Below are 144,179 nucleotides of genomic sequence, written 5' to 3'. Positions count from 1 at the left end.
AGGAAGATCACAGAGCTAAGAGGTCTCACCACTGCCCACATTGTGAGGAGATTTTCCCAATTCTATCAAAGCTAAAAAATACACCTAAAAATACACACAGGAGATAATCTATTTCCCTGCTCTGAATGTGGGAAGAGCTGTAAAATATCAAGGGATCTGGTACTCCTGCTCTGACTGTTGGAAGAGTTTCTCTCAACATGGCCACATACATGTGAGAATCCTCATCAGTTGTCTGACTAGCTAAGATTAAAATCATTCCATCACTTAATTCTCAAGAAATCGTAGCACACTCTATTGTAATCCTATTGTTTCTCACTGTGAGAGAACTGTGCAGAGGAAAGGGAACGTTATAGAACGGTAGCCTCTCTTTACTTTATTGATCAGTGTTTACCTGGTCAGTTTTGGTGTTTTTTGTTAGCTTCTATTGTAAAGATATTGAGATTACCTTGGATTTGCCCTTAGGGTTGAATATCCCCTGTGAGGCTGGTTGACTGGGTGGTACTGATTCCCTCTGCAGTTTTCTATGGGAATGAGCTAGTAGACACCACATGTATCAGATAGAGATGGTGTGATGATCAGTTTTCACCATTAGTTTGGGTGGATACTTTTTGTTTATTAAATTGTATTTTAAAACTAGATGAGTTGTTTTAGTCATTAGTAGTCATTAAGGCTTAATTCAAGCCTGTTTAATTTATCTGCCAATGAAAAATAGTATGTATATGAATTTGTTCTAGTCAAGCTCTTCTCTTTTGTGTAATGAATTACCAAAAAACTATGTTTCAAGTGACATATTTACTGTTGTTCTGAAGCTGAACAAGACAGGAAGTTTAAATGAGCATCACAAAGCTAAATCTGACCTATTCACTAACATGTTTTGTCAGCATAAGCAGCTGTGAGACATGCTAGAGTACTGTAACATTATTGATCTACTGAATCATTGTAGTTGTTGGGGGTTATCTTTACAGTAAATATAATGGTGGTGGATAAGCCTTCAATGCAAGCTGCAGGGGTTGCCTTTCAACAAGATGATCCTGACATTTTAAAGGTTTAAAAGGTGGACTTTGTGGCCTTTATCGCAATGGTGATTAACGGCACTGCCAAGGTGGAGAAAAGATCTAGGAAGATAGAAATCATTGTGGTTGCGGCAGAACGGTTCCTGGGGCTGAAAGATTTATTGGCAAAAGAGTTACATGGAATATTGTCAAAAGCCGTACCACCATCTCAGGTCCTAGAGACTGAGAAGGGAGATATGGAGATTTAAAAGAAGGAAGTAATGGGAGTTTTGTTTGTTTTGGCAATGTACTATTTTTATTAGGGTGGAGTAAGTTAGTATCACTATTAAGTATGGATGCATTTTTTATTTAATTTATTTTGTGGTTTCAAACCGTCCAGTTGGTGGCGGCAATACAACTTTTGGATGTAGTCTGCCATAAAACCCACAGAAGAAGTAGATGTCGCTGTTGCATTGTGGTAGTTGGGGAACAGGAACTTCCGGGGAGGCGCGCAACATTCTTCAGAACAAAGAAAACGACAGGGCTGTGCTTTCCGTTTCTCTTTATTACTACAGGTATGTAATAGCACTTTTAAACGGTCTAATATCGAAATAACGTCATAACATGTTAGATAACAAATCAGTCAAGGTATTATCACATTAAGGGAAAGGTTTTGTGTAATGTTTGTGTCAATCTGAGTGATTGAAGAACGTGATAAAATATATTTTACAAGCGCGCGGCGTCCATTACACGTTTTCATTTGTGAGGCTTTCCAGGTTCGTATATAGGTCAGGGCGTTTCGCCTGGGTATGTTCAGTACAAAAACGTTTTTGAAAGTTGCAGATAGAAATGCCCTGAATAGAAGTGACATGATTCATTAGAATCAGAGGCATGTTTGCTCTACATAATACATTTGTATCTGATCGTGGCCAACGTCTCCGTCCTCCTGCTGGACGCAGCCCTGGTACCCGCTTGTCCCTACGTATGTGAAGCTAGTCATAATAATGATTAGCCACAATGGTGGAATTTGCGGTTCGCCCTCAAAATAAAAGGCCCTCATTGAAAGTGATGCAAACTGATACAAAATATTGGAATCATGTCAAATGTTGTTACTTAATTTAAAATGAATTACAAAAACTAATAATTCTGAAGAAAAAAAAACAGGGGGAAAAAACGGTTGAAATCCCACTGTGGAGGTATTAGACCACATAAATACATTGGGGGCATTCTTATATGCACTTATGAAACGGGTTGGATTGTGCTCCCATGGAATGGGTGACACCCACAGAAAACAATTCTCAAGAGTTTATACAAATATTAGCGTCTTAGCTCTTATTGCAGGACTTTGACTGTGAAAAATCACCTTCCCAGTCAGTCTATTGCAGGGGTACTCCAGTACTATTTGAGAAGGTCCGATCAAACACATTTCCTAGGTGGCAAAGGTCTGGATGGATATTGTCATTTATTGGCGTAGTAACAAACCCCCAACTTGCGACCCCAAACTGTTCACAACCCTCTTGTTGGCGGAGAGAACATTTAGCAGTTTTAAAGCTAATATCCCGTAATTCTACACATTTTACGACAGGGCTAAGATTTTTTGTTGTTGCTGTTTTTAAGCAATTCTACATGTTTCCATGTCTTATGTGTGTTTATATGATACCAGGGGTTGAAGCCCAACCAAAACAGAATTATTATATTATTTTTGGGGGCACCTGTGGTCCATATTGACCCCGTTCTTGGTCCTTACCGCGTTACGCCAGTTGAGTATGCTGTTTGTATTGGACATTCATATTGCACTGTACAGCCCTACCTATGTATTGTTCAGCCTACTCAGTGACACCCACAGAACACAACTATGTAGACTTTACACAAATATTAGCGTCTTCACTCTATTGCAGGACTCTGAAACCACTGTTGTCCGGGAGTTTAACCCTGTCAGCTAAATTGTCATGATAATCAGTGGTTTCAAGTTTGTCTCTGTACATTTTTGACGAGATGATCATAGCAAAAAATTAAATACTTCTGCATTTCCTGCTGTGCAAATGCATTGTTTCTCATTGCAAATAGGCTCAGGATAACTCCTGATAAAGTTGGGTAGCTGATAGGCCTTTTCAGAGCTTAAATAGCCAAAATGATTAGTCACAGGGCTCCCGAGTGGCGCAGCGGTCTAAGACACTACAGAGCCTGGTTTGATTCCAGGCTGTATCATTATCCGGCTGTGATTGGAGTCCCAATCAATTGGCCCAGCGTCGTCCGGGGTAGGCCGTGATTGTAAATAATAATTTGTTCTTAACTGACTTGGTCCAAACATTGGGTCAAACATTAGACCGGATCAAATCTGAACTAATCACTCAGACATTAGGCAGGTTTCCATTGACCCAGCTGCATTCGACAAAAGCAATGTTGCTAAAATAATCTTTGCGACGTGTAATGGAGACGGCAGAAATAGGAGAAATGTTCTAAAGCTCGACAACATTTTTAATCGTTTAACTTTTGTCAAAGTTTCTTTATTCTGAGACACAAGATAGTTACATGAAAACACACCCTAGAGGGCAATTGTCGTATCTATTTTCTATGCAAACTTTTTCTAAATGTCCAGAAAAAGATCACTGGACAAGTAATTGGAAACATAGCTACTGTTTCACAAGATTGGAAAGTACAGTACAGCAGAGTACAGGAAAGAGAAGTTTAGTTCAGTACAGTACAACAGTACAGAGTACAGTACAGTATAACGTACTGTATTGTATTCTACTCTAATGTACTATGTTTGGGCTGGGTTATATGGACTAAATCATACAGCTGTATCTTGAGTTTTTTTTAAATTCAATATACAGTGAGGGAAAAAAGTATTTGATCCCCTGCTGATTTTGTATGTTTGCCCACTGACAAAGACATGATCAGTCTATAATTTTAATGGTAGGTTTATTTGAACAGTGAGAGACAGAATAACAACAAAAAAATCCAGAAAAACGCATGTCAAAAATGTTATAAATTGATTTGCATTTTAATGAGGGAAATAAGTATTTGACCCCTCTGCAAAACATGACTTAGTACTTGGTGGCAAAACCCTTGTTGGCAATCACAGAGGTCAGATGTTTCTTGTAGTTGGCCACCAAGTTTGCACACATCTCAGGAGGGCTTTTGTCCCACTCCTCTTTGCAGATTTTCTCCAAGTCATTAAGGTTTTGAGGCTGACGTTTGGCAACTCGAATCTTCAGCTCCCTCCACAGATTTTCTATGGGATTAAGGTCTGGAGACTGGCTAGGCCACTCCAGGACCTTAATGTGCTTCTTCTTGAGCCACTCCTTTGTTGCCTTGGCTGTGTGTTTTGGGTCATTGTCATGCTAGAATACCCATCCACGACCCATTTTCAATGCCCTGGCTGAGGGAAGGAGGTTCTCACCCAAGATTTGACGGTACATGGCCCCGTCCATCGTCCCTTTGATGCGGTGAAGTTGTCCTGTCCCCTTAGCAGAAAAACACCCCCAAAGCATAATGTTTCCACCTCCATGTTTGACGGTGGGGATGGTGTTCTTGGGGTCATAGGTAGCATTCCTCCTCCTCCAAACACGGCGAGTTGAGTTGATGCCAAAGAGCTCAATTTTGGTCTCATCTGACTACAACACTTTCACCCAGTTCTCCTCTGAATCATTCAGATGTTCATTGGCAAACTTCAGATGGGCCTGTATATGTGCTTTCTTGAGCAGGGGGACCTTGCGGGCGCAGCAGGATTTCAGTCCTTCACAGCGTAGTGTGTTACCAATTGTTTTCTTGGTGACTATGGTCCCAACTTTTGTGTTTCTGCCATATGCGAATAATCGCACCAACTGTTGTCACCTTCTCACCAAGCTGCTTGGCGATGGTCTTGTAGCCCATTCCAGCCTTGTGTAGGTCTACAATCTTGTCCCTGACATCCTTGGAGAGCTCTTTGTGTCTTGGCCATGGTGGAGAGTTTGGAATCTGATTGATTGCTTCTGTGGACAGGTGTCTTTTATACATGTAACAAACTGAGATTAGGAGCACTCCCTTTAAGAGTGTGCTCCTAATCTCAATTTGTTACCTGTATAAAAGACACCTGGGAGCCAGAAATATTTCTGATTGAGAGTGGGTCAAATACTTATTTCCCTCATTAAAATGCAAATCAATTTATAACATTTTTGACATGTGTTTTTCTGGATTTTGTTGTTGTTATTCTGTCTCACTGTTCAAATAAACCTACCATTCAAATTATAGACTGATCATTTCTTTGTCAGTGGGCAAACGTAAAAAATCAGTAGTGGATCAAATACTTTTTTCCCTCACTGTATCTTAATTTTGTTTTTCTCTAAGTAAGCATTGTACAATTAGGTCAAATACACTGCATTTCAAACAGTCAGCTATAATCTAATGAATTCAGGGCTTTTGAAGTTATACCTAGGCTAAATATAAGCCATCCACAACCAATAAGACACACTAATTATTTTATAAAAAATAGTTTAACATGCTTTTTTGGGGGGCATTAATCACTGATCTGGCTTTCAAGTTGGTCTCTGAAAAAGCATTTTTTTGTTACAAATTGACTAACTTATTGTAGCAGGCATTAGGCCAGGGTTTTTCAATTCCGGTCCTGGAGGGCCGAAACACCTCTGTTTTTCATCCTCTCCTTCTAATCAGGGGCTAATTCAGACCTGGGACACCAGGTGAGTCCAATTAACTACCAGGTAGAAATAAAAAACAGAAGTGTTTCGGCCCTCCAGGACTGGAATTGAAGAACCCTGCATTAGGCTATAGAAAAATGAACACAGGTCTCATCAACAATCTCTCAAGCCCACGTGCTAGTGATTAACCAGCTAATCTTTATAATTTAAGTTTAGCCAACTTGGATCTATTTGCTAACAAGGATGAACAGTTGAGTTGTTATGAACACACCATTCTGTCTGTCTCCAACTGTTTGAAAAGCATGTTAGCCTGTCCACTTTGTTCAGATGTTGAAATCAAGTGGCCTAGCTTATTTCTCAGAATGAGAACGAGTTGCCAATTCCTTACAGTGGATTCAGAAAGTATTCAGTTGTTCAGTTGTTTCTATCTTTATCTATAATTGTTACTATGGTGTGAACGGGAAATACAATTGGTTTGTGTTTTTTTACATTGAAGATAAGGTTATTAAGGAAAATAGCTCATAGTGCTGCCTAAAACAAACTGTAACCTTGTCCTAAATAGTTTGAGTCATTTGTTCATTTCTGCAGTTGCTTTGTGTCATTTTTGTGCACTTGTCTAATGTGAATGAATGTTGTTTTGTCATTGATTAGCTACCTGATCTGTTGAAATTAGGTAATTGAACAAGAAGAAATATAATATATTTTTTGAGGATAAAGTTCCAGACCTGTCAAGACTGTTGTCTGTTTCTCTTTATTACTACAGGCCGACTAGGATTTAAGTCTGAGGCCTGTAACATCAACAGTGAGGACAAACCCAGCCTGCCTCTCTCCTTCCACACTGAGTCCAAACCTACAGTCACTGGGTCCTGATTGACAGTCGAGTCCAGTTTGCACCGCAGGTACCAGAGATGGCATCAGTGAAGCTGGAAGACTGCAGTCAAACACTGGAGCTGAATGTCAACATTAAAGATGAAGAAGAGGAGGAGAAGATTGGGAAATCTGTTTCTCATGGTAAGAGCAGGTTCATTCCAACTTCCCACTGTGCATGAAAAGTTGCAGTACAACTGTTTCATGATTAACTGTTTCAATGAGAAGGTAGATGTTATTTAATGCTACTGAGACTTGCATGGATGACACCAGTATAGTCTGTTTTGGAATGGGTTGCCAGTAATAAACTGGCCCTGAACATCTAAAACTAAGAGCACTGTATTTGGTACAAATCATTTCCTAAATTCTAGACCTCAGTTGAATCTGGTAATGAATGGTGTGGTTGTTGAACAAGTTGAGGAGACTAAATTACTTGGCATTACCTTTGATTGTAAACTGTCATGGTCAAAACATATACAGTGGGCAAACAAAGTATTTAGTCAGCTATCAATTGTGCAAGTTCTCCCACTTAAACAGATGAGAGAGGCCTGTAATTTTCATCATAGGTACACGTCAACTATGACAGACAAATTGAGAGAAAAAAATCCAGAAAATCACATTGTAGGATTTTTAATGAATTTATTTGCAAATTATGGTGGAAAATAAGTATTTGGTCACCTACAAACAAGCAAGATTTCTGGCTCTCACAGATCTGTAACTTCTTCTTTAAGAGGCTCCTCTGTCCTCCAATCGTTACCTGTATTAATGGCACCTGTTTGAACTTGTTATCAGTATAAAAGACACCTGTCCACAACCTCAAACAGTCACACTCCAAACTCCACTATGGCCAAGACCAAAGAGCTGTCAAAGTACACCAGAAACAAAATTGTAGACCTGCACCAGGCTGGGAAGACTGAATCTGCAATAGGTAAGCAGCTTGGTTTGAAGAAATCAACTGTGGGAGCAATTATTAGGAAATGGAAGACATACAAGACCACTGATAATCTCCCTCGATCTGGGGCTCCACGCAAGATCTCACCCGTGGGGTCAAAATGATCATAAGAATGGTGAGCAAAAATCCCAGAACCACACGGGGGGACCTAGTGAATGACCTGCAGAGAGCTGGGACCAAAGTAACAAAGCCTACCATCAGTAACACACTACACCGCCAGGGACTCAAATCCTGCAGTGCCAGACATGTCCCCCTGCATAAGCCAGTACATGTCCAGGCCCGTCTGAAGTTTGCTAGAGTGCATTTGGATGATCCAGAAGAGGATTGGGAGAATGTCATATGGTCAGATGAAACCAAAATAGAACTCTTTGGTAAAAACTAAACTCGTCGTGTTTGGAGGACAAAGAATGCTGAGTTTCATCCAAAGAACACCATACCTACTGTGAAGCATGGGGGTGGAAACATCATGCTTTGGGGCTGTTTTTCTGCAAAGGGACCAGGACGACTGATCTGTGTAAAGGAAAGAATGAATGGGGCCATGTATCATGAGATTTTGAGTGAAAACCTCCTTCCATCAGCAAGGGCCTTGAAGATGAAACGTGGCTGGGTCTTTCAGCATGACAATGATCCCAAACACACCGCCCGGGCAACGAAGGAGTGGCTTCGTAAGAAGCATTTCAAGGTCCTGGAGTGGCCTAGCCAGTCTCCAGATCTCTACCCCATAGAAAATCTTTGGAGGGAGTTGAAAGTCTGTTGCCCAGCGACAGCCCCAAAACATCACTGCTCTAGAGGAGATCTGCATGGAGGAATGGGCCAAAATACCAGCAACAGTGTGTGAAAACCTTGTGAAGACTTACAGAAAACGTTTGACCTGTGTCATTGCCAACAAAGGGTATATAACAAAGTATTGAGAAACTTTTGTTATTGACCAAATACTTATTTTCCACCATAATTTGCAAATAAATTCATTAAAAATCCTACAATGTGATTTTCTGGATATTTTTTTCTCATTTTGTCTGTCATAGTTGACGTGTACCTATGACGAAAATTACAGGCCTCTCTCATCTTTTTAAGTGGGAAAACTTGCACAATTGGTGGCTGACTAAATACTTTTTTCCCCCACTGTATATATATGTATGTGGAAAAAAATAGGGGATTGGAAGTGATGCAGGTAATTAGATTGATGGAAGTTACAATCTATCTGCAATATTAAAGCTGATCTACCCCCACATAAAATAAAAATTGTATAAAAATAAATAAATAAAAATACCTATTTAAGCTGCAGCTGGCCCAGAACAGAGCGGCACTTCTTGCTCTTCATTGTCATCAGAGGGCCAATGCATGCCAAATTGTTTGCATAGTCAACTTACACACAGCTCTGACACACACACTTACCCCGCCAGACATGCCACCAGGGGTCTTTTCACAGTCCCCAAATCCAGAACAAATTCAAGAAAGTGTACAGTATTATATAGAGCTGCTATTACATGGAAATCTGTTCCATCTCATATTGCTCAAATAAACAGCAAACCTGCTTTCAAAAACAGATAAAGCAACACCTCACGGCACAACGCCTCTCCCCTATTTGACCTAGATAGTTTTTGTATGTATTGACATGTAGGCTACGTGTGCCTTTTAAAATGTTTTTATGTAGTTCTGTCCTTGAGCTGTTCTTGTCTATTATTTTGATGTATTATGTCATGTTTCATGTTTTGTGTGGACCCCAGGAAGAGTAGCTGATGCTTTTGCAACAGCTTATCGGGATCCTAATAAAATACCAAAGAACCAAAATACACAAATACCAGCATGTGTTTTATTAACTGGGCTATCTGGAGTGCTCAGAGAGTAGACTAAAGAAGTGAAGTAGACAAACTGCCAGTAATTAGAACTTCTATTAAATGAGTCTGTGTAGTTACTAGGCTTGGGTGGTATACTGGATACCAGGTTATTTGGAAAAAGCCACTGGATGGGTTTTCAGTACAGTTGAAACTGTTTCTTTAAAGTTTTTATTTATTCATTTGAATATTTGTAGCTACTTATTAAGTAAATACCTGCAGTCAACTTGTGCAATACGTTATGAGTTAAAGAACATTATGTCACATTATTATGTAGTTTACGGTAGTCACCAGTCAACGAGAAGAGACCGGAGCCTTGTGAGTAACTCTCTGTCGTGCAGCATGTGCCAGGTGATCTAATTACAGTATGAAATTCACAACTAAATGTTTGCCAGCTAGATATCTTATAACTATTAAGTACATTTTCTACAATGTGTTAAATGCTCTGCAGTTTACCATTTGGTTTGCTAATTTAGTAGTTAGTTAGCTATCTAGCTAAGTGGATAGCTTCTTCCAAAATCAAGCATTCGCTTGGTAACAGCAGAGAAATCCCCTCCTGGATCAAGAGCCTTGCTAACAGCAGAGAATCCCCTCCTGGATCAAGAGCCTTGCTGGATAATATTAGGTTTGTGCGTGCAGCAAACTGTGAGAAGCGTTTGAGTTACTTGTATAGTTGAGGTCAGCAACTGTACAAAATGTTCGCAATGCACTCGTTAGCATTTAGTTAGCGTTCTCTATGATGTTTCCTTAGTACTAGTTAGCATTTTGTTAGTATTCTGCTTAGTGACGTTTTTTGGGCTTTGAATATTAGTACTATTTAAATAAAGACCTGTAGTCAACTTGTGCACTAGGTAATAGATAAAGCACATCGCGTTCATAATTTTGCCCGTTAGATAATGTTTCATTATGAACCTTTTTCATTATGAAGCATTCTGTTAGGTTCTGAACAAACTAAAACGGACATCTAGGAAAGCTCAAACTAAGTTTATTCACCCACAGGGTCAAACAGCTGCAAAGACAAAGCATGATTACACAAGCACATATATATTTATAACCTCCTACTAGACGGGGTCAATACATCTCTGATGCTAGTCAGGAACTTAATTGGTTCTTCTCACTGGTGTAGTCATGGCCCTGCCTGATGCTAGAACCTTTGTGGGCGTGAAAGTGTATGCGTGTGAGATAGGACTGTAGTAGGAGGGTCGTTGTGGTGGGCCCCTCTGGCCCCCCTCCCAGAGGTTTCTACTCACTTCATCTGTTGACATGACCTCGATCCGGATTCCTTGCTCCTCCCTAGTTCCGCAACTGGCCTGCCTTATCAGGAACGGAAACTAGACTGTTGTCCTTTGCCTCCTTCCTTAAGAACAGAATATTTCTGCACTTCCCCTTGACAGGTTTTTAGACATTTTAGCTAAATAATAAAAAATGGAAATATCACATTTACATAAGTATTCAGACCTTTGACAGCGATTACATCATTGAATCTTCTTGGGTATGATTCTACAACCTTGGCACATCTGTATTTGGAGAGTTTCTCCCATTCTTCTCTGCAGATCCTCTCAAGCTCTGTCAGGTTGGATGGGGAGTGCTGCTGCACAGCTATTTTCAGGTTTCTCCAGAGATGTTCGATTGGGTTCAAGTCCGGGCTCTGGCTGGACCACTCAAGGACATTCAGAGACTTGTACCGAAGACACTCCTGCTTTGTCTTGTCTGTGTGCTTAGGGTCATTGTCCTGTTGGTAGGTGAATCTTTGCCCCAGTCTGAGGTCCTGAGCGCTCAGGAGCAGGTTTTCATCAAGGATCTCTCTCTGTACTATGCTCAGTTCATCTTTGCCTCGATCCTAACTAGTCTACCAGTCCCTGACGCTGAAAAACATCCCGACAGCATGATGCTGCCACCACCATGTTTTACCATAGGGATGGTGCCAGGTTTCCTCCCACGGGGCGCTTGGCATTCAGGCCAAAGAGTTCAATCTTGGTTTCATCCGACCCGAGAATCTTGTTTCTCATGGTCTGAGATTGTTTAGGTGCCTTTTGGCAAACTCCAAGCGGGCAGTCATGTGCCTTTTACTGAAGAGTGGCTTCCGTCTGGCCACTCTACCATAAAGGCCTGATTGCTGGAGTGCTGCAGAGATGTTTATCCTTCTGGAAGGTTCTTCCATCTCCAGAGGATCGCTAGAGCTCTGTCAGTGACCATCGTGGTCTTGGCCACCTCCCTGACCAAGGCCCTTCTCCCCCGATTGCTCAGTTTGGCCGGGCGGCCAGCTCTAGGAAGAGTCTTGGTAGTGCCAAACTTCTTCCATTTAAGAACGATGGAGGCCACTGTGTTCTTGGGGACCTTCAATGCTGCAGAAGTTTTTTGGTACCCTTGCCCAGATCTGTGCCGTGACACAATCCTGTCTCGGAGCTCTATGGACAACTCCTTAGACCTCATGGCTTGGTTTTTACTCTGACATGCACTGTCAACTGTGGGACCTTATATAGACAGGTGTGTGCCTTTCCAAATCATGTCCAATCAATAGAATTTACCACAGATTGACTCCAAACTGTCACGATTCAGACAGACGACCAGAGGACCACAATTGCGTCACACCAGAAAGTTTATTAAACTTAAGGGAAAAGGGAAGTAGGGAGTGAATGAAGGCTCCAGGGGTAACAGGGATCCCGTCCAATGCGCTGGGTCTGTGCCCCCCCCCAGTGGCAGCGATCGTCCCTATGAAGCCGGTGGTGGGTGGTCCAGAAGTCCTGGGGGGAGACACAGACACAACAGGGCGGAATGAAACCAGGCAGCAGTACAGTTCAAGGGAAATCCAAAATACGTAGTAGCAAGGCAGAAGGCTGGTCAGAGTTACCGGGATTGAAGAGTAGTCAGGAGTCGTAATGGCAGAAGCAGGTCTGGATCTCCTGAGGCAGAAGAGTATCCAAAAAACAGGCAGGTCCGGGGTCACAAAACCAGGGTGAGCCAGAAGCGCGAGCAAACAGGTTCCGGGTGTGAGCTTTGCAGACGATCTGACACCGGAGAGCTGAAAGACAGGGCCTTAAATACTGGGAGAGGTTAGTGGGTAATGCAGCGCAGCTGGCAGAGTAATTAGAGCCGAGCAGAGCAGGGACAGGTGGAGCTAGTTAGGCTGAGTAGAGAGAGGGAGGTGAGCAGAGTGGAAGATAGTGGAAACAAATTAAGGTGGTAACCCGGTGGAGTGAGAGGGCTCATGACAGAACCCCCCCAAGGGACGGCCCCAGAAGTCCCAAGAGCAACACCACGCCGGGCGGGAGGAGGAGCCGGAGGAGGGCTAGAACTCCTCCGAACGGTCCGAGTGAACGTCCTCATCCTCGGAGGAAGCCGGAGGGCCGTGGTCGGGAGATGGGACAGGTCCCGAGACAGGATCAGGCACAGGACAGGAAGCCGAGCGGGCCGGACGGTTAGGGACCCCTCTGGGGCGGCCCCTACGGATTGCAGGTTGATCAGGATGCCGTTGGTGGAAAGCGGTGATGAGAGTCCTATCCACAATCCGACTAGCTGGCACCCAGGTCCTTTCCTCAGGTCCATAGCCCTCCCAGTCAATGAGGTACTGGAGACCCCTACCCCTCCGTCTGGACCGAAGCAGGCGGCGGACGGTGTAAACCAGACCACCATCGACGAGCCGTGGAGGAGGAGGACCAGGCGCAGCAGGGACCAGCGGACTCTCATGGATGGGCTTAATCTTAGACACATGGAAAGTGGGGTGCACCCTCAGGGAATTAGGCAGTTGGAGCCGGACAGCAGTTGGGCTAATCACTCTTATGATAGGGAATGGGCCAATGAACCGAGGTGCCAGCTTCTGCGACTCCACCCTGAGTGGCAGGTTCTTCGATGACAACCACACCCTTTGACCAACATGGTAGGTGGGAGCAGGAATTCTCCGACGGTTGGCCCCGGTAGTGTAGCTGGCAACGGACCTGAGGAGTGTGGCTCGGGCTTGTGACCAGGTGCGGCGACATCGACGGGCAAAAGCAAGTGCAGATGGGCAAGTAACCTCCTCCTCCTGGCTGGCAAATAGAGGAGGCTGGTATCCATAAACACATTGGAAAGGGGACATACCGATGGCAGAGCAGGTCAGAGAATTGTGTGCGTACTCCACCCATGTCAATTGCTGCGACCAGGAGTGGGGGTTGCGTGAAGTCATGCATCGCAGTGCCTTCTCGAGCTCCTGATTAGCCCGCTCTGACTGCCCATTGGATTGGGGATGGAATCCGGAAGTCAGACTGACTGTGGCTCCCAGCAGGTGACAGAACTCCTTCCAAAAGCGGAGGAGAATTGTGGACCACGGTCAGAAACAACATCCTTTGGCAGTCCGTGGATCTGGAAGACGTGTTCCAGGACCACCTGGGCGGTCTCCTTGGCGGTTGGGAGCTTGGGGAGGGGAATGAAGTGTGCCATCTTGCTGAAACGGTCAACGATGGTGAGAATGACGGTCATGCCACTTGAAGGGGGGCAGCCCCGTGACAAAGTCAAGGGCGATGTGAGACCAGGGACGTCTGGGCACAGGCAGGGGCTGCAGCAATCCGGCTGGGGGCTGGCAGGACGACTTGTGTTGGTTGCAGATGGGGCAGGCTTGGACGAATTCCCGTACATCCTTCCTCAGAGAGGGCCACCAGAACCTCTGGGCGAGCAGGTTGTAAGTGCGGGTGGAGCCAGGGTGACAAGCTAGGCGGGAGTCATGTCCCCACTGAATGACCTGGGACCTCAGGTCTTCGGGGACAAAAGGCGGTCAGCTGGGCAAGTGCTGGGACCTGGCTGGTTACGGAGAGCCTCCAGCACCTGTTCCTCAACAGCCCAGGTCAGAGCTGCAACGATGCAGGGACTTGGCAGAATCGACACAGGGTCCTTGGAGGGGGTGTCATCCTTCTGGAATTGACGGGAGAGGGCGTCTGGCTTGGTGTTGCGTGATCCAGGCCGGTATGACAGAGTGAAATTAAACCTGGTGAAGAACAGGGCCCAGCGGGACTGCCTGGAGTTCAACCGTTTGGCCGTGCGGATGTACTCCAAGTTCTTATGATCGGTCCAAACGAGAAATGGAATGGTGGACCCCTCCAGCCAGTGACGCCACTCCTCCAAGGCAAGCTTCACAGCCAGCAGCTCACGGTTCCCTATGTCGTAATTGCACTCAGAGGGGGACAACCGACGTGAGAAAAAGGCACAGGGATGGAGCTTCCTATCCTCCGCAGCCCACTGAGAAATCACAGCACCAACTCCCACATCCGAGGCGTCCACCTCCACAATGAATTGCCGGTCCACATCAGGCATCTGGAGGATGGGAGCGGAGGTGAACCTCACCTTGAGGGTACTGAAGGCTTTGTCGGCTGCTGGGGTCCAGGTGAAGGGTTGCTTGGTGCTGGTTAGAGCAGTGAGAGGGGCAGCAACGGTACTGTAGTTCCGGATAAACTTCCTATAGAAGTTAGCAAACCCCAGAAACTGTTGCAGCTTCTTTCTGTTCTCCGGAACTGGCCATGAAGTGACTGCTGATACTTTGGCAGGATCCATTTGGATACTTCCCTCTGCCACTATGTACCCCAGGAAGGCCACTGTCTTGACGTGAAACTCACATTTCTCTGCCTTGGCGTAGAGGGAATTCTCCAGAAGACGATGAAGGACTTGCTGGACATGGCGGGTGTGTTCAGACAGGTTTCTGGAGTAAATTAAGATGTCATCCAGGTAAACGAAGACAAACTTGTTTAACATGTCCCGCAGTACATCATTCACTAGAGCCTGGAACACAGCAGGAGCATTGGTGAGGCCAAAAGGCATAACCAGATACTCGTAGTGGCCTGTTGGTGTATTGAATGCGGTTTTCCATTCATCTCCCTCCCGGATCCGCACTAGGTGGTAAGCGTTTCTGAGATCCAACTTGGTAAAAACAGTGGCTCCCTGGAGCAACTCAAAAGCAGAGGTGAGCAGAGGCAGAGGGTAACGGTTTTTCACTGTGATGTCGTTGAGTCCCCTGTAGTCGATGCAGGGGCGAAGAGATCCGTCCTTCTTCCCCACAAAGAAGAAGCCAGCACCAGCAGGAGATGAAGATGAACGGATTAATCCTGCGGACAGAGAGCCATTGATGTAGTCCTCCATGGACTTTCTTTCAGGAGCAGACAACGAATAAAGACGACCCCTTGGAGGAGCTGTTCCAGGGAGGAGGTCGATGGCACAGTCGTACGGTCGGTGAGGGGGGCAGAGATGTGGCTCTTGCTTTGTTAAACACCTCTCTGAGACCATGGTAGCATTCTGGGACATTGGAGAGGTCAGGAGCGGAGTTAGTAGGTACTGGCCGAGGGGGTAGTGCGGCAGCAAGCAGGCAGGTTCGGTGGCAGTCCTCTCCCCACTCCCTGATCACCCCGGTCACCCAGTCGAGCTGAGGGTTGTGCCGGGCGGAGCCATGGGTAACCCAGGATGAGGGGTTGGCCTGGAGAGGGGAGCAGGTGAAACTGGATAGTTTCTTGATGGTTTCCGGACAGACTCATCGAGACCGGGGCCGTGACATGAGTGACCGATCCGAGTAAGTGTCCGTCCAGTGCCCGGGCAGGAATAGGAGGTGTCAAACGGAGGTTCTCCAGTCCCAGTTGGCGTGCCAGCTTGATGTCCATTATGTTGGCTTCGGCGCCAGAATCCACCAGAGCAGCCAGGGTGTGAGTTGAGTCAGAGAGGCGGAGGTGAACTTGCAGCAGGGGTTTGCGGTCGGAGGACTGGATGGTCATTGAACTCAACCGGACTCCCCCTACGCCCGGTGAGCTTCGGCCCTTTAAAGGGCAGGTTACCACACGATGTCCATCACCTCCACAATAGAGGCAGAGGTTTGAGGTGAGCGGCGCTGGCGCTCTGCAGGAGTGAGGGAGGCTCGCCCAATCTCCATAGGCTCAGACTGATCAAGCTGACCTGGGTGAGTGGCAGTAGATGACAGGAGCCCAGTCGGATCTCTCCGAATGCCGGTAGTAGGTGGACCTTGGCGCCCCCTCTCACGACGACGGGTCTGTATCCTTCTGTCGATCCTGACAGTCAGTGCGATGGCTTCATCAAGAGTGGAAGGCAGTTCATGGGAGACCAACTCGTCCCTTGATATAGTCAGCCAAACTATGGAAGAACGCGTCCACCAACGATGGTGTGTTCCAAGAACTTCGTCTAGCCAGGGTTCGGAAGTCGATGGAATGGTCTGCGACTGTACGTCTGCCTTGTCGAATACTGAACAGTTCACGAGACGCCTCTGCGGTGGGTGAATCCAGGTCAAACACCTTCAGCATCTCCTCAGCAAACAGGTCGAAGGTTGCACATGCGGGGGTTTGACGTTCGAACTCTGCTGTTCCCCAGAGTCGAGCTCGGCCCGTCAGGTGAGTGATGGCATACCCAACTTTAGCCCCTCCGTGGCGAAGGTCCTTGGCTGCAAGGAGAACTGAAGTCGGCAGCTAGTCAGGAATGGCCGGACCTGGGTTGAATCGCCGTTGAACCGCTCGGGGTTTCCAATCTTGGGTTCGGAGCAGCGGCTGCAATGACCGGGGCAGGTAACTCGGGGGCTGGGCTGGTGGGCAGACTGGCTGGGGTAAGGTTGGTGAGGAGTTGAATGATCATGGCGAGTTGTTGTTGCTGCTGCTGGAACTGCTGCTCATGCTCATCGGGTTCCATGTCGGGAAAGTGTGCGCTGAGTCCATAATGGTCAGATCGTACTGTCACGATTCAGACAGACGACCAGAGGACCACAATTGCGTCACACCAGAAAGTTTATTAAACTTAAGGGAAAAGGGAAGTAGGGAGTGAATGAAGGCTCCAGGGGTAACAGGGATCCCGTCCAATGCGCTGGGTCTGTGCCCCCCAGTGGCAGCGATGCGTCCTATGAAGCCGGTGGTGGGTGGTCCAGAAGTCCTGGGGGGAGACACAGACACAACAGGGCGGAATGAAACCAGGCAGCAGTACAGTTCAAGGGAAATCCAAAATACGTAGTAGCAAGGCAGAAGGCTGGTCAGAGTTACCGGGATTGAAGAGTAGTCAGGAGTCGTAATGGCAGAAGCAGGTCTGGATCTCCTGAGGCAGAAGAGTATCCAAAAAACAGGCAGGTCCGGGGTCACAAAACCAGGGTGAGCCAGAAGCGCGAGCAAACAGGTTCCGGGTGTGAGCTTTGCAGACGATCTGACACCGGAGAGCTGAAAGACAGGGCCTTAAATACTGGGAGAGGTTAGTGGGTAATGCAGCGCAGCTGGCAGAGTAATTAGAGCCGAGCAGAGCAGGGACAGGTGGAGCTAGTTAGGCTGAGTAGAGAGAGGGAGGTGAGCAGAGTGGAAGATAGTGGAAACAAATTAAGGTGGTAACCCGGTGGAGTGAGAGGGCTCATGACACAATCAAGTTGTAGAAACATCTCCAGGATGATTAATGGAAACAGGTTGTACCTGAGCTCAATTTCGAGTCTTATAGCAAATGTTCTTAATACTTATGTAAATAGGGTAGTTCTGTTTTAATTTTTAATATATTAGCAACATTTTCTAAAAACCTGTTCGCTTTGTCATTATGTGGTATTTTGTGTAGATTGCTGAGGATAAAAAAAAATCAATTTTAGAAAAGGCTGCAACGTAACAAAATGTGTAAAAAGTCAAGGGGGTCTGAATACTTTCCGAATGCACTTGTTAGCAGTTGATGTTATTCTTCAATAACACAGACCCCAAAGCAAATCAGGGGGAGAAAAATATATTTATTCAAAGAGAACCAATCATTGTTATGCTTGAAAGTAGATTGTAGATGTTTATTCTTCCCTGTCCTCAGTGTTTTCCCACTGAACAAAGAGACAGGATGTAGTTTATACCCAAGCCTTGCCTATGGTTGACCAATTAGAATTCCTTGCAATAACATTGGTCCAATGGCCAAATACCAAGTATCCCATTTCAGGCTCAATGTATAGACCATTTGGACCAATGCGAACTTGCCACATGTAGCTATGAGTCCCGGACTGGAACCCCTACATAGATACTAAACAGATGTTGAACTGAAAAACAACTGTTTCCATTGATCGTTAATTCCCTGCGTTGTATATTTATCTTGGAATACTCTTGCACACTGTATATAGGCAACTGTATCAATCATTCATTTGTTCATGTCATCACACACCATGCAAGTCATTGAAATGCAATCAATCATTTTTGGTTTTAAAATAACAAAGCAACTCTTGATTCATTAGCGTAAACAATAAATAAACCGTTCCATTTAGGAAATTGTATTCACGAATCAATGTAACTGTTTTTAGGCTTTGCTGTAATAAAGGCTTAACAATAAAACGTTACAACAGACTCTCTGGTACGCTTATCATTTATTTAGTATTTAGTGTGCTTCAACCTGTCAGACAAGCTCAGTGCATATGGTGGATTTGATTACCTGAATGTGCGTATATTCTTCAGCTTTTGTATTTGATTTGATTAAAACACACCATTCACCCTCTGAATGGCACACATACACAATCCATGTCTCAATTGTCTCAAGGCTTAAAAGCCCTTCATTAATCTGTCTCCTCCCCTTCATCGACACTGATCTGAAGTGGATTTAACAAGTGGCATCAATGAGAGATCATAGCTCTCACCTGGTCATTATATGTCCTGGAAAGAGTTCATAATGTTTTGTACACTCAGTGCATATCACACCAATTTACTGTTTTTAAATGCTTTTCACACAGGTGACGTTGAGACATTCTCTACATCCAGAGAGCAACAGCAGGAAGATCGCAGAGCTAAGAGGTCTCACCACTGCCCACATTGTGAGGAGATTTTCCCAATTCTATCAAAGCTAAAACTACACCTAAAAATACACACAGGAGAGAATCTGTATTCCTGCACTGACTGTGGGAAGAGCTTCACAACATCACAGGCTCTGACAGTTCATCAGAGAGTGCACACAGGAGAGAAGCCTTACTCCTGCTCTGACTGTGGGACGAGTTTCTCTCGACTAGACAGCTTAAAAATTCATAAACGTATACATACAGGAGAGAAGCCTTATTTCTGCTCTGACTGTGGGACGAGTTTCTCTCGACTAGGCATCTTAAAACAACATGAACGTATACATACAGGAGAAAAGCCTTACTCCTGCTCTGACTGTGTAAAATGCTTCACAACATCAGCTCAGCTAAAAGTTCATCAGATAACACACACAGGAGAGAAGCCTTACTCCTGCTCTGACTGTGTAAAATGCTTCACAACATCAGCTCAGCTAAAAGTTCATCAGAGAACACACACAGGAGAGAAGCCTTACTCCTGCTCTAACTGTGGGAAGAGTTTCTCTCGACTGGGCCACTTAGAAAAACATGAACGTATACATACAGGAGAGAAGCCGTATTCCTGCTCTGACTGTGTGAAATGCTTCACAACATCATCTAAGCTAACAGTTCATCAGAGAACACACACAGGAGAGAAGCCTTACTCCTGCTCTGACTGTGGGGCAAGTTTCTCTCAATTGGGCCACTTAAAACAACATGAACGTATACACACAGGAGAGAAGCCTTACTCCTGCTCTGACTGTGTGAAATGCTTCACATCATCAACTGATCTAAAAATTCATCAGAGAACACACACAGGAGAGAAGCCTTACTCCTGCTCTGAATGTGGGAAGAGTTTCTCTCGACTGGGCAGCTTAAAAACACATGAACGTATACACACAGGAGAGAAGCCTTACTCCTGCTTTGCCTGTGGTAAGAGCTTCACAACAGCAGGGGCTTTGACAACTCATCAGAGAGTGCACACAGGAGAGAAGCCTTACTCCTGCTCTGATTGTGTAAATTGCTTCACAACATCATATCAGCTAAAAGTTCATCAAAGAACACACACAGGATAGAAGCCGTTTTACTGCTCTGACTGTGGAAAGATTTTCTTTGAAATGGGCCATTTAAAAAGACACCAAGGTAAACATAAAGGAGAGAAGCCTTACCACTGATCTGACTGTAGAAAATGTTTTAAAACAACAGCTGAGCTAAAAGGTCATCAGAGAACACACACAGGAGAGAATCCTTACTTCTGTTCTTAATATGGCAAGAGTTTCTCCCGATTGGGCAACGTAAAAACACACCAATGGTTACACACTGGAGAGAAGACTTATCACTGCACTGACTGTGAGACGAGATTCTACAGATTGGGCAATTTAAAAAGACACCAACAGATACATAAGAAGTGGTAGTGGATTGGATCAAATGAAGAAAGCGTAGAACACTATTGTAATCCTGTTTCTCACTGTGAGAGAACTGTGCAGAGGAAAGGAAGCGTTCTAGAATGTTAGCCTCTCTTTACTTTGCTGATCAGTGTTCACCTTGTCAGTTTTGGTGTGTTTTGTTAGCTTCTACTGTAATGATACTGAGATGACCTTGGATTTGCCCTTAGGGTTGAATATCCTCTTTGAGGCATCTCACAATGGAGTCTGATGGTTGACTGGGTGGTACTGCTTCCCTCTGCAGTTTTCTGTGGGAATGAGCTGGTTTGATACAACATACACTGAGTGTACAAAACATTAAGGACACCTGCTCTTTCCATGACATAGACTGACCAGGTGAACCCAGGTGAAAGCTATGATCCTTAATGATGTAGTTGTGGTGTATTTATTATGGATCTCCATTAGCTTTCAGCAGAAAACAAGAAACTGCAGTGGGCTATGGAATGAAAACACTGGACACTGAACAATTAGAAAAACATTGCCTGGTCTGATGAATCCCGGTTCCTGCTGTTTCATGCTGATGGGAATATTGAATGTCACTGGAAATTATCTTTTTTAGTACAAAACGTAGAAACGCGCCATTTTCACATATGTCGATGTTGGGGTGGTGCTGGAGATGATGAACATGGAGTTGAAACATTTAGAAATGTCCCTTTAAGGCAAAAACAAAAGGAGGGGGGTTGGTCGGAAATTGGACCAACTGACTTGTTGGAGAAGTGGCATCCTATGACGATGCCACATTGAAAGTCACTGAGCTCTTCAGTGAGGCCATTCTACTGCCAGTGTTTGTCAATGGAGATTGCATGGCTGTGTTTGATTTTATACACCTGTTAGCAACGGGTGTGGCTGAAATAGCTGAATCCACTAATTTGAAGGGGTGTCTACATACCTTTGTATATATAGTGTACTAGCTTAGCATGCAACTTCTTAGCATGTTAATTGTAATGTAACATAACATACTGTATCATACTAAATTGAGTGGTATGTTTTTTTGTAACATATATTACGTTTGTCTCTGACACCAAGTTGTCCCTCTGCAGTATTCTGTGGGAATGAGCTCGTAGACACCTATCAGATAGAGATGGTGTGATGATCAGTTTTCACCATTACTTTGGGTGGATTAGTTTTTACTACATAACTTTTGTTTAATGATACACAGGCTATGAAACGACTACATGTGTTTATTAAATTGTCTTTTAAAACTAGATTCATTCTTTTTGTCATTGATAAATATATTTGGATAACTGTAATGAACGTAATTGATCTGGTAATGAAAAATAAACATTCTACATGAATTTGTGCTGGTCAACCTTTGTTTTTTGGTTTATCTATACAGAAAATACAATGTTTTTGTTTAATTCATGGCATTCAAAATAATTTACATGTCTATTATCTAGTCAAAACATGTCACTACACCTTTACACATCACCATTGGGACAAGCCAATTTCCTATTCCCCATTATTTGCTACAATGCATACAAATAGATGTTTTGCAGTATAAAGGACTTACATATGTTTCTTATTAAATAACAGTGAAATAAAATGGGGGGAAAAGTAGTGTCATTTTAAAGTGTTTTATACGGTACCAAAGTCCAGGGACAGCATTACCACAACAAATCAACAATGACCCACTTACTATTGGGGAATGGAACCAGAGAGGAAGCTTGTGTTACCTTTCTCACACCACTATAGTATTCATCTCAACAGACCCTTTCCATCCCCTATTGTTGGAGTTCAATATATGCACAGGACTATATTGAGGGTCAGACTGTTCAAATGCCCAGTTGATTGTGTAAATAGTCTTATTACGGTGCAGTTGCACTAGGGATGGCCATTTAAAATGTATCTGTTTGTAAAAAATGGGAAATCTATTTCAAGTATTTTGAAAGCAATTGACAAAAATAAGTTAGCTGTTTATCAAGAGCCCCTTGAATGTGTCCAGATTTGAGAGAGAATTGCAACCTGCAATATTATTGAATCCAAATATCTTAATTACATTTACATTTTAGTCATTTAGCAGACGCTCTTATCCAGAGCGACTTACAGTTAGTGAGTGCATACGTAATTTTATATTTTTCATACTGGCCCCCTGTGGGAATCGAACCCACAACCCTGTCGTTGCAAACGCCATGCTCTACCAACTGAGCTACATCCCTGCCGGCCATTCCCTCCCCTACCCTGGACGATGCTGGGCCAATTGTGCGCCGCCCCATGGGGTCCTTATTACACTTTAATAAGGACCCCATAAAAGGAAGCGTTACCGTAAATAGTATTGTAGAACTCTGGTATTGATGGGCCATTTGAGGGTGAGTCATTGACATTTATGATCAGAAAGAGCTGTGAACTCACCTGTGATGGCCCACGTCTACCACAACCTTTCCTATTGTGTTTGTAAGCACCACAGCATTTTAGGCAGCCATTGTTCAAAATGTGTTCATACATACAGTACAATGGGAGGGGGTGTGGCATGCAGAGGGGAGGACCAGGAAGTTGATCTCAGACTTCTATTTAGGACTGGGATCCTATTCAGAGTTACATTAAAGCTGAAGAAGAGGAGGAGAAGATTGGGAAATCTGTTTCTCATGGTAAGAGCAGGTTCTATCTATCTATAAATGATCTTGATAAATTAGACCTCCCTAAGTTGACCCAGTCTATTGCTAGGTTGAATTCTGTAATTCTGACATCCAATTCCAATATTCTTCAATGTTTTTGAATGAGGAAAATGTGGAATTGGAATTTGGGTTACTTTGTGATTTGACTGTAATTTAAATGGAATTGATCCTGACATTTGCTAACCCTTGTGATAGTGATTGGGGGATGATATTGCTAATCATTTTCAAAGGGGAGTTGGTTTTGAAGTTTCTGTCCTGTATTTCAGAGATTAAGAAAGATAAGTAAAACATATATATAAATTAACACCTTTTTTGGGCACAAAAGTACTTCAATATTTACTTCCACAAATGTTTTAAACTGGTACCTGCTACCTTCAGACACTTGTAGGCGTCCTAGAGCGAAACAACAGACATGAACTTGTTGGTGAGTCTCACCTTTAGATGTGTAGGCCAAACTTCTCGGACGCTACAGACAGAAGTCTCCTGGTCTGACAAACAACACAGTCGAGGTATACCAAACCTTTTTTTTATATACTCAGAGGACCGTTATTAGCATGTTTTAATCACTCCTATGTAAATGGTAGATTATCAGACACTCAAGAAGAAGGTCTGATTTCATTATTACTGAAACAGGATACAAGTGGAAAATATAAAGATATAGAGTCCATTTAAAAAATTGGCCCCTTACACAAAAATTCTAGCAAAATGTATAGCACATAGAATTAAAAAGGTATTGTCGGACATTTTTAATTCTAATCAGACAGGTTTTTTACATGGGCGATACATTGGAGATAATATAAGGCAAGTACTGGAAACAATAGAACACTATGGAAAATCTGGGAAACCAGGCCTACTATTCATAGCAGACTTCGAAAAGGCATTTGATAAAGTACGACTGGGGTTTAAATATAAATGCCTGGAGCATTTCAATTTTGGACAATCTCTTATAAATTGGGTTAAAATCATGTGTGCCATCTTTCGGATGGGATGCTAAACGGGTGCCCTGACTGTCTGCGGTCACTAAAGATCCCATGCCACTTATCTTAAGAGTAGGGGTGTTAACCCCAGTGTCCTGGCTGAATTACCAATCTGTCCCTCAGACCATCACAGCCACCTAATCATCCCTAGCTTCCAATCGGCTCATTCATCCCCCATCCTCTCCGCTGTAACTATTTCCCAGGTTGTAGCTGTAAATGAGAATGTGTTCGTCAACTTACCTGGTAAAATGCAATTACTTAAACATTAATGTGCACTGTTCAAAATATATCTCCAGTCAATGTTGTTGCTAGCACTTGCCTCCAAAATAAAGCATCCCATCTGGGTTAACTTGGTTGAGTTTACGAAAACAGATCTAATACAAGTGTCTATGTATGAGGATGACTCAACACTATACATGTCAGCTACTACAGCGACTGAAATGACTGCAACACTTAACAAAGAGTTGCAGTTAGTTTCAGAGTGGGTGGAAAGGAATAAGTTAGTCCTAAATATTTCTAAAACTAGAAGCATTGTATTTGGGACAAATCATTCACTAAACCCTAAACCTCAACTAAATCTTGTAATAAATAATGTGGAAATTGAGCAAGTTGAGGTGACTAAACTGCTTGGAGTAACCCTGGATTTTAAACTTTCATGGTCAAAAAATATTGATACAACAGAAGCTAAGATTGGGAAAAATATGTCCATAATAAAGCGCTGCTCTACCTTCTTAACCACACTATCAACAAGGCAGGTCCTACAGGCCCTAGTTTTGTCACACCTGGACTACTGTACAGTCGTGTGGTCAGGTGCCACAAAAAAGGACTTAAGAAAATTGCAATTGGCTCAGAACAGGGCAGCACGGCTGGCCCTTGGATGTACACAGAGAGCTAATATTAATAATATGCATCTCTCATGGCTCAAAGTGGAGGTGTTGATATGTTGGGTGCACCGAGCTGTCTGTTTGAGCTACTGGCGCACAGCTCGGTCACCCATGCATACCTTACAAGACATGCCACCAGAGGTCTCTTCACAGTCCCCAAGTCCAGAACAGACTATGAGAGGTGCACAGTACTACATAGAGCCATGACTACATGGAACTCTATTCCACATCAAGTAACTGATGCAAGTAGTACAATTTAGATTTTAAAAAACACCTTATCGAACAGCGGGGACTGTGAAGCAACACAAATATAGGCGCAGACACATGCATACAGACACACACGATAACATACGCACTATACACACACGTACACATGGATTTTTGTACTGTGGAGACACTCGTTGCCTCTGATTGGGAGCCACTCTGGCCAACATAGAAATACAACAACTAGAACTCCCACACAGAACATAAACACATAGAATCTACACACCCTGGCTCAACATATAGAGTCCCCAGATCCAGGGTGTGACAATCCATAATAAATACAAGTCCCAGATGAAGAATAAGACCCTATTTCAAAGCATAGTACATGTAATGTTAGCCAAGTACAGTGTAATTACTAGTTGTTACACTGGATTTAGCTAGTTAAAATGAAGTGTATCTTTAGGAGTACTTGTACTTAATGTGTACAGTACATTACCCATCCTGACAACCTGGCCCTCAATTTAAAGCTTGTGGAAGTGACATCCAAGTGGGAGAATAAATACACTAGTACACCACTGATAGAAGAATTTGGTAATGACTAATTATTACACTCCGATTCTTTGTGAAATGTGTTAGAATCATAAAACTACAATCTGATAATGTGTTTAGCTTAGTTTGAAGTAAAACAAGGGCTTTGGCTTATTGTTTTATCTATGCAAGCAGAATGCAACTGTGAAACCAATAACAGAAAACAGGATGTGAAACTAGACACTGAGAAACATGTCCCCACTGTATGTGCCTGTATAAGATGCATATTTGCCCAGCAACAGAGTATTTGTGTCTTCTGAAACCAGTGTGAAATAGATACAGGAAGAAACAACTGGGTTGCTGTGCAAGCTAACAGAGAAATGTGACAGTTGCCTAAATATGGGCTAGGAGCTTTCTCATTGGCCCACTTAGGGGCGTAGTAGAGGTATAAAAAACGTTGTGCATTGGATGATTTTCAGAGCTCTCATGAATAAAGAATGACCATTGCAGTAAGGGGTCTGTTGAATTTATTTAAACTAGAGATTTATACCTCTGGGAATTATTCAAAGATTTAAGAAGTGTTTGACTTCAACCATTGAGATAACAAAATTCTCATGACAACCACAGAGTATCTGTATAGGAAAATCATTAAGAGCAAACTGTGCTGCCAATCACAGTGTAGGGCGCAACATTTTGCGGGTGAGGAGAGCTCGTTAGAGGAAAGAGGATGCTTGCATTGAAGAGCTGGGCATCGTGTTATGACCTGCATTATCTGAATTAGGCCCACAGAATTATACCTACTGAGGAGCGGCTTCTATGGAGAAACTTTGAATGTCTTTGAACTTCAGAGTTGGTTTAACGTTGGACCAGAGCAGATGTTAGCTAGCTAGCTAACAACCTTGTTTGTGCAGTGCAGTGCAGCACTAGAATTAAAAACAGGTCTTACCTTTTTGTCGTTAATAAATCCAATGTGAAACGTGGTGACTATAGAATCCTTAACTAGCATTGAAAAAGTTATTCCATTCTTCTCAAATTAAACATATCTCCCTAATTTCTGAATCATGCTTGTAACGTTGTCAGTAGGATACAGTAACCTATGCTTCAGAGGAGAGGAGCAGGTAGTTTCCAAATGCACACCCACTGGCAAAGGTTTCCATTCCAGCTGGAAGGCAGAAACTGGAATATGTTCCTAGAGTGAGCTTTCCCAGCTAACAAAATTACGTTCCAGGACGTGACAAGTTATTTTAGTCCCTACATAAGTCATGATAACGTTATTGTGAAACGTTCCTTCTACGTAGCTGTGGTGTCCGCTTATGTCCCAAGTCTTTTCAGGACGTATAAATGTGGGGAATTTTAAACCGTTAAATATGTGTATTTTTAAGTCAACCTCATAATGTTGCTAAACGTCAGAAAGTACGTTGAGAGCCCCATAAAATGCAGTTTCTGGTAACGTAACTTTCGTCAGTGGGTTCCTATAGTACCAATAAGGCACGTAACAGTGTGATGGGGACAAGGACATTCCGGCTGGCCAAACCCTCCCCTAACCCGGACGACGCTGGCCCAATTGTGCATCACCTCATGGGTCTCCCGGTCGTGGCTGGCTGCGACACAGACAGGTATCGAACCAGCATCTGTAGCAACGCAGCTGCGATGCAGTGTCTTAGACCACTGCACCACTCGGGAGGACCCTTAAGACACGTCATTTAATCTACCCTGAACATATACACAGTATCCTGTCGGTAGGTGTCCACTGACGAAATATGCAAAATGCCTGAAAATAAGTTCTTTTTTTACTTAAACTGTATCACAATAGATTCATAAACAAAATCACAGCAATAAGCTCACAAAATAACAAGTCAGTAAAAACATGAACACTGCACTCCAATCAAGAACTGTAAAACTGCTTAAAGCTAAAAGTGAATAACTATGTTATGTTTATTCAGGTGCTGCTGCTCCATCCTCATCCACAGTCTCTTCCTCGACCCGCTCCTGGAAGTCAAAATAACACAAACTGGTCATTATTTTCCTTAAACAAATGATCAAAATGCCGGTTTAACGTCGACTCCCTTCTACATTCCTTTTTTACTAGCACAATCATTTAGCTATATTGACCGACTGGATTAAAGTGAAGTAAAAAGGCCATTATCCTCTATGGCCTCCATAACTTGGTTCAGAGCAGTCCTGAACTCTGTACGGATCATCTCCAGTTTCACCATTATCCTCTATGGCCTCCATAACTTGGTTCAGAGCAGTCCTGAACTCTGTACGGATCATCTCCAGTTTCACCATTATCCTCTATGGCCTCCATAACTTGGTTCAGAGCAGTCCTGAACTCTGTACGGATCATCTCCAGTTCCACCATTATCCTCTATGGCCTCCATAACTTGGTTCAGAGCAGTCCTGAACTCTGTACGGATCATCTCCAGTTCCACCATTATCATCTATGGCCTCCATAACTTGGTTCAGAGCAGTCCTGAACTCTGTACGGATCATCTCCAGTTTCACCATTATCCTCATCTCCACTGCTTGAAGATCTGCAAAATAATAAAGACTCAACAGTTTTGCTGCAAGTAGCGTGACAATACAAGCCATGAGTACCAGGCAGGACATGGATCAAGGCCATGTGAAATACCTCGATCAAAATATCCACCCTTCATATATATTAGTAGTATTGATAACCATGTATCTGCTGACAGCCAAACAATTTGGAATTGATGTTGACAATACAAGAGAAGCAACATGTTGTAACATATAGGCACATATAACTTGTGTGTGAAACATTGTATTGTATTCTTATGATTGGTAGGGGGTTATTATGTCTGAGTGAATGGGCTGCTTCTACTTTAACATCATGCTGTGTGACTTGTCTTTCTGTCGCCCTATGCGTTTTACATAAAGTCTCCTACATGGAGTGTCTGCTTCTCCGTCTGCTTCTCTGTCTGCTGCTCTGTCTGCTTCTCTGTCTGCTTATCGGTCAGGCCGTCTGCTTCTCTGTCAGCTTAATGGTCAGGCCGTCTGCTTCTCTGTCAGCTTAATGGTCAGGCCGTCTGCTTCTCTGTCAGCTTAATGGTCAGGCCGTCTGCTTCTTTGTCGGCTTAATGGTCAGGCCGTCTGCTTCTCTGTCGGCTTATCTGTCAGGCCGTCTGCTTCTCTGTCGGCTTATCTGTCAGGCCGTCTGCTTCTCTGTCGGCTTATCTGTCAGGCCGTCTGCTTCTCTGTCGGCTTATCAGTCAGGCCGTCTGCTTCTCTTGTCGGCTTATCGGTCAGGCCGTCTGCTTCTCTGTCAGCTTAACGGTCAGGGCGTCTGCTTCTCTGTCGGCTTATCGGAACTACAGAGTTGGTTTAACGTTGGAACAGAGCTAATGTTAGCTAGCTAGCTAACAACCTTGTTTGTAAAGTGCAGTGCAGCACTATAATTAAAAACAGGTCGTACCTTTTTGTCGTTAATAAATCCAATGTGAAACGTGGTGACTATTGTGGGGATTTATTATTCTCAAATTGATGGGATGACTAACTTAGAAAGAATGCATTCTGGACTGTGCTGATGTGGGTTGTGTCACCTGGCAAGCTGTGATTGATGTGAAGAGCTGTTTTAGGGGGTAAAATGAGATAAGAATTTGTGTCTCCAAATACTAGACTATACTGGTTCTTTGTGATCTGTGAACCATCCTTGGACGTAGGAATGGTGTCTAGGGGAGCTGGCTCTTCTCACCATGACAGGTTGTTATGATAAGAACTTATACCTGGCAACAGGGGTGCGCCAACGGATTGGCTGAGTAAGTCTAAACCACGCTCAGTCTCTACTCTGATTGGCCAGCAGAGAGCGGGAACTGAGAACTGTCAAGAGTATTTGAAGAACAATCTGAACCAATGGATTAGTTCTCTGAGTGCCCTGCGAGGTATTTCAAGGAGCCCGTATATACGAACATCATATTTACCATTGAAGGTTTTGCATTAATTAAAATACTAGTATATCTTAGAAGTCGTTTTGACCTCTTTTGTTCCTAATACCAGATTTGAATTGACGCAACTTGACACTATAGTATCCTTAACTAGCATTGAAAAAGTTCATCCATTCTTCTCAAATTAAACATATCTCCCTAATTTCTGAATCATGTTTGTAACGTTGTCAGTAGGATACAGTAACCTATGCTTCAGAGGAGAGGAGCAGGTCGTTTCCACACGCACACCCACTGGCAAGGATTTCCATTCAAGCTGGCAGGCAGAAACTGGAATACGTTTCTAGAGTGAGCTTTGTTGCGATTTTTGTGGGACTGGAGAAAAATACCCGGAAAGGAAAATAAGCATGGAGATGATTCCATGCTTTTAAAATAACTGTGCTGTTCCTAAAAAGTATAGATCTTTCCCTGAACCGGTTCCAATCCTAGAGAAATTATGTGGATGAAGGTCATGCTTAGGCTAATAAACTATAAAGGGAAATAAATTGCTACAGTTTACACTTTTTTTTAGTAATTTAATGAAATGTTGTAATCTGATCTCGGAATGCACGGACCGTTAGTAGTGGGGGAACAGGAAGTTCCGGGCAGGCGGGCACCATTCTTCACAATAAAGAAAGTGTCTGAACTGTGCAGTCAAGAAGATAACCTTTGTGTCCGTTTCTATTTATTACTAGAGGTATGTAATAGCACGTTAAAATTTTCTAATGTTGAAAGAACATACCATGCTAGGTAACAAATCCGTTAAGGTATTATCACGTTTGTTAAAGGTTTGATGTGTTATTTTTGTGTCAAACCGAGTGAGTGAAAGAACGTGATAAAAACTATTTTACAAGTCACATAGCTAGAGACTTTGGGTTTGTCTGAGTGAATGTACATTATTTTCTCATGTTAGTTTAATAAATAATCAATTTATTTGAGATTTTGAGTTCGTTTTGCATGTTATTGGTTTTGTGTAAAATTCCCAAGCTGGTAAAATGGCGGCTACTCTCGGTCAGCGTCAACGGACTTCAGTGAGGACAGTGCGGGTGCATCAGATAGAGACAATTTCACGGTCGCACTACTGTTTTGAAGCTGAATGTAATGATTAACCGTTTTCTACATGTGTACTAATATTCAGACACATTCTGTTGTTTCTGTCTTTATCAATAAATGTTGCTATGGTGTGAACAGGAAATACAATTGGTTTTTGATTGAAGTAATACAGTGAATACAAGGTTATTCAGGAAATTAGCACATAGTGCTGTCTAAAACAATCTGTAACCTTGTACTAAATGGTTTTTGAGTCATTTATGCGTTTATCTACTATAGGTTAGGTATTAGCTCAAAAGTATTGTGGAGCTCCTGCACCTTAATATAAACAGTACCGGCACCCAAAATGAGTATTAGCACTGTAATGATGTCATGTCATAGGATTGTGAGGACAGGGAAAGAGTTAAGAGATGAGTGGTTTGGGGCCATAAAGTCTACATTCCTTATGTCAAGGTATTTTAGAGATGTTTAGAATAGCATGAGTGATGGGCAGGATACTGACTTGGGGTAAAAACTGATGAACATCAAAGACAGGGAGTTCCCATGGAGACTTGCCAGATGTATGCCAGCAGAAGGGTAATGAAGGCTATATAAGGTAGAGTGTCTTCTTTGTTAGTTAGTTCGTAGCATCAAGGGCAAAGCTCTGGTCATTGCTGTCACGAACCCGGTACCGATCATTAAATCATTGTATTAACTTTCTACAAAGTGTCTCAGTATAGCCTTGCATCCTTGATTCTTTGAACACCAGAGAAACTCATCATAACAAGCACCAATTTCAGTCCAAAACAAGCACTGAATTAGATAATTGAACAAGAAAAAAGTGAAAATATTTTTAGAGAATAAAGAAAGTGCCAGAACTGTCAAGACAATAACTTTTTGTATCTGTTTCTCTTTATTACTACTGGCCGATTCAGATAAGTCTGAGGCCGGTAACATCAACAGTGAGGACAAAACCCAGCCTGCCTCTCTCCTTCCACACTGAGTCCAAACCTACAGTCACTGGGTCCTGATTGTGACAGTGGAGCCCAGTTTACTGCAGGATCCAGAGATGGCATCAGTGAAGCTGGAAGACTGCAGTCAAACACTGGAGCTGAATGTCAACATTAAAGATGAAGAAGAGGAGGAGGAGATTGGGAAATCTGTTTCTCAAGGTAAGAGCAGGTTCTATCTAACTAAGTTTGTTGGACATGATTTGGAAAAGCACACACCTGTCTATGTACATAAGTATTCAGACCCTTTACTCAGTGCATTCGAAAAGTATTCAGACCCCTTGACCTTTTCGACATTTTGTTACTTTACAGCCTTATTGTAAAATTGATTAAATTGTTTTTTTCCCTCATCAATCTACACACAATACCCCATAATGACAAAGCAAAAACAACAACAACTGAACAATCACATTTACATAAGTATTCAGACCCTTTACTCAGTACTTTGTTTAAGCACCTTTGGCAGTGATTGCAGCCAAAGTCTTAATGTGTATGACGCTACAAGCTTGGCACACCTGTATTTGGGGAGTTTCTCCCATTCCTCTCTGCAGATCCTCAAGCTCTGTCAGGTTGGATGGGGTGCGTTGCTGCACAGCTATTTTCAGGTCTCCAGAGATGTTCGATTGGGTTTAAGTCCCAGCTCTGGCTGGGCCACTCAAGGACATTCAGAGACTTGTCCCGAAGCCACTCCTGCGTTGTCTTGGCTGTGTGCTTAGGGTCGTTGTCCTATTGGAAGGTGAACCTTCGCCCCGGTCTTGAGGTCCTGAGCGCACTGGAGGAGGTTTTCATCAAGGATCTCTCTGTACTTTGCTCCAATCATCTTTCCCTCGATCCTGACTAGGCTCCCAGTCCCTGCCGCTGAACAACATCCCCGCAGCATGATGCTTCCACCACCGTGCTTCACCATAAGGATGGTGCCAGGTTTCCTCCAGACGTGATGCTTGGCATTCAGGCCAAGAAGTTCAATCTTGGTTTCATCAGACCAGAGAATCTTGTTTCTCATGGTCCGAGTCCTTTAGGTGCCTTTGGCAAACTCCAAGCGGGCTGTCATGTGCCTTTTGCTGAGGAGTGGCTTCCGTCTGGCCACTCTACCATAAAGGCCTGATTGGTGGAGTGCTGAAGAGATGGTTGTCCTTCTGGAAGGTTCTCACATTTCCATAGAGGAACTCTGGAGCTCTGTCAGAGTGACCATCATGTTCTTGGTCACCTATATAGACAGTTGTGGGACTTTCCAAATCATCTCCAATCAATTGAATTTACCACAGTTGGACTCCAATTAAGTTTTAGAAACATCTCAAGGATGATCAATGGAAACAGGATCCACCTGAGCTCAATTTCGAGTCTCATAGCAAAGGGTGTGAATACTTATGTAAACAAGGTATTTCTGCTGTTTTATTTTTAATACATTTGCAAAAATGTCTAAGAACCTGTTTTCACTTTGTCATTATGAGGTATTGTGTGTAGATTGATGAGGATTTTTTTTATTTAATCAATTTCAGAATAAGGCTGTAACGTAACAAATTGTGGAAAAAGTCAAGGGGTCTGAATACTTTCCTAATGCACTGTACATATCCAAAAGTGGACCTAGAAGTTTGTCCTTAAATATCTATTGGGAGCCCATCTGGACCTTCTGCTTTACCTCCCTTCAGATTGAAAATAGCATCAGATATTTCAACACCATCCAATTCCTTTTCCAGATCCAATTTTGGTTTATTTCTACAGGATCCATTGATAATTGTCCTTGTAAATTATGAATTGCATTAAAGGCTGAATTTTACTTCTTAATGTGCCAGGCCAGCAATTTACCAGGTTTTTCACCTTGATCATAGGACTGTTTCAGCCTAGTTAAGCTGTTTGCAGCCTTTGAGGTGGGAAGTTCTTCATACTGAGCTATAAGACCAAATCATTCCTTGTTTACTTCTACTGAGTTATCCAAAAAAGCTTCCCTCTCCAATTCTCTCATTTTGCTCTCCGTCCCTCATTTTCTGATTTTATTTTATTTGAAACTGGTAAAACGTATAATTTGCCCCCAAATATGTGCTTTGAAAGCCTCCCATCTGGTACTCGCTGACGTTTGGTCAGTGTTCAATGTCAAATAAACATCTATATGCACTCCAACGTAATGTAAGAAGTCTGGGTCCTGTAACCATCTGGGATGCAAACGCCATCTAGAGGATCCTTTTACTAGTTTTGTATCCCTATAGAATAATCACACAAGGGAATGGTCATTCAAAACAATAGTATCATATCCATTTCCTGCTACATTGGGAAGCAATGAGCAAGAAACTAAAAAGTAGTCTACATGAGAATATGATTTAAATGTTGATGAGTAACATGAATACTCCCTTTTACTCGGGTTCTGAGTCCTCCAAGGTTCACATAGATTTAAGTCCTTAATGAAATGCTGTAATTTCTTTCTACTCTGCGAGTGGGAAGTGTCTAAACCAGAGGAGTGATCTAGATGAGGATCAAGAGTGCAATTAAAGTCCCCTGCCATTAGGACTTTAACAGGAATGGAGGCTATCAATAGAAATACATTCTCATAGAATTTGGGATTATCATCATTAGGACCATGAACATTAAACAGATTAATATGCTCATTCAATAGAGTTTCCTGTATCAAAATGTAATGACCTGTTTTAAGCTTGGATAGTTTACAAACTCCACATACATTCCACAAAATAAATTTAAGTTTTGCATTTGAAGTCATTTAATCAAAGATGGAAACATGGAATAAGCTATAGCATAAAGGCATAGCCAACACCTCCTCTGGCCGCAATTCCTTCCAGTTCTCTGCTGCCAATGACTGGAACAAATTGCAAAAATCTCTGAAGCTGGAGACACTTATCTCCCTCACTAACTTTAAGCATCAGTTGTCAGAGCACCTTACCGATCACTGCACCTGTACACAGCCCATCTGAAATTAGCCTGCCCAACTACCTCATCCCTATATTGTTATTTATTTTGCTCATTTGTACCCCAGTATCTCTATTTGCACATCATCTCTTGCACATCTATCATTCCAGTGTTAATACTAATTGTAATTATTTTGCACTATAGCCTATTTATTGCCTTACCTCCATAACTTGCTACATTTGCACACACTGTATATATATGTATTTCTGTTGTATTTTTGACTTTGTTTTGTTTTACCCCATATGTAACTCTGTGTTGTTGTTTTTATCGCACTGCTTTGCTTTATCTTGGCCAGGTCGCAGTTGTAAATGAGAACTTGTTCTCAACTGGTTTACCTGGTTAAATAAAGGTGAAATAAAAAAATATATATATCTAAAATCTGTTTAGTAACCACAAGGACCGCATTAATATTTTGTAGTGAGGAAAATATGTAGAGATCTGTTGAAACAAACATAAATATTTCCTAACAGTAAAAGACTAAACTCCATTCCACTGTCACCCTAACCGAGACAACCAACGCTTCCTCTCCCACCTCCCCCTAATCGTAGAGTATAGCCTGGTGGACGACTGATCCATTAAAGACAGCAGTCTAACCTAAGCGACGCTAAACAAAACAAAGTATCTCCTGCCTTCTCTCGGCCATTACTTCTCACAAACAAAACAAAAGGCCTATCTAGCAAGATGTTGTGTGAAATATCACGTAGTATTTGTTTGAAAAGTAGCAAAGAATAGCTCCACCTAAAACAGTAACGCTAGTTAGTGAAACCTGAGACTAACTTTACAGTATGGACCGTCCAAAATAGTCGTAGATGATCCACAACACAGGGTCTTTTGCTAGTAGCTACCAAGTAACAAAATGGCGGATACATATAGCGTTAACGGACTACATTTACATTTACGTCATTTAGCAGACGCTCTTATCCAGAGCGACTTACAAATTGGTGCTTTCACCTCATAGCCAGTGGGATAACCACTTTACAATATGTTTTTCTTTTTTTCTTTCTTTGGGGTGGGGTAAGGGGGGGGCAGAAGGATGACTTTATCCTATCCCAGGTATTCCTTAAAGTGATGGGGTTTCAAGTGTCTCCGGAAGGTGGTGAGTGACTCCGCTGTCCTGGCGTCGTGAGGGAGCTTGTTCCACCATTGGGGTGCCAGAGCAGCGAACAGTTTTGACTGGGCTGAGCGGGAACTGTGCTTCCGCAGCGGTAGGGGGGCCAGCAGGCCAGAGGTGGATGAACGCAATGCCCTTGTTTGGGTGTAGGGACTGATCAGAGCCTGAAGGTACGGAGGTGCCGTTCCCCTCCCAGCTCCGTAGGCAAGCACCATGGTCTTGTAGCAGATGCGAGCTTCAACTGGAAGCCAGTGGAGTGTGCGGAGGAGCGGGGTGACGTGAGAGAACTTGGGAAGGTTGAACACCAGATGGGCTGCAGCATTCTGGATGAGTTGTAGGGGTTTAATGGCACAGGCAGGGAGCCCAGCCAACAGCGAGTTGCAGTAATCCAGACGGGAGATGACAAGTGCCTGGATTAGGACCTGTGCCGCTTCCTGTGTAAGGCAGGGTCGTACTCTCCGAATGTTGTAGAGCATGAACCTACAGGATCGGGTCACCGCCTTGATGTTAGCGGAGAACGACAGGGTGTTGTCCAGGGTCACGCCAAGGCTCTTTGCCCTCTGGGAGGAGGACACAACGGAGTTGTCAACCGTGATGGCGAGATCATGGAACGGGCAGTCCTTCCCCGGGAGGAAGAGCAGCTCCGTCTTGCCGAGGTTCAGCTTGAGGTGGTGATCCGTCATCCACACTGATATGTCTGCCAGACATGCAGAGATGCGATTCGCCACCTGGTTACTAGAAGGGGGAAAGGAGAAGATTAGTTGTGTGTCGTCTGCGCAGCAATGATAGGAGAGGCCATGTGAGGTTATGACAGAGCCAAGTGACTTGGTGTATAGCGAGAATAGGAGAGGGCCTAGAACTGAGCCCTGGGGGACACGAGTGGTGAGAGCACGTGGTGCGGAGACAGATTCTCGCCACGCCACTTGCTGGAGCGACCGGTCAGGTAGGACGCAATCCAAGAGTGAGCCGCGCCGGAGATGCCCAACTCGGAGAGGGTGGAGAGGAGGATCTGATGGTTCACAGTATCAAAGGCAGCAGACAGGTCTAGAAGGACAAGAGCAGAGGAGAGAGAGTTAGCTTTAGCAGTGCAGAGAGCCTCCGTGACACAGAGAAGAGCAGTCTCAGTTGAATGACCAGTCTTGAAACCTGACTGGTTTGGATCAAGAAGGTAATTCTGAGAGAGATAGCAAGAGAGTTGGCTAGAGACGGCACACTCAAGAGTTTTGGAGAGAAAAGAAAGAAGGGATACTGGTCTGTAGTTGTTGACATCGGAGGGATCGAGTGTAGGTTTTTTGAGAAGGGGTGCAACTCTCGCTCTCTTGAAGACGGAAGGGACATAGCCAGCGGTCAAGGATGAGTTGATGAGCGAGGTGAGGTAAGGGAGAAGTTCACCGGAGATGGTCTGGAGAAGAGAGGAGGGGATAGGGTCAAGTGGGCAGGTTGTTGGGAGGCCGGCCGTCACAAGTCGCAAGATTTCATCTGGAGAGAGAGGGGAGAAAGAAGTCAAAGCATAGGGTAGGGCAGTGTGAGTAGGACCAGAAGTGTCATTAGACTTAACAAACGAGGATCGGATGTCGTCAACCTTCTTTTCAAAATGGTTGACGAAGTCATCCACAGAGAGAAGGGGGGATTCAGCAGGGAAGAGAAGGTGGCAAAGAGCTTCCTAGGGTTAGAGGCAGATGCTTGGAATTTAGAGTGGTAGAAAGTGGCTTTAGCAGCAGAAACAGAGGAAGAAAATGTAGAGAGGAGGGAGTGAAAAGATGCCAGGTCCGCAGGGAGTCTAGTTTTCCTCCATTTCTGCTCGGTTTCCCGGAGCCCTTCTTCTGTGAGCTCGTAATGAGTCGTCAAGCCACGGAGCAGGAGGGGAGGACCGAGCCGGCCGGGAGGATAGGGGACATAGAGAGTCAAAGGATGCAGAAAGGGAGGAGAGGATGGTTGAGGAGGCAGAATCAGGAGATTGGAGGGAGAAGGATTGAGCAGAGGGAAGAGATGATACATTTACATTTTAGTCATTTAGCATACGCTCTTATCCAGAGCGACTTACAGTTAGTGAGTGCATACATTCTTTTTTTTTATACTGGCCCCCCGTGGGAATCAAACCCACAACCTTGGCGCTGCAAACGCCATGCTCTACCAACTAAGCTACATCCCTGCCGGCCATTCCCTCCCCTACCCTGGACGACGCTGGGCCAATTGTGCGCCGCCCCATGGGTCTCCCGGTCGCGGCCGGCTACGACAGAGCCTGGATTCGAACCAGGATCTCTAGTGGCACAGCTAGCATTGCGATGCAGTGCCTTAGACCACTGCGCCACTTGGGAGACAAGATAGGATGGAAGAGGAGAGAGTAGCGGGAGAGAGAGAGCGAAGGTTGTGGCGGCGCATTACCATCTGAGTAGGGGCAGAGTGAGTAGTGTTGGAGGAGAGCGAGAGAGAAAAGGATACAAAGTAGTGGTCGGAGACATGGAGGGGAGTTGCAGTGAGATTAGTAGAAGCATCTAGTAAAGATTAGGTCAAGCGTATTGCCTGCCTTGTGAGTAGGGGGGGACGGTGAGAGGGTGAGGTCAAAAGAGGAGAGGAGTGGAAAGAAGGAGGCAGAGAGAAATGAGTCAAAGGTAGATGTAGGGAGGTTAAAGTCACCCAGAACTGTGAGGGGTGAGCCATCCTCAGGAAAGGAACTTGTCAAGCTCATTGATGAACTCTCCAAGGGAACCTGGAGGGCGATAAATGACAAGGATGCTAAGCTTGAATGGGCTAGTGACTTTGACAGCATGGAATTCAAATGAGGAGATAGACAGATGGGTCAGGGGGAAAAGAGAGAATGTCCACTTGGGAGAGATGAGGATTCCTGTGCCACCACCCCGCTGACCAGATGCTCTCGGGGTATGCGAGAACACATGGTCAGACGAGGAGAGAGCAGTAGGAGTCGCAGTGTTTTCAGTGGTAATCCATGTTTCCGTCAGCGCCAAGATGTCAAAGGACTGGAGGGTAGCATAGACTGAGATGAACTCTGCCTTGTTGGCCGCAGAACGGCAGTTCCAGAGGCTGCCGGAAACCTGGAACTCCAAGGGGGTCGTGCGTGCAGGGACCACCAGGTTAGAGAGGCAGCAGCCACGTGGTGTAAGGCGTTTGTATAGCCTGTGCGGAGAGGAGAGAACAGGGATAGACAGAGGCATAGTTGACAGGCTACAGAAAATGGCTACAATAATGCAAAGGAGATCGGAATGAAATGAACTAAACATCTGGGAAAGCGAGAGAGCGGGGCCTCCCTCACTTACGTTTCACTGAAACACCCAAATATAACTCTCCCAACTTCCACCTCAGAAACTATAATTGTTGTAAACTACAGCAGTTCAATGTTTTCTAGGAATAGACTAACTTAGTTTATTCAGCTAGCTAACTTGGTAAAGCATTCTTCCGTGAAAACCGTCCAGGGCACCTAGTCCTATGACGCCACAGCCAACTAGCATGCCAGCCTCCAACAACACGGTTTAGCACCAATACTCGGCCACAACAAACCACTAGTGCAGATCATTCGTGTCTGTGTCTAACGGTGTGGGTTAGTCCCGACAGCTTGAGCGTGTCCGTCATCAACTTATTCAGCCAGTTAGTTAGCTAGAATAGTTAGCATACTAGCTAGCCATTGCTTTCTGCCAACGAAAAAACCCCTCCACCCACGGCACAAACACACAGAGAGAGCCAAGTTAACCTTAACTAGTCACCCATGTCCCGAATTCCCTTGAACGACTGGCTACCAGTATGTAAAAACAAAACACAAATGTAGGTTATAACATACCCCTAGCAGCTACTTTTAGCTAGCCAAGTGCAAAGCTAGCCACTGAATCGACTCAGAGCCAGTTCGCGTCTGTTCGCTAGGTCGTTCCAGCTATTGTTTAGTAGCTATCCAGGTAGCAACAAGCTAACTACATTTCGAGCACAGTAGCTACTTACTACCTAACGTTAACGCTAACGTTAACGCTTCAGACAATGAGGTTAGAAAAACAGGTGAATGGTAGGCATTATTGTATGTAATTATTGTAGGCAGCTAGCTGGCGTAATTACAGGCACTCTTAAGCTTGAAACAACTATCCACAGTTGCTAATAGTTACCAGTAGCTACCCGCTAGCTAGTCCAGGTAGTGGGTTAGCTAGCCTCGTGCTTCACCGGGCTCAGCCAAATACAATACTTGCCTACAATAATTACATACAACAACCCACGATAACTACCTACAATACCTAACTACAATCTAACTACATAGTTTAAGCTTTACTCTACGCCATATAAGCCAAGCTTACCTCCCGCCAGAGAGAGACACAACCTCACCCGACGAACAGGTGTTAACGTAGTATATCATGATACGTTTATAAACCAAAAAAAGTTTCAAAGACCAGAAATGAACAGCCTACGTGAGAAAAAGAGATATCATTGAATATGTGCTACGTTACCCAAAGGCCCTATGCACATGATGTTAGGCTTGCACCTGAGTGTCAATCATTTTAGTCCAAGGACATGATCGAAAGGCCTCCATCATTCTTAAATGGAAGAAGTGTGGAACCACCAATACTTTTTCTAGAGCTGGCTGCCCGAACAAACTAAGCAATCGGGGAAGAATGGCCTTGGTCAGGGAGGTCACCGAGAAGCCGGTGGTCACTCTGACAGAGCTCCAGAGTTCTGTGGCGATAGGAGAACCTTCCAGAAGGACAACCATCTCTGCAGAACTCCACCAATCAGGCCTTTATGGTAGAGTGGCTAGACGGAAGCCACTCCTCATGAAAAGGCACATGACTGCCCGCTGGGAGTTTGCCAAAAGACACCTAAAGGACTCTCAGACCATGCCAAGCGTCACGTCTGGAGGAATCCTGGCACCATTCCAACAGTGAAGCATGGTGGTGGCAGCATCATGCTGTGGGGATGTTTTTCAGTGGCAAGGACTGGGAGACTAGTCAGGATCGAGGGAAAGATGAACGGAGCAAAGTACAGAGAGACCTGAAAATAGCTGTACGGCGACACTACCCATCTAACCTGACAAGCTTGAGAAGATCTGCAGAGAAACTCCCCAAATACAGATATGCCAAGCTTGTAGCGTCATACCCAAGAAGACTTGAGGCTGTAATCACTGCCAAAGGTGCTTCAACAAAGTACTGAGTAAAGTCTGAATACAGTTTTTTTTTTATTATTATGTTTGCAAAAATGGTGTCATAAAACCTAGCGGTCAAACAGGGAAATGGTTCCAATCATTTTTCCTTTTTATTCATTTTAGTAACACTTAAAATAAGGGCTGTGTTTCGTGAAGGCTTACCCTGTCGTGACTTTTAGCAATATATTCTGCTCTATTTCCTCTCAGATTTTAAAACGCTAATTATCACAAAAGTAGACATCATGCAAAACAACAAATCACTGCAAACTCCTGCACCTTTGCTACAGGTGTTGTGTCAATTTAAAACTTGCACACGACAGTTCACAGATTTGTCCATTTAAATAAATGTAGCCTATTTATTCATTTCTAAATTTAGCTAACATTATATAGTTAACCCAGAGATCCTTACCTTTTACTCGATTCTGCAATTTTGTCCAGATCATCATGGCATTTGTAGTTCTTTATGATAGCCACATTAGCAGCTAATTACCATTTCATTTTTGTGGGGGTAAATATAGGCAAATATATTGATAAAAGTCACCTTGTCCTAGAGAGATTTACACGGTTATCAAAACGCCACGCCAGGATAAGCCTACATGAAACACAGCCCTTATTTTAAGTGTTTCTAAAATCCCCTATGAGAAAAATGAATGGTGTAAAAATAATTGGAACCATTTCCTTGTTTGACTGCTAGGTTTTATGGGTATTATCATTTATACTGTCGTACTCCATTGGTGTGCAGCTACCCGAAGCTAGTGGAGTGTGGATGAGCTGAGACACGTGGTAAGATGGCGGACAAGAAAAACTGTGGAATGGGGGATGCAGAAACCTTCTGGAAGATCTGATGAAGGAGAAGATGGTGGACAAGGACAAAGGAGAAAAGTGGAATATGTTTTGAGTGAATATGGAATGGAAGATCTCACAGAACTTTTAGAAGAGCTACAGGAGGAAAGTGAAAGTGATGAGAGTGAGGATGAATTAACTGTGGTGGCAGGTGCAGTGATGACAGCTGAGAAGGAGCTGAGTGTATAGGGAAGCAGTGTGGTGAGGGAGGTTATCGTCTAGTGTATAAAGAGGGATACGTCCTCCAGTAGCTCAGAGATGGAACCTGGTGAGAGTGAGGATGAAGGACCTGCGGTGAGGAACTCCGAGTTCGGGCCTCGTTCCCAGGATGATTCTGGCCCAGTGGGACTGAGATTTGTAGAGAGAATGGATCCATATGTGGTGTCAGGTTAGGTGGAGAAGAGGTTGGGGACTGTTGAGTTGGTCGTAGCCGGCCGCGACCGGGAGACCCATGGGGCGGCGCACAATTGGCCCAGCGTCGTCCAGGGTAGGGGAGGGAATGGCGGGGAGGGAATGGCCGGCAGGGATGTAGCTCAGTTGGTAGAGCATGGCGTTTGCAACGCCAGGGTTGTGGGTTCGATTCCCACGGGGGGCCAGTATAAAAAAAATTATATTAATAATAATGTATGCACTCACTAACTGTAAGTCGCTCTGGATAAGCGCGTCTGCTAAATGACTAAAATGTAAATGTTGGTGAAGGTAACTCGGAGTGGACTCGTGATTATTTATTGTTTCTTCTCTGTCCAGAGGGAGCGGGCGCTGCGGATTACTTGATTAGAGACAGGAATTGTGACTTGAATTGCTCTCCGGAACAGGGTGGCATTGAAAGGAGTGATAACGGGGTTAGGTTTAAGTGTTGAGGATATGCAGTTGAAATGGAAGATTCCTTTTGGTGAGACGTAGATCCGGTGTAGAGCGTGGGGAAACAGAGAATACATTATCTGTCTTGCTGGATTTTGATAAATAGTCTCTGCCCGATAAGGTCAAGGTAGGAAGTGTCAGTTATCCTGTGAGCGATTTTGTTCCGTAAATACTACAGTGTTTTAGGGGTGAAGTTTATGGGCCTGTTGCAGCAGTGTGTAGGAGTGAGATGCCATGAAGTGACAAGTGTGCAGGAGGGCATGAGATGAAGAAATGTGTGGTATCGGTGGAGAAAGTTCTGTGTGTTAGTTGTGGGGGTGCTAACGGGCTGGAGATCTGAGGTGTCAGGTGAGAGAAAGGCAGATTGAGGTTGCCAGGGTTACAGTAGTACAGAAAGTGTTGTATGCAGAAGCAGTGAAGGGAGTGGTAGAGGAAGATGGGTACAGGGTGAGGATTCCTGTGAGTAGACCGAGACCAAGAGAGAGTGATGGGAAGAATATGTGCTTCAGTAAGGTGGACATTTTAGCATTTATAGCAATGGTTGTCAATTGTACTGCAGAAATGGATCAAAAAGTCCCAGAAAATAGAGGCTGTGGTGGCAGTGGCAGAGAAGTACTTGGGATTGCGAGGATTTACTGCAGAACAGCTGCAGGGGGTGTTGAGTGGTAGTGGTCTGGCGTAGGACTAGATAGGGTTAAATAGTGGAATGGAGTGGTGGGTTTTTGTCGTGGAAAATCACCACGAAGGGACTCAAAGTCAAACTTAAATGAATCATTATTTTTTATCAGCAAGCTGGAGAGGTTCCAACAAACTTAAAAGCACCATAGTACACGTCGGTCGGGAGCTCTGCCAGGGCAGTCCCGTTAGTTGTCCTATATACTGCTTACACAGACAAGTTATATTTGCATGATTTTAGCTTTATTAATAATTAATTAATCGTTAACATTTGGTTCCTGCATGTGACCGACCAATACCTCACAAGGATTCTTCTCTCCAAGCTGAGACCTTGAAACTGAGATGTCCCTTTTGGTTCCCAGAACAATGTTCTGGGCGTACTGCCAATTGGTCTGAGGAGGTCAGTCATCTGCACGAACCAAGAACATTTACCCTCACATTTTTTAGAGCAGGCTAATACTGCAATTTTGTATTAATTACTGTATCAATGAATTTAATATATGTAGTCTGTGAATGGCCTCACACACCAGTACAGTAGGTGGCGGTGTATGCACCTAAAAGTTGAATGCGCTCCGCCAACCAAATCCCGAAGAAGAAGGATGCAAATGCACGTCGCTTGACCCGTATGGAGAATGTGAAAAAGGAGCAAAGTCCATCTTTATTATTGATGTTTGATGAAGAGTATCTACCACCCTATGTAAAGCTGGGATATATAATATACCCCATAAGAGAGTTTGCGTAAAACCTGATGCAATGCAAGAAATGTAAAAAGTTTGGCCACATGTCAAGTGTTTGCAGACGGAAGGAATATGTTATTGAAGAGCATGTGAATGTATAATGTTGTAACTATGGTGGGGGTCATATTCCTGAATTCCCAGAGTGCCCTGTTAGGGTGAAAGAGGTTGAGGTGTCAAGGATCAGGGCTGTACAGCAAATCTCCTAGTTTTTGGGCCTCCAAGACTTCACGGCAGAAGCCCTGCAAGGACTACTGTTGCCAGAAAATGTTCCGCCCTCAAAGGATCCTTCTGAGCCTGTGAATGGACCTGATTAGAACAGAAAAGCAGGCTGATTTAATTTAAATGTTGTTATTGATAGTTTGTATGATTTTTTTTAGAAATACTGTATACACTGAACAAACATATAAACGCAACATGTAAAGTGTTGGTCCCATGTTTCATGAGGTGAAATAAAAGATCCCAGAAATGTTCCAGACACAAACGTATTTCTAAAATGTTGTGCACAAATTTGTTTACATCCCTGTTAGTGAGCATTTCTCCTTTGCCAACATAATCCATCCACCTGACAGGTGTGGCATATCATGAAGCTGATTAAATAGCATGATCATCATTACACAGGTGCACCTTGTGCTGGGGACAAGAGTAGCTGAGGAGGTGCTTGGCAGCATCTAATGGGGATCCCTAACAAATACAAAAATGCCACTCTAAAATGTGCAGTTTTTTCACACAACACAATGCCACAGATGTCTCAAGTTTTGAGGGAGCATGCAATTGGCATTTTGACTGCAGGAAAGTCCACCAGAGCTGTTGCCAGAGAATGTTAGGTTAATTTCTCTACCATTAGCTGCCTCCAATGTTGTTTTAGAGAATTTTGCAGTATGCCCAACCAGCCTCACAACTGCTGACCACCGTGTATGGCGTTGTGTGGACGTGCGGTTTGCTGATGTCAATGTTGTGAACAGAGTACCCCATGGTGGTATCGGGGTTATGGTATGGCATGGCATAAGCTACAGACAACTAATACAAATGCATTTTATCAATGGCAGTTTGAATGCACAGAGATGCCATGACAAGATCCTGAGGCCTGTTGTCCTGCCATTCATCCACCTCCATCACCTCGTGTTTCAGCATGATAATGCACGGCCCCATGTCGCAAGGATCTGTACACAATTGAACATGCTGAAAATGTCCCAATTCTTCCATGGCCTGCATACTCACCAGACATGTCACCCTTTGAGCATGTTTGGGATGGTCTGGATCAATGTGTACCACAGCTTGTTCCAGTTCCTGCCAATATCCAGGAATTTCCTAGAAGCCTAGAGTCTGGGAAAAATGTGTTATTTTATAAATGGATTTCCTGCAATTTTATATCATTTTAGATGACTGGAGACTTTTACATAATCTTTTTTAATACCTCACAAATGACCAAAATGAAAGGCTACTTTAATAATATAATAATATGCCATTTAGCAGACGCTTTTATCCAAAGCGACTTACAGTCATGCGTGCATACATTTTTTTTGTGTATGGGTGGTCCTGGGGATCGAACCCACTACCTTGGCGTTACAAGCGCCGTGCTCTACCAGCTGAGCTACAGAGGACCACACACTGAGAATCTGAGATCAATAACCACGACCTTATCTTGAATCCATCAATAGCTTAGGCCCCTTCAGTGAGGAAAAAAGGATTTGATCCCCTGCTGATTTTGTATGTTTGCCCACTGACAAAGACATGATCAGTCAATTTTAATGGTAGGTTTATTTGAACAGTGAGAGACAGAATAACAACATAGAAATCCAGAAAAACGCATGTCAAAAATGTTATAAATTGATTTGCATTTTTAATGGGGGAAATAAGTATTTGACCCCCTCTCAATCAGAAAGATTTCTGGCTCCCAGGTGTCTTTTATACAGGTAACGAGTTGAGATTAGGAGCACACTCTTAAAGGGAGTGCTCCTAATCTCAGCTTGTTACCTGTATAAAAGACACCTGTCCACAGAAGCAATCAATCAATCAGATTCCAAACTCTCCACCATGGCCAAGACCAACGAGCTCTCCAAGGATGTCAGGGACAAGATTGTAGACCTACACAAGGCTGGAATGGGCTACAAGACCATCGGCAAGCAGCTTGTTGAGAAGTTGACAACAGTTGGTGCGATTATTCGCAACTGGAAGAAACACAAAATAACTTTCAATCTCCCTTGGCCTGGGGCTCCATGCCAGATCTCACCTCGTGGAGTTGCAATGATCATGAGAATGGTGAGGAATCAGCCCAGAACTACACAGGAGGATCTTGTCAATGATCTCAAGGCAGCTGGGACCATAGTCACCAAGAAAACAATTGGTAACACACTACGCCGTGAAGGACTGAAAACCTGTAGCGCCCGCAAGGTCTCCCTGCTCAAGAAAGCACATATACAGGGCTGTCTGATGTTTGCCAATGAACATCTGAATGATTCAGAGGAGAACTGGGTGAAAGTGTTGTGGTCAGATGAGACCAAAATGGAGCTCTTTGGCATCAACTCAACTCGCTGTGTTTGGAGGAGGAGGAATGCTGCCTATGACCCCAAGAACACCATCCCCACCGTCAAACATGGAGGTGGAAACATTATGCTTTGGGGGTGTTGTTTTTCTGCTAAGGGGACAGGCCAACTTCACCGCATCAAAGGGACGATGGACGGGGCCATGTACCGTCAATTCTTGGGTGAGAACCTCCTTCCCTCAGCCAGGGCATTGAAAATGGGTTGTTGATGGGTATTCCAGCATGACAGTGACCCAAAACACACGGCCAAAGCAACAAAGGAGTGGCTCAAGAAGAAGCACATTAAGGTCCTGGAGTGGCCTAGCCAGTCTCCAGACCTTAATCCCATAGAAAATCTGTGGAGGGAGCTGAAGGTTCGAGTTGCCAAACGTCAGCCTAGAAACCTTAATGACTTGGAGAAGATCTGCAAAGAAGATTGGAACAAAATCCCTCCTGAGATGTGTGCAAACCTGATGGCCAACTACAAGAAACATCTGACCTCTGTGATTGCCAACAAGGGTTTTGCCACCAAGTACTAAGTCATGTTTTGCAGAGGGGTCAAATACTTATTTCCCTCATTAAAATGCAAATCAATTAATAACATTTTTGACATGCGTTTTTCTGGATTTTTTTAATGTTATTCTGTCTCATGTGATCATGTCTTTGTCAGTGGGAAAACGTACAAAATCAGCAGGGGATCAAATACTTTTTTCCCCCTCACTGTACATGGTTTGACACCAGTATTGCCAGCATTTGTTTTATTCACTGGGCTATCTAGAGTGATCAGAGAGTAGACTAAAGAAGTGAAGTAGACAAACTGCCAATGTTTTAAAGTTCTATTAAATGAGTCTGTGTAGTTACTAACCCTTGTGATAGTGAGTGGAGGATGACACTAACCCTTGTGATAGTGAGTGGAGGATGATATGGCTTCTTCATCTGCATTGCTTGATCTTTGGGGTTTTTGGCTGGGTTTCTATAAAGCACTTTTTGACAACTTCTGATGTAAAAAGGGCTTCATAAAATACATTTGATTGACATGTATATCACACCAACTGACTGGTTCTTCTGAATTTGTTCACACAGGAGACCATGTTGAGACATTCTCTATATCCAGAGAGCAACAGCAGGAAGATCACAGAGCTAAGAGGTCTCACCACTGCCCACATTGTGAGGAGATTTTCCCAATTCTATCAAAGCTAAAAATACACCAAAAAATACACACAGGAGAGAATCTGTATTCCTGTACTGACTGTGGGAGGAATTTCACTACATCACAGACTCTGACGGTTCATCAGAGAGTGCACACTGGAGAGAAGCCTTACTCCTGCTCTGTCTGTGGGACGGGTTTCTCTCATCAGAGCACCTTAAAAAGACATAGCTCTGACTGTGGGAAGAGTTTCTCTCGACAGGGCCTCTTAAAACGACATGAACATATACACAGAGGAGAGAAGCCTTACTCCTGCTCTGACTGTGTAAAATGCTTCACAACATCAACTGAGCTAAGACTTCATCAGAGAACACACACAGGAGAGAAGCCTTACTCCTGCTCTGACTGTGGGTTAAGTTTCTCTCAATCTGGCAGCTTAAAAATACATGAACGTATACACACAGGAGAGAAGCCTTACTCCTGCTCTGACTGTGGGGCAAGCTTCTCGCAACCTGGCAACTTAAAACGACATGAACATATACACAGAGGAGAGAAGCCATACTCCTGCTCTGACTGTGGGTTAAGTTTCTCTGAATCTGGCAACTTAAAAAGACATGAACGTATACACACAGGAGAGAAGCCTTACTCCTGCTCTGACTGTGTAAAATGCTTCAAAACATCAACTGAGCTAAGACTTCATCAGAGAACACACACAGGAGAGAAGCCTTACTCCTGCTCTGACTGTGGGGCAAGTTTCTCTCAATCTGGCAGCTTAAAAATACATGAACGTATACACACAGGAGAGAAGCCTTACTCCTGCTCTGACTGTGGGGCAAGCTTCTCTCATTCTGGCAACTTAAAAATACATGAACATATACACAGAGGAGAGAAGCCATACTCCTGCTCTGACTGTGGGAAGAGTTTCTCCAAACTTGCCAACTTAAAATCCCACGAACGGATACACACAGGAGAGAAGCCTTACTCCTGCTCTGATTGTGGGGCAAGTTTCTCTCATCAGAGCACCTTAAAAAGACATGAACATATACACAGAGGAGAGAAGCCTTACTCCTGCTCTGACTGTGTAAAATGCTTCACAACATCAACTGAGCTAAGACTTCATCAGAGAACACACACAGGAGAGAAGCCTTACTCCTGCTCTGACTGTGGGAAGAGTTTTTCTCGACAGGGCCCCTTAAAAATACATGAACGTATACACACAGGAGAGAAGCCTTACTCCTGCTCTGACTGTGGGACGAGTTTCTCTCGACAGGGCCCCTTAAAAATACATGAACGTATACACACAGGAGAGAAGCCTTACTACTGCTCTGACTGTGGGAAGAGTTTCTCACGACAGGGCCCCTTAAAACAACATGAACGTATACACACAGGAGAGAAGCCTTACTCCTGCTCTGACTGTGGGTTAAGTTTCTCTCAATCTAGCAGCTTAAAAACACATGAATATATACACACAGGAGAGAAGCCTTACTCCTGCTCTGACTGTGTAAAATGCTTCACAACATCAACTGAGCTAAGACTTCATCAGAGAACACACACAGGAGAGAAGCCTTACTCCTGCTCTGACTGTGGGGCAAGTTTCTCTCAATCTGGCAGCTTAAAAATACATGAACGTATACACACAGGAGAGAAGCCTTACTCCTGCTCTGACTGTGGGGCAAGCTTCTCGCATCCTGGCAACTTAAAACGGCATGAACATATACACAGAGGAGAGAAGCCATACTCCTGCTCTGACTGTGGGAAGAGTTTCTCCAAACTTTGCAACTTAAAATCCCACGAACGGATACACACAGGAGAGAAGCCTTACTCCTGCTCTGATTGTGGGGCAGGTTTCTCTCATCAGAGCACCTTAAAAAGACATGAACATATACACAGAGGAGAGAAGTCTTACTCCTGCTCTGACTGTGGGTTAAGTTTCTCTCAATCTGGCAACTTAAAAGTACATGAACGTATACACACAGGAGAGAAGCCTTACTCCTGCTCTGATTGTGGGGCAGGTTTCTCTCATCAGAGCACCTTAAAAAGACATGAACATATACACAGAGGAGAGAAGCCTTACTCCTGCTCTGACTGTGGGTTAAGTTTCTCTAAATCTGGCAACTTAAAAGTACATGAACGTATACACACAGGAGAGAAGCCTTACTCCTGCTCTGACTGTGTAAAATGCTTCAAAACATCAACTGAGCTAAGACTTCATCAGAGAACACACACAGGAGAGAAGCCTTACTCCTGCTCTGATTGTGGGGCAGGTTTCTCTCATCAGAGCACCTTAAAACGACATGAACATATACACAGAGGAGAAGCCATACTCCTGCAATGACGGTGGGAAGGGTTTCTCTCAGCAGGAAAGCTTGAAATCACACCAACGGATGGATACACACAGGAGAGAAGCCTTACTCCTGCTCTGACTGTGGGAAGAGTTTCTCTCGACTGGGCAATTTAAAAAGACACCAACGTATACATAAGAAGTGGTAGTGGATTGGATACACTCTATTGTAATCCTATTGTTTCTCACTGTGAGAGAACTTTGCAGAGGTACGGGAAAGTTTTAGAATGTTTGAATCTCTTAACTGATCAGTGTGCACCTTGTCAGTTTTGCAGTGCTTAGATAGCTCCTACTGTAAAGATAATGAGAGGGCTAGGGTATTGAGGAAACCACGAGTACATGCATCCATGCCGTGTGTCAGCATTGCAGGTGGTGGTGGTGTAGGGTGTGTTTTCATGGCAGACATTGGGCCCCTTGATAAAAGTGGAGCAACGTTTGAATGCCACAGGATATCTAAAAATCATTGTCAATCAGGTGCATCCCTTCATGGCAGAAGTTTTCCATCTGCAAATATATTTTTTCAGCAGGATTATGCCCCATGCCACAAGGCTTGTCCAGAAAAGGTTCCACGAACATGACAGTGAATTCAGGTTACTGCAGGCCTTCAGAGGCACCAGATCTCAAATCCAATTGTGCATCTGTTGTAGGAGATGGAACGAACTAATCTGAGTATAAATCCACTGCCAGACAACTTGACACAACTGTGGGAAGCATTGCAGTCAACATGGGCCAGCATCCCAGTGGAACGCTTTCGACACCTTGTAGAGTCCATGCCCTGACAAATTGAGGCTGTTCTGATGACAAAGACTATCAGCTGTTCAGAAATGACAGGTCCAGAGAGGGGATGCAAGGAGGGGGGCGTGGCTATGTATGTGAATCACAGTATGCAGGCAAAGAGAAGAATAACTGACCTAGAGAAAGAAGAGTTTGTGTGTCTTCAGCTCCGTCCTAAACAACACCCCAGCTCAGTTTCATCTCTGGTAGTGGAGTGCTCTAACATCCACCATGGGCACATGACAAAACACTGCAGCAGAACACTGGATTATCTCATAATCACTGTCCATGTGATCAGGATGTCCTCTCCCCAAATGGGTCTCATCCTGTGTGGAGACTTTAATCACCTGCCCATCAAGATGCTGACAAACTCCCATCCAGACATGAAACAAGTGGCCAAATACAAGACCACAGAGGGGACTCCATCCTAGATCTGATCAACACAACCCACTGTACTTACTCTCTTATTGACTGCATGTCAATAAGAAATAAGAAAACAACAATACTGGACCAGCCCTGGATGACTGAAAGAATAAAGGCTGCCATCAGGAAAATGCAGAATATTTTCAACAGATAGGGAGAAACAATGACATGGAGAAAATACAGAAACACAGTGAAAATGATTATCAAGGAAGCAAAGACAATCTTCTACAAAACTGAAATCCAGGACCTTAAGAAGAAAAACCCTAAGGAATGGTGGGACTTCATTAACAATGGACTGGGACCAAAGAAAACATCAGGAGGGAGAATACAGGTCGAGGGAATTGAAGACAACAACGTGGCTGATGTTTTTGAATGGCTTCTTTGCTGAGGCATGGACAAGCACCACACCTCTTGCCATCTTCCCCCTGCCAATGCCTACAAAGCAGGTTGAGCTGTGCAGCATTGGCTAGTTAAAGCAAGTTCTGAACAGACTCAGAGCACGTAAAGCATGTGGGCCTGATGGAATTCCAGCCTGGCTACTAAAGAGCATGCAGAAGATCTAGCCCCTGTCATCAAACACATTGTTAAAACTGTCCCCTGCCTGTAGGAGGTGTTATCTGAGTGCACGAATTAGTATGACTACCTCCCAAAGTCCAGCACTACTACCGCCGTTGTGAAAGCCACATACTCCTGGCTGACATGCTTTTTTGAAATCACATTTTAATATTTCAATTTCCATCATGAAAAATGTCCTGTAATGTTTCAAGTGTTCTGTATTCTACTTATGTCACATATTGTGTTATGTATTTAACAGGTAGCCTAGCGGTTAAGAGTGTTGGACCAGTAACTGAAAGGTCACTGGTTTGAATCCTGAGCCAACTAGGTCAAATCTGTCATTGGGCCCTTGAGCAAGGCAATTAACCTATAAGTTGCTCTGGATAAGAGCATCTGCTAAATTACAAATATGTAATGAAAAATCATGTTTGTACATTAATTTGTGCTGGGCAACCTCTTCTCTTGCCAATAAATATAACAAAGTGTTTAAAGTGAAATAGTTAGTGTCTATACAGTGCATTCTGAAAGTATTCAGACCCCTTGACTTCTTCAACAAAAAAATAAGTTACAGCCTTATTGTAAAAATGTTTGGTTTTTTTACAAACAACAAAAGCAACAACAATCCCTCATCAATCTACACATAATACCCCATAATGACAAAGTGGAAACAGGTTTAGACATTTTTGCAAAACCTTTTTTACATTAGTATTCCGGACCCTTTGCTATGAATCTCGAAATTTAGCTCAGGTGCATCCTGTTTCCATTGATATTCCTTGAGATGTTTCTACAACTTGATTGGAGTCCACCTGAGATAGATTCAATTGATTGGACATGGTTTGAAAAGGCACACATCTGTCTATATAACATCCCACAGTTGACATTGCATGTCAGAGCAAAAACCAAGCCATGAGGTTGAAGGAATTGTCCGTAGAGCTCCGAGACAGGATTGTGATGAGGCACATATCTGGGGAAGGGTACCAAAAAATGTCTGCAGCATTGAAGGTCCCCAAGAACACAGTGGCCTCCTCCATTCTTAAATGGAAGAAGTTTGGAATCACCTAGATTCTTCCTAGAGCTGTCCGCCCGGCCAACTGCGCAATCGGAGGAAAAGGAACTCCTTGGCCTGAATACCAAGCGTCACTTCTAGAGGAAACCTGGTACCATGCCTACGGTGAAGCATGGTCGTGGCAGTATCATGCTGTGCGGATGTTTTTCAGAGGCAGGGACTGGGAGACTAGTCAGGATCGAGGGAATAATGAACGGAGCAAAGTACAGAGAGATCCTTGATGAAAACCTGCTCCAGAGTGCTCAGGACTTCAGACTGGGGCGAAAGTTCACCTGGCCCAGCCAGAGCCCAGACTTGAACCCGATTGAACATCTCCGGAGAGACCAGAAAATAGCTGTGCAGCAACGCTCCCCATCCAACCTGACAGAGTTTGAGAGGATCTGCAGAGAAGAATGAATGAAACTCCCCAAATACAGGTGTGCCAAGCTTGTAGCATCATACCCAAGAAGACTCGATGCTGTAATCGCTGCCAAAGGTGCTTCAAGAAAGTACTGAGTAAAGGGTCTGAATACTTAGATATTTCAATTTTTTATTAATAAATTAGGAAACATTTCTAAAAACCTGTGTTTTGCTTTGACATTATGGGGTATTGTGTGTAGATTGATGAAGGGGAAAAATTATTTAACCAACTTTAGAATATGGCTGTAACGTAATAAAATGTGGAAAAAGTTAAGGGGTCTGAATACTTTCAGATTGCACTGTATATAGCCAAGCTACCATTGACTAGGTATTGGCACCCCATGTATATAGCCAAGCTACCATTGACTAGGTATTGGCACCCCATGTATATAGCCAAGCTACCATTGCTCATCGTGTATTAATTCCTTGTGCTACAATCTTTTTCCTATTATTATAATTGTTGTATTGTGTTCTCCATTGTTGGTCAACATTTCACTGTTAGTCTACACCTGTTGTTTACCAAACATGTGACAATTAAAATGAAATGACTACGTATTTAGTTAATTGTCTTCTAAAACTATACTGAAAAAATATATAAACTTGACATGTAAAGTGTTGGTCCCATGTTTCATGAGCTGAAATAAAAGATCCCAGATATTTTCCACACGCACAAAAAGCTTATTTCTCTCAAATTTGGTGCACAAATTTGTTTCCATTTCTGTTAGTGAGCATTTCTCCTTTGCCAAGATAATCAATCCACCTGCGAGTTGTGGCATATCAAGAAGCTGATTAAACAGCATGATCATTACACAGGTGCACCTTGTGCTGGGCAGTGGCGGCTCCTGAAAAAATTCTCAGGAGGGGCAATTTTTCTGATGATTTAGGTGACCTACACACGTGCACGAGTCCGTGCACGCGATTCCAGATATCTTTACCTCTGAATAAACTGCCTTTATTATACCATATCCACCCTGTCCAAAGTCTCTACTTGGTCTCAGTTCTCCAGTAAACTTGTGATTATCAACAGTACACAACGGTAACAAACAATTGGGGGAACTCACGGGGCAGATAGTAACCACTTAAAAGGAAGCGATTCCCAAACCTTCCATAACAAAGCCATCACCTACAGAGAGATGAACTTGGAGAAGAGTCCCCTAAGTAAGCTTGTCCTGGGCCTCTGTTCACAAACACAAACAGACCCCACACAGCCCCAGGACAACAACAACAACAACAACAACAACAACAACACAATTAGACCCAACCAAATCATGAGAAAACAAAAAGAGAATTACTTGACACATTGGAAAGAACAAACAAAAAAACAGAGCAAACTAGAATGCTATTTGGCCCTAAACAGAGAGTACACAGTGGCAGAATACCTGACCACTGTGACTGACCCAAACTTAATGAAAGCTTTGACTATGTACAGACTCAGTGACCATAGCCTTGCTATTGAGAAAGGCCGCCGTAGGCAGACCTGGCTCTCAAGAGAAGACAGGCTATGTGCACACTGCCCACAAAATGAGGTGGAAACTGAGCTGCACTTCCTAACCTCCTGCCAAATGTATGACCATATTAGAGACACATATTTCCCTCAGATTACAGTGATCCACAAAGAATTCGAAAACAAACCCAATTTTGATAAACTCCCTTATCTACTGGGTGAAAAACCACAGTGTGCCATCACAGCTGCAAGATTTGTGACCTGTTGCCACTAGAAAAGGGCAACCAGTGAAGAACAAACACCATTGTAAATACAACCCATATTTATGTTTATTTATTTTCCCATTTGTACTTTAACTATTTGCACATTGTAACAACACTGTATATATACATAATATGACATTTGAAATGTCTTTATTCTTTTGAAACTTCTGAGTGTAATGTTTACTGTTAATATTTATTGTTTATTTCACTTTTGTTTACTATCTACTTCCCTTGCTTTGGCAATGTTAACACACGTTTCCCATGCCAATAAAGCCCTTAAATTGAATTGAATTGATAGTAAGGTCGCAATGACACAGAAAGCAGTTCAATGTCGGGGTACAGAGTCGCTCTCTTACCAGGATCGCGGTCCGCTCTGACCAGGGTGAAGGTGGCCGGCTCCACTTCTCTGTCCGGGACTCATCCAGCCAAGTCTCCCAGCTGTATTGGGATTCAGCTGCCAGCAGCGTTTTCATTATTTAGTCCGTTCGTAGCGGGTATGTACACGATCAACAAGATCAGTCCAAAACCAACCACTGGAAATCCATGGTTGGCAGAATGTTTGTAAACTAAGTCTACAAATTAAAAACATAAAATAACGCCGCACTGCAGGTCGCAACAGAGACGCTTCTAGCCGCCATTGTCTTAGTTACGTTCAACGTTACGTCACGTATGACGAAAGCGCGTAAGTGCAAGCCCACAGACACCCATAGAGAATGTATTGAAAGCTTTGAAATGTGAAAAAAATAGATTTTACATGACAGGCTATGAGAGACTTCTGGGCGATTTTCAACTTGACTGAAATCGCCCCAAAAACGGGCGGGGCCATTTGAAGCACGACTTTAGCCTGATTTGACATTTAGTGGCTGGCAGATCAGACGTGAACACTGATAACTGCTGTTGCCGTGATATAATTGATTAGAAAAAAAATCCCTTCCTTTTCCGTTTGGCAGTGCGTCGCCCATATCGCCCTATTGAACAAGCCGTCCCTGGTGCTGGGTACAATAAAAGGCCACTCTGAAATGTGCAGTTTTGTCACACAACACAATGCCACATATGTCTACATTTTGAGGGAGTGCGCAATTGGCATGCTGACTGCAGGAATGTTCACGAGCTGTTGCCAGAGAATTGAATGTACATTTCTCTACCGAGAATTTGGCAGAACGTCCAACTGGCTTCACAGCCGCAGACCACGTGTAACCGTGCAAGCCCAGGACCTCCACATCTGGCTTCTTCACCTGCAGGATCATCTGAGATCAGCCACCCGGACAGCTGATGAAACTGAGGAGTATTTATATCTGTAATAAAGCCCTTTTAGTGGGGAAAAATTATTCTTATTGACTGATGGGTGGGCCCCTGTCATGTGAAATCCATAGATTAGGGCCTAATGAATGTATTTCAATTGTCTGATTTCCTTATATGAACTGTACCCCAGTAAAATTGTTGAATGTTGTGTTTATATTTTTGTTCAGTTAGTTAAAATCTTACAAAACAACTGATGATGATTATGTTTGGAAAACTGCATTGATCTGCCAATGAAAAATAACATTAGTACATTAATTTGTACTGGTCAACCTCTCCTTCTCTTTTGCATTCAGTTCTTCCATATTAGATCTGACAGTATGAATGGTTCTTATGGTTGTATTCAGTTCTTCCATATTAGATCTGACAGTATGAATGGTTCTCATGGTTGTATTCAGTTCTTCCATATTAGATCTGACAGTATGTATGGTTCTTATGGTTGTATTCAGTTCTTCCATATTAGATCTGACAGTATGAATGGTTCTTATGGTTGCATTCAGTTCTTCCATATTAGATCTGACAGTATGAATGGTTCTTATGGTTGTATTCAGTTCTTCCATATTAGATCTGACAGTATGAATGGTTCTCATGGTTGTATTCAGTTCTTCCATATTAGATCTGACAGTATGTATGGTTCTTATGGTTGTATTCAGTTCTTCCATATTAGATCTGACAGTATGAATGGTTCTTATGGTTGTATTCAGTTCTTCCATATTAGATCTGACAGTATGAATGGTTCTTAATGTTGGATTCAGTTCTTCCATATTAGATCTGAAAGTATGAATGGTTCTTCTGGTTGTATTCAGTTTTTCCATATTAGATCCAGTGTATAAACCTCTAGTTAGTTACTTACAAGCCACAACACACATGTAAAGTTGCTGTAGAACTGCTTCATGGGGTGTGAAAATATATGTAATCAAAACTACTGGATATCTTTAGAAGGAAAATTGTTCTACAATTTTCTTACACTGAAAATGTGGGATAGTTTTTGTAGGTCGGCAGGATAAAAACTATATTGAATCTCTATTAAGATTTAAGCTAGCAAAATGTAAAGGGGTGTGTAGATTTTCATTGTGCCTTGCAAAAGTATTCATCCCACTTGGCGTTTTTCCTATTTTGCTGCATTACAACCTGTAATTTAAATGGATCTTTATTTGGATTTCATGAAATGGACATACACAAAATAGTCCAAATTGGTGAAGTGAATAGTTATGCACGCTCAAGTGCGTTGTTTCACAATAAAAACAATTATGAATCTTCAAAGTGGTAGGCATGTTGTGTAAATGAAATTATACAAACCCCACCCAAAAAATCAATTTTAATTCCAGGTTGTAAGGCAACAAAATAAGAAAAATGCCAAGGGGGTTGAATACTTTCGCAAGCCACTGTATATGTACAGTGGGGGAAAAAAGTATTTAGTCAGCCACTAATTGTGCAAGTTCTCACACTTAAAAAGATGAGAGAGGCCTGTAATTTTCATCATAGGTACACGTCAACTATGACAGACAAAATGAGGGAAAAAAATCCAGAAAATCACATTGTAGGATTTTTAATGAATTTATTTGCAAATTATGGTGGAAAATAAGTATTTGGTCAATAACAAAAGATTCTCAATAGTTTGTTATATACCCTTTGTTGGCAATGACACAGGTCAAACGTTTTCTGTAAGTCTTCACAAGGTTTTCACACACTGTTGCTGGTATTTTGACCCATTCCTCCATGCAGATCTCCTCTAGAGCAGTGATGTTTTGGGGCTGTCGCTGGGCAACACAGACTTTCAACTCCCTCCAAAGATTTTCTATGGGGTTGAGATCTGGAGACTGGCTAGGCCACTCCAGGACCTTGAAATGCTTCTAACGAAGCCACTCCTTCGTTGCCCGGGCGGTGTGTTTGGGATCATTGTCATGCTGAAAGACCCAGCCACGTTTCATCTTCAAGGCCCTTGCTGATGGAAGGAGGTTTTCACTCAAAATCTCACGATACATGGCCCCATTCATTCTTTCCTTTACACGGATCAGTCGTCCTGGTCCCTTTGCAGAAAAACAGCCCCAAAGCATGATGTTTCCACCCCCATGCTTCACAGTAGGTATGGTGTTCTTTGGATGCAACTCAGCATTCTTTGTCCTCCAAACACGACGAGTGGAGTTTTTACCAAAAAGTTCTATTTTGGTTTAATCTGACCATATGACATTCTCCCAATCCTCTTCTGGATCATCCAAATGCACTCGAGCAAACTTCAGACGGGCCTGGACATGTACTGGCTTAAGCAGGGGGACACGTCTGGCACTGCAGGATTTGAGTCCCTGGTGGCGTAGTGTGTTACTGATGGTAGGCTTTGTTACTTTGGTCCCAGCTCTCTGCAGGTCATTCACTAGGTCCCCCCGTGTGGTTCTGGGATTTTTGCTCACCGTTCTTGTGATCATTTTGACTCCACGGGGTGAGATCTTGCGTGGAGCCCCAGATCGAGGGAGATTATCAGTGGTCTTGTTTGTCTTCCATTTCTTAATAATTGCTCCCACAGTTGATTTCTTCAAACCAAGCTGCTTACCTATTGCAGATTCAGTCTTCCCAGCCTGGTGCAGGTCTACAATTTTGTTTCTGGTGTCTTTTGACAGCTCTTTGGTCTTGGCCATAGTGGAGTTTGGAGTGTGACTGTTTGAGGTTGTGGACAGGTGTCTTTTATACTGATAACAAGTTCAAACAAGTGCCATTAATACAGGTAACGAGTGGAGGACAGAGGAGCCTCTTAAAGAAGAAGTTACAGGTCTGTGAGAGCCAGAAATCTTGCTTGTTTGTAGGTGACCAAATACTTATTTTCCACCATAATTTGCAAATAAATTCATTAAAAATCCTACAATGTGATTTTCTGGAATTTATTTCCTCAATTTGTCTGAAAATTACAGACCTCTCATCTTTTTAAGTGGGAGAACATGCACAATTGGTGGCTGACTAAATATTTTTTTCCCCCACTGTATATGAATTTGTACTAGTCAAGCTCTTCTCTTTTGTGTAATGAATTACCAAAAAACTATGTTTGAAGTGTCATATTTATTGTTTTTCTGAAGCTGAACAAGACAGGAAGTTTAAATGAGCATCACGAAGCTAAATCTGACCTATTCACTAACACGTTTTGTCAGCATAAGCAGCTGTGAGACATGCTAGAGTACTGTAACATTACTGATCTACTGAATCATTGTAGTTGTTGGGGGTTATCTTTACAGTAAATATAATGGTGGTGGATAAGCCTTCAATGCAAGCTGCAGGGGTTGCCTTTCAACAAGATGATCCTGACATTTTAAAGGTTAAAAAGGTGGACTTTGTGGCCTTTATCGCAATGGTGATTAACGGCACTGCCAAGGTGGAGAAAATATCTAGGAAGATATACATCATTGTGGTTGCGGCAGAACGGTTCCTGGGGCTGAAAGATTTATTGGCAAAAGAGTTACATGGAATATTGTCAAAAGCCGTACCACCATCTCAGGTCCTAGAGACTGAGAAGGGAGATATGGAGATTTAAAGGAAGGAAGGAATGGGAGTTTTGTTTGTTTTGGCAATGTCCTATTTTTATTAAGGTGGAGTAAGTTAGTATCACTATTAAGTATGGATGTATTTTTTATTTAATTTATTTTGTGGTTTCAAACCGTCCAGTTGGTGGCGGCAATGCAACTTTTGGAAGTAGTCTGCCATAAAACCCACAGAAGAAGAGAAGATGTCGCTGTTGCGCTGTGGTAGTTGGGGGACAGGAACTTCCGGGGAGGCGCGCAACATTCTTCATAACAAAGAAAACGACAGGACTGTGCTTTCTGTTTCTCGTTATTACTACAGGTATGTAATAGCACGTTTAAACGGTCTAATATCGAAATAACGTCATAACATGTTAGATAACAAATCAGTCAAGGTATTGTAGCGACCCGCACAGACAGCTGTGTGTTATGTGTTAGGCTAGTAGATGGTTGTGTTGTACCTACCAGTACCCAGTGTTCGCGGGGTCCGACATGTCAATCAACCTGCTATCTGCCAATCACGGGAATGCCTGGAATGTTCTGATGCCGGGCATCCTGGCGGTTGGCGGAGTGGCGTGGAGGGGGGTTGGGCAGGGGTGTGGAGCATTGGAAGTTAAGACCAGGTTGAGCCTTTGTTCTCTCTCTTTACGTCTGGGCTTCACAAGAGAAGGTCACGATTGGCTTGTGGGTTATCTTTCATTTATTTGGCGTGGGCTACGGCCAAACAGTAGCCTGTGTAAAGTTGGTTTAATAAACCGTCCATTCGTAAACTCAATCCTCTGTCTGGACAGTTGTTCTTTTATGATCTAGTCAGGTCATTACAGTATTATCACATTAAGGGAAAGGTTTAGTGTAATGTTTGTGTCAATCTGAGTGATTGAAGAACGTGATAAAATATATTTTACAAGCACATGGCGCTGCGTCCATTACACGTTTTCAATTGTGAGGCTTTCCAGGTTCGTATATAGGTCAGTGCGTTTCGCCTGGGCATGTTCAATACAAAAACGTTTTGGAAAGTTGCAGATAGAAATACCCTGAATAGAAGTGACATGATTCATTAGAATCAGAGGCATGTTTGCTCTACATAATACATTTGTATCTGAATGTGGCCAACGTCTCCGTCCTCCTGCTGGACGCAGCCCTGGTACCCGCTTGTCCCTACGTATGTGAAGCTAGCCACAATAACTATTAACCGCAATAGTGGAATTTGCGGTTTGCCCTCAAAATAAAAGGCCCTCATTGAAAGTGATGCAAACTGATACAAAATATTGTTATCATGTCAAACGTTGTTACTTAATTTAAAACGAATTATAAAAACGGTTGAAATCCCACTGTGGCGGTATTAGACCACATAATTGCATTGGGGGCATTCTTATATGCACTTATGAAACGGGTTGGATTGTGCACCCATGGAACGGGTGACACCCACAGAAAACAATTCTCAAGAGTTTATACAAATATTAGCGTCTTAGCTCTTATTGCAGGACTTTGACTGTGAAAAATCACCTTCCCAGTCAGTCTATTGCAGGGGTACTCCAGTACTATTTGAGAAGGTCCGGTCAAACAAATTTCCTAGGTGGCAAAGGTCCGGATGGATATTGTCATTTATTGGCGTAGTAACAAACCCCCAACTTGTGACCCCAAACTGTTCACAACCCTCTTGTTGGCAGAGAGAACATTTAGCAGTTTTAAAGCTAATATCCCGCAATTCTACACATTTTACGACTGAGATTTTTAGTTGTTGCTGTTTTTAAGCAATTCTACATGTTTCCATGTCTTATGTGTGTTTATATGATACCAGGGGTTGAAGCCCAACCAAAACAGTATTATATATTATATATAGTCGTATGAAAAAGTTTGGGCACCCCTGACAATTTCCATGATTTCCATTTATAAATAATTGGTGTTTGGATCAGCAATTTCATTTTGATCTATCAAATAACTGATGGACACAGTAATATTTCAGTAGTGAAATGAGGTTTATTGGATTAACAGAAAATGTGCAATATGCATCAAAACGAAATTAGACAGGTGCATAAATTTGGGCACCCCAACAGAAAAATCACATCAATATTTAGTAGAGCCTCCTTTTGCTAAAATAACAGCCTCTATACGCTTCCTATAGCCTCTAATGAGTGTCTGGATTCTGGATGAAGGTATTTTGGACCATTCATCCTTACAAAACATCTCCACTTCAGTTAGGTTTGATGGTTGCCGAGCATGGACAGCCTGCTTCAAATCATCCCACAGATTCTCAATGATATTCAGGTCTGGGGACTGGGATGGCCATTCCAGAACATTGTACTTGTTCCTCTGCATAAATGCCCGGGTAGATTTTGAGCAGTGTTTTGGGTCATTGTCTTGTTGAAATATTCAGCCCCTGCGTAACTTCAACTTTGTGTCTGATTCTTCAACATTATTCCCAAGAATCTGCTGATATTGAGTGGAATCCATGCGACCCTCAACTTTAACAATATTCCCAGTACCGGCACTGGCCATACAGCCCCACAGCATGATGGAACCCCCACCAAATTTTACTGTGGGTAGCAAGTGTTTTTCTTGGAACGCTGTGTTCTTTTGCTGCCATGCATAACGCCCCTTGTTATGACCAAATAACTCAATCTTTGTTTCATCAGTCCACAGCACCTTATTCCAAAATGAAGCTGGCTTGTCCAAATGTGCGTTTGCATACCTCAAGTGACACTGTTTGTGGCGTGTGTGCAGAAAAAGGCTTCTTCCGCATCACTCTCCCGTAGCCTCTTGTGCAAAGTCGCTGATTTTAACTCCACACATCTGCAGCAAGATGTGTTGTAGTCTTTGGAGGTGGTCTGTGGGCTGTTTTTGACTGTTCTCACCATCCTTCGCCTTTGCCTCTCCGATATTTTACTTGGCCTGCCACTTCTGGCCTTAACAAGAACTGTGCCTGTGGTCTTCCATTTCCTCACAATGTTCCTCACAGTGGACACTGACAGCTTACATCTCTGTGATAGCTTTTTGTATCCTTCCCCTAAACCATAATGTTGAACAATCTTTGTTTTCAGGTCATTTGAGAGTTGTTTTGAGGCCCCCATGTTGCCACTCTTCAGAGGAGAGTCAAAGAGAACAACGACTTGCAATTGGCCACCTTAAATACCTTTTCTCATGATTGGATGCACTGTGTCTATGAAGTTCAAGGCTTAATGAGCTCACCAAACCAATTGTGTGTTCCAATTAATCAGTGCTAAGTAGTTACAGGTATTCAAATCAACAGAATGACAAGGGGGCCCACATTTTTGCATAGCCTATTTTTCACATCTGATTTAATTTCATACAACTTAATATTGCTACTCTAAAAATAATTGTCTGGACAATACCCCAGTACTCAGCTTTTATTAGAAAATGAATGGCATGCCACTGTGATCATTTTCTGTGACAACAGAGTCAATTATTATGCAGCCTCAGAGGGGTGCCCAAACTTTTTCATACGACTGTAATTATTTGATTGACCCCGTTCTGGGTCTGGACCACGTTATGACTGTTGTCTGGGAGTTTAACCCTGTCAGCTAAATTGTCATGATAATCAGTGGTTTCAAGTTTGTGTCTGTACATTTTTGACGAGATGATCATAGCAAAAAAATTAAATACTTCTGCATTTCCCGCTGTGCAAATGCGTTGTTTCTCATTGAAATAGGCTCAGGATAACTCCTGATAAAGTTGGTTATCTGATAGGCCTTTTCAGAGCTTAAATAGACAAAATGATTAGTCACAGGGCTCCCGAGTGGCGCAGCGGTCTAAGGCACTGCATCTGTCACTACAGATTCCAGGCTGTATCACAATCCGGCCGTGATTGGGAGTCGCATAGGGCGGTGCAAAATTTGCCCAGCGTCGTCCGGGTTTTGGCCGGGGTAAGCCATTATTGTAAATAAGAATTTGTTCTTAACTGACTTGGCCCAAACATTAGATCGGACCAAATCTGAACCAATCACTCAGACATCATTAGGCAGGTTTCCATTGACCCTGGTGCATTCGACAAAAGCAATGTTGCTACAAAAAATATTTGCGACGTGTGTAATGGAGACGGCAGATATAGGAGAAATGTTCTAAAGCGCAACAACATTTTTAATCGTTGGACGGGTGGGTTTTTCTTTTGTCAACGTTTCTTTATTCTGACAAGTGAGGATTGAAACAGTGTTTTTTAAATAAATGATGATTGCCAAATCATTTTGACGGTACAGGGTGAGTCATTACGTCCAGCTGTTTTTATCGACACAAGATAGTTACATGGAAACACACCCTAGAGGGCAATTGTCCTATCTATTTTCTATGCAACTTTTTTTCTAAATCCCCAAGTTATTGGAAACATAGCGACTGTTTCACAAGATTGGAAAGTACAGTACAGCAGAGTACAGGAAATAAACGTTTAGTTCAGTACAGTACAATAGTACAGTATAACGTAATGTACTCTGTTAGGGCGGGGCGATATGGACTACAAATCATACAGCTGTATCTTGAGTTTTTTTCAAAGTATCGATTTCTCAATTTTGTTTTACTCTAAGTAAGTGTTGTACAATTAAAGGTCAAATACACTGCATTTCAAACAGTCAGCTATAATCTAATGAATTCAGGGCTTGTAAAGTTATACCTACTAAATAAATACAATTGTTTCTTTGATTGAAATAATACAGTGAAGACAACGTTATTCAGGAGAATATTACATAGTGCTGCCTAAAACAAACTGCAACCTTGTTCTAAATGGTTTTTCAGTCATTTATGTGAATTTCTGAAATCTACTATAGGTTAAGTGCACTTACGTTGTTTAATTTAAAGTGTGCAATTTGTGTCTAATGTGAAATTAATAAATGGTTTGTTGTCAATGCTTAGCTACCTGATCTAATATATTTTTAGAGAATAAAGTGCCAGAACTGTCAAGACTAACTTTTGTGTCCGTTTCTCTTTATTACTACTGGACGACTCAGATTAAGTCTGAGGCCGGTAACATCAACAGTGAGGACAAACCCAGCCTGCCTCTCTCCTTCCACACTGAGTCCAAACCTACAGTCACTGGGTCCTGATTGTGACAGTGGAGCCCAGTTTGCACTGCAGGATCCAGAGATGGCATCAGTGAAGCTGGAAGACTGCAGTCAAACACTGGAGCTGAATGTCAACATTAAAGATGAAGAAGAGGAGGAGAAGATTGGGAAATCTGTTTCTCACGGTAAGAGCAGGTTCTATCTAACTATAATCTTTTGTTTAGTCAAGCAGTGGCAAATATACAGCACCAGTCAAACGTTAGGACACACCTACTTATTTAAGGGTTTTTCTTAATTTTTACCATTTTCTACATTGTAGAGTAATAGTGAAGACATCTAAACTATAAAATAACACATATGGAATCATGTAGTAACCAACAAAAGTGTTAAACAAATCAAAATATATTTTAGATGTTTGCCTTGATAACAGATTTGCACACTGGAATGCTTTTCCAACAATCTTGAAGTTCACAGCATAGCACTTGTTGGCTGCTTTTCCTTCACTCTGTGGTCCAACTCATCCCAAACCATCTCAATTGGGTTGAGTTCGGTTGATTGTGGAGGCCAGGTCATCTGATGCAGCACTCCATCACTCTCCTTCTTGGTCAAATAGCCCTTACACAGTCTGGAGTTGTGTTGGGTCATTGTCCTGTTGAAAAACAAATGATAATCCCACTAAGCGCAAACCAGATGGGATGGAGTATCGCTGCAGAATGCTGTGGTAGCCATGCTGGTTAAGTGTGCCTTGAATTCTAAATAAATCACCAGAAAAGCACTGTAACACCACCTCCTCCATGCTTCACAGTGGGATCCACACATGTAGAGATCATCCGTTCACCTACTCTGCGTCTCACGAAGACACTGCGGTTGGAACCAAAAATCTCAAATTTGGACACATCAGACCAAAGGACAGATTTCCACCGGTCTAATGTCCATTGCTCATGTTTTTTGGCCCAAGCAAGTCTCTTTGTCTTGTTGGTGTCCTTTAGTAGTGGTTTCCTTCCAGCAATTCCACCATGAAGGCCTGATTCACGCAGTCTCCTCTTAACAGTTGATGTTGAGATGTGTCTGTTACTTGAACTCTGTGAAGCAATTATTTGGGCTGTACTTTCTGAGGCTGGTAACTCTAATGAACTTATCCTCTGCTGCTGAGGTAACTCAGGGTCTTCCTTTCCTGTGGCGGTTCTCATGAGAGCCAGTTTCATCAATGCGCTTGATGGTTTTTGCGACTGCACTTGAAGAATCTTAAAGTAATGATGGACTGTTGTTTCTCTTTGCTTATTTGAGCTGTTCTTGCAATAATATGGACTTGGTCTTTTACCAAATAGGGCTATCTTCTCTATGCCACCCCTACCTTGTCACAACACAACTGATTGGCTCAAGCGCATTAAGAAATTCCACAAATTAACTTTTAACAAGGCACACCTGTTAATTGAAATGCATTACAGGTGAATACCAGATGAAGCTGGTAGAGAGAATGCCAAGAGTGTGCAAAGCTGTCATCAAGGCAAAGGTTGCTTACTTTGAAGAATCTCAAATATAAGATATATATTTTGATTTGTTTAACACTTTTTTTGGTTACTACATGATTCCATATGTGTTATTTCATAGTTGTGATGTTTTCACTATTATTATACAATGTAGAAAATAGTAAAAAATAAAGAACCACTTGAATGAGTAGGTGGTTAGGTTAAGTACCGGCAGCTCAAAGCGCTTGAGCTCATGTTCCTCTTATAGAATGTTAGCTCAACAGTATTGTGGAGCTCCTGCACCTAAATATAAACAGTACCGGCACCTATTTCAGTCCAAGTCAAGCACTGAATTAGATAATTTAACAAGATGAGTATATTTTTAGAGAATAAAGAAAGTGTCAGAACTGTCAAGACACTAACTTTTTGTGTCTGTTTCTCATTGTTACTACAGGACGACTAGAATTAAGTATGAGGCCGGTAACATCAACAGTGAGGACAAACCCAGCCTGCCTCTCTCCTTCCACACTGAGTCCAAACCTACAGTCACTGGGTCCTGATTGTGACAGTGGAGCCCAGTTTGCTAAGCAGGATCCAGAGATGGCATCAGTGAAGCTGGAAGACTGCAGTCAAACACTGGAGCTGAATGTCAACATTAAAGATGAAGAAGAGGAGGAGAAGATTGGGAAATCTGTTTCTCACGGTAAGAGCAGGTTCTATCTAACTAAGTTTGTGTTATTCATTCCAACTTCCCACTGTGCATGAAAAGTTGGAGTATAACTGTTTCATGATGAACTGTTTCAATGAGAAGGTAGATATTATTTCATGCTACTGACCCTTGCATGGTTTTACACCAGTATTGCCAGCATGTGTTTTATTCACTGGGCTATCTGGAGTGATGAGAGAGTAGACTAAAGAAGTGAAGCAGACAAACTGCCAATGTTTTAAAGTTCTATTAAATGAGTCTGTGTAGTTACTAACCCTTGTGATAGTGAGTGGAGGATGACACTAACCCTTGTGATAGTGAGTGGAGGATGATATGGCTTCTACATCTGCATTGCTTGCTCTTTGGGGTTTTAGGCTGGGTTTCTATAAAGCACTTGGTGTGACAACTTCTGATGTAAAAAGGGCTTCATAAAATACATTTGATTGACATGTATATCACACCAACTGACTGGTTCTTCTGATGTTGTTCACACAGGAGACCATGTTGAGACATTCTCTCCATCCAGAGAGCAACAGCAGGAAGATCACAGAGCTAAGAGGTCTCACCACTGCCCACATTGTGAGGAGAGTTTCTCAATTCTATCAAAGTTAAAAATACACCTACAAATACACACAGGAGAGAATCTGTATTCCTGTACTGACTGTGGGAAGAATTACACAACATCAAAGGCTCTGACAGTTCATCAGAGAACACACACAGGAGAGAAGCCTTACTTCTGCTCTGACTGTGGGGTGAGTTTCTCTCAACTGGGCACCTTAAAACAACATGAACGGATACACACAGGAGAGAAGCCTTACTCCTGCTCTGACTGTGGGAAGAATTTCTCTCGACAGGAAAGCTTAAAATTGCACCAAAGGATACATACAGGAGAGAAGCCTTACTCCTGCTCTGACTGTGGGAAGAATTTCTCTCGACTGGGCCAGTTAAAAGCACATGAACGTATACATACAGGAGAGAAGCCTTACTCCTGCTCTGACTGTGTAAAATGCTTCATAACATCAACTGAGCTAAAAGTTCATCAGAGAACACACACAGGAGAGAAGCCTTACTCCTGCTCTGACTGTGGGAAGAATTTCTCTCAACAGGAAAGCTTAAAATCCCACCAAAGGATACATACAGGAGAGAAGCCTTACTCCTGCTCTGACTGTGGGTCGAGTTTCTCTCAACTGGGCACCTTAAAAAATCATGAACGTATACATACAGGAGAGAAGCCTTACTCCTGCTCTGACTGTGGGGCAAGTTTCTCTCAACTGTGCAGCTTAAAAAAACATAAACGTATACATACAGGGGAGAAGCCTTACTCCTGCTCTGACTGTGGGAAGAATTTCTCTCGACTGGGCCATTTAAAAGCACATGAACGTATACATACAGGAGAGAAGCCTTACTCCTGCTCTGACTGTGGGAAGAATTTCTCTCAACAGGAAAGATTAAAATCCTACCAAAGGATACATACAGGAGAGAAGCCTTACTCCTGCTCTGACTGTGGGAAGAATTTCTCTCGACAGGAAAGCTTAAAATCCCACCAAATGATACATACAGGAGAGAAGCCTTACTCCTGCTCTGACTGTGTAAAATGCTTCATAACATCAACTAAGCTAAAAGTTCACCAGAGAACACACACAGGAGAGAAGCCTTACTCATGCTCTGACTGTGGAAAGATTTTCTCTCAAATAGGCCATTTAAAAAGACACCAAGGTAAACATAAAACGAGAGAAGGCTTACCACTGATCTAAAAACAGCTAATCTGCAAGGTCATCAGAGAACACACACAGGAGAGAATCCTTACTTTTGCTCTTAATATGGCAAGAGTTTCTCCCGATTGGCAACGTAAAAACACACCAACGATTACACGCTGGAGAGAAGACTTATTACTGCACTGACTGTGAGACGAGATTCTACAGATTGGGCAATTTAAAAGACACCAACGTATACATAAGAAGTGGTAGTGGTCAAAGACAAGACCACAGAGGGGACTCCATCCTAGATCTGATCAACACAACCCACTGCACTTGCTCCTCTCAGATCCAGTGATCACAAATGTCTGCTGTTCTCTCCAAACACAACATCAGGAGGGAGAAGAGAGGTGCAGCGGAAAAAAGGACATCTGGTAACCCAGAACAGAAAGGAGACCTTTGCACGATGTATGGTCAGTACTGACTGGTCTGCCATTTTTTAGGTGGAGAGCATTGATGCAAAGGTGGAGATGTTCAACTCCTGCATTCAAACTGCACTTGATGTATGTATGTCAATAAGAAATAAGAAAACAACAAGACTGGACAAGCCCTGGATGACTGAAAGAATAAAGGCTGCCATCAGGAAAATACAGAATATTTTCAACAGATGGGGAGAAACAATGACATGGAGAAAATACAGAAACACAGTGCAAATGCATATCAAGGAAGCAAAGACAAGCTACTATAAAACTGAAATCCAGGACCTAAAGAAGAAAAACCCTAAGGAATGGTGGGACTTCATTAACAATGGACTGGGACCAAAGAAAACATCAGGAGGGAGAATACAGGTCGAGGGAATTGAAGACGACGACGTGGCTGATGTTTTGAATGGCTTCTTTGCTGAGACATGGACAAGCACCACACCTCTTGCCATCTTCCCCCTGCCCATGTCTACAAGGCAGGTTGAGCTGTGCAGCATTGGCCAGTTAAAGCAAGCTCTGACCAGACTCACCCCACATAAAGCATGTGGGCCTGATGGAATTCCAGCCTGGCTACTAAAGAGCATGCAGAAGATCTAGCCCCTGTCATCAAACACATTGTTAACACCTCCTACTGGCAGGGGACAGTTTTTTTATCTGAGTGCACGAATCAGTATGACTAACTCCCAAAGTCCAGCACTACTACCGCCCTTGTGAAAGCCACATACTCCTGGCTGACAGCTACAGACTCCATAAAACCAACAATGGTGAGGGTGCTACTTGCTAATGTGTCCAAAGCCTTTGATCGAGTAGATCACACAAAGTTCCTGCAACATCTGTCTGACATTGAACTGTGTCCAAGGTTACTAGCCTGGCTCCACAGCTACACCACCGAAAGAGGGCAGAGGGTGATGGCAACTGGCACATTTAGCCCTTGGTCAGAGGTCACCTCTGGTGTGCCACAAGGTGGCGTGGTTTCACCATATCTGTTTCTCCTTCACATGTCCATCTGAAAAGTTGTCTTCAGTGACACTCTGGACACTGGGTATGCAGACGATGTAGGGCTGTCCCGAGCCATACCATTAACCAGCATCCAAGAGGACACTTCCATGGGCTTGGAGATACAGCAGCTGGAAGAGTGGGCCACATCCAACAACATGGTCCTGAATGGGAAAAAGTCTGTGGAAATTCAAATATGTTTTTCTAGAGACCATCCACAACCTGCACCACTAATCCTAGGAGGACAGAAAGTACCAGTGGTAACAACATCCAAGTATCTTGGTTTTCATCTAGACTCTAACCTCAGTGGTGACACGTGGAGCAGTCATCTAGACTCTAACCTCAGTGGTGACACGTGGAGTAGTCAGTGAAAAAGGCCACAAAGCACCTTTTTGACATTTCTTGCCAGTAATGTCCTACTGAAGATCTGGTCACAGTCTATACTACACTGGCCTTGTCTGGAATACGGTGGAGTGCTGTTAGTTGGATGCAGTACAAAGCAGCAGGCCCAACTAGACAGGGTGCAGAGGGGGGCCTTGAGGATCATCTCCAGAGGTGGAGCAGTCCAACCACAGCTCCCGTCACTGCACCTGGTGAAGGACATGCACACTCTTGACCATCCACTGAATGACCTGCTCCCTCCAAGAAGAGGTAACTGCACCAGCAGGCTCCTGAGAAAAAGCCACAAACTGTCCTGTCTAACTGCCCGTACAAACCGCCTGCGAAACGCCACTCTACCCACTGCTATCAGACTGCATAACAACTGTAAGTCGCTTTGGATAAAAGCGTCTGCTAAATGGCATATTATTATTTATTATTATTAAATGGTTTTCCCCCAAAAAAAATTCATCACATTTTAATATTTCAATTTCCATCATGAAAAATGTCCTGTAATGTTTCAAGTGTTCTGTATTCTACTTATGTCACGTATTGTGTTATGTATTTAACAGGTAGCCTAGCGGTTAAGAGTGTTGGGCCAGTAACTGAAAGGTCGCTGGTTTGAATCCTGAGCTAACTAGGTCAAATCTGTCATTGGGCCCTTGAGCAAGGCAATTAACCTATAAGTCGCTCTGGATAAGAGCATCTGCTAAATTACAAATATGTAATGAAAAATCCTGTTTGTACATGAATTTGTGCTGGGCAACCTCTTCTTCTCTTGTGCATAAATATAACAAAGTGTTTAAAGTTATATAGTTAGTGTCTATACAGTGCATTCTGAAAGTATTCAGACCCCTTGACTTTTAACAAAACAATACGTTACAGCCTTATTGTAAAATATATGTAAAAAATAGATTATTTTTTTTATCCCTCATCAATCTACACACAATACCCCATAATGACAAAGTAAAAACAGTTTTAAACATTTTTGCAAATGTATTAGAAATAAACATATTGTGTTATGTATTTTAAAATGAGTGTTTTGCAGTTATTAGTCATGTAAATTCTGCATTTCTTCAGTTTTATCGGTGAGCGAGAATAAATCAACTCAAACTCAAAGGGGGTTGCAACTCAATATTAGGAAGGTGTTCCTAATGTTTTGTGGACTCAGTGTATATCAAATAAAGATGTGTGATGATCAGTTTTCAGCATTAGTTTGGATGGATTATTTTATGTTACTAAACATATTTTGTTTAATGATGAACAGGCTATGAATCGACTACTTGTGTTTATTAAATTGTATTTTAATACTAGTATTGAGTTTCTCTATATTACTACTGGACGACTCAGATTAAGTCTGAGGCCGGTAACATCAACAGTGAGGACAAACCCAGCATGCCTCTCTCCTTCCACACTGAGTCCAAACCTAGAGTCACTGGGTCCTGATTGTGACAGTGGAGCCCAGTTTACTGCAGGATCCAAAGATGGCACCAGTGAAGCTGGAAGACTGCAGTCAAACACTGGAGCTGAATGTCAACATTAAAGATGAAGAAGAGGAGGAGAAGATTGGGAAATCTGTTAATCATGGTAAGAGCAGGCTCTATCTATTCTGTAATTCTGACATCACACGTCCCTGAACAACTGGGCTATAACTGGGTTATTTCATGCCACTGAGACTTGCTTGGTTTGACACCAGTATTGTCAGCATGATGCTTGATGACAGCTTTGCACACTCTTGGCATTCTCTCAACCAGCTTCACCTGGAATGCTTTTCCAACAGTCTTGAAGCAGTTCACACATATGCTGAGCACTTGTTGACTGCTTTTCCTTCACTCTGCGGTCCAACTCATCCCAAACCATCTCAATTGGGTTGAGGTCGTTGATTGTGGCCAGGTCATCTGGTGCAGCACTCCATCACTCTCCTTCTTGGTCAAATAGCCCTTACACAGCCTGGAGGTGTGTTGTGTCATTGTCCTGTTGAAAAACAAATGATAATCCCACTAAGCTCAAACCAGATGGGATGGTGTATCGCTGCAGAATGCTGTGGTAGCCATGCTGGTTAAGTGGGCCTTGAATTCTAAAAAATCACCAGCAAAGTACCATCACACCACCTCCTCCATGCTTCACGGTGGGATCCACACATGTAGAGATCACCCGTTCACCTACTCTGCGTCTCACAAAGACACTGCGGTTGGAACCAAAAATCTCAAATTTGGTAACATCAGACCAAAGGACAGATTTCCCCGGTCTAATGTCCATTGCTCATGTTTTTTGGCCCAAGCAAGTCTCTTCTTCTTGTTGGTGTCCTTTACTAGTGGTTACCTTGCAGCAATTCGACCATGAAGGCCTCATTCACGCAGTCTCCTCTGAACAGTTGATGTTGAGATGTGTCTGTTACTTGAACTCTGTGAAGCATTTATTTGGGCTGCAATTTCTGAGGCTGGTAATTCTAATGAACTTATCCTCTGCAGCTGAGGTAACTCTGGATCTTCCTTTCCTGTGGCGGTCCTCATGAGAGCCAGTATCATCATAGCGCTTGATGGTTTTTCAGACAGCATTTGAATAAACGTTAAAAGTTATTCAAATGTTCTGGATTGACTGACCTTCATGTCTTAAAGTAATGATGGACTGTTGTTTCTCTTTGCTTATTTGAGCTGTTCTTGCAATAATATGGACTTGGTCTTTTACCAAATAGGCCTATCTTCTGGATACCACCCCTACCTTGTAACAACACAACTGATTGGCTCAAGCACATTAAGAAATTCCACAAATTAACTTTTAACAAGGCACACCTGTTAATTGAAATGCATTACAGGTGAATACCTCATGAAACTGGTTGAGAGAATGCCAAGAGTGTGCAAAGCTGTCTTCAAGGCATAGGTTGCTTACTTTGAAGAATTTCAAATATAAAATATATATTTTGATTTGTTTAACACTTTTTTGGTTACTACATGATTCCATATGTTTTATTTGATAGTTTTGATGTGTTCACTATTATTCTACCATGTAGAAAATAGTAAAAATAAAGAAAATCCCTGGAATGAGTAGGTGTTCTAAAACGTTTGACAGGTACTGTATGTGAATTTGGGAAAATCTGCTATAGGTTAAGTACCGGCACCTCAAATATCTAGTGCTTGAGCTCGTGTTTCTCTTATAGAATGTTAGCTCAACAGTATTGTGGAGCTCCTGCACCTAAATATAAACAGTACCGGCACCTATTTCAGTCCAAGTCAAGCACTGAATTAGATAATTTAACAAGAAGAAATGTAGTATATTTTTAGAGAATAAAGAAAGTGCCAGAACTGTCAAGACAATAACTTTTGTGTGTGTTTCTCATTGTTACTCCAGGACGACTATAATTAAATCTGAGGCCGGTAACATCAATAGTGAGGACAAACCCAGCCTGCCTCTCTCCTTCCACACTGAGTCCAAACCTACAGTCACTGGGTCCTGATTGTGACAGTGGAGCCCAGTTTACTGCAGGATCCAGAGATGGCATCAGTGAAGCTGGAAGACTGCAGTCAAACACTGGAGCTGAATGTCAACATTAAAGATGAAGAAGAGGAGGAGAAGATTGGCACATTCAATACTGCCTTACACACACTTGCCTGCATCTAGCTTATCTATGGTGTAATCATTAGTCCAACAGTTGCAAACAATAGTTTCTATTGGACAAATTCAGGTATGTTTATCCCCGTTTCATTCCGTTTGCTTCCGTTTAAGAAACGTTTTTCAACAGAATCGGCGGAATGAATACACCCTGAACACACGCAAACAGTTCAATTTCAGAGCCAAACAGGTTGTTGTATTCCTTCTTGCATCTAAACGCTCTCCTCCTCTCACCTTTTCCCTTCACTTGTGAACAACACAAAAACCTTTCCAAGCCAAACCATCATATCATAACCGCTACACAAAGCCTACATCATTGTCACCATGTTAGCTAAAGTAATGTCATAGTCAACATAGCTAATAGAACTAACACGTTAGTAAACCTGCTACAATCATGCAGCACAGTGTACTGTCAGTAAGCAGTTTAGCAGTTACACCGGCGGGCCCCGGTGGCAATAAATTAGTAAAACCAAAAGCTTACCTTGACTTGGAAGAGTTCCAGTGTTAGATAGTCATAGCCAGCTAGCTAACATAGCATCCCTCTGTTTGAGCCGGGTGTTTGAGTAGGCTAAACTAGCCATTTGCTAGCTAGTAAGTGAAACTGAAAAAAAATGACAAAATATCTCTCTCGCTCCTCCTTCATTTTTGAAGAAATTAATTTGTTCAAAACTGTTCAACTATTGTCTTTCTCTCTCTTTGAGTCAACTACTCAATACATTTTATGCACTGCAGTGCTAGCTAGCTGTAGCTTATGCTTTCATTACTAGATTCATTCTCTGATCCTTTGATTTGGTGGACAACATGTCAGTTCATGCTGCAAAAGCTCTTATAGGTTGGAGGATGTCCTGCGGAAGCTGTCATAATTACTGTGTTAATCTATGGAAGGGGGTGAGGACCATGAGCCTCCTAGGTTTTGTATTGAAGTCAATGTACTCAGAGGAGGACGGAAGCTAGCTGTCATCTGGCTACACCATGGTGCTACCCTACAGAGTTCTGTTGAGGCTATTGTTTACCTTCATTGCAAAACAGTGTGTTTTAATCAATTATTTGGTGACATATTAATATATATATATTTATATATATATATATAGTTTTATCTAAAAACCAACACTTTTTAAATGATTCACTATTTTTAATTTTTTTAATGAAATTACCTGAGGAGGATGGCCTGTGTAGGGATGTGATTTGGATTGGACTGTGACTTTTTTAAATGTGTTTATTTTGTGTGATGTAGTTTGTCCCCCTTTTCCTCAATGGACATTCATTTTTTTAAATCCAGGATACTAACCGAACAGTAGCTGGCGGCATACACATTACGTGAAAGTCATTATACTAAATAATAATAAGAAGAGGTAATTAGTCCATCAGTCCAATAGATGTCGATGTTGCACTGTGGTAGTGGGGAACAGGAAGTTCCGGATTGGTGCGCCCCATTATTCAGAATAAAGAATGCGCCGTCAAGACGACAACTTTGTGTCCGTTTCTATTTATTACTACAGGTATGTAATCGCACGTTTAAACTTTCTAATATCGAAAGAACATGTCATAACATGCTAGTTAACAAATACGTCAAGATATTCTCCCATTTGGTAAAGTTATGTGTTATTTTTGTGTCAAACCGAGTGAGTGAAAGAACATGATAAAAACTATTTTACAAGTCACATAGCTAGAGATTTGGTGTTTGTCTGAGTGAATGTAAATACTTTCGTCAATGTAATTTAATAAAAGATCAATTTGAGATTTCTGTGTTCGTTTGACATGTTATTGGTTTTGTGTAAAAGTGTATAATCTTACGAGCTGTTAAAATGGCGTCATCCATTCTGATGTTCGTTTAAAGTCCACATAGAAGATAATGGCCCCTATCAGATATTTATGCAGTTGGTGCAGTATATTATTTTACTGTAGTAAATATACATTGGGTGGTCGGGGTTGTCCGAGCCCTGAATGCTGATTGGCTGAAAGCCGTGGTATATCAGACCTACACCACAGGTATGACTAAATATATATATATTTTACTGTTCTACATATGTTGTAACCAGTTTATATAGCAATTACTTAGCGTGGTATATTCATATCCACCGCCCTGCCTTGTTGTATAAATATACATGAGTTCTATCTTGGAAAAGTATTTATTAGCTTACAATTGTACAATTTATGCTTCCCGCATATAACCACGAAGACGGCCGGAAAGGCCCTAAAGCAAGATCGTAAACGGTGAGCCTACTGTAGCCTACAGTCCATGGTAAACTGGTGCGCACCAAGTTGGACTATACGTTTTAGTATTTGATTTGGAGAACCTCAAACTCAACTTTTAGAACAATATTACAGTATTATAAAAATGGATTTATGAGTTTGTAATTTGGGAATGTTTTCTGGGGGTGCTCAAGTTAATATTATATGCATTTCAAGCATTGAGAAATAGCTACTATATGCCCATTAACGGACTTCAGTGCAGTAGCTCTCAAAATCCCTTCTCCGTATGTAGGGTTTTCAGCCATTACATTCGTCCACATTTGGCTCTGTGTAAACTACAATTCCGATGCTCTGTTTTAACATTGAGAAACGTCAATACTCATCACTTTCACAAACATACAGTGAGGGAAAAAAAGTATTTGATCCCCTGCTGATTTTGTACGTTTGCCCACTGACAAAGAAATGATCAGTCTAATTTTAATGGTAGGTTTATTTGAACAGTGAGAGACAGAATAACAAAATAAATCCAGAAAACGCATGTCAAAAATGTTATAAATTGGGAAATAAGTATTTGACCCCCCTCAATCTGAAAGACTTCTGGCTCCCAGGTGTCTTTTATACAGGTAACGAGCTGAGATTAGGAGCACACTCTTAAAGGGAGTGCTCCTAATATCAGCTTGTTACCTGTATAAAAGACACCTGTCCACAGAAGCAATCAATCAATCAGATTCCAAACTCTCCACCATGGCCAAGACCAGAGAGCTCTCCAAGGATGTCAGGGACAATATTGTAGACCTACACAAGGCTGGAATGGGCTACAAGACCATCGGCAAGCAGCTTGGTGAGAAGGTGACAACAGTTGGTGCGATTATTCGCAAATGGAAGAAACACAAAATAACTGTCAATCTCCCTCGGCCTGGGGCTCTTGGGCTCCATGCAAGATCTCACCTCGTGGAGTTGTAATGATCATGAGAACGGTGAGGAATCAGCCCAGAACTACACGGGGAGGATCTTGTCAATGATCTCAAGGCAGCTGGGACCATAGTCACCAAGAAAACAATTGGTAACACACTACGCCGTGAAGGACTGAAATCCTGCAGCGCCCGCAAGGTCCCCCCTGCTCAAGAAAGCACATATACAGGGCCGTCTGAAGTTTGCCAATGAACATCTGAATGATTCAGAGGAGAACTGGGTGAAAGTGTTGTGGTCAGATGAGACCAAAATGGAGCTCTTTGGCATCAACTCAACTCGCCGTGTTTGGAGGAGGAGGAATGCTGCCTATGACCCCAAGAACACCATCCCCACCGTCAAACATGGAGGTGGAAACATTATGCTTTGGGGGTGTTTTTCTGCTAAGGGGACAGGACAACTTCACCGCATCAAAGGGACGATGGACGGGCCATGTACCATCAAATCTTGGGTGAGAACCTCCTTCCCTCAGCCAGGGCATTGAAAATGTGTCGTGGATGGGTATTCCAGCATGACAATGACCCAAAACACAAGGCCAAGGCAACAAAGGAGTGGCTCAAGAAGAAGCAAATTAAGGTCCTGGAGTGGCCTAGTCAGTCTCCAGACCTTAATCCCATAGAAAATCTGTGGATTGAGCTGATGGTTCGAGTTGCCAAACGTCAGCCTCGAAACCTTAATGACTGGGAGAAGATCTGCAAAGAGGAGTGGAACAAAATCCCTCCTGAGATGTGTGCAAACCTGGTGGCCAACTACAAGAAACGTCTGACCTCTGTGATTGCCAACAAGGGTTTTGCCACCAAGTACTAAGTCATGTTTTGCAGAGGGGTCAAATACTTATTTCCCTCATTAAAATGCAAATCAATTCATAACATTTTTGACATGCGTTTTTCTGGATTTTTGTTGTTGTTATTCTGTCTCTCACTGTCCAAATAAACCTACCATTAAAATGATAGACTGATCATGTCTTTGTCAGTGGGCAAACTTACAAAATCAGCAGGGGATCAAATACTTTTTTCCCTCACTGTATGCTAATATGCCCCTTATCTTTCATGTCGGCGAGAACTAATCTTTCAAATAAAGATACACTTACTGTAGCAGTTTTACACAGATCCATACACTGTGTGCCTCCAGTTGACAAACTACACTTCCTCCCCAGTTAGCTTACACACAGGTGTTGGGAGCACGCTAGATAACTAATTAGCACAGGGCCTATGGCTTCCGTCTGTCTCCCGTTAACAAGTGCTGTAACATGGAGATAGGACCATGTGGGAACACTAACCCTATAAAGGTGTGTAGTAATTTAACCTTTTTGTGTTTTTGAAAATTATATTTAGCTGATATGAAAGTTTCCAAAAACGTACCGCAAGCGATGCGTGTTAATGTTGAGGCTCTTAACAAAACTCCCCAGTCAGAAGATACTATCGTTGTTTCCAAACTGAATACGTAGAGGAGAAGTCAGATTTAGCCACTATCATGAACTAAGGAAGTGGGCGGAGCGGTCAAGAGGTGGAAACTGGAGACAGTCGTGGGGGAACCAAAGAGGGAGGGGTTGAGCTAAAATGTATGTAAAATAACTATATAAACTGAGAGCTGGGAGATGGAAAATCAGATGCTTTGCAAACGACCTCGGCTCTATTGCTTATGTAATAAAGTCTATCATATTTCAACAAAAACTCTGAAATACTTTGGTTCTTTGATCAGTATAAGGATGAATTTGCCACAACAATGTTTATTAGTTTTCTACATGTGTACTAATATTCAGACACATTCAGTAGTTTCTATCTTTATCTATAGTTGTTACTATGGCGTGAACGGGAAATACAATTGGCAGTGGTGTAAAGTAACTAAGTAGTCCTGTGTGGCTCAGTTAGTAGAGAATGGCGCTTGCAACGCCAGGGTTGTGGGTTCGTTTCCCACTGGGGACCAGTATGAAAAATGTGTGCACTCACTACTGTAAGTCACTCTGGATAAGAGCTTCTGCTAAATGACTGAAATTTAAAAGTAAAAAGGCTTTGAAGTACTACTGAAGTCGTTTTTGGGGTATTTGTACTTTACTATTTATATTTCTGGCAACTTTTACTCCACTACATTCGTAAAGAAAAGTTGTACTTTTTACTCCCATACATTTTCCCTGACATCCAAAAGTACTCGTTACATTTCGAATGCTCAGGCAGGACAGCAATATGGTCCAATTCACTCACCTATCAATATCACGCATTGTCACCCCTACTGCCCCTGATCTGGCGGACTCACTAAACACAAATACTGCGTTTGTAAATGACGTTTGAGTGTTGGAGTGTGTCCCTGGCCGTCCGTGAATATTATTATTTTTGAGTGAAAAAATACAGTGAAGATAAGGTTATTAAGGAAAATAGCTCATAGTGCTGCCTAAAACAAACTGTAACCTTGTCCTAAATAGTTTTTGAGTCATTTATTCATTTCTGCAGTTGCTTTGTGTAATTTTTGTGCACTTGTCTAATGTGAATGAATGTTGTTTTGCCATTGTTTAGCTACCTGATCTGTTGAAATTAGGTAATTGAACAAGAATAAATATTGTTGGTGCTGTCATCTTCAGGACAGGAATACCGGCTTACTTAACGGAGGAATAAACACACATGTTCATCGTTGGTGTTTCAACCAGAACGCGGGAAAAATGCGCTCTCTTTATTTTCGCACATGCGCAGTTGTACATCTCTCATAGGGCATAACCGTACCAGTGTAAGAACACAATTTATAACATATTAGTCTATATGTTAACACCCCCACTTGCTCTTATACTGTACAAGTCGTATTCAACCTAACTATCAACACATTTAGCTTACAGTTATACATTTCACAAATGTCAGTTTACATTCCAAACATATAACCCAATAATTTTTCATTTTTGAACTTCGTTACAGGTTTAGTCAAAACATCTGCAACCATGTCTGCCGTTGGACAATATTCAATACTTATTTTGCCATCACTGAGCGCAGATCGAATGAAATGATATCTGATGTCAACATGTTTACATCTCTGACGACATACTGGGTTCTTTGACAGAGCAATTGCAACTTGGTTATCTTCAAAGATTGTTACTGGTGCATATTGGCACTCACTATCCATCTGGCCCAATAACTGTACAAGGTACAAACTTTCTTGTGTAGTAGCAGCCAGTGCCATGTACTCTGCTTCACATGTAGATAAAGCTACTGTTGGCTGCTTCTTAGACCTCCATGAAATAACAGGTCCACATTTAGTTAAACTAAAACAATACCCTGTTATGCTTCGTCTGTCACTTTGATCTGCTGCCCAATCAGCATCACTATATGCTACGAGGTTGAGTTTTTCCACCCCCTTTTTGTAACACAACTCCTGATTCATTGTCCCCTTCAAGTACCTCAACACATGTTTAGCTGTTATCCAGTGTTGCACTTTTGGTTCTGATAGGTATTGTGACAGCTTGCTGACAATCCAACTGATATCCGGTCTTGTACATGTCATAACATATATCAAGCTGCCTATCACTTCACGATACCTTTTTGAATCAATAGGTTCACCATCACCATCAAAGTTTTTTTTTTTTTTCACATGGTGTTGACCTTGTTTTACAGTCTGACATACCAAACCTTTCCAGTATCTTGGTTATGTACCTTGTTTGGCTCATCTTTATTTTCCCTTCACTTTGTGTAAAATCAATGCCTAGGAAATGTCTAAGCCTCCCAAGATCTTTCATCTTAAATTTTTCACTTAACATTTCTTTTACACTTGTGAGTGAGTCACTATCACTAGCAGCAATAATTAGATCATCGACCCAAATTATCAAAATGATCCTTTCTGTTGCAGTTTGTTTCCCCCCAAATTGTAAAAGTGGTTATCCCACTGGCTATAGGGTGAACGCACCAATTTGTGAGTCGCTCTGGCTAAGAGCGTCTGCTAAATGACGTTAATGTGCCCTTGAGCAAGGCACTTAACCCTAATTGCTCCTGTAAGTCGCTCTGGATAAGAGCGTCTGCTAAATGACTAAAATGTAAATGTTTGTTGTAAACACAGTGATCAGCTGGGTTCTGTGTAAAACCATTTTCACTAAGGTGATCATGCAACATTTTGTTCCAGTTCCTTCCTGACTGTTTCAGGCCGTACAGTGACTTGTTCAGTTTGCAGACTAGTTGCTCACCTGTATCTGACCTGACTTCAAAACCCTCTGGTTGCTCCATGTACACTTCACAGTCAATAGGAGCATGTAGATATGCTGTTTTGACATCCATCTGATGTAACTCTAAGTCATACTGAGCTGCTAGCTGCATCAAACAACGTACTGATGTCATATTTGCAGTTGGAGAAAAAGTCTCCTTATAGTCTATTCCTGCCACTTGACTATATCCCTTTGCAACATATCTTGCCTTGTATGTCTCAGTCTCATCTGAATTGTTTTTGACCGCATAGACCCACCTGCCCCCCCACTGCATTTTTACCCTCTGGCAGTGTGGTCAATGTGAATGTATCATTTTCCCTAAGGGAATCCATCTCCTCCTTCATAGCAGTAGCCCAAATCTCTGATTTTGGTGAAATCATTGCTTCTTTGAAGGTTTGTGGTGCATTGCACATTACTCTGTAGCAGTAGTCAACACTAGGTGGTATCTGGTCATCACACTTCACTTTACACTCATAGTCTTTTAAGTACTGTGGCTTCTTCCTCTCTCTGTCTGGATAGCGTGGACTCTGACTATCTGAAGTCTCGATTTGCACATCTTGTGTCTCTTCGGAATTTTGATCTGCCATCTTGGCTTTTGGCATGGGGGATTGAAATCTCTCCCCACGAAGATCATCACTCATTTCCAAATCTGTCTGAGTTTGGCGTTCGACTACACCTTTTGTAACGAACTTGACTAATCTGTTTTTAAGAACTTTTCCAGTGTCTGGGTAGTAGACTAGGTATGCTGGACTATTTTTATCATACCCGACAAAAATACCCTTTTCACATCTTGAGTCCAACTTTTCTTGTTCTGTCTGTATGCATAGCAAACAGATCCAAATTCTTTCATCTTTGAAAGATCAGGCTTTCTCCCAGTAAACATGTAGTGTGGAGTCTGTCCTACACGCTTATTGTAACACCTATTGCGAATTACTGCAGCAGTCATTACAGCATATGTCCACAATTTCTTTGGTAGGTTGCTCTCAAGTAGCATGCATCTTGCCATTTCAAACAGTGTTCTCCAATTTCTCTCAGCGGTCCCATTTTGATGGGGTGAGTAAGGGGCTGAAGTTTCATGTCTTATGGCATTCTTACTGAGCAGTGACTGGAACTCTTTGGCTGTGTACTCTGTGCCATTATCTGACCTGACACACTTTATTTTTCCATAAGGGGCCACATCAGCAATAAACTTCTCAGTAGCTTTTACAGTATCACTTTTTGCTTTTAGGAAATACACAAAAACTGCCCCTGAATAATCATCCGTAAATGCTAGAGTATATCTGAACCCATCTTTCGCCTCTGGCTCAATAGGGCCAGTCAAATCAGTGTGCACAAGCTCAAGAGCTGCTTTTGCCTTTTCATCAGGCTCTCTGTTTCTGCTCTGAACAAATTTTCCCTGTGTGCAGATTTCACAGTTGAGGGTAGATTTGTCAATCTTACCTGTGATTTTCATTCCCTCTGTCACATTTTCTAACTTTGACACATCCTCAAAATTACAGTGGCCAAGAATTTTGTGCCATGTGTGAATATCATAGCACCCATGACATCCATCATCATTTTCATCACTTACAGTGTTAAGATAGTAAAGTCTATCGTACTCCTCGATGTCAAAAGTGGTACCGTTCTTGTGGATGAGCTTGTTACACCCCTGTCGAAAGTTGACTGAAGCTCCGTTGGCTGTCGCTGCTTTAACAGAGAAAATGTCCTGTGGAAACGACGGCACGTACAGCGCCTTCGTCAGCGTTGTTTTCACCCGACGACCCGTGTTGTCTCTCAGGTAAACCTCCGCTGCACCTCTCCTCTCCGCGACACCATTCGTTCTTGTTCCATCAGCCAGCTCCACGGAATGTTTTTCCGGTTTGAAAGTCTCGTCAAACTCCTTAAACTTCCCGATGTCCGTGACTATATGTGACGTTGCTCCCGTATCAACCATCAGCCCTTTATGTTTCAGTCCACGAAGCTGACAGTCACTTATTTTGAATGCAAATGTGTGGCCTTCAGCATCTGTTGCTTGTTTCACATTGTCTCTTCTTTTTCGTCTGCAATTTGCGTCAGTATGAGTGGAGCGCTTGCAAAAACTACACCACTGTCTCCGTTCTCTGTGCTCTCCAGTAACAGTACATTCCCGGGCCTTGTGCCCTTTCTGGCCACAGTTGAAGCAGGTTATCTCGGTCCCTTTATCTCTTCCTCTTGGCCAGCTAACTTTATTGTTACTTGCCTTCATCACGTTGTCGTCAGTGGAAATGGCGCTAAACTTCTCGGTGCTTTCATAGCTCCTCAACTTGGTTTTGAACTTGCCATAAGTTGTCGGCTCGTCACTCTGCGTTATGTGGATGGCAAACGGCTTAAATGATTCGGGCAAACCTTTCAGAATCATTGCAATCAACAGCCCGTCACTTAAAGTCTCTTCAGCATTCCTCAGTGCTGTAATAGCCGTCTCAGCACGAATGATATAATCCGTAACACTTTCGTCACTGGCTTTCTGAAGAGAAGTTAGCTCAGTGTAGAGGCTAATCACACGTGGCTTCCCTTTACCTGCATAATGTTCCCTCAATATCTTCAACGCTTTTCTCCCATCATCTGCTGCTTCTCTCATTATCAGGGAAAGACTTTTATCATCCAAAACCTGTATCAATTCGGCGTAGGCTTCTTCATTTTTCTCTCCGTCTTCTTCATCTTCATCCACGCTCAATATGGTGGCCTTTAGCCCTAGCAAACGCAAGTGTCCCAAAAACTTCGTCTCCCATAACTCGTAGTTTTTTTCATCTCCGTCGAAACATAATCTATTCCATCGGCTTCCATGTTCCCTCCTGGGCCCATAACCTGTTGGTGCTGTCATCTTCAGGACAGGAATACCGGCTTACTTAACGGAGGAATAAACACACATGTTCATCGTTGGTGTTTCAACCAGAACGCGGGAAAATGCCCTTTGTTTATTTTCGCACATGCGCAGTTGTACATCTCTCATAGGGCATAACTGTACCAGTGTAAGAACACAATTTATAGCATATTAGTCTATATGTTAACAAAGGTCATGCTTAGGCTAATAAACTATAAAGGGAAATACATTGCTACAGTTTACACTTTTTTAGTAATTTAATGAAATGTTGTAATCTGATCTCGGAATGCACGGACCGTTAGTAGTGGGGGGACAGGAAGTTCCGGGCAGGCGGCACCATTCTTCACAATAAAGAAAGCGTCTGAACTGTGCAGTCAAGAAGATAACCTTTGTGTCCGTTTCTATTTATTACTAGAGGTATGTAATAGCACGTTTAAACTTTCTAATGTCGAAAGAACATGTCATACCATGCTAGGTAACACATCCGTTAAGGTATTATCACGTTTGGTAAAGGTTTGATGTGTTATTTTTGTGTCAAACCAAGTGAAGAACGTGATAAAAACTATTTTACAAGTCACATAGCTAGAGACTTTGGGTTTGTCTGAGTGGATGTACATAATTTTCTCAAGGTAATTTCATAAATAATCAATTTATTTGAGATTTCTGTGTTCGTTTAGCATATTATTGGTTTTGTGTAAAATTCCCATGCTGGTAAAATGGCGACTACTCTCGGTCAGCGTCAACAGACTTCAGTGAGGACAGTGCGGGTGTATCAGATAGAGACAATTTCACGGTCGGACTACTGTTTTGAAGCAGAAAGTAATGATTATCAGTTTTCTACATGTGTACCATGGGCGGCCTGTTCAATAGGGCGATATGGGCGACGCACTGCCAAACGGGAAAAGGAAGGGATTTTTTTTCTAATCAATTATATCACGGCAACAGCAGTTATCAGTGTTCACGTCTGATCTGCCAGCCACTAAATGTCAAATCAGGCTAAAGTCGTGCTTCAAATGGCCCCGCCCGTTTTTTGGGCGATTTCAGTCAGGTTGAAAATCGCCCAGAAGTCTCTCATAGCCTGTCATGTAAAATCTATTTTTTTCACATTTCAAAGCTTTCAATACATTCTCTATGGGTGTCTGTGGGCATGCACTTACGCGCTTTCGTCATACGTGGCGTAACGTTGAACGTAACTAAGACAATGGCGGCTAGCAGCGTCTATGTTGCGACCTGCAGTGTGGCGTTATTTTATGTTTTTAATTTGTAGACTTAGTTTACAAACATTCTGCAAACATTCTGCTTTGGACTGATCTTCGGTTTTGGACTGATCTTGTTGATCGTGTACATACCCGCTACGAACGGACTAAATAATGAAAACGCTGCTGGCAGCGGAATCCCAATACAGCTGGGAGACTTGGCTGGATGACAGAGTCCCGGACAGAGAGGTGGAGCCGGCCGGCTTCACCCTGGTCAGAGCGGACCGCGATCCTGGTAAGAGAGCGACTCTGTACCCGACATTGAACTGCTTTCTGTGTCATTGAACCTTAATATTGTTGATAAAACAAGTTTACTGGAGAACGGAGACCAAGTAGAGACTTTTGGACAAGGTGGATAATTGTATAATATAAGGCAGTTTATTCAGAGGTAAAGATATCTGGAATCGCGTGCACGGACCCGTTCGTCAAACTCGTAGGGGAGTTTATCAGAAGAGCCCCTAAACATTGTGTGCTGACATTTTATACAATAAAATGAAGTAGGTTGAATCTAGTAGTTCTGATCTTCTGATTGGTCCTGATGAGTTGGGCGAGGTCACCTCCAGGCTAGTGTCACTGTTGCATTGGCTCTGAGTCGGGTTCTCTGTCTTCAGATGTTCAGCCTAAGAGAAGAGGATTTGTGTGTGTGTGTGTGTGTTTGTTATCAGTGTGTGTGTGTGTGTGTGTGTGTGTGTGTGTGTGTTTGTTATCAGTGATGATGTGTGTGTGTGTGTGTTTATCAGTGATGATGTGTGTGTGTGTGTGTGTGTGTGTGTGTGTGGGTGTGTGTGTGTGTGTCCTCAGGGCAAGAACTCGTGAGTTGGAAGAACTGAGAGACCTATGGCGTGGGTGTTATCCTTAGCCACCTGCTGACAAGGCTGACAAGATAGGACTCTTGTTCATTGTATTGAATACAAAGGCCCAACACAAAATGGGTCATGCACAAGATTTTAGTCAGACCAAGCTATAACATTATATATTTACTACGACAGTACATTCAACCAAAAGCTAATATAACAAAGGCATCAGAGATTATTTATAATCTGTCACAGAAACTGGAATCCATCTCCCCAGATCAGTCAATAAATGCTTCTGGTATTGACTTATATGCTGCCCCTGTCTTCATGTTGTTGCTGGACATATCTTTTTTAAAATGTGTGTAGGTCACCTAAATCATCAGAAAAATTGCCCCTCCTGAGAATTTTTTCAGGAGCCGCCACTGATGTGTACTAATATTCAGACACATTCTGTTGTTTCTGTCTTTATCAATAAATGTTGCTATGGTGTGAACAGGAAATACAATTGGTTTTTGATTGAAGTAATACAGTGAAGACAAGGTTTAAGGAAATTAGCACACAGTGCTGTCTAAAACAAACTGTAACCTTGTACTAAATGGATTTTGAGTCATTTATGCGTTTATCTACTATAGGTTAGGTATTAGCTCAAAAGTATTGTGGAGCTCCTGCACCTTAATATAAACAGTACCGGCACCCAAAATGAGTATTAGCAGCTATTTCAGTCCAAGTCAAGCACTGAATTAGATAATTGAACAAGAAAAAAGTGAAAATATTTTTAGAGTATAAAGAAAGTGCCAGAACTGTCAAGACAATAACTTTTTGTATCTGTTTCTCTTTATTACTACTGGCCGATTCAGATAAGTCTGAGGCCGGTAACATCAACAGTGAGGACAAAACCCAGCCTGCCTCTCTCCTTCCACACGGAGTCCAAACCTACAGTCACTGGGTCCTGATTGTGACAGTGGAGCCCAGTTTAATGCAGGATCCAGAGATGGCATCAGTGAAGCTGGAAGACTGCAGTCAAACACTGGAGCTGAATGTCAACATTAAAGATGAAGAAGAGGAGGAGAAGATTGGGGAATCTGTTTCTCATGGTAAGAGCAGGTTCTATCTAATTACGTTTGTTGGACATGATTTGGAAAGGCACACACCTGTCTATATACAGTGCATTCGGAAAGTCTTCAGACCCTCCTTTGACTTTTTCGACATTTTGTTACGTTACAGCCTTATTGTAAAATTGATTAAATAGTTTTTTCCCTCATCAATCTACACACAATACCCCATAATGACAAAGCAAAAACAACAACAACTGAACAATCATATTTACATAAGTATTCAGACCCTTTACTCAGTACTTTGTTTAAGCACCGTTGGCAGTGATTGCAGCTAAAGTCTTAATGTTTATGACGCTACAAGCTTGGCACACCTGTATTTGGGGAGTTTCTCCCATTCCTCTCTGCAGATCCTCTCAAGCTCTGTCAGGTTAGATGGGGCGCGTCGCTGCACAGCTATTTTCAGGTCTCCAGAGATGTTCGATTGGGTTTATGTCCCGGCTCTGGCTGGGCCACTCAAGGACATTCAGAGACTTGTCCCGAAGCCACTCCTGCGTTGTCTTGGCTGTTTGCTTAGGGTCATTGTCCTATTGGAAGGTGAACCTTCGCCCCGGTCTTGAGGTCCTGAGCGCACTGGAGGAGGTTTTCATCAAAGATCTCTCTGTACTTTGCTCCAATCATCTTTCCCTCGATCCTGACTAGGCTCCCAGTCCCTGCCGCTGAACAACATCCCCGCAGCATGATGCTTCCACCACCGTGCTTCACCATAAGGATGGTGCCAGGTTTCCTCTAGACGTGATGCTTGGCATTCAGGCCAAGAAGTTCAATCTTGGTTTCATCAGACCAGAGAATCTTGTTTCTCATGGTCCGAGTCCTTTAGGTGCCTTTGGCAAACTCCAAGCGGGCTGTCATGTGCCTTTTGCTGAGGAGTGGCTTCCGTCTGGCCACTCTACCATAAAGGCCTGATTGGTGGAGTGCTGAAGAGATGGTTGTCCTTCTGGAAGGTTCTCACATTTCCATAGAGGAACTCTGGAGCTCTGTCAGAGTGACCATCATGTTCTTGGTCACCTATATAGACAGTTGTGTGACTTTCCAAATCATCTACAATCAATTGAATTTACCACAGTTGGACTCCAATTAAGTTTTAGAAACATCTCAAGGATGATCAATGGAAACAGGATCCACCTGAGCTCAATTTCAAGTCTCATAGCAAAGGGTGTGAATACTTATGTAAACAAGGTATTTCTGCTGTTTTATTTTTAATACATTTGCAAAAATGTCTAAGAACCTGTTTTCACTTTGTCATTATGAGGTATTGTGTGTAGATTGATGAGGATTTTTTTTATTTAATCCATTTCAGAATAAGGCTGTAATGAATCAAATTGTGGAAAAAGTAAAGGGGTCTAAGTACTTTCCTAATGCACTGTACATATCCAAAAGTGGACCTAGAAGTTTGTCCTTAAATATCTATTGGGAGCCCATCTGGACCTTCCGCTTTACCTCCCTTCAGATTGAAAATAGCAGCAGATATTTCAACACCATCCAATTCCTTTTCCAGATCCAATTTAGTGTCTTCTGAAGTAGAGGGAAAATCAAGACCTGACTAGTTCAGTTCTCAGGAGATTCAGAGTTGTAAAGTGTGTTGTAGTAGGAAGCAAATGTTTGGTTTATTTCTACAGGATCCATTGATAATTGTCCTTGTAAATTATGAATTGCATTAAAGGCTGAATTTGACTTCTTAATGTGCCAGGCCAGCAATTTACCAGGTTTTTCACCTTGATCATAGGATTGTTTCAGCCTAGTTAAGCTGTTTGCAGCCTTTGAGGTGGGAAGTTCTTCATACTGAGCTTTAAGACGAAATAATTCCTTGTTTACTTCGACTGGGTTGTCCAAAAAAGCTTCCCTCTCAAATTCTCTCATTTTGCTGTCCATTGCTCTCATTTTCTGATTTATTTGATTTGAAACTGGTAATACGTATAATTTGCCCCCAAATATGTGCTTTGAAAGCCTCCCATCTGGTACTCGCTGACGTTTGGTCAGTGTTCAATGTCAAATAAACATCTATATGCACTCCAACGTAATGTAAGAAGTCTGGGTCCTGTAACCATCTGGGATGCAAATGCCATCTAGAGGATCCTTTTACTAGTTTTGTATCCCTATAGAATAATGACACAGGGGAATGGTCCTCAGAACAAAACAATCATATCCACTTCCTGCTACATTGGGAAGCAATAAGCAAGAAACTAAAAAGTAGTCTACATGAGAATATGATTTAAATGTTGACGAGTAACATGAATACTCCCTTTTACTCGGGTTCTGAGTCCTCCAAGGTTCTCACAGATTTAAGTCCTGAATGAAATGCTGTAATTTCTTTCTACTCTGCGAGTGGGAAGTGTCTAAACCAGAGGAGCAATCTAGATGAGGATCAATAGTGCAATTAAAGTCCCCTGCCATTAGGACCTTACCAGGAATGGAGGCTATCCATAGAAATACATTCTCAAAGAATTTGGGATTATCATCATTAGGACCATAAAAATTAACCAGATTAATATGCTCATTCAAAAGAGTTCCCTGTATCAAAATGTATCTACCAGCTGTATCAGTTATAATAGTATCCACTTGAAACGGATAGTTTAGTGATTTAAAACCATAACACCATGAGAATGAGAGGAGAAACAGGATGCTATTACTTGCCCTTGCCATCTCCTGCATACTTTAAGTAGCTTATCCTTCAACAAGTGAGTTTCTTGTAGGAACACAATAGATGAATGAAGTTGTTTAAGCCTAGTAATAACCTGTTTTAAGCTTGGATAGTTTACAAACTCCACGGACATTCCAGAAAGTACATTTAAGTTTTGCATTTGAAGTCATTTAACCAAAGATGTAAACATGGAATAAGCTATAGCATAAAGACATATCTAAAATATGTTTAGTAACCACAAGGACTGCATTAATATTTTGTAGTGAGGAAAATATATAAAGATCTGTTGAAACATTCATAGATATTTCCTAACAGTAAAACACTGAACCCCATTCTAATGTCTCCCTAACCGAGACCATCAACGCTTCCTCTCCCACCTCCCCCTGATCGTAGATGTAGCCTGGTGGACGACTGATCCATTAAAGGGAGCAGTCTAACCTAAGCGACACTAAACAAAACAAAGTATCCCCTTCCTTCTCTCGGCCATTACTTCTCACGAACAAAACACATATCTTGCAAGATGATATGTGAAATATCACAACAAAAGGCCTATCTAGCAAGATGACGTGAAATATCACGTATTATTTGTTTGAAAAGTAGCAAAGAATAGCTCCACCTAAAACAGTAACACTAGTTAGTGAAGCCTGAGACTAATGTTAACGTTACAGTATGGACCGTCCAAAATAGTGGTAGATGATCCACAACACAGGGTCTGCTGCTAGTAGCTACCAAGTAACAATATGGCCCATACGTATAGCGTTAACGTAGTATACCATGATACGTTTATAAACCAAAAAAAGTATCAAAGATCAGAAATGAACAGCCTACGTGAGAAAAAGAGATATCATTGAATATGTGCTACGTTACCCGAAGGCCCTTTGCACATGATGTTAGGCTTGCACCTGAGTGTCAATCATTTTAGTCCAAGGACTTGATCAAAAGGCCTCCATAATTCTTAAATGGAAGAAGTGTGGAACCACCTATACTTTTTCAAGAGCTGGCTGCCCGGACAAACTAAGCTATAGCGGAGAAGGGCCTTGGTCAGGGAGGTCACCAAGAAGCCGGTGGTCACTGAGTTCCTCTGGTGATGGGAGAACCTTCCAGAAGGACAACCATCTCTGCAGCACTCCACCAATCAGGCCTTTATGGTAGAGTGGCTCGACGGAAGCCACTCCTCATGAAAAGGCACATGACTGCCCCTGGGAGTTTGCCAAAAGACACCTAAAGGACTCTCAGACCATGAGAAACAAGATTCTCTGGTCTGATGAAACCAAGATTGAACTCTTTGGCCTGAATGCCAAGCGTCACGTCTGGAGGAATCCTGGCACCATCCCAACGGTGAAGCATGGTGGGGGCAGAATCATGCTGTGGGGGTGCTTTTCAGTGGCAGGGACTGGGAGACTAGTCAGGATTGAGGGAAAGATGAACGGAGCAAAGTACAGAGAGACCTGAAAAAAGCTGTGCGGCGACACTTCCCCATCTAACCTGACAACCTTGAGAGGATCTGCAGAGAAACTCCCCAAATACAGGTATACCAAGCTTGTAGCGTCATACCCAAGAAGACTTGAGGCTGTAATCACTGCCAAAGGTGCTTCTACAAAGTACTGAGTAAAGTCTGAATACAGTTTTTTTATTATTATTATTTTTGCAAAAATGGTGTCATAAAATGTAGCGGTCAAACAGGGAAATGGTTCCAATCATTTTTCCTTTTTATTCATTTCAGAAACACTTAAAATAAGGGCTATGTTTTGTGTAGGCTTACCCTGGCGTGACTTTTAGCAATATATTCGACTCTGTTTCCTCTCAGATTATAAAACGCTAATTATCATCAAAGTAGACATCATGCAAAACAACAAATCACTGCAATCTCCTGCATGTCATCTCTAGCTGACACCTTTGCTAACAGGTATTGTGTCAATTTAAAACTTGCACAAGACAGTTCACAGAATTGACCATTTAAATAAATGTAGCCTATTTATTCATTACTAAATTTTGCTAACATTAGATAGTTAACCCAGAGATCCTTACCTTTGACTCGATTCGGCAATTTTGTCCAGATCATCATGGCATTTGTAGTTTTTTATGCTAGCCACATTAGCAGCTAATTAAATTTCATTTTTGTAGGGGTAAATACAGGCGAATATATTGATAAGTCACCTTGTCCTAGAGAGATTGACATGGTTATCAAAAAATCCACGCCAGGGTAAGCCTACACGAAACACAGCCCTTATTTTAAGTGTTTCTAAAATCCCCTATGGGAAAAATGAATGGTGAAAAAATGATTGGAACCATTTCCCTGATTGACTGCTAGGTTTTATGTGTATTATCATTTATACTGTGGTACTCCATTGGTGTGCAGCTACATAAAGCTAGCGGGGTGTGGATGAGCTGAGACACGTAAGATGGCGGACAAGAAAAAAAGTGGAATGGGGGATTGCAGTGGGGGATGCACAAACCTTCTGGAAGATCCGATGAAGGAGAAGATGATGGACAAGGACAAAGGAGAAAAGTGGAATATGTTTTGAGTTAATATAGAATGAAAGATCACACAGAACTTTTAGAAGAGCTACAGGAGGAGAGTGAGGATGAATTAACTGTGGTGGCAGGTGCAGTGATGAACGCCGAGAAGGAGCTGAGTGTATAGGGAAGCAGTGTGGTGAGGGAGGTTATCAACAAGTGCAAAAAGAGGGATACGTCCTCCAGTAGCTCAGAGATGGAACCTGGTGAGAGTGAGGATGAATTACCTGCGGTGAGGAACTCCGAGTTCGGGCCTCGTTCCGAGGATGATAAGGATGATTCTGGCCCAGTGGGAGTGAGATTTGTAGAGAGAATGTATCAATATGTGGTGTCAGGTTAGGTGGAGAAGAGGTTGGGACTGTTGAGTTGGAGTAGGTAACTCGGAGTGGACTCGTGAAAATGTATTGTTTCTCCTCTTTCCAGAGGGAGCGGGCGCTGCGGATTACGTGATTAGAGACAGGAATTGTGACTTGAATTGCTCTCCGGAACAGGGTGGCATTGAAAGGAGTGATAACGGGGTTAGGTTTAAGTGTTGAGGATGAGCAGTTGAAATGGAAGATTCCAGGTGTCTGTGACGCCCTCCGTTTGGTGAGTCGTTGATCTGGTGTAGAGCGTGGGGAAACAGAGAATACATTATCTGTCATGCTGGATTTTGATACATAGTCTCTACCAGATAAGGTCAAGGTAGGAAGTGTCAGTTATCCCGTGAGAGATTCTGTTCTGTAAATACTACAGTGTTTTAGGTGTGAAGTTTATGGGCCTGTTGCAGCAGTGTGTAGGCGTGAGATGCCTAGATGTGACAAGTGTGCAGGAGGGCATGAGATGAAGAAATGTGTGGTATCGGTGGATAAAGTTCTGTGTGTTAGTTGTGGGGGTGCTAATGGGCTGGAGATCTGAGGTGTCAGGTGAGAGAAAGGCAGATTGAGGTTGCCAGGGTTACAGTAGTACAGAAAGTGTTGTATGCCAAAGCAGTGAAGAGAGTGGTAGAGGAAGATGGGTACAGGGTGAGGGATCTTGAGAGTATTCCTGTGAGTAGGCAGAGACCAAGAGAGAGTGATGGGAAGAATATGTGCTTCAGTAAAGTGGGCTTTTTAGCATTTATAGCAATGGTTGTCAATTGTACTGCAGAAATGGATCAAAAGTCCCAGAAAATAGAGGCTGTGGTGGCAGCGGCAGAGAAGTACTTGGGATTGCGAGGATTTACTGCAGAACAGCTGCAGGGGGTGTTGAGTGGTAGTGGTCTAGCGTAGGACTAGATAGTGTTAAATAGTGGAATGGGGTGGTGGGTTTTTGTCGTGGAAAATCGCCACGAAGGGACTCAAAGTCAAATGAGTCCCTTGTTGGAGAGGTTCCAACAAACGTAAAAGCACCATAGTACACGTCGGTTGGGAGCTCTGCCGGGGCAGTCCCGTTAGTTGTCCTATATACTGCTTACACAGACAAGTTATATTTGCATGATTTTAGCTTTATTAATAATTCATTTATCGTTAACATTTGGTTCCTGCATGTGACCGACCAATACCTCACAAGGCTTCTTCTCTCCAAGCTGAGACTTTAAAACTGAGATATCCCTTTTGGTTCCCAGAACAATGTTCTGTGCGTACTGCCAATTGGTCTGAGGAGGTCAGTCATCTGCACCAACCAAGAACATTTACCCTCACATTTTTTAGAGCAGGCTAATACTGCAATTTTGTATTAATTACCGTATCAATGAATTTATTGTATGTAGGCTGTGAATGGCCTCGCACACCAGTACAGTAGGTGGCGGTGTATGAACCTAAAAGTTGAATGCGCTCCGCCAACCAAATCCCAAAGAAGAAGAAGAAGGATGCAAATGCACGTCGCTTGACCCGTATGGAGAATGTGAAAAAGGAGTGCAATGCAAGAAATGTACAAAGTTTGGCCACATGTCAAGTGTTTGCAGACGGAAGGAATATGATATTGAAGAGCATGTGAATGTAAAATGTTGTAACTGTGGTGGGGGTCATATTCCTGAATTCCCAGAGTGCCCTGTTAGGGTGAAAGAGGTTGAGGTGTCAAGGATCAGGGCTGTACAGCAAATCTCCTATGTGGAGGCGGTGAAGAGAGTTATAGTAGCATGAGGCCACAGTTCTGAAGAAGATATGGCGGTGGATGCACTGCAACCAGTTCCAAATGTTGTACGTCAATCAAGTGATCTGGATACACTTATTTTGAAGGTGGATTTTTTTGTATTTATAGCCACAGTTATTAATTTTACTGCACAATAAGTCCAAGAAGCTGGACATCATTATATCTGTAGCTGAGAAGTTTTTGGGCCTCCAAGACTTCACGGCAGAAGCCCTGCAAGGTCTACTGTAGCCAGAAAATGTTCCACCCTCACAGGATCCTTCTGAGCCTGTGTAGGGACCTGATTAGAACAGAAAAGCAGGCTGATTTAATTTAAATGTTGTTATTGATAGTTTGAATGATTTTTTAGAAATACTGTATACACTGAACAAACATATAAATGCAACATGTAAAGTGTTGGTCCCATGTTATTGAGGTGAAATAAAAGATCCCAGAAATGTTCCAGACACAAACTTATTTCTAAAATGTTGTGCACACATTTATTTACATCCCAGTTGATATACCCACAGGTGTGGTATATCAAGAAGCTGATTAAATAGCATGATCATCATTACACAGGTGCACCTTGTGCTGGGGACAAGAGTAGCTGAATAGGTTCTTGGCAGCATCTAATGGGGATCCCTAACAAATACAAAAATGCCACTCTAAAATGTGCAGTTTTTTCACACAACACAATGCCACAGATGTCTCAAGTTTTGAGGGAGCATGCAATTGGCATGCTGACTGCAGGAATGTCCACCAGAGCTGTTGCCAGAGAATGTTAGGTTAATTTCTCTACCATTAGCTGCATCCAATGTTGTTTTAGAGAATTTTGCCCAACCAGCCTCACAACTGCTGACCACCGTGTAATGGCGTTGTGTGGGCGTGCGGTTTGCTGATGTCAGTGTTGTGAACAGGGTACCCCATGGTGGTATCGGGGTTATGGTACAGTGGGGAAAAAAAGTATTTAGTCAACCACCAATTGTGCAAGTTCTCCCACTTAAAAAGATGAGAGGCCTGTAATTTTCATCATAGGTACACGTCAACTATGACAGACAAAATTAGATTTTTTTCCTCCAGAAAATCATATTGTAGGATTTTTAATGAATTTATTTGCAAATTATGGTGGAAAATACGTATTTGGTCAATAACAAAAGTTTCCCAATACTTTGTTATATACCCTTTGTTGGCAATGACACAGGTCAAACATTTTCTGTAATTCTTCACAAGATTTTCACACACTGTTGCTGGTATTTTGGCCCATTCCTCCATGCAGATCTCCTCTAGAGCAGTGATGTTTTGGGGCTGTCACTGGGCAACACGGACTTTCAACTCCCCTCCAAAGATTTTCTATGGGGTTGAGATCTGGAGACTGGCTAGGCCACTCCAGGACCTTGATATGTTTCTTACGAAGCCACTCCTTCGTTGCCCGGCAGTGTGTTTGGGATCATTGTCATGCTGAAAGACCCAGGCACGTTTCATCTTCAATGCCCTTGCTGATGGAAGGAGGTTTTCACTCAAAATCTCACGATACATGGCCCCATTCATTCTTTCCTTTACACGGATCAGTCGTCCTGGTCCCTTTGCAGAAAAACAGCCCCAAAGCATGATGTTTCCACCCCCATGCTTCACAGTAGGTATGGTGTTCTTTGGATGCAACTCAGCATTCTTTGTCCTCCAAACACGACGAGTTGAGTTTTTACCAAAAAGTTATATTTTGGTTTCATCTGACCATATGACATTCTCCCAATCCTCTTCTGGATCATCCAAATGCACTCGAGCAAACTTCAGACGGGCCTGGACATGTACTGGCTTAAGCAGGGGGACACGTCTGGCACTGCAGGATTTGAGTCCCTGGCGGCGTAGTGTGTTACTGATGGTAGGCTTTGTTAACTTGGTCCCAGCTCTCTGCAGGTCATTCACTAGGTCCCCCCGTGTGGTTCTGGGATTTTTGCTCACCGTTCTTGTGATCATTTTCACTCCACGGGGTGAGATCTTGCGTGGAGCCCCAGATCGAGGGAGATTATCAGTGGTCTTGTTTGTCTTCCATTTCTTAATAATTGCTCCCACAGTTGATTTCTTCAAACCAAGCTGCTTACCTATTGCAGATTCAGTCTTCCCAGCCTGGTGCAGGTCTACAATTTTGTTTCTGGTGTCCTTTGACAGCTCTTTGGTCTTGGCCATAGTGGAGTTTGGAGTGTGACTGTTTGAGGTTGTGGACAGGTGTCTTTTATACTGATAACAAGTTCAAACAAGTGCCATTAATACAGGTAACGAGTGGAGGACAGAGGAGCCTCTTAAAGAAGAAGTTACAGGTCTGTGAGAGCCAGAAATCTTGCTTGTTTGTAGGTGACCAAATACTTATTTTCCACCATAATTTGCAAATAAATTCATTAAAAATCCTACAATGTGATTTTCTGGAATTTATTTCCTCAATTTGTCTGTCATAGTTGACGTGTACCTATGATGACTTTTTAAGTGGGAGAACTTGCACAATTGGTGGCTGACTAAATATTTTTTTCCCCCACTGTATATGAATTTGTACTAGTCAAGCTCTTCTCTTTTGTGTAATGAATTACCAAAAAACTATGTTTGAAGTGACATATTTATTGTTTTTCTGAAGCTGAACAAGACAGGAAGTTTAAATGAGCATCACGAAGCTAAATCTGACCTATTCACTAACATGTTTTGTCAGCATAAGCAGCTGTGAGACATGCTAGAGTACTGTAACATTACTGATCTACTGAATCATTGTAGTTGTTGGGGGTTATCTTTGCAGTAAATATAATGGTAGTGGATAAGCCTTCAATGCAAGCTGCAGGGGTTGCCTTACAACAAGATGATCCTGACATTTTAAAGGTTAAAAAGGTGGACTTTGTGGCCTTTATCGCAATGGTGATTAACGGCACTGCCAAGGTGGAGAAAAGATCTAGGAAGATAGAAATCATTGTGGTTGCGGCAGAACGGTTCCTGGGGCTGAAAGATTTATTGGCAAAAGAGTTACATGGAATATTGTCAAAAGCCGTACCACCATCTCAGGTCCTAGAGACTGAGAAGGGAGATATGGAGATTTAAAGGAAGGAAGAAATGGGAGTTTTGTTTGTTTTTGCAATGTACTATTTTTATTAGGGTGGAGTTAGTTAGTATCACTATTAAGCATGGATGTATTTTTTATTTAATTTATTTTGTGGTTTCAAACCGTCCAGTTGGTGGCGGCAATACAACTTTTGGAAGTAGTCTGCCATAAAACCCACAGAAGAAGAAGAAGAATGCGCTGTTGCATTGTGGTAGTTGGGGAACAGGAACTTCCGGCGAGGCACGCAACATTCTTCAGAACAAAGAAAACGACAGGACTGTGCTTTCCGTTTCTCTTTATTACTACAGGTATGTAATAGCACTTTTAAACTGTCTAATATCGAAATAACGTCATAACATGTTAGATAACAAATCAGTCAAAGTATTATCACGTTTGGCAAAGGTTTTGTGTCAATCCGAGTGATTGAAGAACGTGATAAAATATATTTTACAATCACACGGCGCGGGGTCCATTACATGTTTTCATTTGTGAGGCTTTCCAGGTTCGTATATAGGTCAGTGCGTTTCACCTGGGCATGTTCAGTACAAAAACGTTTAGGAAAGTTGCAGATAGAAATGCCCTGAATAGAAGTGACATGATTCCTTAGAATCAGAGGCATGTTTGTTCTACATAATACATTTGTATCTGATCGTGGCCAACGTCTCCGTCCTCCTGCTGGACGCAGCCCTGGTACCCGCTTGTCCCTATGTATGTGAAGCTAGTCATAATAATGATTAGCCACAATAGTGGAATTTGCGGTTTGCCCTCAAAATGAAAGGCCTTCATTGAAAGTGATGCAAACTGATATAAAGTATTGGAATCATGTCAAATGTTGTTACTTATTTTAAAATGAATTACAAAAACTAATTATTTTGAAAATAAACAGGAAGAAAGGGTTGAAATCCCACTGTGGAGGTATTAGACCACATAATTGCATTGGGGGCATTCTTATATGCACTTATGAAACGGGTTGGATTGTGCTCCCATGGAACGGGTGACACCCACAGAAAACAATTCTCACGAGTTTATACAAATATTAGCGTCTTAGCTCTTATTGCAGGACTTTGACTGTGAAAAATCACCTTCCCAGTCAGTCTATTGCAGGGGTACTCCAGTACTATTTGAGAAGGTCCGATCAAACAAATGTCCTAGGTGGCAAAGGTCCGGATGGATATTGTCATTTATTGGTGTAGTAACAAACCCCCAACTTGTGACCCCAAACTGTTCACAACCCTCTTGTTGGCAGAGAGAACATTTAGCAGTTTTAAAGCTAATATCCTGTAATTCTACACATTTTACGACAGGGCTGAGATTTTTAGTTGTTGCTGTTTTTAAGCAATTCTACATGTTTCCATGTCTTATGTGTGTTTATATGATACCAGGGGTTGAAGCCCAACCAAAACAGTATTATTATATAATTTTTTGTGACCCGTGGTCCATATCGACCCCGTTCTTGGTCCTTACCGCGTTACGCCAGTTGAGTATGCTGTTTCTTTTGTTTGTATTGGACATTCATATTGCACTCTACAGCCCTACCTATGTATTGTTCAGCCTACTCAGTGACACCCACAGAACACAACTAGCGTCTTCACTCTATTGCAGGACTCTAAAACCACTGTTGTCAGGGAGTTTAACCCTGTCAGCTAAATTGTCATGATAATCAGTGGTTTCAAGTTTGTCTCTGTACATTTTTGACGAGATGATCATAGCAAAAAATTATATACTTCTGCATTTCCCGCTGTGCAAATGCATTGTTTCTCATTGCAAATAGGCTCAGGATAACTCCTTATAAAGTTGGGTAGCTGATAGGCCTTTTCAGAGCTTAAATAGACAAAATGATTAGTCACAGGGCTCCTGAGTGGCGCAGCGGTCTAAGACACTACAGAGCCTGGTTTGATTCCAGGCTGTATCATTAATCGGCTGTGATTGGAGTCCCAATCAATTGGCCCAGCGTCGTCCGGGGTAGGCCGTCATTGTAAATAATAATTTTTTCTTAACTGACTTGGTCCAAACATTGGGTCAAACATTAGACCGGATCAATTCTGAACCAATCACTCAGACATTAGGCAGGTTTCCATTGACCCAGCTGCATTCGACAAAAGCAATGTTGCTAAAATAATCTTTGCGACGTGTGTAATGGAGACGGCAGAAATAGGAGAAATGTTCTAAAGCTCGACAACATTGTGAATCGTTTAACTTTTGTCAAAGTTTCTTTATTCTGAGACACAAGATAGTTACATGAAAACACACCCTAGAGGGCAATTGTCGTATCTATTTTCTATGCAAACTTTTTCTAAATGTCCAGAAAAAGATCACTGGACAAGTAATTGGAAACATAGCTACTGTTTCACAAGATTGGAAAGTACAGTACAGCAGAGTACAGGAAAGAGAAGTTTAGTTCAGTACAGTACAGAGTATAGTACAGTATAACATACTGTATTGTATTCTACTTTACTCTAATGTACTCTGTTCGGGCTGGGCAATATGGACTAAAAATCATACAGCTGTATCTTGAGTTTTTTAAAAATTCTATATACAGTGAGGGAAAAAAGTATTTGATCCCCTGCTGATTTTGTATGTTTACCCACTGACAAAGACATGATCAGTCTATAATTTTTATGGTAGGTTTATTTGAACAGTGAGAGACAGAATAACAACAACAAAAAATCCAGAAAAACGCATGTCAAAAATGTTATAAATTGATTTGCATTTTAATGAGGGAAATAAGTATTTGACCCCTCTGCAAAACATGACTTAGTACTTGGTGGCAAAACCCTTGTTGGCAATCACAGAGGTCAGACGTTTCTTGTAGTTAGCCACCAGGTTTGCACACATCTCAGGAGGGATTTTGTTCCACTCCTCTTTGCAGATCTTCTCCAAGTCATTAAGGTTTTGAGGCTGACGTTTGGCAACTCGAACCTTCAGCTCCCTCCACAGATTTTCTATGGAATTAAGGTCTGGAGACTGGCTAGGCCACTCCAGGACCTTAATGTGCTTCTTCTTGAGCCACTCCTTTGTTGCCTTGGCCGTGTGTTTTGGGTCATTGTCATGCTAGAATACCCATCCACGAACCATTTTCAATGCCCTGGCTGAGGGAAGGAGGTTCTCACCCAAGATTTGACGGTACATGGTCCCGTCCATCGTCCCTTTGATGCGGTGAAGTTGTCCTGTCCCCTTAGCAGAAAAACACCCCAAAAGCATAATGTTTCCACCTCCATGTTTGATGGTGGGGATGGTGTTCTTGGGGTCATAGGCAGCATTCCTCCTCCTCCAAACACGGCGAGTTGAGTTTATGCCAAAGAGCTGAATTTTGGTCTCATCTGACCACAACACTTTCACCCAGTTCTCCTCTGAATCATTTAGATGTTCATTGGCAAACTTCAGATGGCCCTGTATATGTGCTTTATTGAGCAGGGGGACCTTGCGGGCGCAGCAGGATTTCAGTCCTTCACGGTGTAGTGTGTTACCAATTGTTTTCTTGGTGACAATGTCCCATCTTTTGTGTTTCTTCCATTTGCAAATAATCGCACCAACTGTTGTCACCTTCTCACCAAGCTGCTTGGCGATGGTCTTGTAGCCCATTCCAGCCTTGTGTAGGTCTACAATCTTGTCCCTGACATCCTTGGAGAGCTATTTGGTCTTGGCCATGGTGGAGAGTTTGGAATCTGATTGATTGCTTCTGTGGACAGGTGTCTTTTATACAGGTAACAAACTGAGATTAGGAGCACTCCCTTTAAGAGTGTGCTCCTAATCTCAACTCGTTACCTGTATAAAAGACACCTGGGAGCCAGAAATCTTTCTGATTGAGAGGGGGTCAAATACTTATTTCCCTCATTAAAATGCATATCAATTTATAACATTTTTGACATGTGTTTTTCTGGATTTTGTTGTTGTTATTCTGTCTCTCACTGTTCAAATAAACCTACCATTCAAATTATAGACTGATCATTTCTTTGTCAGTGGGCAAACGTAAAAAATCAGCAGGGGATCAAACATATTTTTCCCTCACTGTATCTCAATTTTGTTTTTCTCTAAGTAAGCATTGTACAATTAAAGGTCAAATACACTGCATTTCAAACCGTCAGCTATAATCTAATGAATTCAGGGCTTGTGAAGTTATACCTAGGCTAAATATAAGCCATCCACAACCAATAAGACCCACTAATTATTTTATAAAAAATAGTTTAACCTGCTTTTTTGGGGGGCATTAATCACTGATCTGGCTTTCAAGTTGGTCTCTGAAAATGCATTTTTTTGTTACAAATTGACTAACTTATTGTATTAGGCATTAGGCTATAGAAAAATGAACACAGGTCTCGTCAACAATCTCTCAAGTGTTAGTGATTAACCAGCTAATCTTTATATTTCAGGTTTAGCCAACTTGGATCTGTTTGCTAACAAGGTTGAACAGTTGAGTTGTTATGAACACACCATTCTGTCTGTCTCCAACTGTTTGAAAAGCATGTTAGCCTGTCCACTTTGTTCAGATGTTGAAATCAAGTGGCCTACCTTATTTCTCAGAATAAGAACGAGTTGCCAATTCCTTACAGTGCATTCGGAAAGTATTCAGACCCCTTCCCCTTTTCCATATATTCAGACACATTCAGTTGTTTCTATCTTTATCTATAATTGTTACTATGGTGTGAACGGGAAATACAATTGGTTTTGATTGAAATAATACATTGAAGACAACGTTATTCAGAAAATATGACATATTGCAGCCTAAAACAAACTGCAACCTTGTACTAAATGGTTTTTGAGTCATTATGTGAATTTCTGAAATCTACTATAGGTTAAGTGCACTTACGTTGTTTAATTTAAAGTGTGCAATTTGTGTCTAATGTGAAATTAATAAATGGTTTGTTGTCAATGCTTAGTTACCTGATCTAATATATTTTTTGAGAATAAAGAAAGTGCCAGAATTGTCAAGACAATAACTTATGTGTCCGTTTCTCTTTATTACTACAGGACGACTAGAATTAAATCTGAGGCCGGTAACATCAATAGTGAGGACTAACCCAGCCTGCCTCTCTCCTTCCACACTGAGTTTAAACCTACAGTCACTGGGTCCTGATTGTGACAGTGGAGCCCAGTTTGCACTGCAGGATCCAGAGATGGCATCAGTGAAGCTGGAAGACTGCAGTCAAACACTGAAGCTGAATGTCAACATTAAAGATGAAGAAGAGGAGGAGAAGATTGGGAAATCTGTTTCTCAGGGTAAGAGCAGGTTCTATCTAACTATGTTATCTTGATAAGTTAGACCTCCATAAGTTATCACCCAGTCTATTGCTAGGTTGAATTCTGTAATTCTGACATCACACATCCCTGAACAACTGGGCTATGACTGGGTTATTTCATGCTACTGAGACTTGCATGGTTTGACACCAGTATTGTCAGCATTTGTTTTATTCACTGGGCTATCTGGAGTGATCAGAAAGAATGGAAATTGACAAACTGCCAGTGTTTTAAAGTTCTATGAAATGAGTCTGTGTAGTTACTAACCCTTGTGATAGTGAGTGGAGGATGATATGGCTCATCATTTTCACTCCTTTTTGCCTTCGACTGTTGAATAGCTTTCAGGGCTGACCCCATTTAGTTGACTGCTCAATTGTTTGGTCAATAGATAGGCTGTTGGTCGACCAATATTTTTTTTGTCAAGCAGTGGCAAATATACAGTACCAGTCAAAAGTTTGGACACACCTACTCATTCAAGGGTTTTTCTTAATTTTTACTATTTTCTACATTGTAGAATAAGAGTGAAGACATCTAAACTATGAAATAACACATATGGAATCATGTAGTAACCAAAACATTGTTAAACAAATCAAAATATATTTCAGATTTTAGAATCTTCAAAGTAGCCACCCTTTGCCTTGATGACAGCTTTGCCCACTCTTGGCATTCTCTCAACCAGCTTCACCTGGAATGCTTTTCCAACAGTCTTGAAGAAGTTCACACACATGCTGAGCACTTGTTTGCTGCTTTTCCTTCACTCTGCGGTCCAACTCATCCCAAACCATCTCAATTGGGTTGAGGTCGGTTGATTGTGGAGGCCAGGTCATCTGATGCAGCACTCCATCGCTCTCCTTCTTGATCAAATAGCCCTTACACAGCCTGGAGGTGTGTTGGGTCATTGTGCTGTTGAAAAACAAATGATAATCCCACTAAGCGCAAACCAGATGGGATGGCGTATCGCTGCAGAATGCTGTGGTAGCCATGCTGGTTAAGTGTGCCTTGAATTCTAAATGAATCACCAGCAAAGCACCATCACACCACCTCCTCCTCCATGCTTCACGGTGGGAACCACACACGTAGAGATCATCCGTTCACCTACTCTTCATCTCACAAAGACACTGCGGTTTAAACAAAAAATCTCAAATTTGGACACATCAGACCAAAGGACAGATTTCCACCGGTCTAATGTCCATTGCTCATGTTTTTGGGCCCAAGCAAGTCTCTTCTTCATGTTGCTGTCCTTTAGTAGTGGTTTCTTGCAGCAATTCGACCATGAACGCCTGATTTACGCATTCTCCTATGAACAGTTGATGTTAAGATGTGTCTGTTACTTTAACTATGTGAAGCATTTATTTGGGCTACAATTTTTTTGATTACTACATGATTCCATATGTGTTGTTTCATAGTTGTGATGTCTTAACTATTATTATCCTATGTAGAAAATAGTAAAAATAAAGAAAACCTCTGGAATGAGTAGGTGTCCTAAAACCTTTGACTGGTACTGTATGTGAATTTGGGAAAATCTGCTATAGGTTAAGTACCGGCACCTCAAATATCTAGTGCTTTAGTTCATGTTCCTCTTATAGAATGTTAGCTCAACAGTATTGTGGAGCTCCTGCACCTAAATATAAACAGTACCGGCTCCCAAAATGAGTACCGGCACCTATTTCAGTCCAAGTCAAGCACTGAATTAGATAATTTAACAAGAAGAAATATAATATATTTTTAGAAAATACAGTGACAGAACTGTCAAGACAATTTTTTGTGTCTGTTTCTCATTGTTACGACAGGACGACTAGAATTAAATCTGAGGCCGGTAACATCAATAGTGAGGACAAACCCAGCCTGCCTCTCTCCTTCCACACTGAGTCCAAACCTACAGTCACTGGGTCCTGATTGTGACAGTGGAGCCCAGTTTGTACTGCAGGATCCAGAGATGGCATCAGTGAAGCTGGAAGACTGCAGTCAAACACTGGAGCTGAATGTCAACATTAAAGATGAAGAAGAGGAGGAGAAGATCGGGGAATCTGTTTCTCAGGGTAAGAGCAGGTTCTATCTAATTAAGTTTGTTGGACATGATTTGGAAAGGCACACACCTGTCTATATACAGTGCATTCGGAAAGTATTCAGACCCCTGGACTTTTTCCACATTTTGTCACGTTACAGCCTTAATGTAAAATTGATTTTTAAGTTGTTTTTTCCTCAATCTACTCACATTACCCCCATAATGACAAAGCAAAACAGGTTTTAATCAATTGTTGCAAAAACAACAACTGAACGATCACATTTACAAAATGTCTTTCTACTCTGTGAGTGGGAAGTGTCTAAACCAGAGGAGCAATCTAGATGAGGATCAAGAGGGAAATTAAAGTCCCCTGCCATTAGGACTTTACCAGGAATGGAGGCTATCAATAGAAATACATTCTCAAATAATTTGGGATTATCATAATTAGGACCATAAACATTATCCAGATTAATATGCTCATTCAAAAGAGTTCCCTGTATCAAAATGTATCTACCAGCTGTATCAGTTATAATAGTATCCACTTGAAACGGAACAGATTAGTGAATTAAAACCATAACACCATGAGAATGAGAGGAGAAACAGGATGCTACTACTTGCCCTTGTCATCTCCTGCATACTTTAAGTAGCTCATCCTTCAACAAGTGAGTTTCTTGTAGGAACACAATAGATGAAGTTGTTTAAGCCTAGTAATAACCTGTTTTAAGTTTGGATAGTTTACAAACTCCACAGACAATCCACAAAGTACATTTAAGTTTTGCATTTGAGGGCATTTAACCAAAGATGTAAACATGGAATAAGCTATAGCATAAAGGCATATCTAAAATATGTTTAGGAACCACAAGGACCACATTAATATGTTGTAGTGAGGAAAATATGTAAAGAGCTGTTGAAACAAACATAGATATTTCCTAACAGTAAAACACTGAACCCCATTCCACTGTCTCCCTAACCGAGACAACCAACGCTTCCTCTCCCACCTCCCCCTAATCGTAGAGTGTAGCCTGGTGGACGACTGATCCATTAAAGGGAGCAGTCTAACCTAAGCGACGCTAAACAAAACAAAGTATCTCCTGCCTTCTCTCTGCCATTACTTCTCACAAACAAAACAAAATACATATCTTGCAAGATGTTATGTGAAATATCACAACAAAAGGCCTATCTAGCAAGATAATATGTGAAATATCACGTAGTATTTGTTTGAGAAGTAGCAAAGAATAGCTCCACCTAAAACAGTAACGCTAGTTAGTGAAGCCTGAGATTAACGTTAACGTTACAGTATGGACCGTCCAAAATAGTGGTAGATGATCCACAACACAGGGTCTGTTGCTAGTAGCTACCAAGTAACAATATGGCCCATACGTATAGCGTTAATGTAGTATACCATGATGCGTTTATAAACCAGAAAAAGTATCAAAGATTAGAAATGAACAGCCTACGTGAGAAAAATATATATCATTGAATATGTGCTACGTTACCCAAAGGCCCTTTGCACATGATGTTAGGCTTGCACCTGAGTGTCAATCATTTTAGTCCAAGGATATGATCGAAAGGCATCCATCATTCTTAAATGGAAGAAGTGTGGAACCACCAATACTTTTTCAAGAGCTGGCTTCCCGGACAAACTAAGCTATAGCGGGAGAAGGGCCTTGGTCAGGGAGGTCACCAAGAAGCCGGTGGTCACTGAGTTCCTCTGGTGATGGGAGAACCTTCCAGAAGGACAACCATCTTTGCAGCACTCCACCAATCAGGCCTTTAGGGTAGAGTGGTTTGACGGAAGCCACTCCTCATGAAAAGGCACATGACTGCCCGCTGGGAGTTTGCCAAAAGACACCTTAAGGATTCTCAGACAATGAGAAACAAGATTCTCTGGTCTAATGAAACCAAGATTGAACTCTTTGGCCTGAATGCCAAGCGTCACGTCTGGAGGAATCCTGGCACCATCCCAACGGTGAAGCATGGTGGGGGCAGCATCATGCTGTGGTGGTGTTTTTCAGTGGCAGGGACTGGGAGACTAGTCAGGATTGAGGGAAAGATGAACGGAGCAAAGTACAGAGAGACCTGAAAATAGCTGTGTGGCGTCACTCCCCATCTAACCTGACAAGCTTCAGAGGATCTGCAGAGAAACTCCTCAAATACAGGTATGCCATGCTTGTAGCGTCATACCCAAGACTTGAGGCTGTAATCACTGCCAAACGTGCTTCAACAAAGTCCTGAGTAAAGTCTGAATACAGCTTTTTTATTATTGTTATTTTTGCAAAAATGGTGTCATAAAACGTAGCGGTCAAACAGGGAAATGGTTACAATCATTTTCCCTTTTTATTCATTTTAGAAACAATTAAAATAAGGGCTGTTTTGTGTAGGCTTACCCTGGTGTGACTTTTAGCAATATATTTGGCTCTATTTCCTCTCAGATTATAAAACTCTATCATCAAAGTAGACATCATGCAAAACAACAAATAGCTCAAATCACTGCAATCTCCGCACGTCATCTCTAGCTGACACCTTTGCTAACAGGTATTGTGTCAATTTAAAACTTGCACAAGACAGTTCACAGAATTGACCATTTAAAAAAATGTAGCTAAATTTAGTAATGAATAAATAAGCTAACATTAGATAGTTAACCCAGAGATCCTTACCTTTGACTCTATTCGGCAATTTTGTCCAGATCATCATGGCATTTGTAGTTCTTTATGATAGCCACTTGAGGGGGGCAAGTGACAGGCTACTTTGACACTGAGAATCTGAGATCAATAAAAACGACCTTGTCTTGAATCCATCAATAGCCGAGGCCCCTAAGTGTGCAGAGAAACACATTGTACAATATGAGGAGGAAGATATAGTTCTAAAAAAGCTTTCCAGTTTCACTGACTCACCCAATGATGTGCAGCTCACTCACCGGCCAAAAGCTTATCTCTCTCTTGCTTTACTTTTTTAAACAATGCTGTTCACTCAATAGGCCTATTTGGAAGTTTTTAACTTGGTAACATATAGACATTAGTATTTTATTTTCAGCAGGATCCATTTGCTTTACAACCTGTGTTTTCCAGCGATTGTATTAGACATATTTGCGAAAGGCCTGTTTTGGCTGCATGCTGTTAACTGACAGATTTGACACACGTTAGGCATGCCTTGTGATTTGGCTACACACAATCCACAGCTATGCTATTTTTAAAAATTAGCTATGGATCCTCTGTGGCGAAATTCTAGGCTTACTCCTGGTATAGTATTGGGAATTATTTAATTTCTTTCTGAACAGACTGCAGAGTGCTGCAGCACCTCCAGCACACTTCCCACAGCTATTATTCTATTAGGAGATAAATGATGAAGTGCAATGCTGGAGAGAAGAGAGTTGCCGGCTTATGTCTATAACAGCACAGAGAGGGAGAGAGATCATAGAAAGTGAATGTCATTTTATTTCTGTGAGAGATACAGGCGTGCTTCTCTCTCTCACCACAGCAATGGCCACGCCTTGGTCTAGGCTACAATGTTGCGCAAACCATAAACCCAAGACGGCCCAACATTAACCAATTCTTAGAATATCATGCACGTTTTCACATTACGTTTTTTTAGGGGGCATGACACTTACAGAGGAATCGAAATGTAATTACTCTGATTGCTTTTATTAGGATTTGTACATTGCAAACAGTGGAATTTTTTTTTCTTGCCACAAGAGGTAGGCTACCTGATTCTGGCAAATGGGTTCCGGAACCATAGACTACAAAACTGAGAGGTACCGGAGGATCCAGCTCAAATTAAGCACCGTCCTTCTCATATAATGGGGTAGGGCCATCCCAAGGATCCCTGAACGCACGGACGGTTGCACCAATGATTTCTGATAACTAAACCAAGATAGACCACAGCTGGTCGTTTCCAATGGGAACAGATGAGTCATAGTGGGCAGAGCCAAGCACGAGCTAGCGAGATCCTATTGGCGTGTTCTAGCACACATCTGCATATTTTTGTTAGGGAACGCCTCCTCTGTGAAGCGCATGTGTGCAATAACTCAATTCGCCTTTGCGTTCCTTCAAAATAACGTGATTTTAAGAAACATTTGCAATAGGTAAGTCCACAAAACTTAGTCCACTCTGTGCATAACATATTTTAGTTTTGGGAACAGAACTGTATTAAGATCAGATGTTTCATCGATTAGAACATTTGCAGAATATCGGCCAAAATCCATCTCCTTCCATCGTCTCCCACTGCCGGCCAGTGGGCTTGTAGTGAGTGGAAACGCCAACCGGATGCTTCACAATTATACATCCAGTGAAATATCTGTCTCATTGTTCTATCTGTGGCTGCACTGTGGTAGTGGGGGAACAGGAAGTTCCGGGCAGGCGGGCACCATTCTTCACAATAAAGAAAGCTCCAGAACTGTGATGTCAAGAAGATAACCTTTGTATCCGTTTCTATTTATTACTGTAGTTATGTGTTATGATGATAAAGCACTTTGTGACAACTTCTGATGTAAAAAGGGCTTCATAAAATACATTTGATTGACATGTATATCACACCAATGATTGGTTCTTCTGATGTTGTTCACACAGGAGACCATGTTGAGACATCCTCTACATCCAGAGAGCAACAGCATGAAGATCACAGAGCTAAGAGGTCTCACCACTGCCCACATTGTGAGGAGATTTTCCCAATTCTATCAAAGTAAAAAATACACCTACAAATACACACAGGAGAGAATCTGAATTCCTGTACTGACTTTGGGAAGACTTTGACAACATCAAAGGCTCTGACAGTTCATCAGAGAGTGCACATAGGAGAGAAGCCTTACTCCTGCTCTGACTGTGGGGTAAGTTTCTCTCAACCTGGCAACTTAAAACAACATGAACGTATACACACAGGAGAGAAGCCTTACTCCTGCTCTGACTGTGGGAAGAGTTTCTCTCAACGGGGCCACTTAAAACAACATGAACGTATACATACAGGAGAAAAGCCTTACTCCTGCTCTGACTGTGGGGCAAGTTTCTCTCAACCTGGCAACTTAAAAGAACATGAACGTATACACACAGGAGAGAAACCTTACTCCTGCTCTGACTGTGTAAAATGCTTCATAACATCAACTGAGCTAAAACGTCATCAGAGAACACACACATGAGAGAAGCCTTACTCCTGCTCTGACTGTGGGGCAAGTTTCTCTCAACTGTCCAACTTAAAAACACATGAACGTATACATACAGGAGAGAAGCCTTATTCCTGCTCAGACTGTGTAAAATGCTTCATAACATCAACTGAGCTAAAACGTCATCAGAGAACACACACAGGAGAGAAGCCTTACTCCTGCTCTGACTGTGGGAAGAGTTTCTTTCGACTGGGCCTCTTTAAAATGCATGAACGTATACATACAGGAGAGAAGCCTTACTCCTGCTCTGGCTGTGGGAAGAGTTTCTCTCGACCTGGCAAGTTAAAACAACATGAACGTATTCATACAGGAGAGAATTCTTACTCCTGCTCTGACTGTGGAAAAAGTTTCTCTCAAATAGGCCATTTAAAAAGACACCAAGGTAAACATAAAATGAGAGAAGGCTTACCACTGATCTAAAAACAACAACACTGGACAAGCCCTGGATGGCTGAAAGAATAAAGGCTGCCTTCAGGAAAATACAGAATATTTTCAACAGATGGGGAGAAACAATGACATGGAGAAAAAACAGAAACACAGTGCAAATGCTTATCAAGGAAGCAAAGACAAGCTACTACAAAATTGAAATCCATGACCTAAAGAAGAAAAACCCTAAGGAATGGTGGGACTTCATTAACAAAGGACTGGGACCAAAGAAAACATCAGGAGGGAGAATACAGGTTGAAGACGACGACATGGCTGATGTTTTGAATGGCTTCTTTGCTGAGGCATGGACAAGCACCACACCTCTTGCCATCTTCCCCCTGCCCATGTCTACAAGGCAGGTTGAGCTGTGCAGCATTGGCCAGTTAAAGCAAGCTCTGACCAGACTCAGACCACGTAAAGCTTGTGGGCCTGATGGCATTCCAGCCTGGCTACTAAAAGAGCATGCAGAAGATCTAGCCCCTGTCATCAAACACATTGTTAACACCTCCTACTGGCAGGGGACAATTTTATCTGAGTGCACGATTCAGTATGACTACCTCCCAAAGTCCAGCACTACTACTGCCCTTGTGAAAGCCACACACTACTGGCTGACAGCTACAGACTTCATAAAACCAACAATGGTGAGGGTGTTACTGGCTGATGTGTCCAAAGCCTTTGATCGAGTAGATCACGCAAAGTTCCTGCAACATCTGTCTGACATTGAACTGTGTCCAAGGTTACTAGCCTGGCTCCACAGCTACACCACCGAAAGAGGGCAGAGGGTGATGGCAACTGGCACATTTAGCCCTTGGTCAGAGGTCACCTCTGGTGTTCCACAAGGTGACTTGGTTTCACCATATCTGTTTCTCCTTCACATGTCCACCCGAAAAGTTGTCTTCAGTGACACTCTGGACACTGGGTATGCAGACGATGTAGGGCTGTCCCGAGCCATACCATTAACCAGCATCCAAGAGGACACTTCCATGGGCTTGGAGATACAGCAGCTGGAATAGTGGGCCACATCCAACAACATGGGCCTGAATTAGAGAAAGTCTGTGGAAATTCAGATATGTTTTTCTAGAGACCATCCACAACCTGCACCACTAATCCTAGGAGGACAGGAAGTACCAGTGGTAACAACAACCAAGTATCTTGGTTTTCATCTAGACTCTAACCTCAGTGGTGACACCTGGAGCAGTCAGTGAAAAAGGCCAAAAAGCACCTTTTTGACATTTCTTGCCAGTAATGTCCTACTGAAGATCTGGTCACAGTCTATACTACACTGGCCAGGCCTTGTCTGGAATACGGTGGAGTGCTTTTAGTTGGAATGCAGTAAAAAGCAGCAGGCCCAACTAGACAGGGTGCAGAGGAGGGCCTTGAGGATCATCTCCAGAGGTGGAGGAGTCCAACCACAGCTCCCGTCACTGCAGAGCAGGCGAGAACAGGCTGCAGTGCACCTGGTGAAGGACATGCACACTCTTGACCATCCACTGAATGACCTGCTCCCTCCAAGAAGAGGTAACTGCACCACCAGGGTCCTGAGAAACAGCCACAAGCTGTCCTGTATAACTGCCCGTACAAACCGCCTGCGAAACGCCACTCTACCCACTGCTATCAGACTGCATAATAACTCCAGCTCTTAAATGGTTTTCCCCCCCAAAAAATTTATCACATTTTTATATTTCAATTTCCATCATGAAAAATGTCCTTTAATGTTTTAAGTGTTCTGTATTCTACTTATGTCACGTATTGTGTCATGTACAGTGGGGGAAAAAAGTATTTAGTCAGCCACCAATTGTGCAAGTTTTCCCACTTAAAAAGATGAGAGAGGCCTGTAATTTTCATCATAGGTACACGTCAACTATGACAGACAAATTGAGAATATTTTTTCCAGAAAATCACATTGTAGGATTTTTAATGAATTTATTTGCAAATTATGGTGGAAAATAAGTATTTGGTCACCTACAAACAAGCAAGATTTCTGGCTCTCACAGACCTGTAACTTCTTCTTTAAGAGGCTCCTCTGTCCTCCACTCGTTACCTGTATTAATGGGACCTGTTTGAACTTGTTATCAGTATAAAAGACACCTGTCCACAACCTCAAACAGTCACACTCCAAACTCCACTATGGCCAAGACCAAAGAGCTGTGGTCCTCTGTAGCTCAGCTGGTAGAGCACGGCGCTTATAACGCCAAGGTAGTGGGTTCGATCCCCGGGACCACCCATACACAAAAAAAAAAATTATGCACGCATGACTGTAAGTCGCTTTGGATAAAAGCGTCTGCTAAATGGCATATTATATTATATTATTATATTCTTATATTATATAAAGGACACCAGAAACAAAATTGTAGACCTGCACCAGGCTGGGAAGACTGAATCTGCAATAGGTAAGCAGCTTGGTTTGAAGAAATCAACTGTGGGAGCAATTATTAGGAAATGGAAGACATACAAGACCACTGATAATCTCCCTCGATCTGGGGCTCCACGCAAGATCTCACCCCGTGGGGTCAAAATGATCACAAGAACGGTGAGCAAAAATCCCAGAACCACACGGGGGGACCTACTGAATGACCTGCAGAGAGCTGGGACCAAGGTAACAAAGCCTACCATCAGTAACACACTACGCCGCCAGGGACTCAAATCCTGCAGTGCCAGACGTGTCCCCCTGCTTAAGCCAGTACATGTCCAGGCCCGTCTGAAGTTTGCTAGAGTGCATTTGGATGATCCAGAAGAGGATTGGGAGAATGTCAAATGGTCAGATGAAACCAAAATAGAACTTTTTGGTAAAAACTCAACTCGTCGTATTTGGAGGACAAAGAATACTGAGTTGCATCCAAAGAACACCATACCTACTGTGAAGCATGGGGGTGTAAACATCATGCTTTGGGGCTGTTTTTCTGCAAAGGGACCAGGACGACTGATCCGTGTAAAGGAAAGAATGAATGGGGCCATGTATCGTGAGATTTTGAGTGAAAACCTCCTTCCATCAGCAAGGGCATTGAAGATGAAACGTGGCTGGGTCTTTCAGCATGACAATGATCCCAAACACACCGCCTGGGCAACGAAGGAGTGGCTTCGTAAGAAGCATTTCAAGGTCCTGGAGTGGCCTAGCCAGTCTCCAGATCTCAACCCCATAGAAAATCTTTGGAGGGAGTTGAATGTCCGTGTTGCCCAGCGACAGCCCCAAAACATCACTGCTCTAGAGGAGATCTGCATGGAGGAATGGGCCAAAATACCAGCAACAGTGTGTGAAAACCTTGTGAAGACTTACAGAAAACGTTTGACCTGTGTCATTGCCAACAAAGGGTATATAACAAAGTATTGAGAAACGTTTGTTATTGACCAAATATTTATTTTCCACCATAATTTGCAAATAAATTCATTAAAAATCCTACAATGTGATTTTCTGGATTTTTTTTCCTCATTTTGTCTGTCATAGTTGACGTGTACCTATGATGAAAATTACAGGCCTCTCTCATCTTTTTAAGTGGGAGAACTTGCACAATTGGTGGCTGACTAAATACTTTTTTTCCCCACTGTAAGTGAAACTGAAAAAAAATGACAAAATATCTCTCTCGCTCCTCCTTCGTTTTTGAAGAAATTCATTTGTTCAAAACTGTTCAACTATTGTCTTTCTCTCTCTTTGAGTCAACTACTCAATACATTTTATGCACTGCAGTGCTAGCTAGCTGTAGCTTATGCTTTCAGTACTAGATTCATTCTCTGATCCTTTGATTTGGTGGACAACATGTCAGTTCATGCTGCAAAAGCTCTTATAGGTTGGAGGATGTCCTGCGGAAGCTGTCATAATTACTGTGTTAGTCTATGGAAGGGGGTGAGAACCATGAGGCTCCTAGGTTTTGTATTGAAGTCAATGTACTCAGAGGAGGACGGAAGCTAGCTGTCATCCGGCTACACCATGGTGCTACCCTACAGAGTTCTGTTGAGGCTATTGTAGACCTTCATTGCAAAACAGTGTGTTTTAATCAATTATTTGGTGACATATAAATATATATTTATAGTTTTATCTAAAAACAAAAACTTTTTTAATGATTCACTATTTTAGTTTTTTGAATGAAATTACCTGAGGAGGATGGCTTGTGTAGTGATGTGATTTGGATTGGACTGTGACTTTTTAAAATGTGTTTATTTTGTGTGATGTAGTTTGTCCCCCTTTTCCTCAATGGACATTAATTTGTTTATCCAGGATACTAACCGAACAGTATCTGGCGGCAAACACATTACGTGAAAGTCATTATACTAAATAATAATAAGAAGAGGTAGTTAGTCCATCAGTCCAATAGATGGCGATGTTGCACTGTGGTAGTGGGGGAACAGGAAGTTCCGGGTTGGCGCGCCCCATTGTTCAGAATAAAGAATGCGCCAGACATGTGCTGTCAAGACGACAACTTTGTGTCTGTTTCAAATGTATTACTACAGGTATGTAATAGCACGTTTAAACTTTCTAATATCGAAAGAACATGTCATAACATGCTAGTTAACAAATACGTCAAGGTATTCTCCCATTTGGTAAAGTTATGTGTTATTTTTGTGTCAAACCGAGTGAGTGAAAGAACATGATAAAAACAATAGATAAAAACTAGTTTACAAGCCACATAGCTAGAGATTTGGTATTTGTCTAAGTGAATCTAAATACTTTCGTCAATGTAATTTAATAAAGGATCAATTTGAGATTTCTGTGTTCGTTTGACATGTTATTGGTTTTGTGTAAAAAAAAGTATAATCTTACGAGCTGTTAAAATGGCGTCCATTTTGATGTTCGTTTAAAGTCCACGTAGAAGATAATGCCCCCTATCAGATATTTATGTAGTTGGTGCAGTATATTATTTTACTGTAGTAAATATTATTGGGGATTTATTATTCTCCTAAATTGATGGGATGACTAACTTAGAAAGAATGCAGTCTTGACTGGGCTAATGTAGGCTGTGACACCTGGCAAGGCTGTGATTGATGTGAAGAGCTATTTTAGGGGTTAAAATTAGATAAGGATGTGTCTTCAAATTCTAGACTATACTGGTTCTTTGTGATCTATGAGTCTTCCTTTGACTAGGAATGATGTCTAAGGGAGCTGGCTCTTCTCACTATGATAGGTTGTTATGATAATCTTGTGCCTGGCTGAAGTGTGTAACAAATGGCGCCGAGGAGATGAGAGCAACCCCTGAATCAACGGATTGGCTGAGAAAGTTTAAACCACGCTCAAGTCTTTACTCTAATTGGCCAGCAGAGAAGTGGGAAACCTCTGTCAGAGTGTTTGAGTATTGAATCTGGAACAATGTGTTAGTTCTCTGGAGTGTCCTGCGAGACATCACAGAGAGCCCGTATATACGAAACATCATATTTACCATTGAAGGTTTTTGCATTAATTAAAATAACTAGTATACCTTAGAAGTCGTGTTGACCTCTTTTGTTCCTGATACCAGATTTGAATTGACGCGACTTTGACAATATACATTGGGTGGTCGGGGTTGTCCGAGCCCTGAATGCTGATTGGCTGAATGCCGTGGTATATCAGACGTACACCACAGGTATGACAAAATATATATATATTTTTTCTACTGTTATACATATGTTGGTAACCAGTTTATAATAGCAATGCATCGTGCCTAACAGCCCTTAGCCGTGGTATATTGACCATATACCACACCTCCTCTGGCCTTATTGCATAAATATACATGAATTCTAACTTGGAAAAGTATTTATTAGCTTACAATGGTACAATTTATGCTTCCCGCATATAACCACGAAGATGGCCGGAAAGGCCCTAAAGCAAGATCGTAAATTGTGAGCCTGCTGTAGCCTACAGTCCATGGTAAACTGGTGCGCACCAAGTTGGACTATACGTTTTAGTATTCGATTTGAAGAACCTCAAACCCAACTTTTAGAACAATATTACAGTATTATAAAAATGTATTTATGAGTTTGTAATTTGTGAATGTTTTCTGGGGGTGCTCTAAGTTACTATTATATGTGTTTCAAGCATTGAGAAATAGCTGCTACATGCCCTTTAACAGACTTCAGTGCAGTAGCTCTCTAAATCCCTTCTCCGTATGTAGAGTTTTCAGACATTACATTTGTCCACATGTGTAAACTAATATTCCGATGCTCTGTTTTAACGTTGAGAAACGTCAATAATCATCGCTTTCACAAACGTATGCTAATATGCCCCTTAACTTTCACGTCAGCGAGAACTAATCTTTCAAATAAAGATACACTTACTGTAGCAGTTTTACACAGATCCATACACTGTGTGTGCCTCCAGTTGACAAACTACACTTCCTCCCCAGTTACCTTACACACATGTATTGGGAGCACGCTAGATAGCTAATTAGCACAGGGCATATGTCTTCCGTCTGTCTCCTGTGAACAAGTGCTGTAACATGGAGATAGGACCATGTGGGAACACTAACCCTATAAAGGTGTGTAGTAATTTAACCTTTTTGTTTTTCGAAAATTATATTTAGCTGATATGAAAGTTTCCAAAAACGTACCGCAAGCGATGCGTGTTAATGTTGAGGCTCTTAACAAAACTCCTCCAGTCAGAAGATACTATCGTCAAGAGGCACTAAAGCAGTTAGCGTCTATGAATGGGGTAGCAGTGCAGGTGCATGAGAGTGTCACGCCCTGGCTCTGGGGACTCTCGTATGTTGAGCCAGGGTGTTATATTCTATGTTTGTATTTCTAGGTTGGCCTGAGTGACTCCCAATCAGAGGCAACGAGTGTCAGCTGTTGTCTCTGATTGGGAGCCATATTTAACTGTCTGTCTTTCACTTTGTGTTTGTGGTTTCTTGTTCCTTTAGATTTGTGTTTGTATCGAAGGACTTCACGTTTCGTTTATTGTTTTGTTCGCTGTGGTGTACAATAAAATAATATGTACGCATCTCACGCTGCGCCTTGGCCCGCTATTTTTCAAGACGATCGTGACAGAAGAAACCACCACGACTGGGTCAAGCAGCGTGATGAGGAGAAAGGCTGGAATTACGAAAAGTGGAGAGAGAATTGGACGAGAACCATGGAGGCCTGGTCCACGGGGGAGAGACAAGCCCAGAAAATTTTTAGGGGGGGGCTCACGCCGTGGACGACGGGGCAGCAGGAGTACGGGATAGAGTGTTGCAGAGGGTTGGCAGAGAAGGCCGCCAGGTTACGGGAGTTACTGGACACCAGGGGGAAGGAGTATGTAGAGGCACGGCGAGAGGTACTGGGGTGTGTTGCCAGTCCGGTCCGGCCCGTTCCTGATCCCCGCTTAGGGCCAGTGGCGTGTGTTCCCAGTACGGTTCGGCCTGTTCCTGCCTCTCGCACCGAGCCTGTGGGGCGCGTCGTCAGCCCGGTCCGGCCTGTTCCTGCGCCCCGCACCAAGCCAGGGGTGCGAGACGTCGGCCTGGTAAGGCCCGTTCCTCCTCCACGCACCAAGCCAGGGGTGCGTATCGTCAGCCTGGTAAGGCCCGTTCCTCCTCCACGCACCAAGCCAGGGGTGCGTATCGTCAGCCCGGCTCGGCCCGTTCCTGCTCCCTGCACCAAGTCAGTGGTGCGCTTCGTCAGCCCGGCTCGGCCCGTTCCTGCTCCACGCACCAAGCCAGGGGTGCGTATCGTCAGCCCGGTCCGGTCCGTTCCTGCTCCACGCACCAAGCCAGGGGTGCGCATCGTCAGCCCGGTCCGGTCCATTCCTGCTCCACGCACCAAGCCAGGGGTGCGTATCGTCAGCCCGGTCCGGCCAGTTGCTACTCCACGCACCAAGCCAGGGGTGCGCATCGTCGGCCCGGTCCGATCCGTTCCTGCTCCACCAGTATTCAGTCCAGCTCCGGCCAGCAGGGCCAGACCGGATCAGGGGCGCTTTGGGGGGTTAGAGAGGGAGTGGGAGTCATGCCCGGAGCCGGATCCACCGCCGAGGCGGAGTGCCCACCCGGTCCCTCCCCTGTTGTGTTTGGTTGGCGCGGCCGGAGTCCGCGCCTTTTGGTGGGGGTACTGTCACGCCCTGGCTCTGGGGACTCTCGTATGTTGAGCCAGGGTGTTATATGTTTGTATTTCTAGGTTGGCCTGAGTGACTCCCAATCAGAGGCAACGAGTGTCAGCTGTTGTCTCTGATTGGGAGCCATATTTAACTGTCTGTCTTTCACTTTGTGTTTGTGGTTTCTTGTTCCTTTAGATTTGTGTTTGTATCGAAGGACTTCACGTTTCGTTTATTGTTTTGTTCGCTGTGGTGTACAATAAAATAATATGTACGCATCTCACGCTGCGCCTTGGCCCGCTATTTTTCAAGACGATCGTGACAGAGAGAGAGACAATTTCACGGTCGCACTACTGTTTTGAAGTTGAATGTAATGTTTATCAGTTTTCTACATGTGTACTAATATTCAGAGGGATTCAGTTGTTTCTATCTTTATCTATAGTCGTTACTATGGTGTGAACGGGAAATACAGTTGGCAGTGGTGTAAAGTAACTAAGTAGTCCTGTGTGGCTCAGTTAGTAGAGCATGGCGCTTGCAACGCCAGGGTTGTGGGTTCGATTCCCACTGGGGACCAGTATGAAAAATGTATGCACTCACTACTGTAAGTCACTCTGGATAAGAGCTTCTGCTAAATGACTGAAATGTAAAAGTAAAAAGGCTTTGAAGTACTACTGAAGTCGTTTTGGGGGATTTGTATTTACTATTTATATTTATGACAACTTTTACTCCACTACATTCCTAAAGAAAAGTTGTACTTTTTACTCCCATACATTTTCCCTGACACCCAAAAGTACTCGTTACATTTATAATGCTCAGGCAGGACAGCAATATGGTCCAATTCACTCACCTTTCAATATCACGCATTGTCACCCCTACTGCCCCTGATCTGGCGGACTCAGTAAACACAAATACTGCGTTTGTAAATGACGTTTGAGTGTTGGTGTGTCCCTGGCCGTCCGTGAATATTATTATTTTTGAGTGAAAAAATACAGTGAAGATAAGGTTATTAAGGAAAATAGCTCATAGTGCTGCCTAAAACAAACTGTAACCTTGTCCTAAATAGTTTTTGAGTCATTTTTTCATTTCTGCAGGTGCTTTGTGTAATTTTTGTGCACTTGTCTAATGTGAATGAATGTTGTTTTGTCATTGTTTAGCTACCTGATCTGTTGAAATTAGGGAATTGAACAAGAAGAAATATAATATCTTTTTTGAGGATAAAGAAAGTTCTGTCAAGACTGTTGTCTGTTTCTCTTTATCACTACAGGCCGACTAGGATTAAGTCTGAGGCCTGTAACATCAACAGTGAGGACAAACCCAGCCTGCCTCTCTCCTTCCACACTGAGTCCAAACCTACAGTCACTGGGTCCTGATTGACAGTCGAGTCCAGTTTGCACCGCAGGTACCAGAGATGGCATCAGTGAAGCTGGAAGACTGCAGTCAAACACTGGAGCTGAATGTCAACATTAAAGATGAAGAAAAGGAGGAGAAGATTGGGAAATCTGTTTCTTATGGTAAGAGCAGGTTCATTCCAACTTTCCACTGTGCATGAAAAGTTGCAGTACAACTGTTTCATGATGAACTGTTTCAATGAGAAGGTAGATGTTATTTCATGCTACTGTGACTTGCATGGATGACACCAGTATAGTCTGTTTTGGAATGGGTGGCCAGTAATAAACTGGCCCTGAACATCTAAAACTAAGAGCACTGTATTTGGTACAATTCATTTCCTAAGTTCTAGACCTCAGCTGAATCTGGTAATGAATGGTGTGGTTGTTGAACAAGTTGAGGAGACTAAATTACTTGGCATTACCTTAGATTGTAAACTGTCATGGTCAAAACATATAGATTCAATGGTTATAAAGATGGGGAGAGGTCTGTCCAGAATAGATGCTCTGCATTTTTGACACCACACTCTAAAAAGCAAGTTCTAGATTTGTCTTATCTTGATTATTGTCCAGTCGTGTGGTTGAGTGCTATAAGGAAAGATCTAGTTAAGTTAATAAGTATGTAGGTTATTGTCACGAGAATTGTTATCGCAATGGTTGAAGTCAAACACTTCTTAAATCTTTGAATAATTCCCGAGGTGTAAATCTCTAGTTTAAATAAATTAAACAATGACCCAATTCTGCAATGGTCAGCCTTTATTCATTGAGAGCGCTCTGCCCTCTCAAGTTCAGAGTCCATCTTTTATACACACACATCAGAGTAAAAGTCCCACCCCGCTTTAGGCGGGCTGTATTTTTCCACTGTACACATATACAGTGGGGAGAACAAGTATTTGATACACTGCCGATTTTGCAGGTTTTCCTACTTACAAAGCATGTAGAGGTCTGTAATTTTTATCATAGGTACACTTCAACTGTGAGAGACGGAATCTAAAACAGAAATCCAGAAAATCACATTGTATGATTTTTAAGTAATTAATTTGCATTTTATTGCATGACATAAGTATTTGATCACCTACCAACCAGTAAGAATTCCGGCTCTCACAGACCTGTTAGTTTTTCTTTAAGAAGCCCTCCTGTTCTCCACTCATTACCTGTATTAACTGCACCTGTTTGAACTCGTTACCTGTATAAAAGACACCTGTCCACACACTCAATCAAACAGACTCCAACCTCTCCACAATGGCCAAGACCAGAGAGCTGTGTAAGGACATCAGGGATAAAATTGTAGACCTGCACATGGGATGGGCTACAGGACAATAGGCAAGCAGCCTGGTGAGAAGGCAACAACTGTTGGCGCAATTATTAGAAAATGGAAGAAGTTCAAGATGACGGTCAATCACCCTCAGTCTGGGGCTCCATGCAAGTTCTCACCTCGTGGGGCATCAATGATCATGAGGAAGGTGAGGGATCAGCCCAGAACTACACGGCAGGACCTGTTCAATGACCTGAAGAGAGCTGGGACCACAGTCTCAAAGAAAACCATTAGTAACACACTACGCCGTCATGGATTAAAATCCTGCAGCGCACGCAAGGTCCCCCTGCTCAAGCCAGCGCATGTCCAGGCCCATCTGAAGTTTGCCAATGACCATCTGGATGATCCAGAGGAGGAATGGGAGAAGGTAATGTGGTCTGTTGAGACAAAAATAGAGCTTTTTGGTCTAAACTCCACTCGCCGTGTTTGGAAGAAGAAGAAGGATGAGTACAACCCCAAGAACACCATCCCAACTGTGAAGCATGGAGGTGGAAACATCATTCTTTGGGGATGCTTTTCTGCAAAGGGGACAAGACGACTGCTCCGTATTGAGGGGAGGATGGATGGGGCCATGTATCGTGAGATCTTGGCCAACAACCTCCTTCCCTCAGTAAGAGCATTGAAGATGGGTCGTGGCTGGGTCTTCCAGCATAACAACGACCCGAAACACACAGCTAGGGCAACTAAGGAGTGGCTCCGTAAGAAGCATCTCAAGGTCCTGGAGTGGCCTAGCCAGTCTCCAGACCTGAACCCAATAGAAAATCTTTGGAGGGAGCTGAAAGTCCGTATTGCCCAGCGACAGCCCTGAAACCTGAAGGATCTGGAGAAGGTCTGTATGGAGGAGTGGGCCAAAATCCCTGCTGCAGTGTGTGCAAACCTGGTCAAGACCTACAGGAAACGTATGATCTCTGTAATTGCAAACAAAAGTTTCTGTAGCAAATATTATGTTCTGCTTTTCTGATGTATCAAATACTTATGTCATGCAATAAAATGCAAATTAATTACTTAAAAATCATACAATGTGATTTTCTGGATTTTTGTTTTAGATTCCGTCTCTCACAGTTGAAGTGTACCTATGATAAAAATTACAGACCTCTACATGCTTTGTAAGTAGGAAAACCTGCCAAATCGGCAGTGTATCAAATACTTGTTCTCCCCACTGTATATAACCTACATATATATATATATATATATATATATATATATATATATATATATATACATACAGTGAGGGGAAAAAAGTATTTTATCCCCTGCTGATTTTGTACGTTTGCCCACTGACAAAGACATGATCAGTCTATAATTTTAATGGTAGGTTTATTTGAACAGTGAGAGACAGAATAACAACAGAAAAATCCAGAAAAAAGTATGTCAAAAATGCTATAAATTGATTTGCATTTTAATTAGGGAAATAAGTATTTGACCCCTCTGCAAAAAATGACTTAGTACTTGGTGGCAAAACCCTTGTTGGCAATCACAGAGGTCAGACGTTTCTTGTAGTTGGCCACCAGGTTTGCACGTCTCTGGAGGGATTTTGTCCTACTCCTCTTTGCAGATCTTCTCCAAGTCATTAAGGTTTCAAGCCTGACGTTTGGCAAATCGAACCTTCAGCTCCCTCCACAGATTTTCTATGGGATTAAGGTCTGGAGACTGGCTAGGCCACTTCTGGACCTTCATGTGCTTCTTCTTGAGCCACTCCTTTGTTGCCTTGGCCCCCAAAGCATAATGTTTCCACCTCCATGTTTGTCGGTGGGGATGGTGTTCTTGGGGTCATAGGCAGCATTCCTTCTCCTCCAAACACGGCGAGTTGAGTTGATGCCAAAGAGCTCCATTTTGGTCTCATCTGACCACAACACTTTCACCCAGTTCTCCTCTGAATCATTCAGATGTTCATTGGCAAAATTCAGACGGGCCTGTATATGTGCTTTCTTGAGCAGGGGGACCTTTGCGGGCGCTGCAGGATTTCAGTCCTTCACGGCGTACTGTGTTACCAATTGTTTTCTTGGTGACTATGGTCCCAGCTGCCTTGAGATCGAGTTGTCAGAGCACCTTACCGATCACTGCACCTGTACACAGCCCATCTGAAATTAGCCCACCCAACTACCTCATCCCTATATTGTTATTTATTTTTCTCTTTTGCACCCCAGTATCTCTATTTGCACATAATCTCTTGCACATCTAGCATTCCAGTGTTAATACTAATTGTAAATATTTTGCACTATAGCCTATTTATTGCCTTACCTCCATAACTTGCTACATTTGCACACACTGTATATATACAGTGGGGGAAAAAAGTATTTAGTCAGCCACCAATTGTGCAAGTTCTCCAACTTAAAAAGATGAGAGAGGCCTGTAATTGTCATCATAGGTACACGTCAAGTATGACAGACAAAATGAGATTTTTTTTCCTCCAGAAAACCACATTGTAGGATTTTTTATGAATTTATTTGCAAATTATGGTGGAAAATAAGTATTTGGTCAATAACAAAAGTTTCTCAATACTTTGTTATATACCCTTTGTTGGCAATGACACAGGTCAAACGTTTTCTGTAAGTCTTCACAAGGTTTTCACACACTGTTGCTGGTATTTTGGCCCATTCCTCCATGCAGATCTCGTCTAGAGCAGTGATGTTTTGGGGCTGTTGCTGGGCAACACAGACTTTCAACTCCCTCCAAAGATTTTCTATGGGGTTGAGATCTGGAGACTGGCTAGGCCACTCCAGGACCTTGAAATGCTTCTTTACGAAGCCACTCCTTCGTTGCCCGGGCGGTGTGTTTGGGATCATTGTCATGCTGAAAGACCCAGCCACGTTTCATCTTCAATGCCCTTGCTGATGGAAGGAGGTTTTCACTCAAAATCTCACGATACATGGCCCCATTCATTCTTTCCTTTACACGGATCAGTCGTCCTGGTCCCTTTGCAGAAAAACAGCCCCAAAGCATGATGTTTCCACCCCCATGCTTCACAGTAGGTATGGTGTTCTTTGGATGTAACTCAGCATTCTTTGTCCTCCAAACACGACAAGTTGAGTTTTTACCAAAAAGTTCTATTTTGGTTTCATCTGACCATATGACATTCTCCCAATCCTCTTCTGGATCATCCAAATGCACTCTAGCAAACTTCAGATGGGCCTGGACATGTACTGGCTTAAGCAGGGGGACACGTCTGGCACTGCAGGATTTGAGTCCGTGGTGGCGTAGTGTGTTACTGATGGTAGGCTTTGTTACTTTGGTCCCAGCTCTCTGCAGGTCATTCACTAGGTCCCCCCGTGTGGTTCTGGGATTCTTGTGATCATTTTGACCCCACGGGGTGAGATCTTGCGTGGAGCCCCAGATCGAGGGGAGATTATCAGTGGTCTTGTATGTCTTCCATTTCCTAATAATTGCTCCCACAGTTGATTTCTTCAAACCAAGCTGCTTACCTATTGCAGATTCAGTCTTCCCAGCCTGGTGCAGGTCTACAATTTTGTTTCTGGTGTCCTTTGACAGCTCTTTGGTCTTGGCCATAGTGTAGTTTGGAGTGTGACTGTTTGAGGTTGTGGACAGGTGTCTTTTATACTGATAACAAGTTCAAACAGGTGCCATTAATACAGGTAATGAGTGGAGGACAGAGGAGCCTCTTAAAGAAGAAGTTACAGGTCTGTGAGAGCCAGAAATCTTGCTTGTTTGTAGGTGACCAAATACTTATTTTCCACCATAATTTGCAAATAAATTCATAAAAAATCCTACAATGTGATTCTCTGGATTTTTTTCTCTCAATTTGTCTGTCATAGTTGATGTGTACCTATGATGAAAATTACAGGCCTCTCTCATCTTTTTAAGTGGGAGAACTTGCACAATTGGTGGCTGACTAAATACTTTTTTTCCCCACTGTATTTTCTGTTGTATTTTTTGACTATGTTTTTTTTTACCCCATATGTAACTCTGTGTTGTTGTTTTTATCGCACTGCTTTGCTTTATCTTGTCCAGGTCGCAGTTGTAAATGAGAACTTGTTCTCAACTGGCTTACCTGGTTAAATAAAGGTAAAATAAAATAAAATCACTGACAAGATCCTCCCGTGTAGTTCTGGGCTGATTCCTCACCGTTCTCATGATCATTGCAACTCCACAAGGTGAGATCTTGCATGGAGCCCCAGGCCAAGGGAGATTGACAGGTCTTTTGTGTTTCTTCCATTTGCAAATAATTGAACTGTTGTCACCTTCTCACCAAGCTGCTTGGCGATGGTCTTGTAGCCCATTCAAGCCTTGTGTAGGTCTACAATCTTGTCCCTGACATCCTTGGAGAGCTCTTTGGTCTTGGCCATGGTGGAGAGTTTGGAATCTGATTGATTGATTGCTTCTGTGGACAAGTGTCTTTTATACAGGTAACAAACTGAGATTAGGAGCACTCCCTTTGAGTGTGCTCCTAATCTCAGCTCATTACCTGTATAAAAGACACCTGGGAGCCAGAAATCTTTCTGATTGAGAGGGGGTCAAATACTTACTTCCCTCATTAAACTGCAAATCAATTTATAACATTTTTGACATGCGTTTTTCTGTCTCTCACTGTTCAAATAAACCTACAATTAAAATTATAGACTGATCATTTCTTTGTCAGTGGGCAAACATACAAAATCAGCAGGGGATCAAATACTTGTTTCCCTCACTGTATATTTTATATATATATTTGTGAAAAAAATATATTTGGGGGATTGGAAGTGATGCAGACAATTACATTGATGGAAGTTACAATCTATCTGCAACATTAAAGCTGATCTACCCCCCCATAAAATATCAAAAATTGTATAAAAATACCTATTTAAGCTGCAGCTGGCCCAGAACAGAGCGGCACATCTTGCTCTTCATTGTAATCAGAGGGCTAATATAAATACTATGCATGCCAGTCTCTCTTGGCTAAGAGTTGAGGAGAGACTGACTGCATCACTTTTTCTTTATGTAAGAAACATTGTGTTAAATCCCAAATTGTTTGCGTAGTCAATTTACACACAGCTCTGACACACACACTTACCCCACCAGACATGCCACCAGGGGTCTTTTCACAGTCCCTAAATCCAGAACAAATTCAAGAAAGTGTCCATTATTATATAGAGCTGCTTTTACATGGAACTCCGTTCCATCTCATATTGCTCAAATAAATAGCAAACCTGCTTTCAAAAACAGATAAAGCAACACCTCACGGCACAACGCCTCTCCCCCATTTGACCTAGATCGTTTTTGTATGTATTGACATGTAGGCTACGTGTGCCTTTTAAAATGTTTTTATGTAGTTCTGTCCTTGAGCTGTTCTTGTCTATTATTTTTTTGTATTATGTCATGTTTCATGTTTTGTGTGGACCCCAGGAAGAGTAGCTGATGCTTTTGCAACAGTTTATTGGGATCCTAATAAAATTCCAAAGAACCAAAATACACAAATACCAGTATTGCCAGCATGTGTTTTATTAGCTGGGCTGTCTGGGGTGCTCAGAGAGTAGACTAAAGAAGTGAAGTAGACAAACTGCCAGTAATTAGAACTTCTATGAAATGAGTCTGTGTAGTTACTAGGCTTGGGTGGTATACTGGATACCAGGTTATTTGGAAAAAGCCACTGGATGGGTTTTCAGTACAGTTGAAACTATTTCTTTGAAGTATTTTTTTTTATTCATTTGAATATTTGTAGCTACTTTTTAAGTAAATACCTGCAGTCAACTTGTGCAATACGTTATGAGATAAAGAACATTACGTCACATTATTATGTAGCTTACGGTAGTCCCCAGTCAACGAGAAGAGAGCGGAGCCTTGTGAGTCACTCTCTGTCACGCAGCATGCGCCAGGTGATCTAATTACAGTATGGAATTCACAACTAAATGTTTGCCAGCTAGATATCTTATAACTATTAAGGTAACAGTCTACATTGTGCGAAATGTTCTGCAGTTTCCCATTTGTTTTGCTAATTTAGTAGTTAGTTAGCTATCTAGCTAAGTGGATAGCTTCTTCCAAAATCAAGCATTCGCTTGGTAACAACCGAGAATCCCCTCCTGGATCAAGAGCCTTGCTAACAACAGAGAATTCCCTCCTGGATCAATATATATTTATAACCTCCTACTAGGCGGTGTCAACTCCTTACACATCTAGACAGCCAATACATCTCTGATGCTAGTCAGGAACTTAATTGGTTCTTCTCACTGGTGTAGTCATGGCCCTGCCTGATGCTAGAACCTTCGTGGGCGTGAAAGTGTATGTGTGTGAGATAGGACTGTAGTAGGAGGGTCGTTGTGGTGGGCCCCTCTGGGCCCCCTCCCAGAGGTTTCTTCTCACTTCATCTGTTGACATGACCTCGACCCGGATTCCTTGCTCCTCCCTAGTTCCGCAACTGGCCTGCCTTATCAGGAACTGAAACTAGACTGTTGCCCTTTGCCTCCCTCCTTAGGAACAGAAGATGAATTCTGCACTTCCCCTTGTCTCCCTCAGTAACTTTCCATGCACCAAAACAGGTTTTTAGACATTTTAGCTAAATTATAAAAAATAAAAAATGGATTCAGTACTTTGTTGAAGCATCTTTGGCAGCGATTATAGAGTATTTTGTGGTATGACGCTACATGCTTGACACATCTGTATTTGGAGAGTTTCTCCCATTCTTGTCTGCAGATCCTCTCAAGCTCTGTCAGGTTGGATGGGGAGCGCTGCTGCACAGCTATTTTCAGGTTTCTCCCGAGATGTTCGATCGGGTTCAAGTCCGGGCTCTGGCTGGGCTGCTCAAGAACATTGAGACTTGTCCCGAAGCCACTCCTGCGTTGTCTTGGCTGTGTGCTTAGGGTCGTTGTCCTGTTGGAAGGTGAACCTTCGTCCCAGTCTGAGGTCCTGAGCGCTCGGGAGCAGGTTTTCATCAAGGATGTCTCTCTGTACTTTGCTCAGCTCATCTTTGCCTTGATCCTGACTAGTCTCCCAGTCCCTGACGCTGAAAACATCCCGACAGCATGATGCTGCCATCACCATGCTTCACCGTAGGGATGGTGCCAGGTTTCCTCCAGACATGGCGCTTGGCATTCAGGCCAAAGAGTTCAATCTTGGTTTCATCCAACCAGAGAATCTTGTTTCTCATGGTCTGAGAGTCTTTAGGTGCCTTTTGGCAAACTCCAAGTGGGCTGTCATGTGCCTTTTACTGAAGATTGGCTTCCATCTGGCCACTCTACCATAAAGGCTTGATTGCTGGAGTACTGCAGAGATGGTTGACCTTCTGGAAGGTTCTCCCATCTCCAGAGGAACTCTAGAGCTCTGTTAGTGACAATCGTGTTCTTGGTCACATTCCTGACTAAGGCCCTTCTCCCCGATTGCTCAGTTTGGCCGGGCGGCCGCTCTAGGAAGAGTCTTGGGGGTTCCAAACTTCTTCCATTTAAGAATGATGGAGGCCACTGTGTTCTTGGGGACCTTCAATGCTGCAGACGTTTTTTGGTACCCTTGCCCAGATCTGTGCCGTGACACAATCCTGTCTCGGGGCTCTACAGACAACTCCTTCGACCTCATGGCTTGGTTTTTACTCTGACATGCTCTGTCAACTGTGGGACCTTTTTAAACAGGTGTGTGCCTTACCAAATCATGTCCAATCAATTGAATTTACCAAGGATTGGCTACAATCAAGTTGTAGAAACATCTCAAGGATGATGAATGGAAACAGGTTGCACCTGGGCTCAATTTCGAGTCATAGCAAATGTTCTGAATACTTATGAAAATAGGGTAGTTCTGTTTTATTTTTAACATATTAGCAACATAAAAAAAAAAAAAATGTTTTGGCTTTGTCATTATGGGGTATTGTGTGTAGATTGCTGAGGATTATTAGTTTTTTTATCCATTTTAGAATAAGGCTGCAACGTAACAAAATGTGGAAAAAGTCAAGGGGGTCTGAATACTTTCTGAATGCACTTGTTAGCAGTTGATGTTATTCTTCAATAACACAGAACCCAAAGCAAATTAGGGGGAGAAAAATATATTTATTCAAAAAAGAACCAATCATTGTTATGCTTGAAAGTAGATTGTAGATGTTTATTCTTCCCTGTCCTCAGTGTTTTCTCCACTGAACAAAGAGACAGGATGTAGTTTATACCCAAGCCTTGCCTGTGGTTGACCAATTAGAATTCCTTGCAATAAAATTGGGCTAATAGCCAAATACCAAGTATCCCATTTCAGGCTCAATGTATAGACCATTTGGCCAATGTGAACTTGCCACATGTAGCTATGAGTCCCGGACTGGAACCCCTACATAGATACTAAACAGATGTTGAACTGAAAAACAACTGTTTCCATTGATCGTTAATTCCCTGTGTTGTATATTTATCTTGGAATACTCTTGCACACTGTATATAGGCTACTGTATCAATCATTCATTTGTTAATGTCATCACACAGCATGCAAGCCATTGAAATGCAATCAAGCATTTTTGGTTTCAAAATAACAAAGCAACTCTTGATTCATTAGCGTAAACAATAAATAAACCGTTCCATTTCGGAAATTGCATTCACGAATCAATGCAACTGTTTTTAGTCTTTGCTGTAATAAAGGCTTAACAATAAAACGTTACAACAGACTCTCTGGTACGCTTATCATTTATTTTGTATTTAGTGCGCTTCAACCTGTCAGACAAGCTCAGTGCATATGGTGGATTTGATTATCTGGATGTGCGTATATTCTTCAGCTTTTGTATTTGATTTGATTAAAACACACCATTCACCCTCTGAATGGCACACATACACAATCCATGTCTCAATTGTCTCAAGGCTTAAAAGTCCTTCATTAATCTGTCTCCTTCCCTTCATTGACACTGATCTGAAGTGGATTTAACAAGTGCCATCCATGAGGGATCATAGCTCTCACCTGGTCATTCTATGTCATGGAAAGAGTTCATAATGTTTTGTACACTCAGTGCATATCACACCAATTGACTTTTTTTTAATGCTGTTCACACAGGTGACATTGAGACATTCTCTACATCCAGAGAGCAACAGCTGGAAGATCGCAGAGCTAAGAGGTCTCACCACTGCCCACATTGTGAGGAGATTTTCCCAATTCTATCAAAGCTAAAAATACACCTAAAAATACACACAGGAGAGAATCTGTATTCCTGCACTGACTGTGGGAAGAGCTTCACAACATCACAGGCTCTGACAGTTCATCAGAGAGTGCACACAGGAGAGAAGCCTTACTCCTGCTCTGACTGTGGGACGAGTTTCTCTCGACTGGACCACTTAAAAATTCATAAACGTATACATACAGGAGAGAAGCCTTACTCCTGCTCTGACTGTGGGAAGAGTTTCTCTCGACTGGACCACTTAGAAAAACATGAACGTATACATACAGGAGAGAAGCCTTACTCCTGCTCTGACTGTGTGAAATGCTTCAGAACATCAACTAAGCTAACAGTTCATCAGAGAACACACACAGGAGAGAAGCCTTACTCCTGCTCTGACTGTGGGGCAAGTTTCTCTCAACTGGGCACCTTAAAACAACATGAACGTATACATACAGGAGAAAAGCCTTACTCCTGCTCTGACTGTGGAAAGAGCTTCACAACATCACAGGCTCTGACAGTTCATCAGAGAACACACACAGGAGAGAAGCCTTACTCCTGCTCTGACTGTGGGGCAAGTTTCTCTCAACCGGGCAGCTTAAAACAACATCAACGTATACACACAGGAGAGAAGCCTTACTCCTGCTCTGACTGTGGAAAATGCTTCACAACATCATATCATTTAAAAATTCATCAGAGAACACACACAGGAGAGAAGCCTTACTCCTGCTCTGAATGTTTGAAGAGTTTCTCTCAACTGGGCCACTTAAAACAACATGAACATATACACACAGGAGAAAAGCCTTACTCCTGCTCTGACTGTGGAAAGATTTTCTTTTAAATGGGCCATTTAAAAAGACACCAAGGTAAACAAAGGAGAGATGTCTTACCACTGATCTGACTGTAGAAAATGTTTTAAAACAACAGCTGAGCTAAAAGGTCATCAGAGAACACACACAGGAGAGAATCCTTACTTCTGTTCTTAATATGGCAAGAGTTTCTCCCGATTGGCAACGTAAAAACACACCAACGTATACATAAGAAGTAGTAGTGGATTGGATCAAATGAAGAAAGCATAGAACACTATTGTAATCCTATTGTTTCTCACTGTGAGAGAACTGTGCAGAGGAAAGGGAGCGTTGTAGAATGTTAGCCTCTATTTACTTTACTGACCTTGTCAGTTTTGCTGTGCTTAGATAGCTTCTACTGACCTTGGATTTGCCCTTAGGGTTGAATATCCTCTTTTGAGGCGTCTTATAATGGAGTCTGATGGTTGACTGGGTGGTACTGCTTCCCTCTGCAGTTTTCTGTGGGAATGAGCTAGTAGACACACCATACACTGAGTGTACAAAACATTAAGGACACCTGCTCTTTCCATGACATAGACTGACCAGGTGAAAGCTATGATCCTTAAAGATGTAGTTGTGGTGTATTTATTATGGATCCCCATTAGCTTTCAGCAGAAAACAAGAAACTGCAGTTGCAGTGGGCTATGGAATGAAAACACTAGACACTGGAAAAATAGAAAAACATAGCCTGGTCTGATTAATCCCGTTTCCTGCTGTTTCATGCTGATGGGAATATAGAATGTCACTGGAAATCATTTTTTTCTCCATCTTTTTTAGTACAAAACATAGAAACGCGCAATTTTCACATATGTTGATGTTGGGGTGGTGCTGGAGATGATGAACATGGAGTTGAAACATTTACAAATGTCCCTTTAAGGCAAAAACAAAAGGAGGGGGGTTGGTCGGAAAATGGACCAACTGACTTGTTGGAGAAGTGGCATCCTATGACGATGCCACATTGAAAGTCACTGAGCACTTCATTAAGGCCATTCTACTGCCAATGTTTGTCTATGGAGATTGCATGGTTGTGCGCTCGATTTTATACACATGTCAGCAAAGTGTGTGGCTGAAATAGCCGAATCCACATACTTTTGTATATATAGTGTACTTTGCATGTTAGCATGTTAATTAATGTTAAAAACAACAAATACTTTGCATGTTAATTAATGTTAAAAACAACAAATTGGAATTCGTAAAATATCATACATATTGCAAATTTGTAACATATTGAACGAATTGTAATTCGTAAGATACTATATCCTAGAAATCGTATTACATTATGTTAGCTTAGCATGCAACTTCTTAGCATGTTAATTGTAATATAACATACTGTATCATACTATATTGAGTGGTATATCGTATTACATCCATAGGCCAATGTAATGTAACATAACATACTGTATCATACTAAATTGAGTGGTGTGTTTTTTTGTAACATATAGTACGTTTGTCTCTGACACCAAGTTGTCCCTCTGCAGTATTCTGTGGGAATGAGCTCGTAGACACATGTATCAGATAGAGATGGTGTGATGATCAGTTTTCACCATTACTTTGGGTGGATTCGTTTTTACTACATAACTTTCATTTAATGATACACAGGCTATGAAACGACTACATGTGTTTATTAAATTGTCTTTTAAAACTAGATTCATTCTTTTTGTCATTTATAAATATATTTGGATAACTGTAATGAACGTAATTGATCTGGTAATGAAAAATAAACATTCTACATGAATTTGTGCTGGTCAACCTTAGTTTTTTGGTTTATCTATACAGAAAATACAATGGTTTTGTTTAATTCATGGTATTCAAAAGAATGTACATGTCTATTATCTAGTCAAAACATGTCACTACACCTTTACACATCACCATTGGGACAAGCCATTTTGCTGGCCACCATTATTTGCTACAATGCATACAAATTAATGTTTTGCAGTATAAAGGACTTACATATGTTTCTTATTAAATAACAGTGAAATAAAATGGGGGGAAAAAGTAGTGTCATTTTAAAGTGTTTTATACGGTACCAAAGTCCAGGGACAGCATTACCACAACAAAACAACAATGACCCACTTACTATTGGGGAGTGGAACCAGAGAGGAAGCTTGGGTTACCTTTCTCACACCACTACAGTATTCATCTCAACAGACCCTTTCCATCCCCCATTGTTGGAGTCCAATATATGCCCAGGACTATATTGAGGTTCAGGCTGTTGTAATGTCCAGTTGATTATGTAAATAGTATTGTAGAACTCTGGTATTGATGGTCCATTTGAGGGTGATTCATTGATATGAATATTCAGAATGAAAGGGCTGAGAATTCATGTGATGGCCAACATCTAACACAATATTTCCTGTTGTGTTAGTAAGGACCACAACATTTTAGGCAGAAATTGTTCAAATCTGTCCAGAGTTTACAGATTAACAGTTAGTACAAACCCAGCCTGCCTCTCTCCTTCCACACTGAGTCCAAACCTACAGTCACTGGGTCCTGATTGTGACAGTGGAGCCCAGTTTGCACTGCAGGATCCAGAGATGGCATCAGTGAAGCTGGAAGACTGCAGTCAAACACTGGAGCTGAATGTCAACATTAAAGATGAAGAAGAGGAGGAGAAGATTGTGAAATCTGTTTCTCATGGTAAGAGCAGGTTCTTTAGTGATCATATGTACAGTACACCTCACCTGCTACTCATGAAAATACTTCAATTTATGTATTAACAAAGTCTACTAAAATGTTTATCTGACACCATGAAGATGATTAAAATATGCAAGCAAGCATTAGGCAATGAGTTGATGTTGACTAGCAAGAATTGGTCTGATAGTGGAATACTAAAGGAAAATAGATTGAATTACATTGTAAAAATAACGATTCACTTACATTTCTTTATTTTCAGAGGATCTAGGGTTATGTGCCTTGCTCAAGGGCACATCGACAGATTTTTCACCTAGTCTGCTCGGGGATTCGAACCAGCAACCTTTCAGTTACTTTCCGCCCAAGGTGTAAAGCCTAAGTTACAAGTAAATACTGACATAAACAAAACATTAAGTATCTAAACATGATCAGACAGGAAGAGAAAGACAAAGAATCCATAGTTTGTGTCGTGGCCCATAGCTCATGGGATAGAGAGAATCCATAGCTTGTGTCATGGCCCATAGCTCATGGGATAGAGAGAATCCATAGCTTGTGTCATGGCCCATAGCTCATGGGATAGAGAGAATCCATAGCTTGTGTTGTGGCCCATAGCTCATGGGATAGAGAGAATCCATAGCTTGTGTCATGGCTCACAGCTCATGGGATAGAGATAATCCATAGCTTGTGTCGTGGCCCACAGCTCATGGGAGAGGGGTAGAGAGAAAGACAGTGTACACTGAGTGCATTAAACATTAGGAACACCTGCTTCTTTCCCTGCCATAGACTGACCAGGTGAAAGCTATGATCCCTTATCGATGTCTCTTGTTAAATCCACTTCAGTGTAGATGAAGGGGAGGAGACGGGTTAAAGAAGGATTGTTTGTGTATGTGCTTCATTCAGAGGGTGAATGGGCAAAACAAAATATTGAAGTGCCTTTGAACAGGGTATGGTAGTAGGTACCAGACGCACCGGTTTGAGTGTGTCAAGAACTGCAATGCAGTTTCAACAGTTTCCCGTGGGTATCAAGAACGGTCCACCACCAAAAGGACATCCATCCTGACAAAGTTAGGCTTTACTGAGGGCAGAAGGGGGTGCAACTCAATATTAGGAAGGTGTTCCTAATGTTTTGTGCACTCAGTATATATCTCACCACAGCAGGTCAAGAACAAAAGAGAAAGACACATTGAAGCTAAGACCCTTTTAGAACCATTTGACCATGTTTGGATTCAAAATCGGAGTTGTTGATCAATAACATTACTTTTGAGTTAACGTCCAATCAGATATCAGACCTACAGGATGTCATCACAACAGAAGCTCAGAGGTGAGACAGAATGGGGGACGGTGAGATAATGCATCATTCAGAATGGGGGATGGTGAGATAATGCATCATTCAGAATGGGGGATGGTGAGATAATGCATCATTCAGAATAGGGGGATGTGGGGAGCAACACAGAGAAGGCTGAATTCCTGAGAAGACAGTAAAACCTTTGGGTTGATAAAAGAGAAGTCTGGGGTTGGGCCTGCCACTATAGTACTATCTACATCTAGGAGTTATCTCCAAAAGTAAGACCTCCATAAGTTCATTCTGTCATTCTGACACCCCTGAAGAACTCAACACAACAAAGCTTGTTTTACCGTTGTGCATGAAAAGTTGTTATAGAACTGTTTCGATGATAAGATAGATGTTCTTTCATGCTACTGAGACTTGCATGGATGACACCAGTATTGTCAGCATGTGTTTTATTAACTGGCCTGTCTGGAGTGATCAGAGAGTAGACTAAAGAAGTGAAGTAGACATACTGCCAGTGTTTTGAAGTTCTATGAAATGAGTCTGTGTAGTTGCCAGGGTTGGTGTCAATTCCATTTAAATTCCAGTCAATTCAGGAAGTCCACTGTCATTCTAATTCCAATTCTCTTCAATGTTATTCAATCAGGAAAATTGGTTTACTGGAAACACCTTTCCTCTTTTGACCTCACCCTTTCCCAGTCCCCTTCCACTGCTTGACCCCATCTTCACTAGAGGCTGTTCTCCGACTAATCTCACTGCAACCCCCCTCCAAGTCTCTGACCCCTACTTTGTGTCCTTTTCTCTCCATCTCTCCTCCAACCTACCATCTTTACGACCCTACTCTACTCCCTTTCTGCACCCTAGAAAATGTAATTGATACGATTGTGATGCGTTGTTGTCTCACCCAGCTATCTTAAGATGAATGCACTATTGTAAGTCACTCTGGATAAGAGTGTCTGCTGAATTAGTCAAATGTAAAAATGTGAATTGATATGGAATTGACCCCAACCCTGATTGGTTACTAACCATTGTGATAGGGAGTGGAGGATGATATGGCTTGTAACACTTTAGAATAGTTTTATTCCCCTGCATTGTACAGCATACTTATATTAAGTCATTTGTTACCCAGTACAGCCAGAAGAGGACTGGCCACTGCTCAGAGCCTGGTTCCTCTCTAGGTTTCATCCTAGGTTCCTTCCTTCTAGGGAGTTTTTCCTAGCCACTGTGCTTCTGCATTGCTTGCTCTTTTGGGTTTTAGTCTCGGTACCTGCACCCTCAGCGGAGTCAACAAACACCGGAAGCATCCGTGTTTCAGGGAAAAGGCAGAGAGGAAGGCAAAGCCTGAAAACCGGAAGCTTCTGGTTTCTGTGGACCTGGTTTAGGCATTTATTTTTAGCCTGATACGTTAGGTTAGGGTATCTGTGAAGTACTCTGTAACAACGGCTGATGTAAAATGGGCTTTATAAAATCAATGTGATTGATGTAAATCACACCAACTGACTGGTTCTTCTGATGTTGTTCACACAGGAGACCATGTTGAGACATTCTCTACATCCAGAGAGCAACAGCAGGAAGATCACAGAGCTAAGAGGTCTCACCACTGCCCACATTGTGAGGAGATTTTCCCAATTCTATCAAAGCTAAAAAATCCACCTAAAAATCCACACAGGAGAGAATCTATTTCCCTGCTCTGATTGTGGGAAGAGCTGTAAAATATCAAGGCATCTGGCTCTCCGCACTGCTAAAGCTAACTCTCTCTCCTCTGCTCTTGTCCTTCTAGACCTGTCTGCTGCCTTTGATACTGTGAACCATCAGATCCTCCTCTCCAGCCTCTCCGAGCTGGGCATCTCCGGCGCGGCTCACTCCTGGATTGCGTCCTACCTGACCGGTCGCTCCTACCAAGTGGCGTGGCGAGAAGCTGTCTCCGCACCACGTGCTCTCACCACTGGTGTCCCCCAGGGCTCAGTTCTAGGCCCTCTCCTTTTCTCCCTATACACCAAGTCACTTGGCTCTGTCATATCCTCACATGGCCTCTCCTATCATTGCTACGCTGACGATACACAACTAATTTTCTCCTTTCCCCTTCTGATAACCAGGTGGCGAATCGCATCTCTGCATGTCTGGCAGACATATCAGTATGGATGACGGATCACCACCTCAAGCTGAACCCTGGCAAGACGGAGCTGCTCTTCCTCCCGGGAAGGACTGCCCGCTCCATGATCTCGCCATCACGGTTGACAACTCCGTTGTGTCCTCCTCCCAGAGTGCGAAGAGCCTTGGCGTGACCCTGGACAACACCCTGTCGTTCTCCGCTAACATCAAGGCGGTGACCCGCTCCTGCAGGTTCATGCTCTACAACATTCGGAGAGTACGACCCTGCCTTACACAGGAAGCGGCACAGGTCCTAATCCAGGCACTTGTCATCTCCCGTCTGGACTACTGCAACTCGCTGTTGGCTGGCCTCCCTGCCTGTGCCATTAAACCCCTACAACTCATCCAGAATGCCGCAGCCCGTCTGGTGTTCAACCTTCCCAAGTTCTCTCACGTCACCCCCCTCCTCCGCACACTCCACTGGCTTCCGGTTGAAGCTCGCATCCGTTACAAGACCATGGTGCTTGCCTTTGGAGCAGTGAGGGGAACGGCACCTCTGTACCTTCGGGCTCTGATCAGTCCCTACACCCAAACGAGGGCACTGCGTTCATCCACCTCTGGCCTGCTGGCTCCCCTTCCTCTGCGGAAGCATAGTTCCCGCTCAGCCCAGTCAAAACTGTTCGCTGCTCTGGCACCCCAATGGTGGAACAAGCTCCCTCATGACGCCAGGACAGCGGAGTCACTCACCACCTTCCGGAGACATTTGAAACCCCACCTCTTTAAGGAATACCTGGGATAGGATAAAGTGATCCTTCTACCCCCAAAAAAAAAAAAATGTAAAGTGGTTATCCCACTGGCTATAGGGTGAATGCACCAATTTGTGAGTCGCTCTGGTTAAGAGCGTCTGCTAAATGACTAAAATGTAAATGGAAATGTACTCCTGCTCTGACTGTTGGAAGAGTTTCTCTCAACATGGCCACATAAATGTGAGAATCCTCATCAGTTGTCTGACTAGCTAAGATTAAAATTATTCCATCACTTAATTCTCAAGAAATCGTAGCACACTCTATTGTAATCCTATTGTTTCTCACTGTGAGAGAACTGTGCAGAGGAAAGGGAACGTTATAGAATGTTAGCCTGTCTTTACTTTACTGATCAGTGTTCACCTGGTCAGTTTTGGTGTGTTTTGTTTGCTTCTACTGTAAAGATATTGAGATGACCTTGGATTTGCCCTAAGGGTTGAATATCCTCTGTGAGGCGTCTCACAATGGAGTCTGATGGTTGACTGGGTTGTTTTGCTTCCCTCTGCAGTTTTCTGTGGGAATGAGCTAGTAGACACAACATGTATCAGACAGAGATGGTGTGATGATTAGTTTTCACCATTAGTTTGGGTGGATACTTTTTATTTATTAAATTGTATTTTAAAAGTAGATGAGTTATTTTAGTCATTAATAGTTATTAAGGTTTAATTCAAGCATGTTTAATTTATCTGCCAATGAAAAATAGTGGGGGAAAAAGTATTTAGTCAGCCACCAATTGTGCAAGTTCTCCCACTTAAAAAGATGAGAGAGGCCTGTAATTTTCATCATAGGTACACGTCAACTATGACAGACAAAATGAGAAATAAAATCCAGAAAATCACATTGTAGGATTTTTTATGAATTTATTTGCAAATTATGGTGGAAAATAAGTATTTGGTCAATAACAAAAGTTTCTCAATACTTTGTTATATACCCTTTGTTGGCAATGACACAGGTCAAACGTTTTCTGTAAGTCTTCACAAGGTTTTCACACACTGTTGCTGGTATTTTGACCCATTCCTCCATGCAGATTCCCCCTCAATTTGTCTGTCATAGTTGACGTGTACCTATGATGAAAATTACAGGCCTCTCTCATCTTTTTAAGTAGGAGAACTTGCACAATTGGTGGCTGACTAAATACTTTTTTCCCCCACTGTAAGTCTGAGGCCAGTAACATAAAAAGTGAGGACAAACCCAGCCTGCCTCTCTCCTTCCACATTGAGTCTAAACCTACAGTCACTCGATCCTGATTGTGACAGTGGGGCCCAGTTTGCACTGCAGGATCCAGAGATGGCATCAGTGAAGCTGGAAGACTGCAGTCAAACACTGGAGCTGAATGTCAACATTAAAGATGAAGAAGAGGAGGAGAAGATTGGGAAATCTGTTTCTCATGGTAAGAGCAGGTTCTATCTAACTATAAATTATCTTTTTTTTTGTCAAGCAGTGGCAAATATACAGCACCAGTCAAAAGTTTGGACACACCTACTCATTCAAGGGTTTTTCTTAATTTTTTACTATTTTCTACATTGTAGAGTAATAGTGAAGACATCTAAACTATCATGCTCTACAACATTCGGAGAGTACGACCCTGCCTTACACAGGAAGCGGCACAGGTCCTAATCCAGGCACTTGTCATCTCCCGTCTGGATTACTGCAACTCGCTGTTGGCTGGCCTCCCTGCATGTGCCATTAAACCCCTACAACTCATCCAGAATGCCGCAGCCCGTCTGGTGTTCAACCTTCCCAAGTTCTCTCACGTCACCCCCCTCCTCCGCACACTCCACTGGCTTCCAGTTGAAGCTCGCATCCGTTACAAGACCATGGTGCTTGCCTTTGGAGCAGCGAGGGGAACGGCACCTCTGTACCTTCGGGCTCTGATCAGTCCCTACACCCAAACGAGGGCATTGCGTTCATCCACCTCTGGCCTGCTGGCTCCCCTTCCTCTGCGGAAGCATAGTTCCCGCTCAGCCCAGTCAAAACTGTTCGCTGCTCTGGCACCCCAATGGTGGAACAAGCTCCCCTCACGACGCCAGGACAGCGGAGTCACTCACCACCTTCCGGAGACATTTGAAACCCCACCTCTTTAAGGAATACCTGGGATAGGATAAAGTAATCCTTCTACCCCCCCACAGCGGAGTCACTCACCACCTTCTGGAGACATTTGAAACCCCACCTCTTTAAGGAATACCTGGGATAGGATAAAGTAATCCTTCTACCCCCCCCACAGCGGAGTCACTCACCACCTTCCGGAGACATTTGAAACCCCACCTCTTTAAGGAATACCTGGGATAGGATAAAGTAATCCTTCTACCCCCCCTCCCCCCACAGTGGAGTCACTCACCACCTTCCGGAGACATTTGAAACCCCCACCTCTTTAAGGAATACCTGGGATAGGATAAAGTAATCCTTCTACCCCCCCCAAAAAAAAATTGTAAAGTGGTTATCCCACTGGCTATAGGGTGAATGCATCAATTTGTGAGTCGCTCTGGACAAGAGCGTCTGCTAAATGACGTAAATGTGCCCTTGAGCAAGGCACTTAACCCTAGTTGCTCCTGTAAGTCGCTCTGGATAAGAGCGTCTGCTAAATGACTAAAATGTAAATGTAAATGTAAATGTATAAAATAACACATATGGAATCATGTAGTAACCAAAAAAGTCTTAAACAAATCAAATATATTTTAGATTTTAAATTCTTCAAAGTAGCCACCCTTTGCCTTTGACAGATTTGCACACTCTTGGCATTCTCTCAACCAGCTTCACCTGTAATGCTTTTCCAACAGTCTTGAAGAATTTCACACATATGCTGAGCACTTGTTTTTTTTTTCTTTTCTTTTTTTCGGTCATTTAGCAGACGCTCTTATCCAGAGCGACTTACAGGAGCAATTAGGGTTAAGTGCCTTGCTCAAGGGCACATCGACAGATTTTTCACCTAGTCGGCTCGGGGATTAGAACCAGCGACCTTTCGGTTACTGGCACAACGCTCTTACCCACTAAGCTACCTGCCGCCCTTGTTGGCTGCTTTTCCTTCACTCTGCGGTCCAACTCATCCCAATCCATCTCATTTGGGTTGAGGTCGGTTGATTGTGGAGGCCAGGTCATCTGATGCAGCACTCCATCACTCTCCTTCTTGGTCAAATAACCCTTACACAGTCTGGAGGTGTGTTGGGTCATTGTCCTGTTGAAAAACAAATAATCCCACTAAGCGCAAACCAGATGGGATGGTGTATTGCTGCAGACTGCTGTGGTAGCCATGCTGGTTAAGTGTGCCTTGAATTCTAAATAAATCACCAGCAAAGCACCATCACACCTCCTCCTCCATGCTTCACGGTGGGAACCACACACGTAGAGATCATCTGTTCACCTACTCTGTGTCTCACAAAGACACTGCGGTTGGAACCAAAAATCTCAAATTTGGACACATCAGACCAAAGGACAGATTCCCACCGGTCTAATGTCCATTGCTCATGTTTTTTGGCCCAAGCAAGTCTCTTCGTCTTGTTGGTGTCCTTTAGTAGTGGTTTCCTTCCAGCAATTCGACCATGAAGGCCTGATTCACGCAGTCTCCTCTGAACCGTTGATGTTGAGATGTGTCTGTTACTTGAACTCTGTGAAGCATTTATTTGGGCTGCAATTTCTGAGGCTGGTAACTCTAATGAACTTATCCTCTGCAGCAGAGGTAACTCAGGGTCTTCCTTTCCTGTGACGGTTCTCATGAGAGCCAGTTTCATCAATGTGCTTGATAGTTTTTAAGACTGCACTTGAAGAATCTTAAAGTAATGATGGACTGTTGTTTCTCTTTGCTTATTTGAGCTGTTCTTGCAATAATATGGACTTGGTCTTTTACCAAATAGGCATATCTTCTGTATACCACCCCTACCTTGTCACAAGACAAGTGATTGGCTCAAGCGCATTAAGAAATTCCACAAATGAACTTTTAACAAGGCACACCTGTTAATTGAAATGTATTCCAGATGAATACCTCATGAAGTTGGTAGAGATAATGCCAAGAGTGTGCAAAGCTGTCATCAAGGCAAAGGTTGCTTACTTTAAAGAATCTCAAATATAAAATATATATTTTGATTTGTTTAACACTTTGTTGGTTACTATATGATTCCATATGTAATTTCCTAGTTGTGATGTTTTCACTATTATTATACAATGTAGAAAATAGTAAAAATAAAGAAAACCCCTGGAATGAGTAGGTGTTCTAAAACTTTTGACTGGTACTGTATGTGAATTTGGGAATATCTACTATAGGTTAAGTTCCGGCACCTCAAATATCTAGTGCTTGAGCTCCTGTTCCTCTTATAGAATGTTAGCTCAACAGTATTGTGGAGCTCCTGCACCTAAATATAAACAGTACCGGCACCCAAAATGAGTACCGGCACCTATTTCAGTCCAAGTCAAGCACTGAATTAGATAATTTAACAAGAATAAATATAATATATTTTTAGAGAATAAAGAAAGTGCCAGAACTGTCAAGACAATAACCTTTTGTGTCTGTTTCTCATTGTTACTACAGGACGACTAAAATTAAATCTGAGGCCGGTAACATCAATAGTGAGGACAAACCCAACCTGCCTCTCTCCTTCCACACTGAGTCCAAACCTACAGTCACTGGGTCCTGATTGTGACAGTGGAGCCCAGTTTGCTGAGCAGGATCCAGAGATGGCATCAGTGAAGCTGGAAGACTGCAGTCAAACACTGGAGTTGAATGTCATCATTAAAGATGAAGAAGAGGAGGAGAAGATTGGGAAATCTGTTTCTCATGGTAAGAGCAGGTTCTATTTAACTAAGTTTGTGTTATTCAACTTCCCAATGTGCATGAAAAGTTGCAGTATAACTGTTTCATGATTAACTGTTTCAATGAGAAGGTAGATATTATTTCATGCTACTGACCCTTGCATGGTTTTACACCAGGATTGCCAGCATGTGTTTTATTCACTGGGCTATCTGGAGTGATCAGAGAGTGGACTAAATAAGTCAAGTAGACAAACTGCCAATGTTTTAAAGTTCTATTAAATGAGTCTGTGTAGTTACTAACCCTTGTGATAGTGAGTGGAGGATGACACTAACCCTTGTGATAGTGAGTGGAGGATGATATGGCTTCTACATCTGCATTGCTTGCTCTTTGGGTTTTTAGGGTGAATTTCTGTAAAGCACTTTGTGACAACTTCTGATGTAAAAAGGGCTTCATAAAATACATTTGATTGACATGTATATCACACCAACTGACTGGTTCTTCTGATGTTGTTCACACAGGAGACCATGTTGAGACATTCAATACATCCAGAGAGCAACAGCAGGAAGATCACAGAGCTAAGAGGTCTCACCACTGCCCACATTGTGAGGAGAGTTTCTCAATTCTATCAAAGTTAAAAATACACCTAAAAATACACACAGTAGAGAATCTGTTTTCCTGTACTGACTGTGGGAAGAATTTCACAACATCAAAGGCTCTGACAATTCATCAGAGAGTGCACACAGGAGAGAAGTCTTACTCCTGCCCTGACTGTGGAAAGAGTTTCTCTCAACTGGACCACTTAAAAACACATGAACGTATACACACAGGAGAGAAGGCTTACTCCTGCTCTGAGTGTGTAAAATGCTTTACAACATCAACTGAGCTAAAAGTTCATTAGAGAACACACACAGGAGAGAAGCCTTACTCCTGCTCAGACTGTGGAAAGAGTGTTTCTCAACTGGGCAAGTTAAAACAACATGAACTTATACACACAGGAGAGAAGCCTTACTCCTGCTCTGACTGTGGAAAGAGTTTATCTCAACTGGACCACTTAAAAAGACACCAAGGTAAACATAAAGGAGAGAAGCCTTACCTCTGATCTTAATGTGGCAAGAGTTTATCCTGATTTGGGCAACGTAAAAACACACCAACAGATACACACTGGAGAGAAGCCTCATCACTGCACTGACTGTGAGACGAGATTTTACAGATTGGGCCATTTAAAACGACACCAATGTGTAAAGGTGAAATCCTCATCAGTTCTCTCAGACCAGCTAAGATTAGTCACTCCACTTAATTCTCATCTCATAAAATAATTGGCAACGTTGAATTTGATCAAATGAAGAAAGCGTATGACACTAGTGTAATCCTATTGTTTCTCACTGTGAGAGAACTGTGCAGAGGAAAGGGAGCGTTATAGAATGTTAGCATCTCTTTACTTTACTGATCAGTGTTCACCTGGTCAGTTTTGGTGTGTTTTGTTAGCTTCTACTGTAAAGATATTGAGATTACCTTGGATTTGCCCTTAGGGTTGAATATCCTCTTTTGAGGCGTCTCACAATGGAGTCTGATGGTTGACTGGGT

The sequence above is a fragment of the Coregonus clupeaformis genome, unplaced genomic scaffold, assembly GCF_020615455.1.
Source record: "Coregonus clupeaformis isolate EN_2021a unplaced genomic scaffold, ASM2061545v1 scaf0749, whole genome shotgun sequence".
Lineage (NCBI taxonomy): Eukaryota > Metazoa > Chordata > Actinopteri > Salmoniformes > Salmonidae > Coregonus > Coregonus clupeaformis.
This window is presented reverse-complemented; position numbering follows the sequence as displayed.